The following is a 144,179-nucleotide window of genomic DNA, read 5'->3' on the forward strand; positions in this document are numbered from 1 at the left end:
AGCAAAACATTATGTATCCATGTGATGGATTATTTGCCGATGAAAAAGAATAAAGTGCTGGTAAAGCTACAACGTGAATAATTTTGAAAAATGAAAGAAGCCAGTTACAGAACAATACATATGTTTCCATTTGGATGGACTGTCCCCAAAAGGCAAATATATAGAGACATAAAGGAAATTAGTTATTGCTTAAGATTGGAGATTGGAGTGGAAAGAGACTATAAGTTAGAATCAGTTTTCTCTTTACAGTATTGAAAATGTTCTAAAATTAGATTGTGTTAATGTTTGTATAACTCTATAAATATGCTAACATTCAGTGAATTATACACTAAAGATAGGTAAATTTTATGTTATGCAAATTACATCTCAATAAAACTATTTTAGAAAATGAGTTTGCAGCTTGTACAATTCCGACTTTTTTCAACTTGAATCAGGGTGGGTGTTTGGGACAGTTGGATAAAAACTAAATTTACTGACATTTATTAGGTTGTTTTGTAAATCATAAATAATAAAATTACTGCTCCAATAGTATCAAACATTCCTACTATGGTTATAGAATTTAACTAATCATATATTACAACTTATAATTGTGAGGCTCAAAATGCTTTATGATTTAGAAAAGGATGGTAAAATAAATCATATAAACAACACCAGAAATGTCACAGAGCCTTACCACCTGCTACAGCATTTTATCCAAGGCTTCTACAGGAATCTAAATAATAGTCAGGTGTAAGCATGACTCTTACTAGCCAGACATTTCAATTATAAAGGTATTTTATAATATATATTTAGGATGCAGTATTGCTTATGTCTATGGATGGCAGTTAAAAGGGGGAAATATACACTTTTACCAACTCTATTCAAAGAAATTTTTGGTACTCCATTCTCATTTTAAATCACATTGTGGAAAACATTAAGTTCAAACAATTTATTAAAGTAACTATTTTAAAAACTTCCTTTTATTATATAAATATAATAGAAACAAAATCTTTGAAAAGTAGTTTCTCATTCCTGAGTAAAAATTCTAGCCTGCAAGACAGGAAAACTGCCTAGCCAGTAAAGCTATGTCTCCACATTGCAATCTATGTGGTATTATAATATGGCCGAATGATAGGAGATCAGCTTGTCAACCTCTATCGTTATGAAATTATGTCCAAAAGTGAACTTGATCAGGGATGAAGCCATTTCTACTCTACTGAACTTTTCCAAAAAATGTCTTGGGAGTCAATGACGTTGAGATCTGTTCATATAGAAGGACCACTTTTTGGCTGATGGGTGGAAGATTCATTCATTTTTTTCCTATTGTGGCAAAATACACATACATAAATTTACCATTTTAAAGCATTTTGAAATGTGTAGTTCACTGGTGATAAGTACATTCACATTGTTGTGCAAGTGTCACCACCATCCGTGTCCAGAACTTTGTCATCTCTCTGAACTGAAACCCTGTATCCATTGAACAGTAACTCACCACTGCCCCCTCCCTCCAGCCTTTGGCAACTACCATTCTATTTTCTGTGTGAACTTGACTGCTCTAGGTACTTCATTTAAATAAACTCATACAGTATTTGTGCTTTTGTGGTTGGCTTATTTCACTTCATATAATGTCTTCAAGGTTTATTTATGTTTGTAGCTTGTATCAGAATTTTCTTCCCTTTTAAATCTGAATATTCTACTGTATGTACACATCACATCTTCTTGGGTTTGCCTAATGTTTTCGCAATTGTGAATATTGCTTCTATGGACGTGAGGACAGAAAGATTTACGCCAGGCATGCAGCTCCCCTTTCCCAGGTTAGTCATGTTATTTTCTAAAGGCGTGCCACAATAAACCTGATAAAATTCACAGTAATGGATGCTCTGAACAAAGTTTCTTCAACATAGCAAGTCTTTCATTGACCGCTCTTCAGAAAGAAAAAAGAGAACATGCTGTTGTTGAGAACAACGGGTCTGTTCCACTTAGTATCTCTGTCTGGGAGCAATGGCTGCCAGAACGGAAACTCAGAATCAGAGCCAAGGCATTAATTTGTGGAGCTCATGCATTGGGCTGGACATCCTTCTTCTCCCCCATACTATTTCCATGAATCCCCCCAGGAAGATGTATCGGGTGAGAGCAAGAATCTCACATTTAATAAAACATACAAAGACCAAGGAATTCATACGTTACATAAATGTGAGTTTTTTCAGTTAAGGGCACTCCAAATTAGACTGCATACTGTACCAGGATAATGCTGGAAAAAAATGTAGCTTTATATAATAGTATTATATTAAAAAGTATAGTTATATGGTATTGCACTTTTGTTTTAACAGTAAGCTATTATATATATTCATGTTAGTGATTCTGTGCCACACATTCATCTAAGGGCTCTTTCCAGACTCCTCCTACCACCTCTCCCCACAGACAAACTCCTTTGTTTCTTAAACTACAGGGTGGGCATAATCACTATCCTTCCCACTGCACAGAGGCCACACAGCCAGTAAAGTGGTAGCGGATCTCGGATTAGAACCCAGGTGTCCTGACCCCAGGGTTTATACTAATCACTGTGTCTTCCTGCACCCTGAATCTGGGGTTTTGCCCATACAAGTTCATGATCATTCGGAAATGATCCTGGTAAGAGTGGAGTTATTTTTTTCCCAAGGAAATCATCATTTGAAATTTTCTCCTAAGAGGTTTGTTTTTCCATTAGAGTTACAGTGTACTTATTAGGTCTTTTCCTCTTCCCTCAACATTCTCTATTAGTTTTCTCTTGACAATATTTACTGCATTTTACAAGTACCATAAGTATTAATAATTAGGATACCATGCATCTATTGTTTTTTCTCCTTTTCAAAAATAAAGTAAAAAATGCCAATTTTTTGGCTCTGGCTGGTGTAGCTCAGTGGATTGAGCGCGGGCCTGTGAACCACACAATCGCGGTTCGATTCCCAGTCAGGGCACATGCCTGGGTTGCAGGCCGGTTCCCTGCAGGCCAGCTCCCAGCAGGGGACGCACAAAAGGCAACCATACATTGATGTTTCTCTCCCTCTCTCCTTCCCTTCCCCTCTAAAGATAAATAAATAAATAAAATCTTTAAAAAATACCAATTTTTGGTGCACCTTCCTTCATATATATTAAAACAGCATTTGTATACCTTTTGATTTCTCACTCAGTCCTGTAACTAATTTTTATTCAGAATGTTCTTGCAGACCCAAAACCAGTTTACATGAAATTTCCATGGAGATTTAAAAAACAATTTGTTTTCCATCTTAACTCACTTACACGGAAGAAAACTGGTTTTCTGTCTATTGTAAACTCATAAACTGCTATTCATCAGTCAAACACGGAAGGGAAAAGTGAGACCTGTTATGATTTAAATCATATACTCAGGGTTTGTTGGAAGTTAGGTAAGTGATATTGTGCCTCAAGAAAGTATAAAAGTTGACTGCATTTTTATAGATATTGCTGAACAATAAATTGACAAAAATCATGTCATAATTTAATTCTGATTGTAGCCATTTCCTTATTCCTGGTGATTTCACAAATAGATGAGGAAACTTCTATTTTTCTGTCCCAGTTTTATTAGGGCTTTATAAGCTGGAACAAAAAGGCATGCACTAAAAATCTCTGTGATTTCATCCTGCTCACATTGAAGTGTCCTTCCACAATCAGATTTCAGGATGAAAATCATCTGCCTACCCCTACCACAGTTATATTTCACTTTTGTTCTAGAAGATTGGGTGCCTTCTCTGCATGTTAAGGGGGGCTCCGTAGAAGTTTCGTGTACCCCAAGATGGGTTAATGCTTCTTCTTTCGGAAACAGGTTTTAAACTTTTAAATGGCAACTTCTCTTTCAAAGAAAAAATTCCAAGTGCTTTTAAAAATAACTTATTTATATATTTGGGTACCTCCTGTCTTTAGCACCATGTGGAGTCCAAGACTCAGTTCCCCGAATCCACAGATGGAATCGTGTTCTCAGCCCCGGCGCCCTCCGGGAGCCCAGGACAACCTGGGTTGACCGGCGTCTTCTTCCCCCTCAGATGCAGGCTCTGCAGGCCAAGTCCCAAGTAGTGAATGAAGGGACACTAGAACTGAGACTGCCGAACAAAAGCTAGGAGAGTGAGGTTTTACTTAATATAAAAATGCACAGTTTTCTGAAACGTGGGGGCTCCCTCTACAGAGGCCACCCCACATCTGAGGCCAACTTCAGACTGGAGACTACCCCCAAGGCAGCCTTGGGAGCCTGGTGACTGTGCACTGGAGACTCCGGAGACACCACTGGACAACTGAGAGAGCTCCTGGGATTCTTACTCAGCAGATACGGGATGACTGACCCCACATATTGGAAAATATCCAAATGTCCTCCCTTCCTTTTTGAAAACTTGTCATAGAAGTAGAGGAAAAGAATAACTTCTGTGGCAACAGTAATCTCTACTGGCCGCTCCCATCTTCATCTCGAGTCTGAGGCTGGGAGCAGTTTCTGAGAAGCATGTGCACTTTTGGGGAGCCAGCAAGCAACCCCGATGACCAGATTAAAAACCCTCTGCAGGTTTGACAGGGCCCTGCCCTTTTCAACAGAACCTTCCATGATTTCTTGTATTGGAGGACCACCTGAAGGGTTTCTGGGATTATCATGTTTTCCTAAAGCATTTGTTGGAGAGCCAGACGAGGTGCCAAGCCGCGTCCTGGGGAGCTTGCCTCCTATATGAGCGACTTCTTCGGACATTCCATGTCCCACAATCAGGGCACACTAGGGTGCACCTCAGTTTCCGAGGACAAACTGGGCGTGGCTTCATGGCAGACGGGCGGTGGGTGGGGGTCTGGGAGGGAGGAGTCACTAAGCTAGTGCAGCTGGCCCTGGAAAAGGTTGGCAGCGTCCCAGAGAGAGGAGGAGGAGAGACCCTCGAGGCCGAGCAGGACCGGACTGAGAAAGTCTTGTGACAGGAGGGATGCTGCGACCCCCTTCTCGCTGCACCCACGGCTGGGTCTCTGCTATGCGATCGTCCCTACTCAAGGCAGCAGCGATGCCCGGCGGAGTTTGGATGCTGGTGCTGGCTCTGATGCTCCTGGCCCCGGGGAATGGTCAGCAAGGTAGGGCGCTGGGAGATGGGAGCGCAGGTGCGCCACTTTGGACTTTTGGGAGAAAGGCAGCTTTCCGGGCGATATTCGGGGCGCCCCTGTGCATATGTATGGCTGCATCTGATATTTGTCCCTCACTGACTTCCGCTGTGACCGATTGTTTTTGAATGATCACTTTTAGTTTTCCTTAGTGCACTGGCGACTGTTGCCTCCTCTTCCCCTGCCTTGAGACCCTCGGTCCTGGTTTTGTGTGTGTGTGTGTTTTGTTTTCTTTTTATGATTTCCTGCAGATATTCCCCTCCTTAAAGTCCCTTTAAGGTGAGAAACCTTGTTTTGGATATTTGTTATTTTAGCTGCAATTGGATGAGACTTATCCGAAAAGAGTTTAGTTCCAAACTGCACGATTTCTACTCCACTCCTACCCCAGAGCTGGAAATAATGCATGAGCATTTTATTCCTACAATAAATCAGTAACTTAAGTTTTATGATGATATTTTTGTGTAGCTGTTAGAATCCGTTTTTGCTACTCGCCGCAATAGAGATTTCTACGGAGAGAATAGCACCCCTCCCACTTCTTTATCCACGACAAAGAAAAGTTCAAAATTCAGTGAAGTCAAAACAAAATATCCACTCAAGGCCGAAGACTGAAGGACGCACATTTCCTTGGCTGGAGCTGAAACACCCAAGACCTCTCTCAGAGCAGCAGGGAACAGATCCTCCTGGTGGAGCGGAGGGGAGTGGCCACCTCTGATTAGGGCAGAGCTGAGCTGGAGGAGGACAGAGCAGAGCTGGGGCAGAGATGCCCAGGCTGTGAGGCTGAAGAAGGGCCTGGCTCCTGGGACACCTGGCCCTGTTTCACAGCAGCCAGGCTGTAGCACTGTCTGGCTGTTCTAAAACACTGCAGTTTTCACAGTCATGCTGTATTACCCTCCAGCTGTTTGCACTAAAAGAACTTATCTTCTTCACTGCATCCCAAACTGGGGATTCCTGTTTGTGTTTAAATTGGCACCAACAACTTTTTTTTAAAAGATTTTATTTATCTTTAGAGGGGAAGGGAAGGAGAGGGAGAGAAATATCAATGTATGGTTGCCTCTGGTGTCCCCTGCCGGGAACTGGCCTGCAACCCAGGCATGTGCCCTGACTGGGAATTGAACCACAATCTGGTTCGCAGGCCTGCGCTCAATCCACTGAGCTACACCAGCCAGGGCTGGCACCAACAACTTTTGGTTGACATTCCACGGGGCCCAAGGTGGGGCTCTGAAGACAGGACTACACCTCCTGACACCTTTCTGACACCAGCTCTGTGGAACCTGAACAACCCCTGGGCTGGGGTTGTCTTCCTGGAGGCACCCAAGGGAGTCCCGAGCTGTGACTATGACTCGTCGAATTCAACTGAGTGAATTTTTACCACACCCTGATTAGGTATTGCTGTTAGTATCCCTAAAGTTCAGAAGAGTTAAGTGTCACTTTCAGGGTCAGGCAGCTTTTGATTAGGAAAGCCTGGGGAGAAGCCCCAATTGTCTAATGCTGGTACCTATACTCCCTCTAGACGAGCCTGCTTTTCAGCATCGTACAAGCTCTCACTATTTGCAGGTGCAAAGACAGAAGGGAACTACTGGAATGACAGTTGTTTAGAAGCCTTTAATCTTGGGCAGAGGTGCAATGAAAGGGTAATTGTCTAGAACGTGAGGCTCTCAAGGACAGAATCAACAGCTCCCTCCCCTTATGGGAATACTGACTGTGTGATTCAGGACTGTGGCCAGTAGGGTACAGTTATGACAGGCAGTGGTGGACTCCTAGCTCATGTGGCTAGGGTGCTTCTGGTGGCCTGAACATGTGTGCCAGGGATCCCACTGAGCACTGAGAAACTGTATCCCACCAACACCCATCCCCCCCGTTTGCCGTGGGTCACGCCAGCAGCTGAAGAACAGGCCACGATGGAAACCTTTGAGGATGTGGGAGATGGTGGTAAATTCATTATATGGCCAGCACCAAAACACACCCAAACAAATGCACGGTAATAACTAAGGCAGAGTTACCCCTTCAAACACACAGTTGTGCCAGACAAACAACATTTTGAAAAGAGTGAGTATTGTAGACAAATGGGCCATTCCGAACCCACTTCAATCTCTCTGGGCACAAATTATTGCCAACACACAGTATATACTACTTTAGACATAGTTACTTCACACACACTGGCAAGTTCAACATACTGGCAATTTGATACAAAGTGATAGCTCCAAACACACCCAACTCTCTGGACATCTTGACTTTCTTGTCCAAATAACCCAAGCATGTCCTAGGAATCACATGTCCGCTTCAGCTTCGGGAGAGAGGATCCAGACCGGAATTTCTTTGAGGCTATATCAGACCAATTTATACATTTCTTTTATTTTTTAAGGGACATAGAAGGTATTTATTTGTTTTAAGAAATGAAAGAATTGACGCACTTCAGGAAAGTTAAGTTTCCCCATTTTGAATCGGGCAGATGGTGACATTGGAGAGCCGTTCTAGTAAATATCCACAAGTTCCATACATGGCTACAATGTTCCCTCCTTGACTCCAAGAGTTGCAGAATGGGGGAGGGACGAGGGAATGGACCTCTGGATTATGCTCCCCCCATCCAGAACCAGCTCTGAATCATCTCCTCCCTGATTTTTGTGATGATCTAGATCCCTTTGGGGTGATGCAGAGGCTCTTGTCTTCCTGGGGTGAGAAACCCTGTCCTGGGCCCCCTGGGCCGTCCCAGTCCTTCTCCTTTTGCTCGTCCTGAGCGCTTCCATGGGATCTGAGGATTGACTGGTCCTCCTGCTTCCTAGCGGAATGGGAAGGCCTTTGGGTGGGAGTTTTCTTCTTTTCCTTTGTCTTTCTAAGGGCTCCGGCTTGGCGTTGGGAGACCATCTGGTCCCCATTCTGTTCACTCATATTGTTTTTACTCAGCCAGGCTGAGATGAAGCATCCAACTCCTGGGCCTTCCAAGGTCTCTGTAACAGGGCTGCTGGCCATCTCCCCTCCTGCATCCACACTCACACCGCCCTTGGGTGTGACTGCTGCTGGCCCCGGTTCTGGCCCCTGGTCAGGCCCTGCTAATGCTGAGGCTGGAAAAGCCGCTGTGTCCCTAAGCACACAGCATTCGTTTGAAGCATATAGCTGGACTTCCTCCCCACCAGCATAAGTGAAAGAGGTGGCCCCAGACACCTCCTCAAATATGGTAAAGATTCTGACGCTGACCTGGTCGTTGTCACCCTCTCCATGGAGCTCCACAACCTGTGCCGAGAGGAGGAACAGGGAAGCAGAGAAAAAAAAATAAGTGAGACTAGAAAGGGCTATTACAGGTCTTCAAGAGCATATCATTAAAAGAACCTTTGAAGTTATCGAGTGCAGGTTCTCAGTGCATGCAGAAATGCCCCGATGGCCCCCTCACAAGGGTCACTGCCGCTTTGCTTACATAGTTCCAGGGCCAGCGAGAGCACTGGTGCCTTTCACTGGGGAGCATCCTCACATTTTTATTTTGTACACTTGTCTCAGCACTTCCACAAAACCAATTCATAAAGGGAGTCTTCTCGTGAAAAGCTATGTCCCCTTTACATTCTGATAGCTACTAACAAATTGTGTGCCTGTGTGCAAAGCATGCTACAGTGCCGCACATTTACACCAAAAATCAGTTCATGGCTCAAATATAGAGAGGGCTTTCTCATAGTTAAAAATGTCCTACAGCAGATCAGACCGCCTGAGTCCACAGTAGTGTGTGAGTGGGCCAGACAGAGTGGATGGTCAGGATGCTGTTAACGGGATTATACCATTGGGTACAGGGTTGGAGGAACAGACATCTAAGGGACCTCTGGTATTCAGAAGCACTTGAGACCTCCCCCGTGTGGCAAGGCCCTCACATAATGGCTCATCTGGCCTGGGCCCTTCCACATGCAGTGTTTCCCCAGTCAGCCTAAGGGAGCAGGAGAGCCTTGTGTTGCTCTCCTGAAGCAATGGGAGTTTCTAAGAGTTTCCCACAAAAAGCAACCCGCTCTGAGAGTTTCTGCAAAAACTTACTGCTGGGCTCTGCTTGTCTTCTGTCTCTGGCTCAGGTACATCCACCATTTCACAAGCTGGCACGGCATGGGTACTGCTGTAAGCCTCTACTGGTGGTCTCAGGAAAAACACCAGGTCTTCCCAGTGTGCAAACAGGTCTACTCTTGCATTTAAAGGGGGGCATAATTGTAGGTAAAAAGAACGGCCAGTAGCAAACTTCACACAGAGCTGTTTTTTCTCATGACTGTGAACGGATAACATTACAAGCTTCAAAGGAAGCAGCCTGGTCAGCTCCAAGCTATTCTCTGACTTGAGTCCCTTTCCCGGGCTGTGTCTGTTACGTTTGGCACCGACTGCACTCCTGACAGTCGGTTCTGCCAGGAGCATGATGTCGGGTATTACGATGTCGTGGCTGGTATATGCGATGCCCACAGTGACCATCTGCACACGGTTGTGCACATCGATCAGTTCCCCTTTTTTGCTTATCTGGATGAAGTCGCTCTCAAATATGGGAATGCACTTGAACATGGTGAACTCGCCCTTGCGCAGCTGCCGCTGCAGTTTTCCCATGCAGCCCCAGAACATGGGCAGCAAGTGTCTGTTCTGGGTGCTTCCCTGCCACCCATGTCTCTCTTTCATTAAGACTGCTGCATGTTCTCTCTGGAACCTCCACCTTGGTCTGAACTGCAGCCCCGTGCCGGCCACCCCTATAAGCTTTTGCTGTCCATTGTGACCTGCGGTCAGCTGTCACACACAGCACTGTGTCCTCATCCCCACAGCTGCTCCTACAGAAAAGGACAGCATCCTCCTGCCAACAGCCGCCCCACCAGCGTGGCGAGAACACCCCATTTTTACATGTTCGGCTATGTGAAACACAAGTGCGCTTCATGGAAGCCATGCGTTTTCATGCAGCTACCACAAGCAATGATATGTAAATGACTGGCATTCATGGGAAAACCACCTTCTATTAATCTATAATGGTGATGCTAATAGTTGAAAAACACTTAAGGCTTTATAAGAATAGAATACATTTTTGAGCATTTGGTTAATGCTTTCCTGTATAATTATCATAGAATTTCTGTTTAATATTAACTTCAGTCACCAAGTTGGAGTTTGAGAACACGCATAGAAGTTGAGGAGGGAAAGCTTGTCTAAGACTCTCCTCGTCTTTCTCAAGCCTGCGTCTAGCCGTAGATGTCGGTAACTGCTTTCTCACTAGTTCAGTTATGAGGCTTCTTTATTTTTTTCTGGAAATATTGAATTTGCTATTTGTTATCTACAAGGGGATTAATATGTTATATAAGATAAATATTGCTTTTATTTTTCAATAATTGTTTTTACCTCAGGAAAAAAATTACATTAGCTTTTCTTGATTGTTCTATGTTAAACGGACAAGAACTTGCTATAAAAGGTGACTTGTTGTTATATTGTTTCCTTATATTTTTTCAGAAATAAATCTGATCTGTGTACAAATATTTACAGTTTGAAAAAAATATGCACTACATTTCTAACTGCTTGGGTGTAATTTTGTCTTTTTACCTTTTTTTATCTCAATCTGTTTTACTAAGGCAAATCTGCTCTGCAAACAAAGGGAGGTAAACACCCACCCATGTAAAATTTTAAAAAGGATATTAAAACCCAATTTATTAAGTTATCTCATAAAATAATATACCTTAATAAGGTATCTTTAGTCTGTACCATTTCTGGTTTGCTTACAGATGGACTAGATGCACTTGAAGAACTGTTCGAAGTATATGTAATAACATTAAATATATATTTATTACAGTTAGATAAAATATTTCAGGAAAAAATGAGGAATATTTATAAAGGAATTTACTTCAATGTTTACTATGAATCACATAACCCTCTCTTGCCTCTGTATAACAAATAGTCTTGTGATCCTTCTCAGGTTCTAGACTTGTATCTTAGTAAAACTAATAATGTCTAATCACTAATGTACTTTCTGCTGTATAGACTTGCCTATTGAGTATTTTATTTATTTATATTTTTCTATAACATTTAAAAATTTTTTTTAAAGATTTTATTTATTTATCCTAGAGGGGAAGGGAAGGAGAGAGAGAGAGAAATATCAATGTATGGTTGCCTCTCCTGTGTCCCCTGCTGGGAAACGGGAACTGGCCTGCAACCCAGGCATGTGCCCTGACTGGGAATTGAACCACGATCATCTATCTGGTTCGCAGCCCCCTGCTCAATCCGCTGAGCTACACCAGTCAGGGCCTATTGAGTATTTTATATAAATAAAATCATATAGTAGACTGTCTTCTGTGACTGACTTCTTTCACTTAGCATAATGTTTTCCTTAGCATAAGGTTCATATTGTAGCATGCACCGCCACTTCATCTTTTTCTTTGTGATGACATAAGTTCTACCCTGGCTGGTGTAGCTCAGTGGATTGAGCGCAGGCCTGAGAGCCACACGATCATGGTTCGATTCCCAGTCAGGGCACATGCCTGGGTTGCAGGCCAGTTCCCAGCGGGGGACTCACGAGAGGCAACCATACATTGATATTTCTCTCCTCTCTCCCTCCCTTCCCCTCTAAAGATAATTAAATAAAAAAAGAAATAGACTTCCGCCAAGATGGAGGCATAGGTAGAAACACTGTGCCTTCTCCCACAACCAAGTTTGAATACAACAAAGGTTTGGAGAAACAAAGACACAACCAAAGGACAGAAAATTGAATTATACAGAAGTCCGACTACATCTAACCTTTCTACAGGGACGGTAAGAGGGGCGGAGCCAGCAGCGAGCAGGGTCGGGCAGGACAGGGCCCCCGACCCAGGCGCGCAGGCAGACGGGAACCAGTTGGGGTGCGGGGCAGACGGCGGGCGCATATTCGCGCACAGTGAGACAGACCACGCAGGCCCCAGGGGGCGAGGGCTGACGGCGGTGGCACACTCTCGTGCAGTGGGACGAAACGCCTGGGCCCGGTGACGGCAGCAACTGCGGCACCGGTGAGGGCCGTGGTGGCAGGCGGCGGACAGGACGCCATAGTCCCTCTTTGACCCCGCCCCCACATACAGCGTCACAACCCAGCGACTGAGTTGCCCTGTTCTAGTGAACACTTTAGGGCTCTGATCCTGCTATGGAACAGGCACGAACAACCCGAAAGATGGCGCAAGAAGAACTCAAAGTCCCAGAGCCAATAACTCTAAGCGACCGAGAAATTGCCAGCCTCTCAGAAGCACAATTCAAGACACTATTTATCAGGATGCTCACAGAACTGGTAGATTATAGTCACAAATTAGAGGAATATAGTCACAAATTAGAGGAACATATGAAGGCTAAACTAATTGAAATGAAGGGAGATGCACAGGAAACCAATAGTGATGGAAAGGAAACTGGGACTCAAATCAATGGAATGGACCAGAAGGAAGAACAAAACATCCCACCAGAAAGGAATGAAGAAATGAGAATTCAAAAAAATGAGGAGAGGCTTAGGAACCTCCAGGACATCTTTAAACGTTCCAACATCCGGATTATAGGGGTACCAGAAGGGGGAAAGAAACAGCCACGAGTGGAAAACGTATTTGAACAAATAATAAAGGAGAACTTCCCCAGTCTGGCAAAGGAAATAGACTTCCAGGAAATCCAGGAAGCTCAGAGAGTGCCAAAGAAGTTGGACCCAAGAAGGAACACACCAAGGCACATCATAATTACATTAGCCAAGACCAAAATGAAGGAGAGAATCCTAGAAGCAGCAAGGGATAAGGGGACAGTCACCTACAAAGGAGTACCCATCAGACTGTCAGCGGATTTCTCAAAAGAGACCTTACAGGCAAGAAGGGGCTGGAAAGAAGTATTCCAAGTCATGAAATCCAAAGACCTACAGCCAAGATTGCTTTATCCAGCAAAACTTTCATTTAGAATGGAAGGACAGATAAAGTGCTTCTCAGATAAGGTCAAGTTCAAGGAGTTCATCATCAACAAGCCCTTATTATATGAAATGCTAAAGGGACTTATATAAGAAAAAGAAGAAGAAAAATATTAACAGTGAAAGGACAGCAAGCACACAGTTATTAACAACCACACCTAAAACAAAAGCAAACCAAGAGGACAGCTAGATCAGGAGTGGAACCATAGAAATGAAGAACACATGGAGGGTTAGAAACAGGTGGGTGGGAGGGGGAGAAGGGGGGAGAAGGCACAGAAAATAGCATAGATGGTAGGCAGAAAATAGATAGGGGGGAGGGCGAGAATAGTGGGGGAAATATAGAATCCAAAGAACTTGAGACACGTGGTTATAAACTAAGGGGGGGAGAATGGTGGGGGAGGGAGGGTGCAGGTGGAGAGGATTGAAGGGGGGGAATAGAACAACTGTAATGGTATAATCAATAAAAAAAATAAAAATAAAAAAAAGAAATAAAAATTTAAAAAAAGAAATAAGTTCCCATATACACCACATTTTGTATATACACTCATCAGTTGATAAATATGGGGGTTCTTCCCACCTTTTGGCTTTTCTAAACAATGCTGGTATAAATAGCTAGGTACAGTTTTAGTGTGGAGCTGTCCCCATTTCTCTTAGGCATATACTTAGGAGTAAAATTACTGGATTGTAGGGTAGCTCTATGTTTAAACGTTTGAGAAACAGTCAAAATATATTCTAAAGTAACTGCACTATTTTGTACTTCACCAGTTTATGCCAGTTTCAATTTATGCAAATCCTTGCCAACACTTTATATTATTTGAGATTTTCATTGCAGTCATCATTGTGGGTGTGAAGTGACATCTCATTGTGATTTGATTGCATTTCCCTGGTGGCCAATGATGTAACTCATTTTTTATGTATTTATTGGATATTTGCATATTTTCTTTGCAGAAGTACCTACTCAGATCCTTCAACAATTTTTTAAAAGATTTTATTTAGAGAGAGGGGAAAGGAAAGGAAAGGAAAAGAGAAGAAGAGAGACATCAGTGTGTGGTTGCCCCTCACATGTCCCCAACTGGGGACCTGCCCCACAACCCAGACATGTGCCCTGACTGGGAATCAAACTGTCTACCCTTCAGTTTGCAGGCCCATGCTCAATCCACTGAGCTACACCAGCCAGGGCATCCTTCAACAATTTTTAAATTGTTGGGCCAATCAGGTTATTGGCCTTTTTGTTATTGAGTCATACGATTTATTTGTATATTTTAGATACAATTCTCTTACCAGATGTGATTTGCAATTACTTTTTCCCATTCTGTGGATTTCTTTTTCACTATTTTTTATAATGTCCTTTGAAGTAGAAGTTTTTACTTTCAATAAAGTCCAATTCTTCTGTCTTTTCTTGTTTGTGCTTTATTGTCATATTGTGAAATCCAAGGCCAAATCTAAAATCATGAAGATTTACCCCAACATTTTTTGTGTTTTTTACTTTTAGCTCTTTAATCCATTTTGAGTTAAATTTTGTCAGTGTTATAATATGAGGGTCCTCTTTTACTCTTTTGCATGCTGATAGCCAGTTTTCCCAACATCATTTGTTGAAAAGCCTGTCCATTTCTCATTGAGTGGTCTTGGTGCCTATATCAAAGATCTATCAAAAACCACAGCTATACAGGTTTATTTCTGGACTCTCAATTTTATTCATGACTCTATGTCTATCCTTGAGCCAGCACCACACTGTTTTAATTACAGCTGCTTTGCAGTAAATGTTGAAAAGGGAGAACTTGAGTACTCCTGTCTTGTTCTTTTTCAAGACTGGTTTAGCTATTCTGGGTCCCTTGAAATTTCACATGAATTTTAGAATTAGTCTGTCGTTTTCCACAAAGGAATCTGCTGGTATTCTGATAAAGACTGTGATGAGTTTGCACGTCAATCTGGGGAGTGCTGACATTTTAACAACAGGAAGTCTTCTAATCCATGAACATGGATGTATTCCCATGTATTTACTTAGATAATAAATTTCTTCTAACAAGGTACAGTAGAAGTAACAAATCCTAAAGGTCAAAAAGTATCAGTTTGTAAAGTATATAAATGTCTAACTGCTAAGTGGTATACCTGAAACTAATATACAATATGTCAATTGCAACCAGAAAATTTTTTAAAATATATTGCTTGTCCAAAATAAGTGAAAATAAAATTCTCGAAGCTCAAATATGTTAAAAAAAAAAGCATTCTAGAGAGTTTTTTGACTGGTTTATTGTATATATGAGAAGTTCAAGTTAAGTCATCTTTGACCATTAAGAGACACCAACATTACAGATGGTCTTTATGTGCAATTACAGGTTGATTTGATTTGTTTTGTTTTGTTTGGGGAATCAATTTTAGTTGAGAACTGAACTATTTTCATGAAGAATGCACTTGCATAAAGACACCTATCTCCCCCTCCTAGCTCAGGAGTGCTCTCCCGGGGGACACCAGTTACTTCAGAGCCCTCACAGAAGCGTCAGTTTTGACTCACTGCACCTCCCGCCGTCAGCCCCTGAAGACCTGATATGTGACCATTCCCTTGTGGCTGGATGGTACCGATTCCTCATCTTTGGCAGACCTGCTGAGATGCCAACCAAATGCGTCGAGGTATTTCAGCTCTCGCCAAGAACTACATGTGCTTTTTCTTATGTATCTTTTAAGTAGGAGGATTGAATCTTATTATAACCAATTTATTTCCCAAGCTGAATTATTATTTTAATTTTGCATCAGGATTGAATTCATCTGGAGTATTCCTGTTTCTTGTTAGATTAGGTAATAAAGATAGTAACAGTTTCTGCTATGCTGATGCAGCCCCCCAAGTGTTTTACCTACAGTATCTCATATAATTTTTACAGCATCTCTAGAATGCAGACTGTCATTTCTATTTCCATTATACAGTGAGGGACATATGTCCTCTGACAGAACACCCCTAGAGTCACCAAGCCAGCAGGTCAACCAGTCAAGTTTGGATCACAGGTCGTCATTCTCTAGGGCTCATGTACATAACCATGAGTACCCTGCAAACCTGCTTCCATTCTTGTCGGTCTTAAATAGAAGGCTAATTTTCCTTATTGTTACCCACATTTTGTGAATTATGCAAAGCAGGAATTATCTTCCCTTTTAAGCACGCAATTAATGTGAAAAAAACCTCAGGGAAGATATCCAAATTTTAAGTTGTGACATTATAGCTGCCTTGTTTTCTCCTTTTGATTTATTTGCTTGTCACTTTTGTGATGTTTTGCTTGCAATAGAGAAAAAAATCAGAATTTGAAATGAAAATGTAAGGAAACTCAGTAAATCCTCTGTTTGAGTTGTGTTGGTTTTGTATTTTAGCTCTTTGCATAAATTAACTATAACTGATCTGGAACCTCACACAAATGTGGAGGTGAAGGGGCTCCTTTCCCCCTGGCTCTTTTCCTGGAGGCCAGCTGTGCCCCAGGGGAGAGCATCCCCTGTTCCCATCCTCCACGCCCTGTTGAACCAAGTCTGCGCACCATCTGGTTACAGAATTCATAGAATTTTCTTTTTGTCTGCAGGATAATACAGGTCTGTGTAAATACATTTTTATTTATAATGTTTAAGTAATTTATGTGCATTATAGAATATTTAGAAAAATAAAGGACAAGTGATAGAACAACATTCATTTTTAATCCACCCACGCACTCATTCTACCATTAACATTTTTCAATTGTTCCCTCTTATTTATATTGTTTTGTAAGGTTCATGTTGTATGTTCAGTTACATATACATGTTTTTTCCATTGTAGCTACACATTCAAATTTTCCTGTTATTAAAAATTCTTTATGTCAGTTTGAATATAATATTCTGTCATATATACATCATATAAACCATTAGCATATGTATACTTTCAGGCTTTTGCTATAAGTAATTCTGCTGTTAGCAAATGTGCATATACATCATTTTTCTATTTTAGTCTTTTTGAGGTTTTAAATATTTAGTTAAATTATTTTTCAAAAATATAAGGCTAATTTTTAATTCCAGTAGCAATAGATAAAAATACCTTTTCTAGTGCTAAATATTCTCATGTATTCATTAAAAATCTGTATTTATTCTTTAAATTATGTTTGTGTACTTTGTCCTTTTGTGATCTTAGAATTTTAAAATGGACATCGCATAGTTAAAATAAAAATCTAATGTAACCATAAATAATATAATCCACGCTAAATATGTTATTGACTGGTAATTTTATTTTTAACTCTTATTTTTTAAATTTTTATTTAATTTAACCATCAATCTTTTCCTCTATGGGTTTCCTTTGTTTTTAAGCATGAAAATAACAATAATACTCAAAATCATAATCTGGCTAATGATTATTGAGCTCTTGCTATGTAGAAGTTGTGTTACAAGCATCACTGTATTTATACTTCACAGCACCGTGAGGTGGGTACTACAATTCGTCTAATCAAAAGCGAAGGATGATGGGAGGTGGGATGGGATGGGAGTAATAGACAGAAAACTGTACTTGAAAAATAATTAAATAAAAAAATTGGAAAAAAAATAAAAGTAAAAGTAAAAAAAAAAAAAAAAGCGAAGGATGTTAAGTGCCCGAGGTCATGCATTTTGTAAGTGCCTCAGTTCTTCCCAAGTCATACATAGTCTTTTTTTTTTCCCCTGGGTTAATTTCCTATTTAATTTTATTTTTCATCTGAATCTGATTTTGCTAATTGGCCTCAAATGAGGCTTTGATTTCATTTTTTTTGAAATTGCCTTCCAGTTGTTTCTACCAGATTTTGAAAAATCCTTTCCTTCCCTCCTGGTTTTTTATGCCTCCTGAACTGTACATTAACTTCTTACATATACTATTTCCATCTAAGATCAGTTCATCTTTGTGCTACATGTAAAGATGACTTCAGACTGACTTACTCTGTCTTAGAATGAATCAGCTATTTTACTACATTATCTGATACTGAATTTCTCTTGTTCATAATACAAATGTGACAAATGGAATAAAGGTATTTAAATCAAATAAGATGATAATAATTATGAAGAATCTACCTTTAAGTGCACTATTCCATAGTTACCTTTTTTTTTACAGTATAGGTACAAGTTATTAGAGTTTTTATAAGTATGATTGAGAATTGAATACTTTAAGGATTGTTTAGATGAAAATGCAAAATTGCTTTATCTACCATGTGTGAACACAAATTGGATTTTTACCTTTTGTTTTCTCTGATGCAAAAGATGAACCATTGTGGAACACAGGCTCCCATCTGGCTATCTCTGCGAGAGTCAGAAACACTGCCTCCTCCTGGGGAGATCAAGCAACTGACAGCTTGTGCCACATGGCAGTTTTTGCTCAGCACTACAGAAGATTGTTGTCTTTTTCAAATCCCAGTGTCTGTAAGAAATTGTGGACAGTTTTTTGTGTACTTCCTACAGCCCACTCAGGGATGTATGGGGTATTGTGCAGAAGGTAAGGAAACATGGACAATACAAATCAACTGCTAATCATGGAACTGTGTATGTTTATGTGTTTGTGCCATTCTCTGGATAGGTTGTATGGACTGAATGCAAAGCTCATGAGATTTGGTCCCTACTATTGCTCAAGTGATGCTAAATTTCTGCTTTAAATTGGCCAGATTTGTTTAGAATTCTTTGTCAAGATCTTAGTATCCTCAAAAAATAATTGTGTTGTTTTTTATTGTATTTATTTATTTTTAGAGAGAGGGGAAGGGAAGGAGAAAGAATGGGAGAGAAACATCTATGTGTGATTGCCTCTCATGTGTCCCCTACTGGGGACCTGGCCTGCAACCAAGGCATGTGCCCTGACTAGGAATCGAACTGGTGACCCTTTGCTTCACAGGCCCATGCCCAATCCACTGAGCTACACCAGCCAGGGCTAAAAAATAATTGTTGATGTGAAAGTACCAAAGGTTAACCTCACCAGTAATAATATGTTTATAAATAATGATGTCCTTTATCCTCTGATAACATATGATAACAAGAACACTTCTCCATTATGGTATTCTTCCTCAAAAGCCATAACCCCAGTATAATTATGAGCAAATTCATATGTAGAAGATAAAATACTGGAAGATAATATTATATACCAGTGTTATTAAACTAAACAACACTTGCTAATAATAACAATTATATGAGTAACACCTATGAATATGTTCATCCTGAGGTTGTTAGACTTTCCAAACTAGAAAACCCCAAATAACACAAGTACAGCAAAAATGTCGCAAAGTATATACATACAATTATAAATCATGATCATTGGTATCGATGAAGAGATTAAGATTTGCTGTAGGAGAGAATACTGCAGGTGAGGAGAGGATGTCATTTAGGATGGTGTGTCACCAAGGAAAGCCTCTTCTGAGAACAGGGCACCGACACTGAGAGTTTGAGGGTAAACAGTCCTTGGGCAGATATCTGAGGGGAAGAACATCCCAGGGAGCAACAGTGCATGAGAGACCTTAAGGTGGTGAGAATGTGCTGTTCTTATGAGAGGGAAAGCAGGACGGGGGTGAGGGAGGGCATAACAAGACACAGATTTGAAAGGGCAATGGGAGGGGAGGGGTGGCTGACATTTAGGGAGTTCGGCACTTTATTTTCTGTGTGTTGAGAAATCTTTGGGCATTTACCCTGAGAGAGTGAGCCAGTGAATCTTCACATGTCTTACACAGCTGCTGGCCACCTAAGCCTGGCTGCAAGCGGTATGTTCAATACGGGAATCTGCCATCTGCTCCGTTAGGGGTATGTCACTGAGAAGGGGAAAATCCAGAGAGATGGGTCAGCTTCACTGGCTGGCCACTGTGAGAGATTCTGGAAAACGTCTCTTGGATTTCTCTCAGTACTCTTGCCATAAAAATTTAAAAAACAAACAGTTCATTTTGGTAAAATTCCAAATAACATTACCAAATATTTGTGTAAAGTTCGGTAGGTGTTTCAATAGAAAAAATATCTATATTAATTTAAGAAACATTGACAACTATTAAAAAGGAAAACAAACTTTCCCACCAGAAAATATGTAAAATACAAATAACAAGTTCAATATACATATTACTGTTGTATACACTAAATTAAAACATTGTTTTTAAAATTTGCATTTTTATGACATGCTTTTAAAACTCAAAAAATATTTCCTGTTTTGTATGATTACTACCACCCACTAAATTTCTCAGGTTTGAATATTCAACATTATTTCTCTCTTTTACTACATTCAAGTCCTCCTTCTGGTTTTAGGGAGAGGGGATTTCTGGGAACTGATTTTTGTTTCTGCTCTTAATGTCTGGCGTTAATGAGATATACACAGGAACTATCCTTTCTGACGTGCAAATAAAGGCTTACCTTAAAATAGCATTTAGAACTTGAGTTAGACTGCATGGATGGCAAATGGAAGTGACCACCTCTCACCGTGAATGTGGAGCAGGTGGTCGCTGCTGAGGGTGATATGGCCATTTTAAAATGTCAGCACAGGTCTCCATGGGTCTCTGGCTTTCCTTTCAGGGTGACAGGGTCAGGGTCCATGTTAGCCTTTTTATCTGCATTTAGATAGGAAATTGTACAAATTTTGCATAGTTCTTCCAGAAAAATAAAGATGAGTGACTATTTCTAAACTCTATCAGGCTAGCATTATTCTGAAACTAAAAGCAGATACAGACAGTACAAGAAAAGAGAGGTATGGAACAATATCCCTCAAGAATGTAAATGCAATGACTTCATCATCTAGTTGGAAAATTCAATGGAATCCACCAAATAGCTATTGGAGCTATTAAGTGAAGTCAGCAATGCTGAAAGAAAAAGGTTGACAGGCAAAATCAGTTATATTTCTTTATACTAGCAATGAAAAAGTAGAAATTTTGTCTTAAAGACCAATAATAGTACCAAATATATAAAATAGTCAGTAATAAATATGGAAAAAATGTACATGAACTATAAAGTTAAAATTGTAAAATTTTGCTAACAGAAATTATCAAAGGCCTAAAATAATGGAATGATAAACCATGTCCATAAAATCAAAAGACTCAGTGTTAAGATGTCAGTTCTCCTTAAAATATATAGCTCCAAAGAAGTCCTAATCAATATTCCAGCAACCTTCTTTTGTGTGTGGAAATTGACAAGTTCATTCTAAAATTTATTTGGACACAGAAAGTACCTACAATCCCTAAACTACTTTGACAAGGAATAAAATTGTACGATTTACACTACCTGACTTTCAGACTCATTCTAAAGTTATAGCAATCTACAGTGTTATATTAGTATCAAGATAGACAAATAGATCAATGGAAAAGAAAAGAAAGTCCCAAAATAAACCAGCATTGACACTGGCTTTGTAAGTTTCATCATGATAGTTGTTGACATACTTTTGCAATCCTGTGCATGACTATGGGGAAAGCAATTTCCAAGGAACTGGAAACTAACTGTTGTATAACTTTCTGGAGATTGTAATGTTTCATTATTTAATGCAGATGAAAATTTAGAAAACAAGATACAGAAGCTACAATAATATCAAAATATAAACCCAAATTATCTCTATTTGATTTCATCCTAAAAGAGAAAAATTTTTTTGTAAAAAAAGGAATGTTTTGCCCTGAATGGTGTGGCTCAATGGACTGAGCGCCAGCCTGTGAACCAAAGGATCGCTGGTTTGATTCCCAGTCAGGGCACATGCCTGGGGTGCGGGCCAGCTTCCCCTGTGTGGAGCATTGGGACATGCAAGGGGCAACCACACATTGATGTTTCTCTCCTCTTTCCCCCTCCCTTCCCCTCTTTCTAAAAATAAATAAGTAAAACCTTTAAAAAAAGGAATTTTTTAGTCTTTATTAAAACATACCTCTCTGAAGAATTGTCATCTCATACATATCATATATAAATATATTTATATATTTATGTTCAATTGGATAAATATAAAAAAAATCAACCTTTTGCAGCTGTTTCTGATGCAAAATTACACCCATGCGGCCCTGATGAAATTGAAATAGGAGGTGACTGTGTTCGTAAGTATCAGATTATATTTTTAATAATGTATTTATAAACTAATAATTTCAACAGGTTTTTATGTTCCATGACTTACTTTAGATGTTGAATTATGGTAACATCCAACTTAGTGGATATAAAAAATAAAAAGCACCTTATCATGCCTGTAAGAAATAGTACTGGAATCAGAAAAGGTTCAGAGTTGGATGTGTTCACACCCTGTAGATGTGTGTGTTTATTGGTAGAGTCTTTTCATGACAAAATTTAGCAAATTATCTCAACAATTTTCAAAGTCCACATGTATTTGTTCGTAGCAATTTGACTTCCAAAAATCTAGTTTAGAGAAATATTTAAAGAAGTGTGCAGGTACAGTATTTATAATAGCATTTCCCTAATAATATGGAACAATTGTAACTACCCAATAAGTACTGGTTGACTCAATATTTTTTATGTATCCATAATGATAATATATTCTGCAAATGAAATTAAAATGTAGGACTACATTTTTGACATTAGTAGATACTCATGATATACTGAAACTGAGCAAAGGGATTATTCACCACAATCTCATTTTTGTCTTCTAGGTATGATTGCAACTGTACCAAATAAGTCTTGAAAAACACACCAAAAGTGTTAATGTAGTCATACTTTTTCGTTCCTTTTCAGTCCGTAATTTTCATTTTCTTAGTTAAAATTTTTGTCATTTCAAATATAAGAGATCCCCTGCAATAATATTCCTTAAGATGAGTCACTCTAAATAGGTTGTCTAATTAAACTTGTGACATGTTCCTGAAGAATTGGGAGAAATCAAAATTATTTATGGAAACACTAGCCTTTTTCTGGCAACTGTTGGCCATGTATTATTCTCAGTGAATATGGTATTGTTGACATATAATCAATATATTTAACAAAAAAAATTATGGTGAAATAAGCCATAATGATATGGCTTATTAGGTTAGGTAAAACAAATTAGGTTAGACTGTGTAACATTTAGATATCATGCCTAAAAATTAATGTAATTTGTCTTCAAATAATTTATATTAATTCTTGAGATAAATACTCTAAGTAGCTTTTCCATGTTCTATTCCAGTTGTAAGTGAATTTTCCAGTCCCCTTTTCTAGCATTCTTTTAACAATCTAAGATTTTATGGGAAAGTCTCAGTGTAATTAGACCCTGCAATTTAAGTTCTTAAGAGAATAAGACAATACTCCTAATAATAGTAACTTTAATCACAAAGTATAATTGTTTGGCTATTCTGCATAACAGGTTTGGATTATCTTTATCATACACATACATTGTAGCGAAATTACTTTCCTTCCTTGAATAAACAATAAATTTAAGCTACTCCTTATGCAATTCATAATGTTTATGCAATTAACTGATAAAAATGCTATACACAATCATACACAATTTGCACAAGTAACACTTGCATAAAAAAGTAAAAAGTTTTAGTTTCATGACAAAAAAGACTATATTAACATATTTAACATATGCTAATAGCAGAGTTGACAATGCTGTAAAAATTGTACTTTTCAAGCAAAAATAATTTACATGTCATTTTTGAAAACTTTAAGTTTCTTTTAACAAATTTTCTTTGGTATACTGTTCCAAGCAATGATCAGCTCACCCAGATAGCTGATGCTACTTAAAATATTGATTCAAAAAATTTAATTTTCATGAATTACTTAATTTTAGTCACTTTTCATTTCTTATTCCTAATAATTATTTCTGTAGTTTTTCTCCATTTAAAAATAAATTCAAGTTAATTTTTTAGTTTATTTAATAAGATAGTTTTACTCAGATACATTTTTTAAAAGTCAATTCATACTCATTAGTAGTCTATTATTTCCTTCAAGTATGAATATGATGATTTGGCGTAATGTTTAAAATATTTGAGAAAATATTTGTTATTTGGTTAATTTGAAATATGAGGGTTTGTAATCTGGTATCTAACAAAATAACACTAAAATATCTAAAAATACAGAAGGTACCCCCCATCCATTTAGGTTAAAGCGTCTCATAATTTTCAAAATCTACATTACTGAACTGAAAAATTAATATTTTATCATAAAAAATCTATACATTTAGGACATTTTAAAATTTATTACTCAAATAATTTTGTCTTTTCTAAAACAACACAATATTTAAAAACTTATTTAGAAACATTTTAGATTTGCAAGATTGGATCTTGCAAATGCCCAAAGATAAAAATTGTAAAATCTCTCAAGTTCCTGGAGGAATCTTTGTACATTTTAACTTCAGAAAAAATGAAAAGAATAAGACTATTTTTTAACAGGTGTCTATTTCACTGAGACAGTATAATCACTCCCATCAGGAACAGCTTTTTCAATCCAGAATAATAAAGAATTGTGTTGTAAGAGTAAATTATAACAGTAAACTAGTAAGTCATTTAATTTTACATTATAGTGACTATTTTTCAACAACAATTATAATGTAGAAAACCTAAATTACTTTTGTTTGTTTTATCTTTTAGAAAAGGTAATAGCTTAACAAAGGTAAATTACTTTTTTGTTCAAGAGCTAGACTTTTCAAGGGTAGGCATATTCAACATACCTTAATATAAGCTTGATTGGCTGATGAATTTGTCTGTTATCAATATTTATATGCTTATGGGTGAAAATAAGAATGTGCTACTTTGCTGATTGTTAGAGAAAATTATTTTTCCTATGAATGTGTTTTATTTTCTCTTATTATAAATCTATGAGTTAGTCTATGTGTGCTTTTCCCATAAGCCAGCCTCCTTTTTTTGAGATGCCCAACTACAAATTATGCATTTTTCTCCCACCAGGCCAGCTGCCTGCCTCATTGCCACCACCACCTCCAGGAAGGCCTGAGGTTGTGGCAGAGCTGATTGAGTCCAGGGTTTTCTGCAGGTGTGCTTTTGATGTGTCCCCTGCAAACAACTCAGTGGGGTTCCTCATAGCTTGGTCTAGGCTTTCTTCTCAGGAAACGAAAGAGGAGCTGAAGCAGGAGACCACAGTTCAAGCATTCTCTCTGTTAGAGCTGGACGGCGTCAATCTCAGACTGGGAGACAGGGTATGTTAAAAAACAATTGGGTTTTCTTTTCTTTTTATGAATCTATTAACTTGCAAAATGGATTTCTAAGTCATATCCTAAAACTAGTTTTTGTCCCCATAATATAAAACACTAACTTTTTTTTCTTTTTACCTTGGTAATTGTGCCAACTCCAGTGATAACTGGATGAGTCAGTGATCTTAGTGACTTGGGAGTATTTGCTTCCAGCAATTCACTGATTATTACTGATGAAAGCTTGTAACTTTATTACTCTTTGTGGTCATAAATGGTATACTTTTATTCTATAAATAATATTTCCTTTTTTTACAATGATATCACTTATTATCCACTTTTAAATACATCTTAAATACAAAGTCTACAACAATTTTCACTGAGATTTGAATAATGACTACTTTATAAAGATGGAATTTTTCTCAATTTTAAGCCAGTTTTTAAATTTTTTAGTTTATCTCCTAAATGCCACTTACCAAAAATTAAAGTTAAGTACTTAGATGTAATAATTTACACATACTTTCTCTGTAATGTTACTGCTAAATAATTATGTGTTAATGATATTTACAGATATTCTGTACAGCTTCCATCTTTTTCTTGGAGAACCCACATGTGAAAAGTTTAGCCATTGAAAGCCAAGAATTCTTTGCAGGCATTAAGGTACGTAGCAGTGGAGATGGATCAGAAAGATGACTCCTCTGAAACTGAAATTTTTTTAATCTCTCTTTTTTGTTTTTTTCATAGTTGTTAATTTTTGATAGTGTCTCACTTAGGACCGTAAAAATACTGTAAAAATAAAGATTTACAATCAATGAAAATGCCAGGACCTCAGAGAACTCAAAACCAGTACAAAGCTTGTTCCTGAGTAAAGACCATTCGTACACAACAGGGACCAGGGGAAAGAGTGAGAAGAGTGAACTATGTTGTCAGGAGAGCAGTCAGTGGGAGGGGAAGTAGAGCTTAGACCTTAGAAACAGAACCACTGGGTCTACTTCGGTGAGAACTCAACAGATCATGAGGATTAGCAGTCAGCCACCAGGGACTTTCTGGTCAGACTAACAGTGACAGTATTCTGTACTAAGAACCATCTGTTTTGAAAGCTAGCCAAGAGCCAAGACTGCATAAAAACTTCTGCCTCAAAAAGTAATTCATCTACGAACTAGGACAGGGCCCAGTCCTAGATTTCAGCACTCAGTAACTCTAGCTGAGGAAAGCAGAAGCTGAGAAATAAGCTGAAGATCATCGAGACATTTCAGGTGACAGTAATATTTTGATTTTGGTGTTACAAGTAATTGGATGTCTAACTAATATTAGGGATGGTATTAATCCCTAAGCATGAATAGACTCCCCCATAGTGTGCCAGTAAACATCGGCACACAAAGGGAAGAATACAGAAATCCTTCTGTCCCCTTTATTCTGCAGTGCCCACCACAGAACCGGAATCACTAGGACAGGCTCCAACCAGACTGGCCACCACGTGTTGGAGAACCAAACACCCAGACTCAGAGCAGTGCAGCAACTCCACGCATTCTTCTGTGTGTTGCTGCTGTTTTTAAGAGTTTGGTTTTAATTGATCTTGTGTAGTTAAAAGTAAATTCCAGTGTTTTAAGTCACGACTACCAGCTCATTTAACAAAACATGATCTAGTGAGAAAAAACATCCTTTCAAGGTTACATCATAAATTCTATTTTTACATGACTGCTTTTGTGTATTTTCTTGTACCAGTTACAACCTGAATTGAGCACTATATCAGAAGATGGAAAAGAATACCTGCTGAGAATAGAGAGCACAGTTCCTATAGTATGTCCTGAATTCAGGGAGCTTGATCAGGAATGCAAAATCTCATTAAAACTGAAAACCATTGATCAAGGTAATATACTAATCCATTCAATTTTATCATTAGAGTTCAAATGATAACTAATGCTTTTTTAAACTCACTGAAGTGTTCTCATATAAGTCATTGTCTCATATAAGTCATTATAGGTTTACATCAAATTACAGCTTGATTATATTAATGACACTGAACCACATTTATGATTGCCAGAGCAATCTGTATTGAGTTCACATTTGCCCCTCCTGGGCTCAAAGTATAAATTTAAAAGAAAATAGCCCTGGCTGGGGTAGCTCAGTGGATTGAGCGCGGGCCTGCAAACCAAAGGATCATGGTTCGATTCCCAGTCACATGCCTAGGTTGCAGGCCAGTTCCCAACAGGGGACACACGAAAGGCAACCATACATTGATGTTTCTCTCCCTCTCTCCTTCCCTTCTCCTCTAAAGATAAATAAATAAAATCTTTAAAAAAATAAAATAAAATAATGAATAATATCCTCCTCCTGCTCCTTCTCCTTTTTCTCCTTCTCTTCATCCTCCTGTTTATTTTTCTCTCAACTTTGTTTTCAGGGATTGACGAACAAAGTGCTCTTTAAGATTTTCCAAATCATATCAAATGAGTGAGGGCCGATAAGTTTTGCTAAAAGTTCAAGCCTCTGCACCATGGATGTCATAATGCATTCTCTGTACTCTTCTCCCTAACATAAGCTTATGTTTAAAACCTTTAATTTTTTTTCTATTTAACTCATTAATTCTATAGACTGTACTTTACATGGCCACATGCATGCCACCGTCACAGCTATACACACCTGAGATCCTTCCACAGAAGAAGATAATAAGGGGACAAACCATGTGTGCCAGTTATAGGACTGACTGGGTTCATATTTGGGAGACCAAAATATGTTAAGAGATACATAATTTAAAATGTAACCTTTAAGAGAGATTATAATTCTGTTAGCACACATTTTCAGCATAAGAGATAGTATTTTATTTAGTAAACACACCAAATAAAATGTATCTAGGTCTTCATGACTATGTCATTCCTAATCAAATCAGGGAAACGAAAGGATAAAAATGCTTTGGGAGAGAGATAGTCTCATGGGAATGGTACACCCAGGAAAAGAGATGGTATGGAGGTCACAAGAGGAATCAAGAGGCTATTCCAACATACTGGACAGCAAACAGGTTGAGCAGACAATACCCAGTTACTCAGATTTCTGGAGCACCATGAGCAACTCTGTATTTTGAAATACAGCCCACAAATGTGAAATTAAACCCTCTGTCTCAGGCAGTTTTACACAGTTCTACTTCAATCTGCCTCTGAAAAGCATTATGCAAATTTTACTACAGTTTATGAGGCAGAAAAAGAAGAATGGTTACTGATATTTTCAAAATCATATTAGGCAAAGTTTCTTTCTGTTACAAATATACTTTAAACTATATTTGCATGCTCTCAATTCTTTCAACAAATCAAGCGTTGCTTATAGTGACATAAAACAGCCTGAATGTATTCTGTTATTTTAGAAGTTTACATGTTTTTATTCTTTGCCAATTAAATATAATTTTCTTTGTTTTTCCTGGAGAAAATTTTCTGGATTTTATTCTAGATATTAATCACCTCATAGAAACTTCTTTTGTGTATTTTCAGTACATCTCTACTTTCATTATAAAAAACTTGGTGTCTCCTAATCTAATTCTGCAAAGACTATATTGTTTTTTCACAGACTTAAAAGCAATATTTGGCCCTCATACCATAAACCAAGGAAAATTATGGCAGGGACCATATTGAAGCTGGATATATTCCATATTTACTTCAAGGAACAGTTTAAGAGTTTGGATGTTTCTGTTATTTGTATGTGCTTGATAAACATATATGTATTCCTAGGAAAATGCATGAAGAAAAGCTTTTTTTTCCCCCTGGAATTTTGAACTTAGTGCAGTCTACCTATGTCAGAGAAATATAATTTCAAACCTGAAAATGATGTGTGGAAAAAGAGTTTTTAATAACTTTCTTCCTCCTGATTCTCAGAAGGGTTTTTTAAATTATTAACTGTGTGTGTGAGCAAACTTTCTTTGTAGACAGTTGTTAGAGGATTCTATCCTTTTCTTTTCATTAGGCAAATTCCAAGAGTTCCTTTTCTTAGGTTACCATTTTCTTTCCAAATTCTTTTTTCTTACTCTTGGCTCCATAGGCAAGGAAGCACCTTGGGGTTCTGACTAGACTGGGATGTTTGAGAGGTAAAAAGAGGTCGAGAGTTTATTACTAGTGTGGAAGTACCTTAATTTGTTTTGATTTTTTTTATTTTTTAAAATGGTGAACACTATACCAATAATCATAGCTGCCGTTCAGTAGATGGGACATGAGTGCAAGCCCTAAGACATGTTAAGACAGCCTAGACCCAAGGCCCAATTCTCAGGAAGGAAAAAAATAAATTTATGCTACTTAGTGTTAAAATTATAACTTTTTTACAGAAGCAAAGACAGATTTTATATATTGCTTTTTGAATTTTATCCAATGCATATGGATTTAAAACTTTACTGGAAATCGTAATATTCATGTACAAATATATGTATATATTAAAAGCGACTATTTGTAAAGATCAGGTAGAGCTCAACAGCTCTGCTTTTATTTAAACAAAAATCACAACTGCATTATTTTAAGTAAGAAAACAAGAAAAATGTCTCAATTTAATGTTTCATATTAATCAACTGATCACATGCTTTGGTATATTTCACTAGGAAAATTTTCCATGTATTTTTTTAAAACACAGGTAAAGAACTAGGCTTCAATTTGGCACTATCTTCCTGTCACGTGGACCTTCGTCAGACATCACCCTGTGCTAACGGGACCTGCGGCCATGCCCTTGCGCACTACGCTGCCGTCACAGATTTTCTTCAAGACGGAGACAGAGTCACAGACGTTATAGTGGAACCTATAGTTAACGAGGATTTTCTGTGGAACAGCTACACTCCAGACAGCATTCAGGTTGATAAATCAAAAAAAATTCCTTTATAACTTAAGCTTTAAAAATATGTTTATTTTATCACTGTATCTTGAAAACTTTACATTTCAATTTTTTAAGTATTATTTCAATTTTTGAATGATTTTATTTTCAATAACTATGATAAAAATAATTAATTAAAAACTTATTGAAATCACTAAGCAATTTATTGGATATTACTAAAAAACAATTAATGATAATATTTACTGAAAATATTTTTACTTTTAAGATCAGAGTAAAGGATGTCCCAACTGCGTACTGCTATTCATTCACTGACCCACATATAATTACATTTGATGGCAGGTAATTTCCTCAAAGGTTTTTTCTTTTAATAGGTTGTGTTTCTTTTAAATTTTGTTGTTGTCTTTTAAAAAAATTATTGTATGTTATTATCTTTTAGTCCTATCCACTGAAAGATTAAAAGGAAGGGATTTATGAACATTACTGTATTGTTTCAGAATACTAATTTAAGCGGAATATTTTTTATTTAAAATCTAGTTTTTAGTGAATATATAGATTAGCAGTGAGGCTAAATTTGTAAAAATGAAAATTCTTACAAGATACTGATCTATTTATTTTTAATAATGATTAAATTACTTTCTCTAGATACATGTAATATATTGCATTTCTATGTGATACTGAAATAATCTTTAACATTTAAGGCAAGATGGTTAAACTAACATAATTATATGAAGATCTAATCACTTCTAATTCATGGCAAGGATACTCAAAGGAAAACCTATTGTAGATTATGAATACCTGGATGTTTGCCTCTGGAACTCAAAGTAAAATGTACAAATGATCAAAAAGTAAAATGTACTAATATCTGCATAGAAGGATTTAAATTTAGTTAGACTATTCTGGGGAATTTATGATTTTAAAATGTACCTAAAGAAAATAATATGAACACTTCATTCTTGAGTCAAATTTTTCTTCATGATGCAAGGTAATTTATTCTTTAAAAAAATTATAATGTGATCATTGTCAGTAAAATTGCTCAATATTAGCACACAGATGCAGATGCCCTCCAATAATAAATGATACTCCCAAAGTTTGAACAAGTGTGAAAAGTTATAGGAACAGATTCCACATGCAAGAACCCTTCATAGTTATCATTTAAAACTTAGATGTTTTAGAAGAAAAACCTCAGGAAAGCATAATGTTGACTAATTTAATATTATAATCCATCTAGATTAATTGTGCAACCACTAAGTGACAAACCATGTTCTAAGTGCTGGGAGGTATGGCAGTGATAAGACAAACATACTCTACCCTCATGGAGCTTTCCTTTGTAAAGATGAAGTAGATGCACACAGTTAATTAATAAATATATAGTCTATCTGAGAAAGAGAGGTATTACGAAGGAAATGAGAGCAAGGTGGAAGGAGAAAGCTGGAAGCAGAAGCTGACAGAAGTTGAAAGGGTAGTAAAATAATGGAGAGACTCAGGTGGCTATCACTACGTGCTTCCCTCAGTGCTCTACAAAGATATGTTCATGATATATATAAACCTATTAGAAATACAGATTTTTAATTCTTGCAGCAAAGCATATTGAATGCATATAAATAAATTTAACACACATTTTTCTTGTAACATACTACTGTGATATTTTATACCAATTCTTAACGAAATTGACTTTTGTTAATGATAGGGTATATGACAATTTCAAGACTGGGACGTTTGTGCTTTATAAGAGTATGTCACGTGATTTTGAAGTCCATGTACGTCAGTGGGACTGTGGAAGCCTTCATTATCCTGGGTCATGTAACTGCGGATTTGTTGCCAAAGAAGAAGGTGATGTAGTTACTTTCGATATGTGCGGAGGTCAGCTACGTGAATCACAGCCATATTTATTTGTAAAGAGCCGAGATGAAACCAGCAATGTCAAAATAAGTGAATCTTACCTTGGAAGAAAAGTCACAGTATGTATGATTGTTATTATTCTTTTTAAAAAGATGTTATTTATTGATTTATTTTTAGAGATGGGAGAAGGGAAGGAGAAAGAAAGGAAGAGAAACAATGTGTGGTTGCCTCTCACACACCCCGGACCAGGAACCTAGCCCACAACCCAGGCATGTGCCCTGATCAAGAATTGAACCAGCAACCCTTTGATTTCTGCTCAATCCATTGAGCCTCATCAGCCAGGGCCGTATGATTATTATTAAAATATAATTTTCTTTGTCTCTATAGATTTTGGGTTTATCCTGAACTTCTTTTCATTTCTATTATATTAAAAATGATCATTTTCAATATTACAATTTTTCCCAAGAAAATAACATTTAGATTAACACTGATCTTAAAAGGAATAAAATACTTTTCCATTGACCACACACAAACAGACACAATGGTTAAAATTTTGTCAAGTCTAAGCTTTCCTATTTAAGACTTGAATATAATTGTGTGGATTAGTCATAAAAATTATTTGTGACACTGCCTGATAAACAGTATATTAAATATTAAATATATAATTAAAATAAATATTCAGAAATAGCTAGTCAATTTTCAAAATATATGCAGATGGTTCTGCCTGAGGAATAGGCTGGTAGGTATATGGAAGAGATTAGAAAAACAAGAATATTGAAGATTATACAGTCTTTAATATTTTTAAATGATATTTCATATCTGTGAGCTATTTGTATTTTAAGATCATTTTCCTTTCGCCTTCCAGTAAAGTAAATTCCAGGTAAATAAAATTTAAATTGAACTGAAAGCAGTAGAAAATGAAGGTGAATGTTTTTGTAACATTGAGGTGAACAAGAATTTTTAGCATAACTGTATATATGTGATTTCCATCATCAAAAACCAAACTGTAAATCAAAAACTGGGAAAAATCTTTGCTATATATAAAAAACACAGTTAATACAGAAAACACTTATGCATCACTAATGTATAATCAGCCATTCAATTGTAAGGAGCAAGTAATATAAACAGGCAATTCATAAAAGAAATAAAATTGATAAATATATACAAAAGTTTAAATAACCAACAATATAAAAACTTCAACTTCACTAAAGTTGAAGTAATCAAAGAAACGCACACCACACATTTACCATACAATATTGGCAAGAATAAGTAGTACAGCCTTTCCAGAAAAAAAATTGTATACATATATATGAGGCATGTCTGGAAAAATTCTAACCATTGTTAATATAACAAGAATGGTTTTCATGACATCAATGTAATCTGGCAGCCAAGGAGAATGGACTGGAATGCACATGCATGAACAATGATGACTTCACTGCACTAGTCAGTGGGGGCAGCAGATGCCACTGAATGAACATGTGTACTATGTGGCTGTCACATTCAAAATGACTGAGTGAGCAGAGCAATGGATCTGCATCAAATTTTGCATTAAGCTGTACATTCCTCCACGGAAACTATTCAGATGATTCAGAAGGCCGCTGCTATGGGAAGCTGGTGACTGGCAGTTCATCACAGACAACATGCCTGCTCATACATCACATCTGGTGCAGAGTTTTTGGTAAAACATTAAATCACCCAGGTGACTCAGCCCCTACAAAGCTCAGATTTGGTGCCCTGTGACTTCTGGCTTTTCCTAAAACTAAAATCACCTTTAAAAGGGAAGAGATTCAGGAAAACACAACAGGACAATTAGAAGAACAGTGTTAGGTCCCAAGGTGCCTACTTTGAAAAGGACTGAGGTGTCACTGTCCTATGTATAATGTTTCTCATATCTTGTATCTTCTTCAATAAATGTCTCTGTTTTTCATATTATATTGCTGGATACTTTCTGGACAGACCTTGTCTCATATGTTTGTGTATGTATATGTGTGTGTATACATATGTATACACACACATATACATAAATTGAACCTATGCATGTCATTTTTAAGGAAGTTTTACTTCTGAAAACTTATAATAAAATAATCAAGGATGTGCAGAACTCAGTGATGTGCATAGCGTTTCCTTTTTTAAGAAGGAAAAGTTAACAAGGGATGAATAAAAGTGTTTAACCAAAACCCTAAATACAGTAGTGTCATATAATAGAACATTTTGTAGCCACAAAAATTTTGGAGAAGCTATGTACTTATTGACAGGAAAAGAAATTAATGACGTACAGGAGAAGTGTTCAAAGAATTTGTCCCAAGATCCTAACATTAGCTACCTCAGGTTGAATAGTAATTTGAGATTTGATTGCTTTTAAAACAATTTTCTGTCATGAACACCATTTTTCTTAAAAGAAGAAAATACAATTTTTAAATCTAAAGAAATTAAAAGTAGAAGTAGAGTTGGAAGAACAGACACACATGTTTTTTGGAGAGGTTCTCAATCCATGCATCCAAGTCCCTGATCTGGGAGTGTGACACTCCCCCAAGGAGGATCACAGTTAGATGACACAGCCCATTAGGATGACTCAACAACTCCCCTGCTTGCATTCCCAACTCCCCGAGCAATGTCCTGGTTATCATTTGGCTTGTGATTCTCTTGTATATTGGCAGCAAGAGAATGCTGATTAGGCATATGTAGCCTTCTGGAATTACATTTATATGTGTAAATCAATTACTCAGCAGTCTAGGTCAATATCAAATAATTACTATCAGAGACATTACATGGTAAATATTATTCTCAACATTTGTAGCTGTTGTAATTGTACAAAGTGCCTCACTTTAGTTTGCATATTTAAAGAAAAAAGTGCAAACAAAATGTCTACATAGAAGGATCAATGTGGAGATGAAATTTCAAGTCAGCAAAATGCAAAAAGCCATGATTTTGACATACAGCATTAGAAGGAAAAGTGTATAGTATAAGGAAAATCAGCATTTCATTTTTTGTTTATATTAATGGAATAAATTTGTTTCATATTCTTCAATAATAGTTTTTTCTTGGTCTATGAATATTATTTTAAACGACTTATTTCTGCATTTCAGATCTGGTTTTCTTCTGGAGCATTTATCCGTGCTGATCTTAGTGAATGGGGCATGAGTTTAACAGTCAGAGCCCCTAGTTCAGATTACAGAAGCACCTTGGGACTTTGTGGCACCTTTGATGAAAACCCTGAAAATGACTTCCATGACAAAAGTGGAGTCAAAATTGATCAAACTTTTAATAATTGTGTTGCTTTTATTAATGAATGGAGGTAAGAAAGTAAATTATTTTCACTGGTTATTGTATTAATATTTGACTTAAAATGAGTAGTGACTCAGCACTCTGCTTTTTTGGCAACACCTCACTGGGGAAAAATGTTTTTGTCCAAATTACTGTTCTTTTCTGTTTTCTATCTTCAAGGATTTTGCCAGGAAAAAGCATGTTTGACACAATGCCAACATCTCTTCCATCGTCTGGAAAACGACCCAGGCGTTGTAGCTGCTCCGTGGACAGCACTTCATTGTTTCCATCTTCTAATCATCTGGTCATTGGTTCTCAGTCTGACTTTGGTTCAGACTGTAGAGACTTCACACACATTGAATTTTCTTCCTTGATACCAGAACTAGACGTCACCTCCAAATACATTAAGTCAGAAGCTATTGTCCAAGGAATAAAGCAAACATCTCAAGAAGAAAATAATTGGAGTTTCTCTCAAGAAAAGAAGCACAAGAACCTAACCCAACTGGACTTCAATCTACAACTATATCCTGAGAATGAGAAACAAAACGCAACAAAACCTTCGGGCAATGGGACACACACGCAAGACCAGGCTACCCGCAGCCAAAAAACAGGGTGGCACCAGCCAAACAGATGGGAACGGCACAAGTTACATGAGTTGCTTCCTCTGTTGGCTTTCCAAAGTCTCAGCCATAGGGATCTAGAAGAGTTTACTTATTTTTTCCCTGAGGACCATACTGAGGATGTCCAGCAAGAGTCTGTCCCCACATGGCCCACACCCTCTGGCCTGACGGAATACAGCACCTTGGCCCTGTGTCAGCAGACTCTAGCCAACTCCACCTTAGGAAGGCACTGTCTCGCCTTTCTTGGCAAGAAACTAGACAGCGTTATAGATATGTGTGTTAAGGATGTTCTCCTAAAAGATGACCTTAGCTGGGCAGAAGCAGGGGTTGCCCTTTTAGAAAATGAATGTGAAAGGAGGATTTTGGAAGAGGGGAAATATAGCACAAAAGAATATGCCAAATCCATTGAAGACATCCTCTGGGCACTGAAGTGCCCCAATTTGTGCAGTGGCAATGGGCAGTGTATGCAGTGGGGATGTCTATGTTCCCCAGGTTTTAGTTCCTACGACTGCAGTGGCTCACATGGTAAGTGACACTCTCCAACCGCAATGTTGGGAATATTACTTGATTATGAAAATATCTTTGTTCTTTTAGCAGAGTTGTTCAGATAATGTAGGGGGAAAACAAATTATATTAAATAATATATTATTAATAATTTTCCAAAATGGTCACGACTTATTCAGAGTAAAAGCAGAAGCACTTATGCGATAGCCTATAAGGCACAATGTAATCTCTCACAGTGTCTGTAGAAACTCTTTCCTATTCTTATTGCCCTCACTCATTCCACTCCCCCACTTTGGTCTCTGTGCTCTTCCTTGAAAATGTGGGCTTCCCTTGACCTCAGGGGCTTGGCACACAGCTGGGCCCTCTACTGGCAGAGAATAAGTTTTTCTAGAACTCAAATTTAGTATTTTTTAAACACTGCATCTATAATGTTTTGCTAATTATACTAATTTGCTCAATTTTTTTCTCTAACCCATCTACATGGAACTATTTTCTCTCAAAACATTAGAGAAAGAAATTTTTGGAATCAATTTGATTTATCATCCAGTAAATCAATAACTCCTGATTTTCCTCCTACCCCTACCACTCTGTCCTTTCCCAACTACAGAATTGTCTATCTCACTAAATGCAAACTTTATTTCTCTAATTGCTCACATTAAAAATTGGAGATTAATTAAAAAGTCAAAATCGCTCATTTTGACTTTTTTTCTCTCATACCTGATGTGTAATCCATTTGCAAGTCCATTCATTAGCAAATCCATCTCTAGCTTCAAAAAATTGTATCTTTTTTCCTGCTATAAATTTAGTCCAAACCACCCTTATCTCTCGCCTGGATGATCGTTATATATTTTCTCAATATTGATGCTATTCAGCAGCTAAAGTGGTTCCTTTGAAATGTGTATCAGATCATATTCCTCTGCTTAAATCCCACTAATGGCTCTCCATCTCCTTCCAAGAAAAAGCCATAGTCTCTACTATGGCCTAGGAGAATAATCTGAGGCTCCTCTCTCATTGAAATCATTTACAATTCTTCGTGTAGCTCACTGCTCTCCAGTGGATGTTTGCTTATTCTCAGAGGCCAAGTCTGCCGCTGCCTCAGGACCTATGTACTTACAGATACCTCTAACTGAACCATTCCTCCACCACATGTCTCTTTGTTCAAACATCAAATTACAAGAGGACCCTTTCATCGTCATTCAGAATGAAGTACATTTTCTAACATAACCTTCTAGCCTTTGTCTCTTTTAATATAGTTAACATACTTTTTCTCCATAGATATGAATGTAATATACTTTAATTTTAATAGATTTATGTAATGTAGTACTTTATTTTTTCACTTATTTCTTATCTTCTCATATTATAAGTTATATGAAGGCAGGAACTTTATTTTGTTCATTGCTACATCCTCAATACCTAGAATAATACCAGAAAAATAGAAGTTGCTCAGCAATCATTTGTTGAATATATGAAAGAATAAACTAACATTAAAATTATGAATACAGTTAGGATTCTGAGTACACATAACATAATTTTGTATCCTATTGCTAGTAAAGTTATATTAGCTTAGACTTTGCCAGTCCTTAGACAAAANTATCTTCTCATATTATAAGTTACATGAAGGCAGAAACTTTATTTTGTTCATTGCTACATCCTCAATACCTAGAATAATACCAGAAAAATAGAAGTTGCTCAGCAATCATTTGTTGAATATATGAAAGAATAAACTAACATTAAAATTATGAATACAGTTAGGATTCTGAGTACACATAACATAATTTTGTATCCTATTGCTAGTAAAGTTATATTAGCTTAGACTTTGCCAGTCCTTAGACAAAAGGCTCAGTTACTTTCACCTAACTGCATTTATCTATTTTGACAACTGGATCCTGCTTGTATAGATAATATGCGATCTTACCAAGAACAGAGGTATAACCATATGAAGGTCAATTAATTCTGACTACGGGAAGAAATTTTTTATTCTATGGCTGAGAGGTACACCTAAGAGTATGGTTGTATGTAGTACAGCAATAATACACAAAAACATCAACCATAGTAGAATGGCAGCAGACATGAATTTTGGGAATTCTTCCTAAGCTTAAAATAAGGATTTAAAAATTTTAATATACTACATTGCTAACTACACTATTTTATTACAAAAGTATTTTTCCTATAACCCATCTCTGTGGCACAAACCAAAATGGCAAAATCAAAACATAGGCCATTGTAACAGTAATTTCTCAATACTTGCCCTTTATTGACATTAACATTAATTAAACTTGTATATTTTAGGGAATGATAGAGTCTGGAATAATATTTTTATTGGTTTGATAGTAGATAACATTTTTTAAAATATCAGATCACTCTTAACTTTTAATAGTTTAATTATTGCCCTGAGTAATATTTGGAAGCCTTTAAAATATTATTTTACATTTTTTTAAAATTTGGACTTTAAAAGTAATTCATTTTAATCTAAAATTATGTCTTATTTTGTTATTATATTTTCCAAAGACAAGGCCCCTGAGATTATAGAACTTGAGAACACTGGCTTCTGCAATGTCCGAAAATACAAAATATTATTATTAAAAATATTACAAAATATTATTAAATATTGTTAATATTAAAATATTATTTTACATTTTTTTTAAATTTGGACTTTAAAACTGATTCGTTTTAATCTAAAAATATGTCTTATTTTGTTATTATATTTTCCAAAGACAAGGCCCCTGAGATTATAGAACTTGAGAACGCTGGCTTCTGCAATGTCCGAAAGTACAACTGCACGGCGGTGAGAGTTTTCGGTCAGGGCTTCAAAGAATCACCTTCATTTAAATGTGAAGTTGCTAAACTGCAGGTATGTTAATCACAGAGTTGAAAAACAAGTTTATGAGTTGTTCAGATTAATTTTATTTTGGATTCATTTGGTGTGTCAATAATCAACACAATCCCCAAGTATGTCATAGCCACATATGAGCAGGAAAGTGATTACGTTGCCTAGTCTTTACATTTTTATATGTTAACTCTATTTAACTACTCTATATAATTTTTATTGAAGTATTGGCTCACTTTTCACTTATATTAAGAAATTGGGGCCTGGCTGGTGTAGCTCAGTGGATTGAGCGCGGGCCTGCAAACCACACGATCTAGGTTCGATTCCCAGTCAGGGCACATGCCTGGGTTGCAGGCCAGTTCCCAGCAGGGGACTCACGAGAGGCAACCATACATTGATATTCTCTCTTTTTCTCCTTCTCTTCCTCTCTAAAGATAAATAAATTTTTTAAAAAATTGAAAGAACATCAGGGTTGATATGTAAGCTTCTCTATTTCTTACAGTGTAAAAACATGAAGAATGGTTTTAATTTAAGACTTCCTGCATTAATGATAGGTTATACAAAAGAAACAACTCCATTTGCAAACCACTCAACCTTTATATTTCCCTTACTGTGAATTTCACACTGGAAAATATAAATTGTGAGGCTACACAAGATGGACATGATCACTCAGTTTGAATATTGGTATATCGAATTGCATATTATTTTTAATGATTTGTATAGTTTTATTTTTCTTTTTTAAAATATATTTTATTGATTATGCCATTACAGTTGTCCCTTTCCCCCTTCACTCCCCTCCACTTTGCACAGCCCTCCCCCACCATTCCCCCCCTTTCGTTCATGTCCATATGTCACAAGTTCTTTAGATTCTGTATTTCCCATAGTATTCCTGCCCTCCCCCCTGTCTATTTTCTACCTACTGTCTATGCTACTTATTCTCTGTACCTTCTCCCCCCTTCTCCTCCTCCCACTCCCCTCTTGCTAACCCTCCATATGATCTCCATTTCTATGGTTCCACTCACGATCTAGCGGGAATTTTATTTTAAGGAAAGCTCTTTGAATTTCTAAAATATGATTTGCTGAAAACTTAAAACAGCAAATCATATTTTAATATTATTTTTACTTTTTCTCCAAAATGATGAAGTCAAATGTGATCATGAGACTGAAAATTTACAGGAGGAAATAAGTTTGGTACGTGTTTTTCAAGTATTTATACTTAAAAAGTATGGTTATCTCAAGATTTTATAAGTATAATTTTTCTAAATGAGTCATGAAATATTTTAATGCCAATGAAATAACAAGACACAATAGTAATATAATGTATCTATAAATGTATTCACGTCAGTGAATATCACTCAGGTGAGCAGACAGTTTATTTTTCTTGGTAAAATAAATCAAATGGCACCACTCTACTATTCAGTGATTTGCCAAGAGAGAATTTTATAGGTTTATATTCTTTTGGAAAGTATACTTTGCACTTCCTCTTAGACATATTTGCTCTGATATTTTTTCTCAGACAATAGCTCTCCTCCAAACATCTGATAAAGAGAGTAGAGTCTGGAATTTTCTAGCACACTATACAGAGCTACAGAAAGAAACATATGTTCACTAGTCAAAACCAAACAGATCAGCTATTTTCTTTTGCATCCTGTTCATAGTTTTTATGTATTTCATTTGTAATGCAGTTAGGATTATTTTTAAACATTTGTATTCCACTGTTTTACTTTTTTTATTGTTCTTCAAGTACGATTGTCTCCATTCCCCCCCATCCCAGCCATCCACACTTCCCACCCTTGATCCTACCTACCTTTGGTTTTGTCCATACATCCTTTATATATGTTCCTGGAAACCCTTCCCTTTTTCCCCCGAATTATCCACTCCCACCTCCCCTCTGGTTACTGTCAGTTTGTTCTTTATTTCCATGTCTCTGGTTATATTTTGCTTGCTTGTTTGTTTTGTTGGTTAGGTTCCATTTCTGGGTGAAATCACATGGTATTTGTCTTTCACCCCCTGGCTTATTTCCCTTAGTATAATGCTCTCCAGTTCCATCTTGAATTTCCTCCACACTCTAGTTGATTTTAGTAATTTGCTTACTTGGAAGGTATGAAAAATATTATCATGGTTCTAAGAGTTGGTGTCATACAAAAGGTGGACACAGAGGATGTCCCTGTCTTCTCATCCCTACCTGCCTCTTTCCATTGCCCTGTCATTCCATCCCATTCCCATCCATCCCTGGAAGGTATCCATTCTTAATATCTCCTGGTACAGTCTTATTGTTTTCTTTTGTATCAATACTAAGGCAAAAAAGCATCTGTAAGATACATCCCTTCTCTTTTACATGAAGGGTAGCATATTATAGATGCTTTTTTCTACCTCTGCAGTAGTAATTTTAAATAACTTTGCGGCTAAAGATTAAATGGCACAATCATTTCCTTTACTCCCTCCTAGAAAAACAGCCAGGCCTCTACAGAATCTCTTTTTAAATTAGTTAAGGGGTTAAATTCAAGTTGTTATCCTGGAAATGAATGCTACATCATGATCTGGCTCTTGACTATTTTTGAAGGCTTGGACCTCCTTGCACGTGCACTAACATCCCATGTTGATCATCGCATCCCTGTCCTTTGAGTGCTAGTCCCTGCAGCCAGGCCAAGTCACACTCTCCATTTCTGCTCTCAGTGTCCATGGAATCTCTGTTCTTTACTTTCAGGAGGAAAAGTATCGTTTCCTTTTCTAAGTCTTCTTTGATCGTGCTGGTTAGATGTAGTATCTTCTTTCTCTGTCATTATACCTTCATTTTAAAATTTTGGTTATAGCAATAATAAAAATAGTTTGTCATTTCCTGTATTATCTCTTTTCATAAGGCCATCCCCAGCATATATAATTATTCACAAAATATTAATAAATAGAAACGAAAGAAAACCCTATTTATTCTCATTTTGGATAAGCTCCTCCAAACAGGGGGATGGAAATAATCCCTGTACTCCCAGTCATTGGCCAGAGTCTTACTTCAACACACAAAAGCTAAAGAGTGTGTTGATTCAAGTGTTGATACCCATCCTATCTAAGTGTTGATAGCAAGACTACCCTCAAGACATTGCTGTCAATCTCCCTCTGCTAGAGGGAAACTACTGATATATATCTGATAGGCCAGACTCTATATCCCCCTTAACTGTGGAAATTTGTACTGAGACCCACTCTCAATGATCAAATCTTTAGCGAGATAGTTTCTACTAGCCACAGTTTAACATGGTCTTGCATTTCCTACCTTTCCCTACTGACCTGCAACATTGGAGCATCAGCAAATTCTGTGAACATTTCTGAGTGATTGAAATGCATTCTATAGCCATAAATTTTTTAAAAGTCTAAATCTAAAGTTTGGGATTTAAATAAATCCTTTTAGTTTTCTATGTAGTTATCAGTACCCAGAAAATTGTATGGGCTTTTCTTCTTTAGACACCAATGCATTTCCAACACTAAAAAATAATATTTAATGTGTAGGTTAAGCATGATGTACCATTGAATTATTAAATAGGGTGAATTAGCTAGAACTTATTTAATTTCAAGTTACATAAATTCATTTGAGCTAATCTGAGCAAAATGATGTTTATCATGACAACAATGTTTCTGTCAGAACCAAGGATGCACTGAATAGCTGAATCGTCAGGGAAAAACTTGAACTTGGGACTTGACCACTGTGAAGATTCAGAATGAGTGCATTTGTATGTGTGTGAGGTATCTGTCTTCTCAATTCTGCTTGTCTCTGTATCTGAGCTTTGTTTTTCCCTTTTACTAGATACTGGCTTTCTCCACGTAGTGGAAAACATGGCCACCAACAGCTCCATAGGTTGGTATCTTGCTACTCAGGCCATCAGAGGTGGACTGGCCCAACACCCTCCAGTACAATTTAAAAATATCCCAAGTAATCTAAGCATTGGTTCAGCTTAAGTTCACCTCTGGAGCAGTCAAGTGTAGTTAGGGTGGTGACTCATATAAGAGAATGAGAGGTCCTGTAGGAACCAGTCAGCGGAGGATCAAATGGACAGTTTCAAGTGAAGTAGAAAGTGAGGGACTTTCAGGAGAAATGATGAAGTTTGTGGTCAGAAAATTAGTCCATTTTGTGTCCATTACATAGTCAAGTGGGCTTCCTTTTGCTAAAATAGTTATTACACAGTAATCCATTATATATGGCCAATATGAGTAACTACTTTGATTTGGACTGAAGGAATGTGTGAGGGATTAGAGGCAGTTTACATCAAAAGAAGATGTATACATTTTTTATTTTTCTGAAACTATCACTGTCACTTTTGTTATTCATTATACATTCCATTATACCAGGCATGTATTTTTAAATTTGTCTTTTGATTAGCAAAGTATCTCCAAAGAAGTTCATTAGTTTCTCATTATGCCTGCAGTATAATAGCAGTAAATGGGTCCCTGGAGAAGCCGTCCCTGCGCATACTGTTTTCCGAAATAGCAGAACTGTGGACTGTCAGCTGCCGGCTGAGGGTCAGCAACCTGGTACCGTGGATGCCAGGGGTGAGAAACCAATTGCAAAGTGGCAGTTAAAGGTAAAAAGAAAATATATTCTCATAGTTATAATTAAAGTAAATATATATTGATTTTATGATTTATGAAGCTATATTTAGATAAGTTACCTTATTACAGAACTATCTTACAGGTATCTAATGATGGTTACAGGTTCAGTAACCCCAAAATAATGATAATATATGATGGGGCTTGTCAAGTTTGTGGTCTCTATGGAAAGGACTCATGTACTACAAAGGTATGTACCTTTTCACTTAATTTCATACTTTTCATCGTAGGTGTTTTCATTTCCCAAAATGTAGCTTTTGAACTTTCATATCAGAAATACTAATATAGAAACTCCTCTTCAGGTTTATACAAGATTAATTAAAATTGTTACTCTGCCCATAACCCTTGTTTTAAATGGCAAGAGGGACGTTTCTACCTTTAACATTTTAAAGTGGCAGGTTATTTATTCCTAAAAAATCAAAAGAGGAGGTTCAGATTAAATTTTCCCTCCTTCATAACTTGTTTTTAAAGTAATAATGATTATCTAGTAACATAGTGCTTCATGGTTACCTAATGATCTTTGTGGCAAGTGACATGCATTTGTGTAGGGTTTATAAAAAATATATAAGACTGGCACTTTTACAGGGAATTTTTTATGACAACTAAGCTCAATGAACCATGAGAATGCCCACCACTTGAGGGGGTAAAGAGCCGCACAGCCTGCCCCCACTCCCCACACCACTCCTTCTTACCCGGTCTACCGGGCTTATCAACAGGTCTCTCCCATGTCCACTGCTGATGTAACATGCCATGCATCTAATACTTGGATCTGACATCATTTGGCTCCCAAAACTGAGGAGCAGATCAAATACTATTTTTGTATATGGAAATTAAAAGTATTAGTATTTTAACATTTAATTTTTTTCCTTGAGATTATCAAGCTGATCATATCAATAAGAAGTTTCTGTTTTTGAGAAGTTGTTTGATTTATGTTTCCCTCAAATATTTTATTCCTACATATCCTAAAAGAAGTACTTTTGAAATGTTTTTTGGATGTTTTATCCTCTTGGGCTTTCTTGTTTTTATTTTTGTGCAATGTTCTGAGGGATGTCCAAGGAGATTTTCTAAAGAAAGCTAAATTTATATACACTAAACAAAATGTGGTCTTCTTCCAAGGTTAAAAATTATTGCTATATTTAATATTATTTCTGTGCATGCCAGCATCTCTTTTCACTATTTTGTGTAATATCCACTGTGATGTGTGGATAATTATGCTAGAGGCCTTGTCTAGTTTTGCTGTGTTCTCAGAACACAGTGGGCTCCTAGAAGAAAAGAGGATAACTATAAACAAATGTGATTCTATAAGATGTTCTGAGGAAAAAATTGTTTTTAATAAATAAAGCACTTCCAGCATGCAAAAGACAACGAGGAAAACAGATCTTCTTCCATGTTATTTATAAACTACGTTGTAATTCTGCACAGAGATACAACTATATGCATTCCCTTATTCCCTCTGTATTAATGCATTCCATAAGCATTAATACAATGGAAATTAACTGTTTTCTAGCATGCATTTATGACTAGGGGATATGAAAAAATATTTCATCAAAAGATTTAAAATGTATCAATGGGTGTAGCTCAGTGGATTGAGCACGGGCCTGCGAACCAGAGGATCGCGGTTCGATTTCCAGTCAGGGCACATGCCTGGGTTGCAGGCTAGTTCCCTGCAGGCCAACTCCCAGCAGGGGACGCACAAAAGGCAACCATACATTGATGTTTCTCTCCCTCTCTCCTTCCCCTCTAAAGATAAATAAATAAATAAAATCTTTTAAAAAATAAATAAAAATAAAATGCTCTAAAAAATAAAAAAATAAAAATAAATGTATCAATGGAATCATCAATGTGTATGCTGCTATTCTTCTTTGTACAGTTTACTCTCCTTAATACTAACTGTTGCTGTATTTTGATCAGTGTTGTCCTTTTTAAAATTAAAATTTTTTTTCCATTAGGAAAATGTTTGCATTATTGATGGACTCTGCTACACTGATGGGGATAAAAATCCTACCAGATCTTGTTTGATTTGTAGAACTAAAATTTCAAAATTTACTTGGTCATTTTTAGAAAGTAAGTTATTTTTTATTAATCTAAATATTTCCTGTACAAGATATTTTAAGTGATTTTTAAACCACAAGTTATATAAATGTGCTTAAGATGTACATTGTATTTAACTTCTTTCCCAACTGCACAAATTACTTTGCTAGAAGAATATATAAGATTAATTGCTTTTATTTTGTGTGATCTCAGTGATTATGTTACAATAGGATATGGGCTTTTATTTTAATATTTGATAAGGAAAGCAAATGTGAAATATTAATGGAAGAAATGGGACGAGTTAATACAGCTGCACACAATTTGTACAAGTCAAATAACTACTAGCAAAATGCTCTCAAGCACTAAGAACACAAAAATGTTCATCAGTAAAACTCAGTGGGTTTAGTGGAAAGAGATCATTATTTTGACACCAAAGGTTTCCACATATCCTACAATAAGGGTTAACTCTTTTTAGTTTTGTGACATGGCATTTAACATTAACCATTTAAGTTCCAACTGCCATGCACTCATCACCTGTTAAATAAGATTATCTGGACTTGATAATCTATAAATTGGCTTCCTGGTCTCACTATTCTGTGACTCTCTGAACATAATACTGGGCAAATAATTTCTGGATTCTTTGTTCCACCCCAAAATACCCTAAATTATAGTCATGAACCATATAATTTCTTCACTTCCCTAAACTCAGCTGTGTGATTCTACACTGGCATTCTTCACATTCTTCTTCCTTAGTCAAAAGACCAGCCATCCTAAGACACAAAATATAATTACTCCCTGGCCCCATGTAATTTTATGTACAGGGGTCCTAAAACCTTATATTTCTACATGCTTCATAATATTAGTATATATGTTATTGCATGTGCAAATTTCATTACTGTATCAGACCATATGTCACATGATTCATCGTTCAGATGCAAGGTTCATGGGGTATTATGGGAAGACAATGAAAAGTTGGTGAAGAATTTAGTGCAAGAAATAAGGTGAAACAATATAACTTCTGAGTTGCTGTCTTTATTTTTAATGGCTTTGGTATGACTAGTTCATAATAGACTCACAGTGTTCAAAGATATGACAGGTCCGTAAATATTATCTGTTTCAAACCCTTTGTATTGAGGGTGAGGAAATTAAAACCAGTAAATTGTATAAGGACATATATTCAAGGGCAGAATGGGGGCCAGAACTACAACGTCTTGGCATCAGGGCTTCATTAATGCAACCAAAGTGTCTGTGCCCAATGTAATGAAATGCAATTATTCTATCTACTAAGTCTGTCTGGGTGATGAAAATGTATGTTATGCTACATTCAAAATGTTTTCAAACTGTTATAGCAAAGCTTAAAGTTGGTACCTGTCAGTTACTTTTACATCTAAGTATGGAACTGAATTTATTCAGAATGTTTAAAAAAGTGAAGATAGGTAATAGACATTTCAAGAGTTCAAACTTTACCAAAATGTTTGTCTCAGTGGGTTCTTTGTATCACACTTTTCCTCTTGCTTGTCTACACAGGTACAAAAATGAGTATTTTCTCTGTTACAGACAACCAACCCCCAGTGATTCAAATACAGCAAGACAAATTACAGACATTTTATGGGGAAAACTTTGAGTACCAGCTCATGGCCTTCGATCCAGAAGGCTCTGACATCCATTTTACCATGGACTCTGGACCTGAAGGAGCAAATGTTTCCTCTGCAGGACTCCTTAAGTGGAAAGCAGAGTCACAAACTCCCCGGCCATTTACTCTACACCTTAGTGATGACTGCAATGCTGAAACTAAAGTCACAATTGAGGTATTATATATAACTGTATAAATGAGACTCAATTAACAAAATTTAAAAATTTACTATTAATTAAAGATATAATTTATATTCTTAATTCATTAAGAGTAACTAAACTCTTAAACATTTTATGGGAAATTAAACTGCCAAAATTTTGACTATTTTTGTAAGAATTTAAAACCTTACACAGACTCTCAAGTCTAGAGCACAGATCTAAGTTACTGACTCCTAGAATATTTTCAACACTTAACTGTGACAAGGATAGAGAACTCATTCATGTCCATCTTCGAGAAAGATCTGTGATTAACCTAAGATTGATACCTGTCAGCAAAAAGTCACTGACATCAATCTAATGCCAACAGGAGTTCCAATCTGCAGTGTGGTAAAAGGACAAACTATTCAAGTAAACAGTTTGCAAACCAGGAAGACAGCCTTGAGAAGAAACTGCAAGTGCTCCGTCAAAACAAAGGGAAGGCTTTTAGAAAGAAAGTTCTCACTCTGGTCCCTGATTGGTTCATTTCAATGCCAATAAGGAATCTAAATACGCTGGGTCTGACTGGTCCAAATAGCACTGTTTTGCTTGGTCAGAATGGTGTATTCTGATTGTTCACTATGAAGCTGTTCTGAATGGTCAGTAAAGATGCAAATGAGGATATGGCTGTGCAGTTTTGATTGAACAGGGCAGGTCTCAGCCCACTGATTGAAAGACATTCCAGGAACTCCCTTCTAAGGGTTAGTACAAATGCCAGGAACACAGTGCAAGAGGCTAGAAACTCAGTCTATAAATTTTTCCCTGGAATGCAGTGTGCACAGAGACCTCCACCCACAATGGCACCTATACTCTGGCCATGAATTTGAGTCCAATTAACCACAAGGAGCCCTTCTTGGAAGGTTATTCCATCTCAGGGTTATCATACCTTCTTCCTTCCGGTGAAGAAATTTTAGATGTTGAATTATAAATCAAAAGTGTAAAGATAAGATTTTAAATAATTAATGTGAGTCATATTTCTCATTTGATGATTGTTTTCACCATATTAGTCATAAGCTCCCAATATTGTTTTGTGTGTGTGTGCTCTGTATGCACTCCAAACGTGGGACACACTTTCACACAGAAGCACTGTTGTGAAGGGCAGTTTGTACTATGCCATGGTGACCATGGTAATCAAATAATTGTTTACTCTCCAGGTTGAGGACTAACTACTTTTCGCCTTAAAGTTCTTTTTCTTGCTTACATTACTGAAATCAATCATGTAACATTTTAAAAAGTATTTTTAGTATTTATATTTTGGCTATGCCCTTGAGAATGATCATAATTGCCTTATTAAACTATTTTAAATACTATTGTATATTAAATATACATATATTTGCAAAAATGCATGATCTGGTCCTACTTGTATACAAATAGGCCTTCCTATCATAATTTCTGGGACATAGACTGAAGATCACTTCATTGCAAATAAAGCATTTTTTTTGTTTGTTTCTTTTTCAGTTGACTGTGAAGTCTTGTGATTGCTTGAATGGTGGAAAATGTGTGTCTGATATTAACTTTCCTCTAGGAAGTGGAGCATACCAGTGTGTCTGCTTGCCTGGTTTCCAGGGCAGTCTTTGTGAACTGGATGTCACTCAGTGCCAATCAAACCCCTGTGGACTTGGCAGATGCGTTAGTGGTTTTCACGGTTATTCCTGTGATTGTCCACCTGAGCTCAAAGGTAAGTATGGGTTCCTCATAAACCAATTAGTATATGAACAAATAAAAAAGGAAAGCTCCTTGGAACCTTCATCTACAGGTTACTCAATCAAATGTATGATCCTAAAGATTTTTATACACATTTTAAAATTGTAGTAAAAGTCATCACAAATGCATTTGTTATCCATATCTCTTTATTGTAAATTGATTATACATGCATTCTTACATTTTTGCCCATTTTTATAATTTTGATAGAAGTACTCTATTTTTACACTGTGTTTTGCAGCTTTCTAAACAATATCTGGTAGGTAGAAATACATTAAAATGTATCACTATTGAAATACAATATGGAAGAAGAAATAAATCTGCCATGCAAAATATAAAAAGTAGACTTCCGCCAAGATGGAGGCATAGGTGGAAACACTGTGCCTTCTCCCACAACCAAGTTTGAATACAACAAAGTTTTGGAGAAACAAAGACACAACCAAAGGACAGAAAATTGAATTATACGGAAGTCTGACTACATCTAACCGTTCAACGGGGACGGTAAGAGGGGCGGAGCCAACAGCGAGCAGGGTCGGGCAGGACAGGGCCCCCGACCCAGGCGCGCAGGCAGCCGGAATCAGTTGGGGTGCGGGGCAGACCGCGGGCGCATATTCGCGCACAGTGAGACAGACCACGCAGGCCCCAGGGGGCGAGGGCTGACGGCGGTGGCACACTCTCGTGCAGTGGGACGAAACGCGTGGGCCCGGTGACGGAAGCAACTGCAGCACCAGTGAGGGCCGTGGCAGCAGGCTGCAGACAGGACGCCATAGCCCCTCTTTGACCCCGCCCCCACATACAGCGTCACAACCCAGCGACTTAGTTGCCCTATTCTAGTGAACACTTTAGGGCTCTGATCCTGCTATGGAACAGACACGAACAACCCGAAAGATGGCGCAAGAAGAACTCAAAGTCCCAGAGCCAATAACTCTAAGGGACCAACAGATTTCCAGCCTCTCAGAAGCACAATTTAAAACACTATTTATCAGGATGCTCACAGAATTGGTAGAGTACAGTCACAAATTAGAGGAACATATGAAGGCTAAACTAATTGAAATGAAGGGAGATGTCCAGGAAACCAATAGCGATGGAAAGGAAAATGGGACTCAAATCAATGGAATGGACCAGAAGGAAGAACGAAACATCCAACCAGAAAGGAATGAAGAAATGAGAATTCAACAAAATGAGGAGAGGCTTAGGAACCTCCAGGACATCTTTAAACGTTCCAACATCCGAATTATAGGGGTACCAGAAGGGGGAAAGAAACAGCCACGAGTGGAAAACATATTTGAACAAATAATAAAGGAGAACTTCCCCAGTCTGGCAAAGGAAATAGACTTCCAGGAAATCCAGGAAGCTCAGAGAGTGCCAAAGAAGTCGGACCCAAGAAGGAACACACCAAGGCACATCATCATTACATTAGCCAAGACCAAAATGAAGGAGAGAATCCTAGAAGCAGCAAGGGATAAGGGGACAGTCACCTACAAAGGAGTACCCATCAGACTGTCAGCGGATTTCTCAAAAGAGACCTTACAGGCAAGAAGGGGCTGGAAAGAAGTATTCCAAGTCATGAAATCCAAAGACCTACAGCCAAGATTGCTTTATCCAGCAAAGCTTTCATTTAGAATGGAAGGACAGATAAAGTACTTCTCAGACAAGGTCAAGTTCAAGGAGTTCGTCATCAACAAGCCCTTATTATATGAAATGCTAAAGGGACTTATATAAGAAAAAGAAGATGAAAAATATGAGCAGTGAAAGGACAGCAAACACACAGTTATTAACAACCACACCTAAAACAAAAGCAAACCAAGAGGACAGCTAGATCAGGAGTGGAACCATAGAAATGAAGAACACATGGAGGGTTAGAAACAGGGGGGTGGGAGGGGGAGAAGGGGGGAGAAGGCACAGAAAATAGCATAGATGGTAGGTAGAAAATAGATAGGGGGGAGGGCGAGAATAGTGGGGGAAATATAGAATCCAAAGAACTTGAGACACGTGGTTATAAACTAAGGGGGGGAGAGTGGTGGGGGAGGGAGGGTGCGGGTGGAGGGGAATGAAGGGGGGGAGTAGAACAACTGTAATGGTATAATCAATAAAATATATTTTAAAAAAAACAAAATATAAAAAGTATCATTTAAGAGGTTTTATTCATATAATTATTTAGAAATATCATGGTATAGAGTTAAAATCTAGCAAAATGTTGACACATTTGTTAACTCATTAGTTGTCCTAAAATATCTGATTCCAGAAATCCCAAATAAGTATATGACTGATAACCTTTAACTTTCCAAGGCTTTCTAAACATTCATACCAATGTTTTCTTTAATTTAAATAGATGTACTACTAAATAAGTGAATACAAAGTTGTTAAGCTGATATTTTTTGAAAAATATTTAGGTGCTTTTTAAATCCTCTTTAGCTTTTTAAAATAACAATTGTATCATTTTGGATTATTATGCTACAAACTTACAAAACTACATTTGAAAAAATTCAAATGGTTATTGCTTCATGAATTTTTACAATAACAGAAGTTATCATCCATTAATTACTGTGAATTTATTCACTTAAAGAAGTTGCTAACATTTTAAAGAGAAACACTTCACCTCAAAAATTTTTATTGAGGAAAGACTATCCTAGCATATAGTAATATTTTCATGGATTTCACAGCCAGTGCAATAACTGGACTAAATAAGCTGTCCTTAAGCTAAGCTGACAATCATTCTAATAATTGTTTTTTTTAATCACCAAGTTTTTAAACAAAGTTCAAATTGCTACTATAACATGGTAAATTTTTGCCTTAAAATATTGACTTCTAAAGTCTCCTTATTTATAGAAAGATCTTATGTAATTGAAGGGCCTGGCTTAAGGGTAAATAGAATCTAATTAATAACTTTATGTCTCATATAGTAAATTTTTAAAAACAGTACACTTCTCTTAATATGTGACAACTTTCTGGGGGTTAGGAGGACACCCATAAAGAGTAAAATAATTCAAATAATGAGCACTTAATTGGTCATATATTGGTTTTCAAATTAAATAATTTGAACTCTCGATTTATATTTCATTTAGGCAAAAACTGCCAGGAGGATGTTAATGAGTGTGACTCTAGACCGTGCTTTCTGGGGGTAGAATGCTTCAACACCTTTGCTTCCTATCGCTGTGGTTCATGTCCTGAAGGATTTCATGGTGATGGAAAAATATGTCATGGTAAAGTCTCTATTCTCTGCCACACAATGTTTTTTGCTGAATTTAATTAATTCAAATCACTTGGTTTCATTCTCCCTTTTAGTCCTGCATTTACTTAGTATATGTGCATTAACTGCCATGCTTTAAGTTAGACGCAGGAAATGCAAAATTACAAGGGTGGGGCAAAAAGAGGTTTACAGTTGTGAACATGCAAAAGACAATGTAATCTTTTTTTTTTAATTTTATGTATTTATTTTTAGAGGGGAAGGGAAGGAGAGAGGGAGAGAAATATCAGTGTATGGTTGCCTCTGCCGGGGACACACAATGTATTGTGTGTCCCCTGCCAGGAACTGGCCTGCAACCCAGGCATGTGCCCTGACTGGGAATCGAACTGCGATCCTCTAGTTCGCAGGCCCGCGCTCAATCCACTGAGCTACACCAGCCAGGGCTGAAAAGACAATGTATTCTTGTTATTATGTATTATTGTATTATTTTCTATACAAACAACCGTAAACCTATGTTTGCCCCTCACATATATTTCCTCTGTCCTACTAAGTCTAATAGCAGGGAATATGAAATGTAATCACATAATTCAACATGGTGCTGTCTTTTCAAAAATTTTAAACATTTTTAAAGATTTTATTTATTTTTAGAGAGAGGGGAAGGGAGGGAGGAAGAGAGAGAGAGAGAAATATCCATCAATTGATCGATGGGTTGCCTCTTGCATGTCCCCAACCGGGCACCTGGCCCTCAATCCAGGCACTGGCCCTGACTGGGAATGGCCCTTCAGTTTGTGGGATGCCAAACCCACTAAGCGGCGGCACCAGACATGGCAGTGTTCTGTGTCTTTTGACAGAGTTCCTAGAGAGATTAGTAGAAATAATACCCAGGGAATCATGTCTACCAGGAAGGATAATGAAAAGTTTTCAAAAGACAGTGTTACCACAGCTAAGTCTGTGGTATCTCATCCAGAAAGATAGGCATTCTGAGCACAGGAAACAGCAGGAGCAAAGGTAGAGAGGCTTCACACTCACGAATGTCACAACACACCTTGTGTAATGAGCAATTTGTTAAACCCGAAGTATAGGGGGAAGGGGGACTCATACAGGATTGGAAGCTAGAGAGGTAGCCGGTATCCAGACCCCTAAGACACCATGAGAAACAGGATTAAGATTCACATCTGAGAGAGTATTTAGGAGCAGTACAGGGGATGAGCCACTTGTGGGTAAAGAGCTGTTTAAGTCCAAAGTTAGCACAATACTATAAACACATATAGACATGAAGGTTTCCTGATCTAGCAAATGAGACACTAAAGAAGCAAATTGATAATACTTGGTCCGTGACTGAAATGAAGAGTGGGTTTTAAATTTTATCAAGTGCTTTTTCAGTATCATTTATTAACTTGATATAATTTGTTAACATTTCCTTTAGACTTACTTAGAAAGCTTTTATGTATGAAATTACATTTTGACATTTTATATTATTTTCTTTATTAATAGCCTCATGTAATTAGGTAATATAATTATGTTAATAGAGATACAAGTCTATTTAATCCTGATACAGTATTATATAAAAACAGTAGTACATCTGATTTGCTAGTATTTCATTTATATTTTATGTGTATTTATAAATATTTATTATAGGATTATGCCACTCTGAGCAAATGTTTATAAAATTTTTCATCTCTTTCTGTACATTGCAATGGTTTTGTAAAGTATTCTTTCCTTGATTATTTGGTAAAAGTTTTTCCACTCAGATCATCTGTTCAGAGATTATTTGGGGAGGTGATTTTAGATTATTTTCCTTTTCTTTCATGGCAATTATTATATCAGCTACTCTATCACTTCTTCAGTCAATTTAATCCTTTATATTTTATAAAATCATGTGTCTCATCAAGATTTCAAATTCTTAATATAAAAGCATATGAAGTACTCTTGTTTAACTTAAAATTATCCATGTATATGTAGCTTTCTCTCTTTTCTCATCTCCAAAGCTGTTTAATTGTATCTTCCCACTGAGAGGTTATCTGTTTGTTTATAATCAATTAGACTTGCTTTTCTGTTAACTGTCTCTTCATAACTCTTGTTTGACTTTTTGTTGATTTGTAGGAGTACTTTATATTACATGTTCTTAAAATTATCTTCTTCATCTCAGTAGCTTACGTTTATCTGTTGTCTTATACAGAAACACAGATATTTTATGGAGTCAAATAGAGGCATCTTTTATTACAGCTTTGTTTATAGTGTCCATTTTCAAGTATCTTCTAACTTCTAAGTTATGCAAATAATCTCTTAAATTTTCTTATATTTATTATTTTATATTTTACATTTAATTCTTAGTATATCTGAAGTTTATGCTGTGAGTTAGAGGCCCAACATTTTTTTCTTCCAGATAAGTAAGCAGTTATGTATAATCATTTATTATAATAAGCCATACTTAAAATAAGAGAAAATCAAATATGTCAAACTTTCATACTGAATTTAAGTACTATATTTTATATATTAAATTTATATATACTTTAAGATATATTTCTGAAATTTCTATTATGTTTTTATCACCTAATTGTCTTTTTCTATGCCAATAATGCATTATTTTTATTAGTGTGCATTAATAACACATTTTAATATTGCTAAGATAAATACCCCCTCACAATTCTTCTATCTTGTAATTTTTCAGTATTTCTAATACATACTTTAACATGAACCCTAGGATATTAAATTTCAAAAGAAAAATATTTTACTAATGTGCATTTGCTAATATAATACACATACTCCTTCATTTCTTCTGCTATATTATTTTGTAATCTGGATTTAATTCGATTTCTTCTCTACCTTCTCCTCCAATCCTAACACCAAAAACTCTCCCAGGAAGATGATTCACATAGAGCAGTTTGGAGCAGGAAGGAGCAGTCCTTCAGGTACAAAGGATGGGGCAGAGGATGGACACATCTTGCCTCAGATCTTTACCCAGGTTCCCTGAGCTTTGTGTTGTGATTAATTACTGCACAGGTGTTATTTTGTTTTGGCCTGTATTTGGTACACTCCTGTTTCTCTGTTAGTCTGAACTTCTGTGTTTTCTGTGTTTTATGAAGTCCTCAAAATTACTAAAAATCATCCATTGCCCTTGTTTTTATTGTTGTTTTAGTATGTTTTCTTTTCCTGCTTTTGATTTGGTTTCCCTGCTTTCATATTGTAAGGGATATGAGAAGCTGGGCATGAAAAAAATACAACAAACTGAAAATTGATGATAGACAGTATAAAAGGGAAACATATTTAATCTCCACTTAAAATTGTCCATACTGTAATAAAATTAGTTAGTTTTTTCCATACCAAAGACATTTTTTTAAAAGTTACTGGATAAGGAAAATACAGTACTGCTGAATGCAGAAAAAAATCATCATCCCCCCAAAAAAGAGGACACACAAAAATGTTTAATTCCTACTTGAGCAATCAATAAAGATAGGGATATAAAAATCTCATTTTGTCGAATTGGTAAAAGGATTAGTCACAGTTCTTTTCCTTTCACACAAACTAGCATTTATACAATTTATTAACTAATTTTCATAGAAGCATTTGGTTTCTGTCCTCCCCTTTTTTTAAAATTTAAATTTCAGTTTCAGGAAGATCTTTTTTTTTAAGATTTTATTTATTTATCTTTAAAGGGGAAGGGAAAGAGAGAAGGAGAGAAGTATCAATGCATGGTTGCCTCTTGTGAGTCCCCTGCTGGGAACTGGCCTGCAACCCAGGCAGCTGCCCTGACTGGCAATTGAACCGCGATCCATAGTGTGGTTCACAGGCCCACGCTCAATCCACTGAGCTACACCAGCCAGGGCTGTCCTCCCCTTTCTAGTAGCCTTAACAACACTGAGTTTCTCAGGTAGGGAGTAAGTGCTTATTTTTTAGAAAAAGGGGAAGGGAGAGAGCGAGTGAAATGTTGATGTGAAAGAGAAACATCAATCCCTCTCATAAGCACCCCAACCAAGTACCAAACCCCCAACCCAGGCATGTGCCCTGACTGGAATGCACTGGCAACCTTCAGCTTTGCAGAAGGACACCCAGCCAACTGAGACACACCGGTCAGGGCTTTTTGAAGCCTAATGTGTATTAAGTGGTAATAAATGTTTGCTGACTATTTCTAACTTTTTCCCTGTCATTTTATTTTTTTGTTTAGATTTATTCAATTATTCTTCGAGTACAGTTTTCTGTTTTATATTCCCAGTCCTGCCCCTGCCCCAGTGCTCCCCACCTCCCTCCCTTTCCACCCCCCACTTTAGTTATTGTCCATGTGTCCTTTATACTTGTTCCTGTGAATACTTCCTCTTTTCCACTGTGATTCTCTCCACTCTCCCCTCTGGTCCCTGTCAGCCTGTTCTGTATTTCAGTGTCTTTGGTCATATTTTGCTTGCTTGTTTGTTTTGTTGTTTAGGTTCCTGATAAAGGTGAGATCATATGGTATTTATCCTTCAACACCTGGCTTATTTCACTCAGCATAATGCTTTCCAGTTCCATCCATGATGTTGCAAAGGGTAGGAGCTCCTTCTTTCTGCTGCATAGAATTCCAGTGTGTAAATGTACCATATTTTTGGGATCCATCCATTTACTGACGGTCATTTAGGTTGCTTCCAACTCTTGGCTATTGAAAATTGTGGTGCAATGAACATCGGGGTGCATAGGTTCTTTTGGATTGGTGTTTCAGGGTTCTTAGGATATACCCCTAACAGTGGAATTGCTGGGTCAAAAGGCATGTTCATTTTTAGTTTTCTTAGGAAATTCCATACTGTTTTCCATAGTGGTTGTACCAGTCTGCAATCCCACCAACAATGAACTAGGGTCCCCTTTCCCCACAACCTCTCCAACATTTGTTGTTTGTTTCTTTGTTTATGATGGCCATTCTGACTGGTGTAAAGTGGTATCTCATTGTGGTTTTAATTTACATCTCTCTGATAGCTAACGATATTGAGCATCTTCTCACGTGTCTCTGGATCCTCTGTATGTCCACCTTGGAGAAGTGTCTGTTCAAGTCCTTTGCCCATTTTTTAATCGGGTTGCTTGTCTTCTTAGAGTGGAGTCGTGTAGTTCTTTGTATATTTTGGAGATTAAACCTTTGTCTGAGTATCACTGGCAAAATGTTTTCCCAAACAGTTGCTTCTCTTATCTTAATACTGTTTTCCTTAGTCATGCAGAAGCTTTTAATTTTGATGAGATCCCATTTGTTTATTCTTTCCTTTATGTCCCTTGCTCTAGGGGACATATCAGTAAAAGTATTGCTGTGTGAAATATCTGAGATTTTCCTGCCAATGTTCTCCTCTAGGATTTTAACAGTGTCACAGCTTATATTTAAGTATTTTATCCACCTTGAATTTATTTTGGTATATGGTGTAAGTTGGTGCTCAAGTTTCATTTTTTGCACATAGCTGTCCAGGTCTCCAAACACCATTTGCTGAAGAGGCTATCTTTACTCCATTTTATGTTACTGCCTCCTTTGTTGAACATTAATTGTCTGTAGAGATTTGGGTTTATTTCTGGGCTCTCTGTTCTGTTCCATTGGTCTACGTACCTGTTTTTATGCCAGTACCAGGCTCTTTTGATTACAGTGGCCTTGTAATACAGTTTGATATTAGGTATTGTGGTCCCTCCTACTTTGTTCGTCTTTCTCAAAGTTGCAGCTGCTATTTGGGGTCTTTTATGGTTCCATATAAATTTTTGAAGTGTTTGTTCTATGTCTGTGAAATATGCCATTGGTACTTTAATAGGTATTGCATTGAATCTGTAAATTGCTTTGGGTAGTATGGACATTTTGATGATGTTAATTCTTCCAATCCATGAACACGGTATATGTTCCATTTGTTTGTGTCTTCCTTGATTTCTTTCTTCATGTTGTGTAGTTTTCTGCATACAGGTCTTAACTGTTAATAAAATAATTAGTTGTTGTCCTTTAACTGTTACACTGTTTAACATTTGTGTTATCTGTGTATTCAAATAGATTATAAGTTTCTTGAAGGCAGGAATCACGGGATGACTCCTCATCACAGCACATCTCCTAGTATAGGAGATGTAATAAATATTACACTGCTATACATATAATAAATATTAAATGAAGGACTGAATTACTTAACACTCAAAACTGTAGGGAGAGCAGACATTAATAAATATCATTGACTAACATTTCTCTCTCTCTCTCTTTTTGTTATTTAGATACAAATTTTCAGTCACCATCAACAGAGCATTTACTAACTGGTGCAAGTTCTACCCACAGTCCGACTACTATCAAAACCAACACCACTTCGTATTTCTCATTAAAATCAGTTACAACTCGGATGAATCATTCAAAGCCTATTTCTCATGAGATACCAGTTTTTAAACATGTGGATCACACACTGAGTACAAATTTCAGTTTGGGAGAGTTAGAAGTTCCCGTGTACAACCATAGTGCTATAGGCATTAACACAAACCATTCCCGTGACGAAGTAAATGTTACCCAGGGCACCATCCAAACAGAGGCGGGAGGACATAATTCTCAAATTAACACGTCTGCCCAAGGTTACACACAACACAAGAATGGGTTTGCCATCACTATTTTGCCAGAAAAGCCTGAGCCAACCAAAATACCAACTTGTGCTAAATCTCCTTGCTTTCCTGGGGTTTCCTGTGTGCCAACCACGGATGGTCACTTCCAATGTGGACGCTGTCCCTTTGGATTTTACGGAGATGGAATCAACTGCAGAGGTAGTATGAAAACCTTTCAGAGGATTCAAAGAAAACTCTCTAGTTCCTGTTGAAGTATTTTAAAAGATATGCTTTCCATTACTTATTAATTTCTATTTACTCCATTTAGTTCACTAATTTCTATTCATTTGATATATTTATAATTCGCCTGTATTTTTTCACATTTCAAAAGTTAACGTGGATGTTTCTGAGTAATTTTTAAATTATATATTCAGTGGAATTATAACTAAGTAATATAATTTTTGAGTATCTACTGTGTTCCAGGTTTAATGGAAACATTTTTTATCAAGTTTGTCACATAATCCACAAGGCTCCCACAAATTGGGTGTTAATTTTTCTCATTACACAGATAAGAAAGCAGAACCTGAGAGGGCTAACTATCTTTCCTGAAACTAAGCAGCTAAAGAGATGAAATAAGGATGTGAATCACATTGTGGTCTGGGTTCTTTTTTTTTTTTTAAGATTTTATTTATTTATCTTTAGAGGGGAAGGGAAGGAGAGAGGGAGAGAAACATCAATGTATGGTTGCCTTTCGTGCGTCCCCTGCTGGGAGTTGGCCTGCAGGGAACAGGCCTGCAACCCAGGCATGTGCCCTGACTGGGAATCGAACCGTGATCGTCTGATTCGCAGGCCCGTGCTCAATCCACTGAGCTACACCAGGCAGGGTGGTCTGGGTTCTTTTCAGCTCACAGTGGGCATTAGCCCTTTGAATTACTAATTCTGGCATACTTGTTTATTTGCATAAACTAGGTTTCTCTAGAACTCCTCCAACTTTTGAGATTAAAACAAACTGGGCATCACATTAATTTTGAAAAAAGTGTTTACTTTTTTTAATACAATTATCAGCATTGTTTTCTCTGATGCAAATCAAATGTTTGACTTTGACAACACGGAAGCTATTTTTTGTTACTGTTATTTTGTTTTGATCTACTTGAGACTTAAACAATATGGTGTTGGAGTATTCCTTTGTTCTCAGTATTCCCTAGAGGAACTCTTGTTGTTTTGTTTGTTTTTTCTGTAGGAATAATAATAATAATAATCTTAAAGACTTACATGTTTACAATGTAAAACCTTATTATTAAGAAATGAAACAAAACAACCTCATGCATTTAGAATTTATCAGGTAGCTACAGAAGCTTAAGGAATATAAACCTATAAGCTTATGGTGTGTTCCTGGCACCTTCAAAATTCTGATTATCTTCGCCATTCATCAACATTCACCTTATTAGTATCTGACACTCCACTGCCCTCTGGAAAAGACTGTAATCCTGCTTATGGTTAGCAGCCCTCTCTAACATCAGGTTTTACTCTGGGAGGAATTACCCATATGGTTCTTCTTTCTTACCCTATTAATCATTTTTCTCCATCATGCTAGTAGTAAAACAAATATAGGGAGACAATAATTTCATGGATAAATGCAGTGGTTATTACATTTGAGTTACTAGTGTTTAGTAACTCAAATTTTTCAAATTTCAGAGAATTTTACTTTTATTATGACTAAGTTTATGGGCAACATGTATAGACTGTGCCAACAACTCAGCCTTTTGTCCTTGATTTTTGCAGCTATTTGTAGACACCCGTGTGGAAAAGGGAGGGAGTGTGTGGCCCCAAACATATGCAAATGTAAACCTGGTTACACTGGCTCTAACTGCCAAACTGGTAGGTGTGACACTCATTAGTTTGCATAATCAATTTAATTGGTAATTGATATTTCTAACCATGAGCTTTATTTTATACAGCTGTATGTCATCCTGATTGCAAAAACCATGGAAAATGTATTAAACCTAACATTTGTGAATGTTCTCCAGGATATGGTGGAGCAACCTGTGAGGAAGGTAATAATTCAAACTGAAAATCAAATAATAGTGCTGAAATAAAATATTTTCTTTAAAGATAGTCAGTTTTACTGTATGTATACCAATATATATTCATGAATGTTAGTGAGTCAAAATTTTTAATGTTTAAAATAATTTATTTGAACATCAAAAAAACTTAAATTTCTAAAACAGAGATCCAAAGAGCAACAGCTTACTTATCATTGGCAAAATTATCTCCGGAAATAATTTTTTGAGGTTTAGTTATAGGTTGCCATATCCCTACAAATATTCTTACCTTCAAGCAAAGGACACCTGATTATTGCATGTCTACAGACATATAATTTTATTGTTTTGGTTGAAATCTTAAGTGGAGAGTTTATAAAATGTTATTCCTAAAATGGATAATATTAAAAAACAAATTTTTTATAATAAAAATAGTATTTTTAAAGAACACATGTTGGTAGACAGTAATATAATTGTTAATAAAGTAGAGCCACATTAAATGCTTTCATAACAAGGTACACATTAACAAATTAAAGTAAGTCTAGAATAAACTACAGAAATAGTATCAGTAGCATATGAAAATAATTATGGAAATATAAATGTGTTCTATTTGTAGGCAGAAACACACTAAGTTCAAGTTTCACTTTATAGGAACAAGCTAAGATTATTTATTTCCATTTAGTTAACTGTAAATTTTATAAACCAAGACATGCTAATGATTTGTGGGTGTTTTCAGAGTGTGAACTCATAGTGAATCCCACAGAACCAAAGTTCATAGTAAAAGATAATTAAGCTTATTATAATTTGCTCTGACAAGAAGCTTTTAGTGTATCCATGCTTCATAAATGTAAACTGACTTTTTCAAAATGGAAAACTGACTTAATAACATAATCTGTGTCTGCAGAAATCTGTAGCCCGCCTTTTCAACATGGTGGCACCTGCTTGGCTGGCAATCTCTGTACCTGTCCTTACGGTTTTGTGGGACCCAGGTGTGAAAGAAGTAAGCAAAGTGGTCTCATAATGAAATGGCTCCTTTGAATAGTTGATGGCTTTGATGCTAACTGATACAAACTGAAACACCAAGTAAAACCCATACATTCATGATTTGTTACCACAGTTAACATTCTGCATACTGCTGGGAGTGCTAGGTGCCAATACTAAGATAAAGAAGTTTCTTCTTGTCTTAAAAGTATATTTCTTTTTGATCTTATCCATAACCATTTCTCCACTTTTTTTAGATGAGAATTCAATCTGTTGAATTGCATATAAGTTTGTCATTTAATTCATGTCTGTGAAAACTTTCATCAGTAACTAATAATTTTTCCAAATAACCATTTCTTATTTACCCTTCAATGGTTTTCTACTTTTCCCTTCTCTATTAGCAAAAGTGAAAATAAAAATAAATGAATATGAGAATTGGAGACCATTTAAAGCCAAAGGATAAATTATTTTTATCTTTCTCTCTAATCTTATTAATTAGAACATTATGAGCTAGCTAGGTAACAGCCAATAATACAACCAATTCCAAACCTAATTAACCTTTTTAAAATTTTTATCCTATGATCTCAGTGGTTTGTAACAGGCACTGTGAAAATGGAGGTGAATGCCTTACACCAGATGTTTGCCAGTGTAAGCCTGGCTGGTATGGACCCACCTGCGGCACAGGTAAAGTCAAAAATATTTTCAATAAACAGGCCAGTGAAAACAAATTTTAAATGCAACAATGTGCTAAAGACTCGCACCCCAAACATAAAACCCATCTGACAAGATTGGTTTGAAGTTTTTATTTCAGACATATTTTTAAAAATCTATCTTTCACCTTCCTTCTCTTTTCTTGTATTACACTATAAACAGCTTTAACGTTATCCAACCTACCCAATATTATATTTTTTTGCTTTCATATTTTCTTCATCCACTTGCCTTACGGTAGAGAGAGACATATCTGTACTGCATCTTCTAGATCTCTTTTCAGGGTTTTTTTTTTTCCCACAGACTTTCTGTTTCATTAAACACTGAAGCGATTCTGGATAAGTGGGCACCGTCACATGAGTTCATTTATTTATCACACTGTTGGGCTCACTGCTTTGGCAGCGATGTTTGCAATTCACTGTGTTTAATCTGATACATTGTGATCTAATAGCTTTTCTCACATAGATTTAAGTCAGCATCTGTTGCTTGCCAACTATGTGTGAAGCATGATGCAAAGGGAAACATAGATCAATTTGATTTTGCCCTAATTGTAAGGAGCATATCATTAGTGAAAGAGACACGGGATACAATTTTAGAAAAGACTATGATACAAGTTGAGTTATAATAAGTTATGTAATTAATATAGAGTTCCTTGGAAGCAGAGAAGAGGGAAATTAATTTTGGGAAGTACAGTTTGGACGAAAAATGTATTTGAGGTAGACCTCAGAGAGTAGATAAAATTTGGGTTCAAAGATGAACAAAAGTTTCACTCATACGTGGGGTATGAAACAAAAAAACAATAAATGAACAGACAAATCAAACTCATAGACACAGACAACAATATGGTGGTTACCAGAGGCGAAGGGAGTGGGGGGAGAATGATAATGGTAAAGGGGCCAAATACGTGGTGATGGAAGGAGACTGGATTCTGGGTGGTGAGCACACAAAGTAGTATATACATGTTGTATTATGAAATGTACTTGAAATTTGTATAAAGTTATTAACCAGTGTTACTCCAATAAATTAATTTTAGAAAAGAATAATGGAATCAAGGTACCTTTCAAAAGGGAGCAAAGATAAACAAGCAAAAAGAAAGACTGTTTTTGAGTGTGTCAGGCCTTGAGTGTAGAGTTCCTTTTGGAATTGGGAAGGAGGGTTGAAGAGGTACACATGGCCACACGTACTTGAGCAGATCACAGACCATCCTGCTTGAGCTTTTGAACTGACTTATAACTCAGAGTCATTCTTTCAGCTTACCCAGGGCATTGTGAGCTCTAACCAAAGCCTTCACATTCTTAGCTTGGTACTTATCTGTAAGCTTAATGAACAGACTTGCAAAGCTATTACCCAGTTATTTATTCCTCTTATGTTTGGAAAAATCTAATTAATTATAGACTAAGGATTTTACTTACAGTAAAAATATTTCCTTATGCACTATTTTGTACCCTCGTGTAGCTTTTATTCTTTAAATAATAAAACTGTTACCGTCTCTCTCCCTCCTGCTGTTCATTAGCTTCGTGTGACCCCGTTTGCCTCAATGCTGGCTCCTGTTATAAGCCAAACACTTGCCTCTGTCCAAATGGATTCTATGGCGCCCAGTGTCAGAATGGTAATTATTTTTCTTTTATAAATAAAAATGCAAAGGCAAAGTTAGACAAACATAAACAAAGCTCTGAGGGAATACCGAGAAACAAGTTCCAAAAGAGAAGATGCTTCTCTTTAGCTTTTTTCTTTATTTCATATTATGTTTTAGTCTGGCCACCAAAGGCTCGCTTCATAAAAACATATCAGAGTTATTAAGAAAAATGGTTATATATATTCAACATATATTTGGCTCACAACTGTTTCAGTTGTCTGTGCAGTTTTGCAGGACCAAAGTTTAAAACAAATAACTAAAGTTTTTTACAGCTTATTATAATGAAATGGTGTCATTTTCTTTGTCTTTAAAGCAAAAACATTTGGCTTATGCTTAGTCTGATGTCCACTATTACCTCATGATGTCTTTTGACTTTCTTTTCATAAACATTTATGCAGAGTCAGCTTTGCACAGCTGTGTAAGGTGATAGGAGAACATGAAAAATGCCTATTATTTTAACACTTTCCCTCATAATGTTGATGCTGTAGGATTTCTCAGAATAATGAGCATGTCCTGAAGCTGTCAGAGGAGGTATGAACTAAGGGCAATAAATGAAATTTGAGATATATTTTCTGATCTTCATACTCCTGAGATTATGAAAAATGTAGGGTAGATTTTTTTAGTAAAAGCATGTCAGGACACGTCATAATTTAATTCCTAAAATCTATACTTTTCTTTTCTTTTTTTTTAAAGATTTTATTTATTTATCTTTAGAGGGGAAGGGAAGGACAGAGGGAGAGAAACATCAATGTATGGTTGCCTTTCGCGCGTCCCCTGCGCATCCCCTGCTGGGAGTTGGCCTGCAGGGAACTGGCCTGCAACCCAGGCATGTGCCCTGACTGAGAATCGAACCGCGATCGTCTGAGTCGCAGGCTCTCGCTCAATCCACTGAGCTACACCAGCCAGGGCCTAAAATCTATACTTTTCTTGCCATGTTCCATTTTGATTTGATCCCATTGTTTTATTTGGAGTCTGGCTAAGAGTCTTGGGTTTCAACTGAGACAGGAAAAAAAAAAACATCACTCTAATACTAGAAATGTGCACATAGGAAATGAGTTCTTTGAGTTCAGATTTCCTGTAAGGAACCAGACAGCAAAATGGAGGAAGTAAAGAAAAAGTTAAGGCAAATCTTGAAAACCAGGAGACTTAAGTTGCAACCCATGTTTATGAGTTATAGGTATAGTGTTGAACAGAGAATGTAAGATGGGAAATGAAAAGTTACATCTCTTTATACTATCAACACTTAAATGCTTAAAGTAAATGTAAGATATAAAAACATTTCTCTAAAATTTACATGCCAACTGTATAACTGGGAAAGGAGGGGAATCTCTAAATTATCAAGTAGAACTAAAAATGATCTCCTGAACACACCTCATGTTAGCAGCTTTCAGAATTAGCTAGTCTCTACAATTTCCCAGCTGATGTGGATTTTGGAAATTTACCTAAAGTTTACAGGGCTTAACAATCTTAGCTTTCAAGTTTGAACCACACAGTTGCTGTCAGGTACGAGTGAGGCATACAGTCAACACACTGCCTCTATTTTTTAAAAGATTTTATTTATTTATTTTGAGAGAGAGGGGAAGGGAAGAAGAAAGAGAGGGAGAGAAACATCAGTGTGTGGTTGCCTCTTACACACCTGCCACTGGGGACCTGCCCCGCAACCCAGGTATGTGCCCTGACTGGGAATAGAACTGGCAACCTTTTGCTTCACAGGCCCTCACTCAATCCACTGAGATACACCAGCCGGGGCTGTCAGCTACTATTAAGTAATAGTATTATTATTGTTAAGACATGTTATAGAGATTCAGGAGAAATAAAAATATGATCTTTATTCTTATTAAATCACATGCCCTTTTGAGACTGATATGAGGCCAATTGGTAGGAAGAAAAGATGTTATACACACCAACAGCCATTGAATACAATCAGGCAGATTGTAATGGTTAAGAGTAAGCTATAAAAAGTATATACTGTGGGTTCTATAGATTTTCAAAGAGAAAGATAGAAAAAGAGCTAAAAACATCATGAAAGAGTTAAATTACACTATTAATAACCAAGGCTTAAAATGTGTAGCTGGAGACAAGATTCAGTACAACTTCCAATTTCCTTCACCCCTTGAATGCCATTAGCCTGATCCACGCGGAAGCTGAGGCCAGACTATTTGGCTCACTTTGTAGTTCAGATGAAAGATTTATCTCGAGCCTAGAAGAAATTTTGTAAATAGATATATGAAGGTGAATTTTTTTCTAACTCTCCTTTTCCTGAAATGGGATTAGGGGGTAGATATGACCAAGCCTAACTGTAGTGCCATCCATTTCTCTATATTTACTCTTATCACATGTACTTTTTTGAATAACTGAAATGTTATCTCTATAAATCAAGTTTTGTGGAATGGATGAGTATTGATTATAGTAAATTTACTCATCATAAATAGGTCTTCTGTTTATTTACTCTTTTAAGTTCTAAATTTCTAACAATGATATTTCCTGTGGTGTTTTTGTAATAAAAATAATATATTTTTAAGAAACAGAAACAATCTTCAATTGCATAAAGATTAAGAAGCAGAAAATATAAGAGCATTCCTCTAAAATAAAAAGTAGCAATAAAAACACCAGAGAAAGTAGATTCCAGCATTAACCAGAAAAAAAACTCAGTAAAATGATGAAAATTATCCATTTGCTAAGTGATTAAGAAAAAACAAGCAAACTCATAGACACATACAACAGTACAATGATCACCAGAGGGAAAGAGGGGTGGGGGAGAGGTAGAAGAAGGTCAAGAGGCAATAAATGGTGATGGAAGGACACTTGACTTTGGGTGGTGAGCACACAATACAATATGCAGATGATGTGTTATAGAACTGTGCACATGAAACCTATGTAATTTTATTGACTAATGTCATTCCAACAAATTCAATAAAAGTCAAAAGAAAATAATACGTCCTTGTTGTTGTGGTTCCGTGGATTGAGCACTAGCCCATGAACTAAAGGGTTGCCAATTTGATTCCCAGTCAGGGCACATGCCTGGGTTGCAGGCCAGGTTCTCAGGAGGGGGCACATGAGAGGTAACTACACACTGATGTTTCTCTCCCTTTCTCCTTCCCTTCCCCATCTCTAAAAATAAATTAAAAAATATTTAAAGAAGGAAAATAATACATGTGCTAAAATAATTCAATTACATTGTTTTTTCACATAAAGCACCACACTATTTTTATTTATAAATCTATTTGAAATCAGTTGAATTTTTCTTTCAGTGTTTGGAAGAAAGTACCTATTTAAGATGGATCTAATTTAAATGGGGAGTCAGTCTGCAACATCCCTGTTATCCAAACCAGTTCATTGGACATCCATTTTAAAAAGACAATCTAAAATCCATTAATTTATCACTCAGGGAAAGTTAAATCTTAAATTGCCTATGTATTTATTATTTTAAAAACAATTACATACAATTGTCATATCTGGAAGAAACATGAAGCAATAATAATCCTTTCATAAATGATGAGAAATATTAGCTCCTGAACTTCATGGAACAGAATCATACACAGTATACAGAAGATGTGATAGCACATTCAAGATTAATCAATAAATATTCCTCACAAAGTCAAGAATTTATTGTTAAAAAACTTTGACCAAACACTCACATGTCACACTTCATAGAAATGTCACACTTCATAGAAATGTCACATATAAAGGTTTGCAATCACTACCTCAGTATGTATTTTAAACTTAATTTAAAGGATTTTCTCAATGTTATGTGACAGATTTTTCAGATTTTTCTAATTACCACAGAGAGAGAGAGACATTCTTACTTTGACTTGTTTTCTTGGTTTTGACCAGATCATTTCACAATTTATTCCACAGTATGGTGAAACATAAGATAAAGTTCATAATTTATGTAGTATAATACCAAAGACTCCATTTGTTATGAACACTTCACTAGTACATTGCAAATTGTGCCAACCCACTAGCAGCTTAAAGCTCTCAGCATTTCATTTTATGATTTAGAAAGGATGATTTTAATAACTTTTAGGTGTGATCTTTTTATTTAATAGCACATCTCTCTGCCTTATGGCCCCATAGATAATAAGTACCTGATATAATATGTTATATACAATACCGAATGTGTAATATTCACAGACCGCTGCTGTGTATTCTTTTAGCTATTTGTTACCCTCCCTGTAAGAACGGTGGCCACTGCACGAGAAATAATGTGTGCACCTGTCGTGAAGGATACACTGGTAGGAGATGCCAAAAAAGTAAGACACCTCTACATGTATTTGCCAACTACAGGTAAAGCAAACGCATTACATAGCAAAACTATTGCTACTTAAAGGCTAATATCTCATCTTTGTCACCTTAAGGTATCTGTGATCCCATGTGCATGAATGGAGGAAAATGTGTGGGACCAAACGTCTGTTCTTGTCCTTCTGGCTGGAGGGGTAAACAATGCAACACACGTAAGAAGAATGCTCAAAATGCTAAGGCTTACGCTATCCTCTCAACATAAATTAGAATTCAAGACAAATTCATTTTCCTTGTTATAGTTTGTTTTTATTTTTGCTTATTTGTTTCTGTTTTAGGTGATATCTTTTTGAAACAGAAATCTGAGTAAAATGCAAAGTTCTTTCAACTCACTCCTTTGAGTTAGCAGAGGAAGAGTGTATAATGTATTTTCCGGTTGGGCTACTACATGGCCAGGATAAATAGCAAGTGTTTTAAGTCCTGGTCTCCTAGTCTTAAGTAGTAGTTAAGCGAAGGCTTTAAAAACCACTACCTAAATCTGTGGTCCCGTCTTGCACCAACCAATGCAGAAGCTCCCAAGGTGGAGTGCCGCTTCTTTCAAATCCACTTAGTTTTTTAAATGGTGGCAGCTCTCCTCATTCAAACATTTTATTTGTTCCTTTTTATAAAGTATTAGTTAAAATTAGCAGCTACAATAATTTACTGGTCAAAGAGAAAAATGAGAAGCAACATAAGTGTCTAAAAATTGGTGTAAAGTTAAATCATTATGCGCTTTATCATTAGAACATTATACGACCATTAAAATCATGTTTTTCAGGAATAAGTAATGACATCAGAAATATTCTGAATAAAATGTTAAGGGAAAAGATCCTTTAATCATTAACTTTTAACTGTTTTTTTTTTCCTCTAACGAACTTGGTTGTGGTTCATGATAGGATTTGACTAGTAAATTATCTTTTTAACTTGTTTGTATTTCTGTTTGCAGCTATCTGCTTTCAGAAATGTAAAAATGGTGGTGAGTGTATTGCTCCGAGTATATGCCACTGTCCTCCTACCTGGGAAGGAACGCAGTGTCAAATACGTAAGCCTACAGCTTTGGTTTTCTACTATAGGTTCTGAACCTCAATCTGTTATAATCATTAGCCAGGGAGCAGGGAAGAGCTAAGCAGCTGTCTTGAGTTTTCCATAGCCCCTAATATTTGTTTAAGTTACAACCAATGTTTACCCGTACAATATACCTTAGAAGTTTTCATCACTTATTTAACAATGCTTCCCATGCAATTTCAAATCTTTTGAAGTACCCAGAGGCCCTTCTACACATATCAAAATTTTATTCCTACATATATCAAAATTTTAACCCATAACACCTCAATTTCTAATTCAAACTAAGTAAGAATTGGACTCCTTTAGCTTGGACATTTTATAACTTCTAGAAACATTATTTATAGACCTAAAAGTCAATCATCAACATAAAAGTATTTTTGCAACACCCAGGCAAAATAAAGACGTGTCTGTTTTGATTAAACCAACAAACTTAAAGCTAGCTTTTATTTACTAAGAATTAATCTTAGATCACACAAACTTGTAAAGCATTTACATTAGCTTCTATATTTCTAAGAATTTTAGAATACCCAATTATTACAAGCCATTGCCTTTAAATTAATTTTTAACACTACTATTTGAAGGTAGAAAATTATCTCGACTACATACACACGCATGAACAGAAACTTTTTAGCCATGAGAAAAACTCCCTAGTTTATAAAAGAACAATTGGATCCAAATTTCGTCTGGAAACATTTACAATTTATATGTGTCCTTGACAAGTCAAATTCCAAATGACCTCCCTTTTAAAATTAGGACAGACGCTTTTAATACCTCAAAGAATTGGTTTGACAGCTAAACAACACCATGGGTTAATCTATTTATTTAAATTCTCTTTTTGAAGCTTCAAGAGACCTAACTTTAGAGCCAGCTTTTTCAAACTGTGTGCATAAAAATTCATTTAGAAGTGTCAAAGGTCCTCATTTCAGCCCTCTTAGAATTACTGGGAGGTTGACTGTGGTGAACGTTGTCGGCCTCAGAGGCGTGCTTTTCCAGGTTAATTTTCAGAGTTACAGCTTTGAGCAAACTTTTAGGGAAAACCAGCCCTACACCCCTCCAGGGTGCCCTGCCCTTCTCCCTCAGCTGCCCACCAGCTTCTCCGGGATTGGCAGCATTACCACACTGGACATGCTGTGGCGTCCATCTCTGCCAATCGGAGATTCAGAGGCCGGTAAAGTGAAACAACTACCGTCACCCCTTTGGCTACTCAGGCTGGGGAAGCAAGTCTTTTTTTGGAACTAAGGAGAGTTCAGTCATGTAAACAGCACAGCTTTTATTCATACTGTTAGAAAGCAATCCAATCAAAAGGATGAAATTAATTAAAAGCAGCAACATTTTTTTCTTTTTAACATCAGTATGTGGTTGCCTCTTGTGTGCCAACGCCCACTTCCCCCCGCCACTCCCCCCCCCACCACCCCGCCGCAATGGGGACCTGGCCTACAATCCAGGCATTGGCCCCCACTGGGCATTGAACCACGGACCCTTTGGTTCAAAGGGCAGTGCTCAATACACTGAGCCACACCAAGCAGTGCTGGTTTTGTTTTGTTTTGTTTTCATTTCCGTGGGTTATCTCAACCTTTATCCACCGCAAAAATTTTTAACCACAGCTTAAGTAAAGCCATGGCCGGCTACTTAAGAGCAAGGAGACCCAGAATTCTGAGAGAAACTCACCAAGTTCACTTGATATTTAGCAGGAAGTTGCTGTGATCCTGGCGGAGCTTCTTTGAAATACTGACGCACTACGTGACGTAAGCGCTGACGCAAGGGACATCCAGAGCTGTAGGGAATTTTCATGCGTTTATCTGAGCCACACTGATGATATATGCTAGGGAATGAGATTTTTAAAAGTTCCCTTCCTCAGAAGGCTTTATTTCCAGCTATCCAGAAACTGTCTAAATATTGATGGTGTTATTTGAACAAGATGTCCTACTGCCATTTTCTGGAAAATCGTTTAGTAACTATTCAGATCCATGATGTGATGTGAACAGTGCTTAGTTGTGGAGCTTTGTGCATTATGCAACCTGCCTGACCACATAACAGTCCTGATGAAGACATAACCTTTAAATGCTGCATTTATACCAAAGGAAATATTTTGAATTATACTACCAGTTTCCAACATGAGCTATTGAAGCAGATACCTCTCCCATGAAAAATAAGTGTATTGCATATAATGTTGTATTATGCTTATTTTCACTGAATATTACTTAAACGCATTTCCACATCCTTAAAAACATAACTTTAAATGATATTTTAAGTTCCACAGTACTAATATAATCCACTTGACCTTTTCTCTTATGTGGAACATTTTAGTTGTTTAGAAGTTATCAGTATTATAAGAACTTTGTTTCTATAGGTAGGCACATGGATGACAGGTAGGCAGGTAAGTAGGTAGATAGATAAATGATACTGAGATAGATTGAAATAGAGGTAATTTTAAATTCCACTAGGAGAGGTTTTAAGGAAAAACTTTCAGTACAGACAGTGTGGAAATCTTTTAAAAGTCTCCAATAGAGTTGTTTCATTTTAAATGCCTGATGGTGTATAAAATTTTCAGTGTTGTCCATGCACTGGCCTGTAGTAAAGTCTTTTTCAAATTTTTGCTAAATCGTTGAAAAGCAAATTATGAATGCCATCTTCTGTTACTGATTTGAATCTCCTCCATAAAGATTAAAAATATATATTTTAAATGCTTTAACATGTAGCCAATTAAGATTGGTCACTTTAGTAATGTTTTTATATGATTGTAAAACTGTTGTATTGAGTCTTGGGCGTATCGTTTTTGGTGTGTATGCTTATGGTTTGCACTCTTATTACAGGAAGATGGGCGAACGGTTGGTCATTCATACATTCTTATGACTGCTTTTGTAGCCGAGTGGTTGAATAACTTAGGACTGGAATAGAATGTATCACAAACACTTGTGTCAAATGGTGGTATTTGAAAAAATGTGTGTATTGCAGCAATTTGCAGTCAAAAGTGTCTTTACGGAGGCAGGTGTGTACTTCCGGATGAGTGTTCTTGCCGCACTGGATATTCAGGAGTCAGATGTGAAAGGAAAATACAGGTATTTAAACTTTTAAACAGAATGCAAATATTAAATATTGATATATGCTACCTACTCAGATATTCTACTTAGTAACTGACACCTGTTAATGTTTTATTTTCTTCTGTTTCCAAAATAAAAAAATATATATAAGGATTTACTATTTGCTGTTAAATCTAAAAAAATATTTATTTTGTATCATTATAGAGTTGTCTTATTATTAAAAATACTGATGTAATTGGGGATTCTTAAGGAATTTCAATGTGTAGATATAACCATCAAATGTTGTGGAGTATTTTACAACATTGGAACTAAAAGAGAGCAAATATTCCATCATACAGATTTAAGACACCATTAATTTATATTTTGGCCAAATATTAGATAAAAAGACCACCCTCAGGGCAGGGGATTATGGGTCTGGGTGAAAAAAAGTGAAGGGACTAAGAAGAAACCCTCATAGACACAGACAACAGCCTGGGGATTGTTAGACAGAAAGTGGGGTTGGGGGAGGTAGGAGAGGGTAAAAATGGTGATGGAAGGAGGCTTGATTTTGCATGGTAAACACACAATACAATGGACATATGGTGTATGCTAGAATTGTACACCTGAAATGTATATAATTTTATTAACCAATGTCACCCCTATATATTCAATGAAAATGTTTAAAGAAGGCCACCCTCATCCTTCTCAAAAAATGCTACCACGTTTAAATCATTGAATCGCTTCTTCATTGATTTGGAAGGTGGCCCTGAACATTTTCAGTGCATCATGTGCTTGTCAATCCCCATTCATTTCTTTAACAGTAGTTATTTCTCTTCATTTGCTCTCTGTTACATTTCCTTCTCAGGGAAAGCCATATCGAAGTTCTTTACGTTATTAGACTTAGGATTTATTTGAATTTCAGAAATCAAGAAAGCAAAGGGAGAATAGAAGCTTTCTTAGAGTGTCTGCAATTGCCCCATACTTACTGGTAAAATATCTATTTTAAAAGTTTCTGTAATCATATCTGTACTCATAAAATTGAACTGAATCTGTTTGGGCCCCAATCTTAAAATTCTAACTATTAACAGCTGAGATTATTTTTCAATCCCAGGTTCTATACATACCAGGGTGGCTATCATGATCCCAAGGAAAATTGTAGCAGAACTCTCCAAAATTGCTTAAAAATTCAAATGTATCAGTTTTAATCTAAAAAGTAATCATACGCTGTTTAGCACTTCAAAAAGCTACAGGGTTATGAAGGATGCTGATGTAGTGGGAGTTGAAGAATGATGAGGAATGTTCTTAGAATCATGATACTGAACCAGTCTGGCCCAGAAGCAAAGTAGATGTGCAAATGTTTTTCCCCAGCACCGGTGTTCAGCCTGCAAGTGTGTGGCCCCCATTTTGAAAAACACAACATCATAATGGTTTGAAAACCAGAAAACTAAAATTATTGAGGACTTCTTTGATCAGCTATGGTTGAGAAAAATAAATATAAAGCCTTGATTTCTCCTTTTGAAGGCAGCCTTCAAATAACACATATGGGTTAGTTTATTTTATGAGAGATTTTTATGGCACAGAAAACCATGTGACTTCAAAATTTTTCAAGTCCACTTTGATGTACTAAACTAGGTTACTTCTCTTTATTTTAATTTTATGTATTTCTTTACCAATTTAACCTTTTTTCATTAGGTAAATAAGGAATGGGGATCTTCATCCCCATTAATGGTGTTTTGAGACGGCAGCTGAAACCATTTTAAGAAGAGACCAGAAAGTCATGGGAAGGAAAAGGAAGATGAAAAACAAGTCTAGCTCAAGGATGGTGTCCTGCTTTGTTATGTATAACCTGCCATCCCAAATTCTTTACTGCAGTTTTTACTCTAGCTTTACTCTGTTGCTCATTGTTGTCATCAATTTGATTTGTTTTTAACATTTCTTTGGCTCCTAAAAGTAGGAAAAAAAGTTAATTTTTCTTTAGCAGGAAAGAAAAAAAAAGCAACCCAGCTCTGTTCTGTGGTATTCACAGAAACCCTTCCATCTCTTCCCGGCTCCTCTCTTGTCCACCTCCTCAAAGAAGAGTTTAGAGCATCTAATCTCCCCCTGTCCCTCCTCCAGCACCCTGAGGTCCTGGGTGAAAAAAAAAGAAACATAGGATACTGATTGGATTATTAGAATCTTTCAATGAAAATGACAGAATCACTGGCTAGAAAAAATGACACAGAGAAAAGGGAAGTGGGCAAGAAGAAAGAGATCCTGAAGACAGTGGGCTGACAACCAGCTTTGAGGCTCATAACCAGCTGCCTGTTGCCCAGTGTGCACTTAGCACTGCCCAGTGCACTTAGCATTGTCCCTGCCACTTTTCTCTCTGTGAAGAGATATTGGACCCCTCTGAGCCTCAGTTGCCTCATCTGCAATATGGGACTAATAGTAATAAAACCAAATCATGGCATCATTATAAGGGGTAACTATGTTAATACAGTATATATGAAGTACCTACCTAGAACAGTGCCTGGGATGTAAAAAACACTATGTAAGTTTGTCATTAGTTATTTCATACATGGAGGGATAGTGAGAAGTGGAGAAAGAAAAGAATGAGGAGACTTGAGAGACATGTTGTAATGCATTGCACATATCAACATTTTTCCCCTGGAGTTTTTATTTCTTTATCAAGAAATAGAATTATTCAGTCTTATCAAGCATGGAGGTTTCATGAATGTAACTCTTTGCCAAATGAAGTCATGCAGTATTCAAATCCCACTGAGTCACTACTGCTTCAATCTGTGAACACAATGTGGATTACATCTGAATTTTACGAAAGCAGTGCTTGGTCTGTAGCAGCAAACATAGAACCTGCAGAGCTTTCTGGATCATGTCTGAGGAAGGAGACAGCATGTGAGTAATGGTTGAACAGCTTTCGAATATTCATTGAACTCAGATTCCCCTCTTCCTCCTACAGGTAAAAGGGCACTGAGTAATATCAAGTGTATGAATTACAAGCTTATACCTTAAGAACAGAAATTTTTATTCAGAAAAATAGAAGATATTTTTGAAGATAGCTACTCAAAGTCTATTTGAACATCACTTAAAATACTATTTTAAGGACTGAAGAAACTAATAAAATATAGATGGTCTTAGTTGCCATTTTTAGAGAAAAGCAAAGAAGAAATCCCAGTAATCTAAAATTGACTTTGCATTGTGATTTGATGTTCCCATATTGAGAGGATGTAGCTGATAGTCCAGACATTCACAATATTTAATAAACTGTTTATTGTCCCTGTCCTTACCATGACAGTGTCTTCATCATCAGGGATCAGTCAGCAAAACAGAAGCCATTCCACATATTCAGATACAAAGTGTTTAATGCAGAATTATGAATTTGCAGGACTTTTGGAAAATCTGGGAGTGAGGATGGAGGGCATAGGTGCAGGGGTGTGTTAAAGGCCAGGAAAGCAGCTGCCGAAGGTCAAAGAGGTTGATACGGAAGATGTTGGTGCTGCTCAGAAGCTTTCCTGGAGCTGCTGCAACACCTGAGAATCTTCAAATATTGCCACTGGCCAGCTTGGGCAATGAGGGTCATGATCCACAACTTGATGAAAAACCACTGTGAGTCTTCCACTTACCCAAGTATATAGCAGCACACACCTCTGAAAAAAAAATGGCTTTCTATTCATTTCCATTGTCTAACTCTCCTGAAAGCTTTTCTCGATGGCAAACTCTTAACCTAGAACATCACAGAGAAGGGGATTCTGGAAAGTTGAGTTCCCAGACTTGGAAGGAAGTAACAGCGGTGTCAAGGGCACAACAGTGAGCTGACAAAAGAGATACTAAATGTTCTGCACCCTATTGCTTTGGACCACATTCCTGAGAAGACCCATCACTTTTCACTGACAAAAACGCCACATTTGGTTTTGTCTGTTTTTTTTTTTTCTTCTAGTCTTTCTACTACTCAACTGTACCAGTCTGGACAAGGGAGAAGAAATAATGAAATTTTTGTTTTTAAAAGACTTGTGGGGTTGAGGTAAAATAGGTGAAGGGATTAAGCAAGACAAAAACAAAAAGCCTCGGAGACAACAGTATGGTGATTAGTAGAGAAAAGGGGGAGTGGGGGGGGGGGGTAAGAGAGTAAAGCGGGATAAATGGTAACAGGAGGAGACGAGACTCGGGGTGGTGAACACACAATACAGTGCACAGATGGTGCGTTATAGAATTGTATACCTGAAACCCAGGTAATTTAACTCACAAATGTCACTGCAATAAACCCAATTAAAAGAAAAAGACTCCGTAATTGTGTTTGTGTTAAAATAATATGAATATATCTGCTGCTTCTTTTAATTCGTTTAGAATCTTGATCTATTTTGGTGTAGAAATGAGAAAAAAATCACAAAATCAAATGCTAAAATATCAAAAGAGAAGTGTATGCTTAATAAAAGCACAATTAAATTATATAAATTGTTGGGAAAGTGGGTACTTACAACAGGGAAGATATGCATAATTGAAAGATTGGTCTCAGAGATACAAATAATTATAGATTAGAGCTATAAATATTTTTCATTACTATCTCACATTTGACTTCAAATTTTTCATTTGTTGTTCAAAGAACCTTTTATTTTAATTTGAACATATTTTAAATCATGTTAGTTTACAAAACTTTGTTTCTGCACAAAGAGTAAACATTTCTAAAAGTTATGCTGAAATTATAAGGTAAAGTAAAACATTATTAGAATAAAATTATTGATAACTCTAATAAGAATCTTTTAATTAATGGCATTAAATGTCAGAATTAATAAGATCTTAATTAACCACTTGATATTTGGAAAAGGTAGTTTTAAAGAATTATTTAAGAGAATATAGTATTTCACGATGTTTTATTTTTGTTACCAAAAATATAGAAATATAAATGCAAAATAAACATTTAACAATCAGTGTTTACTTAAAATTTTAAGCTTTTGTAAAAGTATGAATACTAGAAAGGAAAAGTACTATAGATAAAATTTTTTAAGTTAATAATTAGAACTGAAATTTCTACTATGGAGATAGATATAATTTTTTGAAATTTATTATTTTTAGAGAGAGAAGGTAGGAGAAAGAGAGGGAGAGAAACATTAATGTGAGAGAAACAACAATCAGTTGCCTCGCATACATGCCCCCACCAGGAACTGAACCCACAGCCTAGGTATGTGCCCTGACCGGGTATCAAACCAGTGATCTTTTGCTTTTTGAGACATTGTCCAGCCAACTCGACTACACTGTCAGGGCTAGATATAATTTTTATATCTATCTCTTTGCCACCTTTACTTGGTATGCACTATAGCAATTTTATCAGTAGCCTTATTTAATTGATTTTCAACATGTACCTTTTATGGTTAAAAGTTATCATTGCTTAGGGATTCATTCCACAATGTCTAAACCAGTACATAAGTCTTTCATAAATATTTTCTAGATCCACACCACAAACCCCAAGCTACAATTAAAATATTAATCAGTAGACTATCCATTTATAATAGATTTAATGGACCTGTGTATGCTAATAATGAAGAACTGCTATGGTTTATAGATTTCATATAAAAGTACTCCTTATGAAATTTAATGACTCATGTAAGTGAAAGTAACGTTTTAGAAATATACATTTAGAAAAGCAAGGAATTTAATAAATTTATGGAGAAAAATTTAATTTTTCCGTATTTCTGGTGATAGTGTTCATCTGTTACCTTAAACAGTTTTTTCACAAAGCTGTGAAAAAAAGCATTCTCCAAAGCATTTGGAAAATGCTTTGAAGATAATGAGTGTTCAAGAATTTAAGCAAAGGTATTTGAAAATATCTAACATTCAATGTTAACCTTATAAATAATTCTCCAAATAAAATTCAGATCATAGACATTGTTTAGTATGCTTGGCTACTTTGTGTTTATTTCTATTAACATTTAGATGAAATATTTGTGTTATCAAATCTTCTTATTCTTTCTTTGACCCTCTATTTAAATGCAGCATTTTCCTAAACTTTCAAATATGCCTAACAGCTTTTATTCTAAAATATTAAAGTATCAGAATCTTTTTCATAAAATTATAAAAGTATTTTATTTATCTTCACCCAAGAATATTTCTTTCACTGCTTTGAGAGACAGGAAGGGAGAGAGGGAGAGAGGGAGAGAAATGTCAATGTGGGAGCGAAGCATGGACTGGCTGCCCCACGTAAGTTCCCAGACAGGGGGTCCACACCCGGATGTGGACTGTCTGTGTCCGGAGCTGGGATCACACATGTCTAGACTGGGGATCATCCTACAACTCAGGGATGTGCTCCAAGGAATTGAACCTGAAACTTTCGGTGATGGTATGACACTTCAACCAAGTGAGCTACGCTGGCCAGGGCTACATGCATTTTATATTTTACATTTACAAATGATAAAACTTGTCCAAATTGCAACATGCATGATAAAAATTTAAATTTTAGGTTAGAACTATTTGGGGATATTTGGAACCCAGAATGGAAACATATACATATTATACACATTATACCCATTTTGTAAACACCATTATAACAATGTAATTGTGTTTAAAGTGTTTATCGGCTAATGTTTAAACTATATATATATTTATTAATCAAATTAATATTTTGCTTTCTTTTATGCCACTTAACAACTTATTTCTTATGATATACATACCATTTACTTCTAAAATGAGATGAAATGCCCTATTAAACATGTTAATAGGTGAAAAAACACATTGAAAATGGAAAACCTAAAAGGAGAAACACTGTATTGCATATCTACAATTTTACAAACTATAAATAAGAAGAAAAAAATAAATAATAGGTAAAGTTTTAAGATTCTTTTTCTGTAAAAAAAGAGGAAGAGCCATTCGTTCACAGAAAGCTACACAGGTGATCTAAGTGGAACGTGTTAATTGATTCTTATGTGTAGACGTTGAAAGCTCTGCAGCTGCTGTTTTCACCATCACTGTTTGCAAATGATACTGAAAGTATCTACTCACTTCCTGTATTGCATAAAGATCTCAAAAGCGTTTTCTTCATCGGATGAGTGAATGAAATGGTGTGTTTGTACAGAGCAGTGAAACACAGCTGTTCCTAGATACATTCCATGTTTTAAATAAAATTCAGCTTTTAATTCCTGAAAACGGGCTATAAAAAACTGTTCTTGTTGATGAGTTCTTTCAGATTTTTTTTTGCCCATTTTCAATTTGCCTCACTAAGACATCCTCCTATAATTTTTTAGAGGTTTGAAAAAAATTGGACAAGATCCTTGACCCTGTAATCCCCCAGTCATTATGTTCTCAGTGGCCTGAGTGATCTGGCGGGCACCGTGGACAATATGCTGCAATGCTACCTGCCCTTGGCATTGAAGAGGGCGTAATTGCTCTTCATTTTCATTCCCTATCCTAAAACAAAATCATATATGGGGGGAAACTGCCTTTCTCCTCTCAGGTGGAAATTATCAAGTTGGGGTTTAACTTTGATTCAGCTCCATGAGATCACTGGTTTACTAAAAGGATATAGAGAAAGCTCACAGAACTCGAGGGCAAGGTGTGAAGCTGGGCTTAATGGGAACCAGAAAACAGTCAAGGAAGGGGATGTACTCGTTTTCTGGAGCTGCATAGATTCTTTTCTTTGCTTCTCCGGAAATCTCTAGTTCTCTTTGTCCATTGCCATACTTTATAGATGTTCCTCAGGTTTTGTTGTGGCCACCAGATCTATATGGTCACCTTTCCGTTCTGATAGCAGCCATCCATTGTCTATTAAACATGCCGTTTAGCTCAATTAGAACAATCTCAGAAGGTCATGACCAGTCAGTGGTTTGGTTAAACATGAGCCAGTGCCTGTCCCCGGTCAATCAGGGCCAGCAGAGTCATACGGGGGGTGAAGCTGCCTATGCGTTGGGCTGTGGAGAAGTTCATGTTCTGAGTTGAGCATACAACAGGTCTGAACACAGGGAGTTCTCAGGATGCCATAGTTCCAGAGCTTGACTTTTGTGATGCTGAAATTAACTGAGATAAATAATTAGGCCATAGTGGGCCCCAATTCTTGCGAAATTGTGGTCATTTTAGACAGACCAGGGTTATCAAGGGAGGTTTTTAGTTTGGCAGGTTCTTAAAATTTAAGGCAGATGAAGTAAAACTTGTGTGAATAAGCATATCTGTCAAAGGACAGGACTAGGTATGGTGCCATAGCCAGTTAACATCCACTTTATTTTCATAAAATCCCTTGGTAGCATATGATGAGAACCAGAATGTTTTTCTTCATTGGAAATAGATCAGTTACGTGACTGTTGAATTATAAAGCTAATCGGAGAGAAAAAAACTAAAATGTATTGAACACAATACTAGGGATTTTAACTAATATTATTCAAATCTCACAAAACTGTTGAAAAACAAAGAGATTCATCTCCACTTTGCAAATGAAGATACCAGAGGCCAGAACAGTCTAATTATTTAATATCCTAATGCTTACATACTGCAGTGGTTTTACTTGAATGCACATCTGTCTGATACAGGGGACTATTATTTACTTCAATGCCATAATATCACATATTTTTTTAAAGAAAGCCAAGAATTTTCAATGGCTTTCAATGGCTTTCAATGGCTCACGACCACTTGATAATGGATCTTATTTGGTATCTCTTGCTCCTATCTATTCAATCCTTGTTATGAGTTGATAGAAAAAACTATGCATGGACTTGCACATAGTTTCACCTACCTCTGTATTTATTTCCTCATTTGTAAGAAAGGGATAAGTAACACTCATTTCATAGAATTACTGGGTAGTTTTGCACTTAAAGTGGGATTATTGTAAATTATTTTTCATGAATGTCATCTTACAATTGACCAATATATGAGTTTTATTGGTCATTCTTGCTAAAATTCAATCAGTGCAGCTGCCCTAGGAAATGATGACAGATTCCCTTGTTTGGGTTTTAAGTTTTCAATGATTATTGTATATTGGTGTTTCTTGTTCCCTAATTTAAAAAAATTATTTTTCAAAAGGATTGATTGAACAAGATGAAATAAGTGAACATAAGTTTTAAGTAGACCCTGGCATGCAGTGAGTAAGAACCAGATTAAAAAGTCTAAAAGCAGCTGGCACCGAATGGCAAATTCTCTAGCTGCGTGCGTGCCAAGCTCTGTTGTAAGTGGTTTCCAAGGATTAAGTTGATCATGTCTCCTGACGCTTCCTGGGCCTTCAGCACTGAGCACTCAGCCTGCCAGGAAGACCTCTGTGGGTGCCAGGCACTGCTGTCTTCCAGGCCCCTCCCTTCAGTTAAAACATTCAAAATGACATCTACAAAGCTGGCTTGGTATACTCTCGTAGTGTATTAAAATATTTTCTTTGATGTAAAAGTCCTTTTTTCTGAATTTAAAAGAAATTAAAGTACTTTCATGAACCTTTGAAAGTACTGTGACCCCGTGATCTTGTGCCTGCCCTCAGTGCCTGATGGGAAAGGTGGCCCTGCCTGCCAGGGTTGGGTAGCCGGACAAATACCAGGTCATGTCCTGGTGCTCCTAAAATAGCAGCTGTGAACTCTCCGAGAGAATAAAAGAAAAGGAAAACAAACTAGATAGCATTTCATTTTTTATTTTTATGGTAAGGACAGGCTTCTCCATCCCATGGAATCCATATTAACCTCAGTTGTAAAGCTTTTGTGACATTGTTTCTATGGCCAAATAAAATGAGCAGATTTTTGCCTGCAGATGGTGCTAGATCCTCAGCTCTCAGGCAACAGGCCAGAAATGCAAAATTACCACTGTGGTAAGAGAATATATTAAATGTTTAATGCAAACATGACATTTAAAAAAAACAAAATAATTTATTGAGACAACATGAGTGTTTTCTGTGAGTCTGGAAGTCTTTGTTACACCCAGTGACTAATCAATAATTATAGGGACTTGGCAGAGTGCGGTTAACAACCCCATTGAGTGAGTAAAGGATACTACTTGTATTTGAAGATCTGGTGACTTATTCAATCTATAGGAGATTAAAATTGTTGTCAGTGGTGTCACCATGAGCAGAAACATTTTGATTTTCATGTGTACATTGAACTCAGAAAATTCTAGCAATTAAAACGGCCAATACTTCCAGAAATTTCGAAATTATAACTTTTTTCTTGTCATTGACAAATAATCATAAGTGAATAGGTAGTGCACCCTGAGAGAAAAAAGTATTTGTCAAGCATTATGCTTTCCTGAATATGGTCCTTCTTGGCACCATATTTTTTTCTGAAATGATAGAATCTGTGTAACTATATACATTGTGTACAGAACAACACCTGGAGAGCCTGCGACTGAAGATACTATAAACTTTAAAATGTAGTAACATTCCCGGACACAAATATTACAGTGAGAGTAACCCCAATTTAGTTTTTATTTATTTATCTTACATATTAATGTGTGTGGATATGCTTTTTTAAAAAATATTTTACAGTTGTTCCAATTATTCCTCCTTTACCCCCCTCTACACAGCATGCCCCCCACTTCCATAGTCAATCCCCACCCTGTTGTCTGTGTCCATGGGTCCCTCATAAATGCCCCTTGACTAATCCCTTCGCCTTCTTTCAGGCAGTCACCCCACCCAAATCCCCTCTTATGGCTGTCAGAGTATTCCTTGATTCTGTGCCTCTCGTTCTATTCTGCTCATTAGTTTATTTTATTCATTAGATTCCTCTTGTGAGATTATATGGTATTTGTCTTTCACCAACTGGCTTATTTCAATTTAGATAGCTAGATAAATAGATATAGATGATATAGATGTAGATAAAGATATAAATATAGATATAGATATAGAGCACACTTATACAGAGTGCATTCTGTTATCCAGTCTCAGTCTTCTCACCAAGGAATTGGTGGTCATCCTTGCTAGTGTAGCCAAGAGATACTCGTATGGTCTAGTTGGTATTCTAGGATCTCAGGATCTTCATCTGCAATCCCTTCTTTGAGTCAATGCTGCTTGAGCTGAGATGCCCCTCTCAGGCTAAGGGCTCTGCTGGGAAATCCTTAGTGTTTACCTTCTCCATGGCCCCCAGCGGTGTTTTCAGGCACCAAGCCCTGTCGTTTTTTTCTGAGGAAGGCTTTCATGATGCCTCCTCTATTAGTTAAGGCAGATGGTAGCTGCTGGGTGGCTCATCCTCCTACTCTCACTGATCTTTGTCGCATCATGTTCTCTACTGGTGTTTTCTCGTTGATGACTGACAATTTTCAAGCACTGTGGAAATGGACAACACTTTTTAATCCCTTCTTGTAATAATAGCTAGTTCTTCTTTTGGAGTTGACCTGGAACCTACGTCTGCATGCCAAAGGATCCGGGTAATAAGCATACCCTGCCCCAGCATTACAAGTGAAATAAACAAAGCGTTGGAGATAATATGTGTAGTCTGACTACCTCATCTCCTACATGATGGCCCAGACAGAGAGTATAATGGTTCAATCTAGAAAAACTATGAGGCAGGAGCAGAGCTTGGTGGAAAAGGAGGGCACATTCAGAGAAAATGCATCAGGTCGCACATGAGTTGGACAAATGTTTTGAAAAAAAAAGTTTCTGTTTTCTTTTTCTCCCCCCAAAAGAAGAAATAGCTGTAGAAATTACAATTTGCATTACCAGAACATAAAACCTGAATCACTCATGTTAGGGGTTGGCATACAGCTGTGTTCCTGGTTCTGCAGAGGGATTTTTCTAGAGCCATGTTGTTGAATCAAGAAAGGCAACGAGCTAGAGCGGACAGAAGGAAGCTTATCGTTAATGATAAAGTCCTGATACACAGTATATTTGAAAAATCTTCCAGTCTTAGATTCACATCAAAAAGGAGGAGGCTGCCAAAATATAAATTGATGTGGTTTTTTTTTTTTGTCTCCTAAAATGAGAAAACAAAGACGCCAGACAGAGTACTACCTGTCACCTCTGCTTAGATGACCTAACCTTCCAATCACGATGAAACTATTAAGAGAAGATTCCTGTTCTAACTGTTTAAACAACATGATAGCCTTCCCAGTGGGTAAATATTGTGTTTCTGCTAAAACAAACTCCTTTACAGACTCCTGTAAGCAGACAGATTACAGTCTCTTCCAGGACATACACATTACTAAGCACTGATGAGACAGCTTGCCAGAAAGAAAGGATCGCCAGGTTCCCCAGTCCTCAGTGGATAGGGAATACTAAAATGACAAGCATGGTTGACACCCAAATGAATAATCAGTTTGTAACTTCTGATGGAATACTCATGTTGAAAATATTACATATGAGATTTAACTAATTAGGCCCTAAGCTCTTTGTAAAAGCCGCATTGCAATTAATTAAGATGATTGCTGCTCATTATTTTTTAAAAAAGCAAATGCTTTATTACACGTACAAAACTGTCAGAAAAACGTGAACACTCTTACATTACCATATTACGATTTTATGCTCAAATAAATGAAATATTTGAAACTAACTTTATTTTTAAGCTGTTCATTTGAGCTAAAATTGGCATACTATTATGAATACTTTAGCTAATAAGTAATAATAATTGCATTAATAGATGAAAATTAAAATCAAGATTTGTAATCTTTTATTAAGGCCCAAATTTAAAGCTTTATCGCTTTAAAGCGATAGGAGCGGCGCTGTGAGATGGGACCTGTCAGTGGAAATTTTGGGAGACAGCAATTTGAGAGGATAGTAAAATTTTAAATAATATCCTCTGACATGTTATTCTTCTAATAATTTATTTTAATCATTAGAATAATAATTTCACTGCCCAAAGAGTTTATTGTGGCATCATTTTAACACTAAAAACTAAAAATGAATATATACATAAAATACTTAAATGACATCAACAGAAAAGTAGTTAATTACATATCCAGCTATGGAGTTTCTATACAATAAATAAAATAGCAATTCATGTAGAATTTCCAGGCCGTAATTACAGTATTCTCTCATTTTAAAATGTGTATGTGTTTGCATATGTAACAAAACATTTCTAAAAAGGCAGATATCAAGTTTTTAAAATTAGTTATTTCGGGGGGGTGGGATTAGGAGTTGAGAGGTTATTTCAATATATTTTACTTATTACTTCATATACATTTGTACTGCTTAAAATTTTATAGCAATCTTAAATTATTTCTCTAATTTGTGTTTTTGCAAAATCTCCAATTTGCCTTCAACAATGCAGCTTTTTAAACTACCAATTAAAAACTCACTCAAGACAATGAGTTGAAAATCAAAGAACCACTGAATACTTTTTCTTAACTGAAAGGGGTAATAAAAATTAATTTAAAATTAATGCTATTTGTATACAATTTTAGCTGTGAAACTTATACAGTTTTCAGAGTAAAAGATTTTGCTTACTTATTACATTGCAAATGTATCTAAGTTGGAAACCACTGTACTTGAGTGAATGAGGATGGTTTACAGTCCCATGAGTGTTATCATCAGTTTAAAATTAATTGCTCAGAATTTTTATATGAGGCCAAACTGGACAGGTAATCAATCATAGGCTAATGTTATTAGCTTGATTCATGTTATCAAACTATATTTCTGATAATACCAGGCAAGGGGATAGACAGGAGAGAAATATTCTGAATATCAAAATGATGAAACCAAATTCTTTTGTTTGCACTAATTCTAATATTTAGGGGTTACATTTACAGCAAAGAGTTGAGTTTATTGACTAATGAAACACAAGTCTCACATTTGCTTTAATTTTTGAAAGCAAAAATACCACAAAATAATTTTTCTTCTTACAAGCTTGTGGAGTGCCTTTGATATGAAAATTTTAGAAACTTTAAAGAATGAAATAAGCCAGGCAGTAAAAGACAAATACCATAGGATCTCTACAGGAACCTAAACAACAAAACAAACAAGCAAGCGAAATATAACCAAAGACACTGAAATACAGAACAGGCTGACAGTGACCAGAGGGGAGAAGGGAGGGAATTTCAGGGGAAAAGGGGAAGGGTTTAGAGGAACAATTATAAAGAACACATGGACAAAAACTAAGGGGGGTGGAAATGGGAGAGAGGTGGGGAGCAGTGGTGGGGGGGGTGAGCTGGGATGGGAGTAAAAGACAGAAAACTGTACTTGAACAATAATTAAATTTTAAACATAAAAATAAATAAAAGAAAAAATAAAGAATGGAATTAATAACACTTTAAAATGAACAAACATTTTACTTTAAGATAGAATTAAAACATATCATTCATTTTATATATCCAATCCCAGGCATGCAGGGATGACATGACCTTCCCCAAAATTCATAAATCAGATAAAATGCAATGGTTAAATTTTAGTAGAAATTATAGTTATTGAGGGTCAGTCTTGAATATGTAAAGATTTGTTTTGTTTCAGAAAATGACCACTATCTTTTATTTTTTTTAAATATGATATTTTATGGAAACGAAAGAAAATAGTACCATATCTTTAAAGTTAAAAAGCGTACCATTACCACCTACAATTCAATTATCTAACTCAGAAATATGCCAATGTTGACAGGGTTGTGCCTACTTCTAGGCTCCTCTTCTAATGCTGCTTCTCCTCACCTCAAACCCCTGTCCTGTATGTTGTGTTTATTGCCTATGCCAGGCAACCTCTGACATGGTTCCCCGTGACCACCTCTTCCTGTTATTCATACCCTATGGAACCGCCTTGCTTGGAAAGTGGGCTGGATTTAGCAATTCACTTCTAACAAGCAGAATATGATAGAGGTCATGACTGTCACTTCTGATTCTAGGTGATAAAATTACTGTAACTTCTCTCTCTCTGTTTTCACTCTCCTTTCACTCTCTTTTGCTTGCTCTGAGGAAAGCCAGATGCCACCCTGTCAGATTACCCAGAAAAGGTCTATATACAGTAAAGAACCGAGGGAGGCATCCAGCCAACTACCAGGAAGAACTGAGTCCCTCAGTCCAGGAGGAACTGAATCTTGACAACAACCGCAGGAGTGATTTGGGAGTGGGCCATCCACAAATCATAGCCCCTGGCATCATCCTGACAAAAACCTCAGAGACCCTGACCCAGAGGCAGTCAGTTACAACACACCTGAAAATCTGACCCACAGGAAATGTGGTATAATAAATGGGTGTTATTTTGAGCCACCATATTTTAGAGTAATTTCTTAGTCAGCAGTAGATAACCAATATCTTTGCCTTTTATAAAGTTTTGATGACTACAGAGCATATTAATTTCTGCTAAATTAAACTTTCAAATGGTTTAATACTTTGTCTTGCAAATTTTTCATTTGCTTAATCTAATAATTAGGAAAAGTATTAAACTTTTAAAATCATTTTTGTATTTGCCTATTTCTCCCTATAGTTTATCAAATTTTCCTTCATTTGTACAAGGTCATTAAATTAGATGCCCACAAGTTCCTAGTGTACTAAGCCCTCTATCAGGCAGCAAAATATGGGGTTAAGTGCATGGACTCTGGGCACAGACTGCCTTCTGGATTTGAATCCTAACCTTATTCCTCACTAGCTTTCTAATCTTGAGCCAATTATTTGACATCCATCCCTTCATTTTTCTCAAGTAAAAAATGAAAATAGAAATAATGCCTACCTGGTAGGATTGAAATGAGATGTAAATAAGTCAATATTTACGAGTCTTCCACAGTAGTTGATACACAGCTAATGTTAAATCAATAATTATTTTGACTTCTTTATCAAAACATTATCCCTAATAATTTTTTTTGCTTAAAGTTTACTTAAAAGTTCTTTTGATAGCTACCCCATCTTTTAAAAAAATACTTTTCTAAAAAATTGGTTTTTCATGATTGGTCTTTTCTTAGTATACTTCCATTTTTTTTCTATCTTCTTAGGTTTTATGTATACCTCTTAAATTTAATGTATAGCTCAATTTCTTTTTTAAAAAATACAATTAATACAATTAATGTGACCAATGACACATTATTTTATTTTTTAATGTTTTGATTAAATTCTCCCTCACCATCACTATAAGCTAAAAATAAATTTTTGTTCACTATATCTGTTTCTGTGCCTTAAAAGGCAATACACACACAAACCAAAAATACTATCAAGGGAATATGATTATACAAGTCACAACATTTTTTCTTAAATTCAGAAATCTATTATTTAGAGGGTTTTTTAAAAAAAATTTGTGTATTTATTTTTAGACAGAGGATAAAGGAAGGAGAAAAAGGAGAGAAACATCAATGTGTAGTTGCCTCACAGGCGCCCCCGACTGGCGACCTGGCCTAAAACCCAGGCAATGTGCCCTGACTGGGAATTGAACTGGTGAGCCTTAAGTTTGTAGGCCTGTGCTCGTTCCACTGAGTCACATCAGCCAGGTATGTTCTATTCTTTTTTTTTTTTTTTTAGTTTAGCATTTTACAATTCAAGTACAAGATGGCCAAGTATCAATTTTTTATTTTATTTATACTATTTGATAAATATTATGTTTCTCATATCTATGGATTCATGTTCTACCAACTCATAAGGTTGTCAATAAGGATTAAATTGGCTTAAAAAGGTCAAGTGCTGTAAACAGTACCTGGCACACAGTAAATGCTCTGTATGTGCTTTATAATATTACTGAATAATGATTACTTTTAATGATATCTTCTTTAATATTTCCCTCCATCCCCATTTTTGTATTTTTTGTTCTAGGGTGTTCATTAGAAATATAAAACGCTTGCCCATTCCAATCTTCATGTCCATTAATCTTTCCTATATTTTAGATCCTTGTCTCTATGGGCTACTAGATAACTTCTTCAGACTTAACTCTAAATCCCCAATAAATGTTTAAATTTTGTCTAATCTGCTAATTTACCCATTTGTGCTAGTGGTTAGCTGTTCTCTGCCTGATTCTATGCTCTGTTTATTCGTCCTGACACAGTGCTGGCCCAGGCTCCCTACCCTAGTTTTTGATGGGGCCAGGGCAATGGTATCAGATCAGGAGGGGGGAGATGTCGGAGCACCAAGTCCCCTCTTTCTACTTGTATTATCATAACACTTCCATTTTTTTGTACTTTATTTACTTATTTTTTAATTACTTCATTGTTGTTCAATTACAGTTGTCTGTATTTTGCCCCCACCACTCCCCCCGACCCCAGCCACACCCACCTCCCTCCCTTGCTTCCACCCTCCCCCTTGGTTTTGTCCATGTGTCCTTTATAGTAGTTCCTGAAAACCCTTCTCCCCATTGTCCCCTCCCCCTCCCCTCAGGCTATTGTTAGATTGTTCTTAATTTCTTTGTCTCTGGTACAACACCAGCATTTTGAAGAGTTCACATTTTACTTCTTTGTGAAGCTGGGCTTTATTCTCTGGTTTATGAAAGGCACAAAAACACAGAAGTATTTTTCCTCGAATAAGACTGAATCAAATTCTTTGGAACCATGAACAATTTCCAAATAAACCAGAAAACACAAATTATTTTACTTCACCTGAATATTGACATGCCCATCATCACCGAGTGTTTTATGTAAAATTGCTTCAAGAATGCTAAAGATAAATAAGCAAATCTTTTTTCACGCTAAATAAAAGGGCCAGAGCAATTCTCTTTAATGAAGCTCATCTGTAACAGAATGGGTATTGTTGAGTGGAAATAGAAATCTTACTATAACGAAGAAAAAATGTTTCGATATTTGGCATAATGTGATCCATCAAAAGTTTTCAGGAAAGGAAAAATAAAGACTACTGCCACGTGAATTTATAAGGTAAAAATGTTTTTTTCTTGCTGATATAAAAGGTGAGTGTTAATCATAAACCTACTTTGCTACTTTTCTATATAATTGTATTATTTATAGGCAATTGCTACAATATTAATGACATACATAAGAGTAAAAAATGTAAGCTAACATTTAAACATAAACAAGAACAAAATAAAAAATATTTGAAGAAATTAATTACATACCATAAAGGAAAACTGTCGCATTGGCAAAAACCTCCTTTACCCCTGTCTGTACTTTATAAACATCCCCTGACCTCCTATATTTAGTCCTTATGAGGATGGGCATGGTCACAGTCCAGGTTCATTTCCGGTTCCCTGGAAGGTTCAGTGGAACTGTAGAGCCATACACCATTTCCTGAGTTCCTTTTGTCACTGGCCACATGCCTACATTGAGTTAGTAGCAGAAAAGCTTAACTGACCCCTCTGGCCTACTCAAAGGTTATGTCACCAATCTTAAACTGTCATTGTTTCGCCAAGGTCCTTGAGACTAGGAATAACAAGGTCCATTCCTCCACTCCAAAGCTCTTCTAACCAGCCCCTCTTTCTTGGGCTTTCCTTCTGACCTGACAGTGCTTTTAACCATCCTACAGTAACAGAAATGAAATAGTAATAAGCATGAATATGACAACCTTTTACCTTGATATGCTTGTTTCTAGTAATTTCCAGTATTTCAGCACAGAGAAAACATAGTTCAACTATGAAAATATAAAACATTTAAACTAGGAAAAAATCTAATGAGATCTGGTCTACAATTCATGAGGCTAAAAAATACCAATAGTTATGTTTTGAAATTGGCAAATTAAGCTAGTCTCAGAAGTTTTAGATTTTTTAAAAATCTGAGTGTATGAGGGCAATGTTGGTTAACAAAGTCCCACGAGTTTCAGGTGCACAACTCAATAAAACATCATCTGCAAAGTGCATGGTGCACTCACTACCCAAAGCCGAGTCTCCTCCAGTCCGCATTGATCCCCCTCCCCCTTTGCCCACCTCCCCATTCCCTCTGGCCGTCACCACACTGTTGTCCCTGTCTATGCATCATATGTATATATGACATATATGTTGAGGGCAAAGGGGAACTAGCCAGAACATAGCTGTAAGGAAGCAAAAGGTGTTTTACTAACTAACGCAAAGAGGCTCCGGGACACGCCCGAAGAGCAGGGTGTGTTCCAGGATGTGGTGTAAGAGCAAAGGTTAGTCAGGCAGATAGCCATCTGGACAGTCACTAGGGAGGGAAATTTTGCCCCTGTGCACGAGCTCAACTGACCAATCAGGTAAAGGAGCACGAGCCAGTGCACGAGTTAACTCACCAATAATCAGTAACCCTATTGTGCCCCTGAGCCAACCGCTAACCGCCACATCTGCTTCTGTATCCAGCTTGCTTGCGCGCCTCCTTAAAACCCTAAGCCTGTAAGTGTCTGGCGCAACTCTCATTTGCAGCCCTTGCGGGCACCGTGTCTCCAGACACTTTGGAGAGTTCGCCCCTGTGCAGGTTAAACTTGGCCAATAAAGTAACATCTTTGGAACCCCGAAAGTCTCTGACATTTGTTCTCGCGGTTGGTGAATGCAACAATATATATTTTTTGCTTAATCCCTACACCTTTTTTCAGAAGTTTTAGATTTATTTAAGAGAAATCCCCAATTCAAAGGATACTGACTAAATCGACAGTGCATTTCTTTCTAAAAATGTTTAAGTTAAGGTTTACTGCAGATCAACAAAGGCATACATTGTGTGTTTTCAAAGTGCTGAGAACATGGCAAGTATGGATATTTGTGAAATCAATCCCAATGTATTCTAATTTTAAATAAATTGACCAGAGTATAACATCGGCAAGAAAATGTGAAAAAGAACTCCCTGTGTTGCTTAATAGTTAGGGAAAACCATGAACACATGTATCTTTCTTGAAAAATACATAACTGGGTTTGGCAAATTAGATACTTTTAATAGCAATTAAGGATGCATGTAATGGAAATTTTTTCAGCATACTTTCCTTTCCCCCTCTGCCTTATAGTTTTAAAGGCTCCTTGCCTCTTCTGATTTATCGTCCTGCTGTGTCTTCCAGCCCGAGTCAGTTAAGGGGACAGCTAAAATTAAGGGGCTACGGGATAGTCTGGCAATCTTTGCCCCTTGGGTAGAGAAGGCTGCTGCAAAACAAATGCAAAATGAAGCATCAGTAAGAATAAATTGTAGGCTTTGAGCATGGCCCTTTATTCTCTAAATGGGTTTTCTTTTTTGAGCATCCTCTCTTTCCATTTGAATCGGCTTGTATTGGAAGCTGATTGTGGCATTCTGTTTTCATCTGAGTCTACCCAGATGTCCCTTCCATTTACAGGAAACGTTCTGTTTTGCATACAAAAATCCATATTTTTACATCCCATCTGATGACCTAGGTTTCAAAGTCCTAGAAAAGTTTTCAGAAATATATGATTTGGGGGAACTAGTATTTCACTTTTTAAGTGAATAAAGTTTATTCAAACTTTATTCAAAAGTTTTGAATAAAACTTTTGTTGACTTTTTTGTGTTATTAAGCTTTGAATGTTTTCTTGCATTTCACCAATCCGTTAAGGTTTACATTTCAAAGCAACGTCTTTATGTTAAAAAAAAATGTAACCTGAATATTCAGCCCTGAATGTGTTAATTGCTTTATTTTCGCTTTTGTTTCAACTGATGTTTATCATGAATAGAAGTTTTAATATTTAATTTCTTTGATATTTAATTGTACATATAGAAAACCATATACAAATATGAATTCATAGCACAGTGAACTGAGAAAATGATGAATACCTATTTATAGTTATGCATGAAGGGAAAGAGGAAAAAATACCAAATCTGTCAACATTATGATTAAAAGCAATTTTAATGCAAATTTTCATCAAATAATTTTTAAATTAATGAAGTTATTGTACTACTTATTAAAGCACTTGAAAGAGAATAAAACCAAAAGGAACAATTTACCTAACACACGTGATATATTTCTGACTTATTTTCAGTTGTTGAACAAACTCAAAATGAGTCAGGAGGCTTTGGCTAGAAATAAGTGATAAAGATTTAGTTAAGGGTTTTGGAGTTTGAAACTGGGAACACAGATAGGCAAAACTGAGAAGTGTTCCAAAGAAAAAAGAAGAGTTAAAGTTCTTATAGTAAAAAGTACACACTTGATAATTATCAGTCTTACTTCCTTAGCCCTAGGATTGGTCCAGGATGGTTTCAGTCAGATGTCTGGGTGATGGATGCCAGATAGTCCAGAAGATTCAAAATTATTTACAGTTTGTCTTGACATGGGTGTTTAATAGTAAGACTCAGGAACATTTCTAGGCTCAGAAAAAGAATGAGAGTTTTGACCCATCAAATTTGGGGGGTGAAATTAATAATAACATTTATTGTTAAAATATTTACTACTATTCTATAATTTTTTTCTGCAATATGATCTTCCTCTACAACCCACAAGTGATCTTTAACATAAAATGATGTAAGAAAAAAAGTTCATCAGTTTTGGGGGGTGCATAACAACTGTTGTTAAATCTAACACTAGAACTAGTCGGTATCCAGATACCTAAATATTACACACTAAATTAGGCTGACAACCAAAGTTTATTATTAACAAAAACTTAAGGGACACAATGCATATAACATCTATTTATCTTTATTTTAAAAAATCCAAGTAAATTTAATTCATTATATTACAGAAGATATTTAATTTTAATATTCTATGAGAATTAGCAAGAAATATCCCGTGACTTGGGGAACACATATAAATTTTAGGTTCGGATCTGTAGTTGTAAATCTGCATGACCTTTATGTTAGCTGTGCATTGGGATATGCACAACATTCTGCACCCTCTGCAAATTCCTGGGTGAAGCCTGGAGCTGTTGCTGGTGTTTTGTGTTTTGTAGTCATTCCTTTATGCGGGTATAGCAGTAACCCAAACATTACACTACTTTATCTCTCCCTCCTCAACTAAACCAACAATACGAGATCTGCAAGGAGCAGAAATTTTGCTGAATAATTACATTACACACAATAAATAGAAAATTTCAATTGGACGCGTTTATTCCTGAACATTTTTAGAACCACCTGTACCACTAAAAGTATGACAGTCCTCCATCTATTATTCATTGCCACCTCTCTTTTTGTTGTCTTCTCTGGTGCTTTCCTTTCCTTTTTTTTTCTTTGCTTGCAAGAATATGAAGAAAATGCGCCTTCATTTTTTTTAGTCATAAACGTGTCATGAAATTTTAGGAGAGGCTGCAGTTCAACTGGTGGCACGTGCCCCTCTCTCGGCCAGCACCCCAGCTAGATCCGCTGGTGAAATAGCAGAGGATATTGAGGCACAATTGTTAGAGAGGATGAATGAGTCGTGGTAGTACACAATCAGGGTTGCAAGTCTACTGATGTGGGCAACAATGCTTGATTTTATATGATATGTTTTTCAGAAGGATGTGTTATGTGCACTTTTGTTTCCAACCAACACCACAGCTGCAGAGCTATGCAATTCTTTGAATGATTACATATCATTACATGACTGGGTTGTGGGTTCCATCCTCAGTCAGGGCATGTATGGAAGGTAGCCAGTCGTTGTTTTTCTCTCACATAGATGTTTCTCTCCCTCTCATTCTCTCTCCTTGAGAGACTTCCTCTACAAAGTCAAGAATTTAAATTTAGAAGGACAGAAATTTAATTCTGTGGTCAGCTGGAGAATGGTCTCAAAAACAGTGATGAACTCACACCACAAACTACCCACTGAAAATCTGAGGGGGCAGTGGTATCTATCTGCAAATTCTCACTAGTCACTGTTTGGGTGTTATGAGGCAGGCAGTCATTACTGGGCATTCCAGTCTACATGGGCAAATAGGAAAATCCAGGAAAATTCCTCTGACAATGAAATGTATGAATGTGTGTTTTGGGGGAGGAGGTGAATTTTCTTCTATCCTTCTAAGTTCTTCTGGCTGGTCTAATAATCAAATTGACATGAGACAGATTAGCAGGCAAAAAATAAAGGTTGACAACTTGTACACCTCCTGTACACATGAGAGAGACCCGGGAACACTGAGTGATTTGCCAGAATGGCCAAAGCCTACACCTTCAACACCATCCTCAGCTAAAGACAAAAAGATGTGGGTGGGACTGGGAGTCAGTGAAGGCATTTCAGGAAAGCACAGTAAACAAGAGGAAGGTGGTTATGCAGATGTCAGTCCTTGCCGTATTCGGTGATAAGAGTTTCTAGAAATTGAGTCATCCTTCTCTTCCTGGTACAGCAAGTGAGACCGCTTACAAATAGAGATGTTCCTTGTAAAACATGAATGTCTTTTACAAAAGATGACTTCTACTTGGTTTTCACAACACCTCTCAGGACTGCTATATCTTTTTCTTTCCTTTCTTTCCTGAGCCTCCTTTCTCCAGGTATGCCATTTCTTAAAAATAACAAGCCAAAAATAATCCTATGACAGAGAGACGCATTTTGGGGTGACAAATTCTGCTACCCTATATGCACATGCTGATGCTAAGAAGTAGGGCTTTCACATCATGGTAGTTCGAGGAGCGAGACTGAGGGGCAGCCAGTAAAGCAGGTGAGTAGAAGGCTGAGATTCTTCAAAGACTGATACAGGGTTGAGCTGTGACTGATACTGAGGACTCATTTTATGGTATAAGAGGCACAGCAGAGAACATATAACAATAAACCCCACTGGTCCTACTATATACCTTTCACCCCAGAGCTGCTCGGCTGATACAGGTTTGGAATGGCCTCTCAAATGCCCGGCTGAGGACGATATCTGGAGTGGCTGGGGGTTGAGATGCTGTTTTTCAAGATGCAGCATGTCAATGTAAGAAATGTCCAAACCAAGTTTATCTGAGCCCAGACTGAAGACAGCTGCCAGGAAGCAAGACCTGAAATGCTCCCGAGAATAAGAGTTTTGAACTTCTGTTATGCATTTGGAATTAAGAAGGGAACAAAGGAAGATTACATGAGGTGGAGGAAAGTAAGGCGGAATTGCCTTACAGGATAGTTGAGTGTGTGCTCTAGTGAGGATGGTTATTTCACAGATGTGTTAACCTAGGTCAGCAATTTTCAACCTTTTTCATCTCATGGCACACATAAACTAAGTACTAAAATTCTGCAGCACACCAAAAATATATATTTTTTGCAGATTGGACAGAGAAGATATACTTTTGAATCATTTATAAAAAAATATAATAATAGTAATTACCCTTTTTGCTCCAAAGTGACTTTTGAAAAAAATAGGTGCCTATACTTGTATATAGGGAAATGCCATATGATCTCCCCTGTAAGAGGAAGCTAATGAACAAAATAAACTAAGGAGCAAAATACAACCAGAGGCATGGAAACATGGAACAGACTGACAGTGACCAGAGGGGAGGGGGAGGGGGATAATGGTGGAAAGAAGGGGAGGGGACTAGACAAAGAACATGTATGAATGACCCATGGACATGGACAACAGTGTGGGAATTGACTATGGAAGTGGGGGATGGGATGGGCAGAGGAGGGAAATACTGGGACAACTATAATAAAATAACAATTAAAAACTTTGAAAATAACTGCCTACACATATATATATAAGGCTTTCTGGTACCAGGAATTAGCCTATCAGACAGAATCTTATGTGATATGCCCAACAGATGCAAGTGTATTACGTGACCTATCTATTTAAGGTACCAGACGGGGCACTCACACCAGGTGGCTATTATTGTGCTGGCTATTGCTGTTTTTTATTTGACAGTCTAAGGGAAAAGAGGTCAGTGCCCCTGGCTAAATAGTCGGGTATTACACATTTTCAAAATTCTTGCAGCACCCCAGTTGAAAAGTGTTGCCCTATGCACAAAACAATGGGCAAGGCTTACTTAAGGTAAAAATAAACCTTTCTTCTGTCTGATCTAATAATCAAATTTACGTAAGAGATTAGCAAGAAAAAAACAAATGAAAGTTTAATAATGTGTATATACCTGTTGTGTACAATACATAAGAGAGACCCAGGAACACTCAGCAATTCACCAAAATGGTTACGGCCACCACCTTAAACACCATCCACAGTGAAAACAGAAGTGGGTGTTGGGGAGTGGGGGAGTCGCTTACCAGGAAAAGCACAAGACACAAGAGTAAGATGGCTATGCAGATTTAAGTCCTAGCCCTCTCCAGTGATAAAAGTTTCTAGATATTAGGCCACCCACCTCTTTGCTACTGAGCCTCCAGCTGAGGTTGCCACCTGGGCATATTGGATTCCTGCTACCAAAAGACAAATGGGTAAAAAAAAGAGTTACTATACTGGGAGGGATCATGGGATCTGATTTTTATAAAGAGATAAGGTCGCTGCTAGTAACAGAGGCAGGAAATAATGTGTCTGCAATTTAAATGGTTCTATTAGCTGTCTCTTGCTGCTTCGTTAACCCCCGTGATAACCTTGAATAGACAATAAACTATATATAATCAGTTGTCACATTGATAAGGGAAAAACTCAGTGTTGTAATGCTAGATTGATATAAAGGATTTTTAAGAAACAGAAAAAAAGCAGTTTCTAAATGTAGTCAAAATTTAAAGAAACTTAACTGTTATCCTTGTTATTTTTCAGCATCCTTTGTCACCATGGGATATGATTTTTTAAAAGATTTTATTTATTTATTTTTAGAGGGGAAGGGAAGAAGAGAGGGAGAGGGAAGTATCAATGTATGGTTGCTTCTTGTGAGCTCCCTTCTGGGAAGTGGCCTGCAACCCAGGCATGTGCCCTGACTGAGAATTGAACTGCGATCGTGTGGTTCGCAGGCCAGCGCTCAATCCACTGAGCTAAACCAGCTAGGGCAGGATATGATTTTTTAAATTAGGAAATCCATAGTGGGTAATGTACAATTAAAAAGATAAAAGTTGCATACATAAATCCACTTTTCTTTAACACCAAAATGCATTTGAAAAGCTGCTGTGTAATAAAACCTCAATGAAAATTGTTCTCTTTGTCAGAGAACATCTATCTCTTATTTCAAAGATTATTAAAATCAATTGAGAAACTCCCTTTTGCTATATCTTTCCATTCCAGTTCGCAGCACTCATGTTGACCCCACAGGGCTAGAACGATCGTGCCAATCTGGTTATCATTTTAAAGTCTGTTGGCATATGATGCAGTCATTTAGAAGACTGATTTTTTTCTAAATTTCATTTTTCTGATTAAACCTTTCCATAGATCTATCTCTAAAGTTGTGGGACACATTCAGAGATGCTTGACAAAGTAAATTAAGCCCAAGTTGAAACTTCATTTAAACCACTACTGTATATTTTAACACATTTAACTAATTCGCTCCTGTGAGGGAGTGATCTTCTCTGAGATATTCGTTTATGTTTTGTTTCCATTGCTAAGCTGTCTACCCTCTGCACACAAATACCTATTCCACCCCCAACCTCATTCGTGCCCAGATGCTGAATCAAGGGGGCGTCAGTGATTCCCTGGCCCCCAGGCTTTGGCCAATGGAACAAAACCAGGAGTTTAGAGACAGTGAGGAGACTCATCCTCTTGTATTGTCCATGTGACATCACCTCTGGTTGTCTCTGGTCTGCTGACAGACCACCTTCTCTAGCAGTTTCTTCTCCTGGAAGAACACTCTCCTGATTCAGAAATTTCCTCTTAATGATCTGCCAGAAATGGTACCCAGGAAATCCGTGAGTGCCCCGTTACATAGTCTGGTCAAGCCTGCCCAAGACAAGTGTCGACATAAGGACATCCAAACTTGGGGAAAAATTGTATAAGAGTTAGAGAGAGCCAAACAGAGGATACAGCTGGAGGCAAGATCTCACAGACTGTGAAAAATGCTTCTGAAGATGACAGTTTTCCATTTCTTTTAGGCACTTGGAATTAAGATAAGATTGTAAGGACTATTCCAAGAAGGTGGGAAGAAGTAAGACTGGGTTACAGGCCAGCGAACAAGATCACGTGCTCTGATGAGGGCATCTTTGAGGGATTGGAAAGGGAGGCATTTCAAAGGTGTCAACCTAGATGCACAGAAACAATGGACAAGGCTGGTTTAAGGCAAAAATAAAACTTTTACTAAAAATGGTATGTGCCTGGGGTGTTACTACCCATCATGACCTGTTCAGTGGGGTTAGGAATTCATGATGGGGTCACTTTGTGAAGTTACTCTTGGTTAGATTTATCACAGCACCCCTTTCTCATTTACAAAAGACACACAGTGAGGGTAAGTGGAAGAGGGCAAAGGAGTGCATAATGCACTGTGCAGATGATGTTTTACTGAGTTGTGTACTTGAAACCTGCATGGTTTTACTAACTAACATCACCCCAATAAATTCCATTTAAAAACATACAATAAATAAGACAGCAAATTGCTAAATAAAACATTTTCTACTTTGTAAAAGCAAATACAGCTTTAAAACTTTTTTTTTTAATGAAGGTAAAGGAACAGTGAGATGGATGGCACAATTTCAAAATTAATTTTGTCTTTTTTGGCCAAAAACATGAGGCAAGATAGCCTCAGCAGTGAAGGGGAATGTGTCTCGAGGCTTCAAGATTTCTGTTTACCCAACCTGGTCCATACCTGGAATCCTCTGTCCAGGTGGTAATCCCAGACTCTACCATGATAGAAACTTTAGGCTGGAAGGCCAGGTTCTAACAGAACTTCTCAGAATTTTCTTGGTTCTAGAACTGTATGGGGGGGGGGCAGGATTTTGTCCCTACCTCCTGGTCTCCTTATACCACCTCCCACACCTCCTCCCTGTTCCTTCCTACTCCAACATCACTTTGCCTTGAGGGTCTCCAGTGCCCATAAGACACCCTCATAGCCAATATCCATGGGTCTAGGGGTGTTGATGCCCACTGCAAGCAGGCCTGTGGGAAGAACGACTCTAGAAAAGAATCCCACAGGCTAAAAACTGGTCTTGGGGCTTATGGAACAGACAATCCAGAGCCCCAGCTACCCATGGCATGGTCTAAAATGTGGAACACAGTCTATAGTTGTTCACATGTCTATAAGAACACACGCTCTTAGCCTTGTGGAGAGTGACATGGTGAAGGGCAGCTCCAGCACCTGCTGAGGTGGTGGCTCCTGCTGTCCAAGTCTAAGAGTTATGTTGATCCTGATGCTACTGGAATGACAAAATTTGTGATGTTCAACATATAAAATATGATTAACTGTGTTCAAAATAATGCCATAAATAAAAAAACAGAATGCTGGCAGGCAGTCGGTGAATGGAAAATATGATCAGGGGCCTCTGACTCTGATGCTTATTGGCAATCCCTCTGGCTCTCAGAATATAAAGCATGAGGGTTTTGTACCAATGTCCTCACCTCACACTTCCCTGTGTCCCCACTGCCCTCTCTCAGGAAGAGGAACCTGCCCAAAGCTGGGTATGGAGTTGTCCTACCCAGAATTTCTCTCCTCATGAAGAAGAAGTGACCTTATTATTTCCCCCTTTCTTCTCACCCTGAGAAACTCTCCTTGTCTTGAGGAAGGTAACGTCAGGTAGGTGGAAGGGAAAAAGCAAAGGACAGGAGAAGCCATTTCCTCAGCAGAATTCTCTCGGGAGATTTTTCATTTTAAAGGACAATACTCACTGGCAGAAATGTGTCTTCCATTGGTAGGACTCAGGTATTACAACCAAGTTTGTCGAAGAGATCGTTTGGGCCAATAGATCTGTCTTTAGCCACCTCAGGTGAAATGAGGGATAGTATTGCAATTGCAGTTTTGCAGTTTGGAAAAATAAAATGAAGGTATAAATGGTTGTAAATTTTTTATGAAGGAAGAGAATCTTTATTTTATTATTTTATATAGACTTACTGCTGATACATCAAGAAAACATATGGTACATACTCTCTCATTCATTCTTAAAATATTTAATTTGATTCTCTCCATTTGCATCTAAGCCACAGAGAGGTTAGAGTAGACTCTGGAAGTGAAAATGTAAAGATTTTCACTTCCGCCAAGATGGAGGCATAGGTGGAAACACTGTGCCTTCTCCCACAACCAAGTTTGAATACAACAAAGGTTTGGAGAAACAAAGACACAACCAAAGGACAGAAAATTGAATTATACGGAAGTCCGACTACATCTAACCGTTCAACGGGGACGGTAAGAGGGGCGGAGCCAGCAGCGAGCAGGGTCGGGCAGGACAGGGCCCCCGACCCAGGCGCGCAGGCAGACGGGAACCAGTTGGGGTGCGGGGCAGACCGCGGGCGCATATTCGAGCACAGTGAGACAGACCACGCAGGCCCCAGGGGGCGAGGGCTGACAGCGGTGGCACACTCGCGTGCAGTGGGACGAAACGCGTGGGCCCCGTGACTGACAGCAGCAACTGTGACACCGGTGAGGGCCGTGGCGGCAGGCGGCAGACAGGACGCCATAGTCCCTCTTTGACCCCGCCCCCACATACAGCATCACAACCCAGCGACTTAGTTGCCCTGTTCTAGTGAACACTTTAGGGCTCCAATCCTGCTACAGAACAGGCACGAACAGCCCAAAAGATGGCGCAAGAAGAACTCAAAGTCCCAGAGCCAATAACTCTAAGCGACCGAGAAATTGCCAGCCTCTCAGAAGCACAATTCAAGACACTATTTATCAGGATGCTCACAGAACTGGTAGATTATAGTCACAAATTAGAGGAACATAGTCACAAATTAGAGGAACATATGAAGGCTAAACTAATTGAAATGAAGGGAGATGCACAGGAAACCAATAGTGATGGAAAGGAAACTGGGACTCAAATCAATGGAATGGACCAGAAGGAAGAACAAAACATCCCACCAGAAAGGAATGAAGAAATGAGAATTCAAAAAAATGAGGAGAGGCTTAGGAACCTCCAGGACATCTTTAAACGTTCCAACATCCGGATTATAGGGGTACCAGAAGGGGGAAAGAAACAGCCACGAGTGGAAAACGTATTTGAACAAATAATAAAGGAGAACTTCCCCAGTCTGGCAAAGGAAATAGACTTCCAGGAAATCCAGGAAGCTCAGAGAGTGCCAAAGAAGTTGGACCCAAGAAGGAACACACCAAGGCACATCATAATTACATTAGCCAAGACCAAAATGAAGGAGAGAATCCTAGAAGCAGCAAGGGATAAGGGGACAGTCACCTACAAAGGAGTACCCATCAGACTGTCAGCGGATTTCTCAAAAGAGACCTTACAGGCAAGAAGGGGCTGGAAAGAAGTATTCCAAGTCATGAAATCCAAAGACCTACAGCCAAGATTGCTTTATCCAGCAAAACTTTCATTTAGAATGGAAGGACAGATAAAGTGCTTCTCAGATAAGGTCAAGTTCAAGGAGTTCATCATCACCAAGCCCTTATTATATGAAATGCTAAAGGGACTTATATAAGAAAAAGAAGATGAAAAAGATGAACAGTGAAAGGACAGCAAACACACAGTTATTAACAACCACACCTAAAACAAAAGCAAACCAAGAAGACAGCTAGATCAGGAGTGGAACCATAGAAATGAAGAACACATGGAGGGTTAGAAACAGGGGGGTGGGAGGGGGAGAAGAGGGGAGAAGGCACAGAAAATAGCATAGATGGTAGGCAGAAAATAGATAGGGGGGAGGGCGAGAATAGTGGGGGAAATATAGAATCCAAAGAACTTGAGACACGTGGTTATAAACTAAGGGGGGGAGAATGGTGGGGGAGGGAGGGTGTGGGTGGAGGGGATTGAAGGGGGGGAATAGAACAACTGTAATGGTATAACCAATAAAATATATTTAAAAAAAAAGAAAATGTAAAGATTTTGTTTTAACCTGGGACCATCAGAAGTGCTGCCATATTGCACATATAATGTCAGTATTGGAGGGGAGGATGAGAAAAAAAATTAGCAAGTGTTTTTTCAAACTCTGTATACATTTATTTATATCTTAAGTGTCTATTCCAGATTTTTATTTTTTTATGTTACACTCCAGGAATGACATTATATGGGTATGACTAATGACTCCCCTCTCTTTCACTGACATGAAAGTATAATTATTTCATGGGAAATTGGTACTACATTTTATACTTTATTCCTTCTATAACTTCAGTCTCATACAGTCCTTACCTTAGAATACATTATAAGAAATTATCCAGAGAAATTTAATACAGAAATAACAATGGTATAAGGGTGTCCCTACTTATTCATTTATGCTTACATAGTTTTAGAGGTTCCACTAATATTGAGTCATCACATCTTAGTCCCCCTGTGGGGTAGATTTGGCTGTTATCATTATAACTTATTGTAACTCCAATCAAATTTCCCCTGGAGTGCTAAATGGCTATTGCAGAAAGTATTGGCTTTTTAATATTCTGCATCTGAGAATCACTTTTCACATTTATAAAATCAGCTCATTTTTACTAAGATTGTCTCTTGCGAGTTACTAGCCGTAATCAGCTTCTGCATGGCAGAATCAGGGCTCACTCAGCTTTTAGAAAGCTTCAGGTTGAAAGACCCTTTTGTTTCCTTCGAGAGATATGGAGAAGAGGCAAAATACCTGAGGGATAGAAACTAGTCCGTGGGTGGTTTGCTTTCCAATACTACCAAACAACGCTCCAGTTCTGAACGGCACTGACTCGGTATCCTACAAATTTAACTCATTTCTGACACTGTCTACCTGGAGATAATGTCAGATCCCACAGGTTGAGACCTTAGTCCCACAAGACTGTCCCCACTTCAGACATCAATTGCAAGTCCATGTTTTCACCTGTGCTTCTGAGCCATTGGCTAAAAACTATGATCCCCATGACCTCTTCCTTGGATTCAATAATGGCCGAAAGAGCTCATTTACTTGGATTCATCAGCTTATTACAGATGATATTACAAAGGATACAGGTGAATGGCCTGTTAAATCGGTACATTGGGTGAGGTCCAGAGGGTCCTGAGCACAGGAGCACCTTTGCTTGCAGAACTGAGGTTTTTACCACCCTCCCAGCACGTGGATACACTCATCCACCTGGAAGCTGTCCAAACCACATGTTCCTGGGTTTTTAGGGAGGCTTCATTACATAGGCATGACTGATTAGATCATCAGCCACTGGTGGCTGAACTCAATCTCTAGCCCCTCCCCTCTCTCTAATGGTTTTAGGAATGGAATTGAAATCCTTGGTCACTACTGGTGACCCTACAGTGTCCCAGGGGTAATTCCCATCTCTTCCTTTTGCTGAATGGCAGCCCTATTACAGCTATCCTATATGTCCCTTGTGTGGGGAGAAAACTTTTGTTCATTTTACCATATAGGTCACAAAAAAATGGGAAGCTAATGAAGGAAAAGACTCCTTATCCCCTGAAGATTCCCGACTTACAACTGTATGCTGGAGCTAAATGAAGCTCAGGAGCTGTCTGCAATTTGGTTTTATTCTCCTTTCTTCTTTGAGTAACTCCATAATATTTGTGATCCTTTATATACTTTTTGTCTCACAGGGATTTCTTGTGATTCTAAGTGATTTTTGGCCTCCAGTGGTTTTTTTTCACCACCCTAACCATGTATTTAAAACCACTAGAAAAATATTTTTCTAGTGTTTTTAGGGTTTCTGTACAAGGAAGGTTTCTCTGGACACCTAACTTACCCAGTGCTGGAAAGAGAAGGCCTGGTTTTTGAAAACCATTTTCAACAATTTCTGATTTATTATTGTGGTTTTTGCTCTGTCATCACAGATTTTTTTTCTCATTCTATTTTCTTTGGGGTATTTTGTTACTTTTTGTGAGTTGGAGATACACTTATTTTCAGTCTACTTTATTTTCTAATACATGCCCTTTAGGATATACTTTTTCCTGTCATTTTGTATGTATCCAAAAGATTTCAAAATGCAGTACTCTCAGTTCAGTTCTAAGTATCTTCCACTTTATTTTCTGTGTCTTGTGTTTTATAGTTTTTAACTTTCCAGCTTTAGGCATTTTTATTTTTAAATTTATTGATTCCTAGTTGTACTGCATTCCAAGTAAGAGAAAGTTACCTATGTATGGTCTGCCCATATGGCAATGTGGCAATGTTCTGACAAAATCGTATGTGTTCAAAAAGAACATACTTTCTGATTTAGAGTACTTTATCTTCATTATTTACCTAAATCTTTAATATTCTTAACTTTCAGTTTCAAAGGAAGAAATGTTAACTTGCATATCCCTTTAACACTGTCTACTTACCAGTTTCTCTGTGTCCAATGTCACTTTTGGCTTTCTGTGTTTTGGAGTTGTTTGGTTTGGTACAACTCCCACTGCTTTGTCAGGAGGTGGTCACACGTGAATTTCCCCTGGGCTTTTCTGCTCCCCTTTCTGCTCTTTCTTGGACTGTCTTCTACAATGGTGTCATCACGTGGACTATACTCTGCCTTTAATATAATCCTCTTTTTCTTTAACTTTCTGTTTCTATCTCACAGAGCCTTCTTCAGTTACTAGTCAATTGTAAGTTCCTGTTCTTGAGTAGAGCTATTCCTTTCCTTAAAAAAATAATTTGGATTAGGAAGAACATACTATAGTATTTATGTCTAAATTGCCAACTTAACATTTGAAATCCATAGTTTTATTTCATTTTTAAATATATTTTATTGATTATGCTATTACAGTTGTCCCATTTCCCCCCTTCATTCCCCTTCACCTTGCACACCCTCTCCCATCCACATTCCCTGTCTTTAGCTCATGTCCATGTGTCTTAAGTTCTTCAGCTTCTACATTTCTCATACTATTCTTGCCCTCCCCCTATTTTCTACCTACCATCTATGCTACTCATTCTCTGTGCTTCCCCCCCTCCTCTTCCCACTTCCCTATTGCTAACCCTCCATGTGATCTCCATTTCTGTGGTTCTGTTCCTGTTCTAGTTGTTTGCTTAAGGTATGGTTGTTAGTAATTGTGAGTTTGCTGTCATTTTAGTACACATGTTTTTATCTTCTTTTTCTTAGATAAGTCCCTTTAACATTTCATAAAATAAGGGCTTGGTGATGATGAACTCCTTTAACTTGATCTTATCTGAGAAGCACTTTATCTGCCCTTCCATTCTAAATGAAAGCTTTGCTGGATAGAGCAATCTTGGAATAGTCCTTGCCTTTCATGACTTGAAATACTCCTTTCCAGCCCCTTCTTGCCTGTAAGGTCTCTTTTGAGAAATCCGCTGACAGTCTGATGGGAACTCCTTTGTAGGTTACTGTCTCTTTATCTCTTCTGCTTCTAGGGTTCTCTTCTTCATTTTAATCTTGGCTAATGTAATGATGATGTGCCTTGGTGTGTTCCTTCTTGGGTTCAACTTCTTTGAGACTCTCTGAACTTCCTGGATTTCCTGGAAGTCTATTTCCTTTGCCAGATTGGGGAAGTTCTCCTTTATTATTTGTTCAAATAACTTTTCCACTTGTTACTCTTCCTCTTCCCCTTCTGGTACCCCTATAATTCGGATGTTGGGACATTTAAAGATGTCCTGGAGGTTCCTAAGCCTCTCCTCATTTTTCTGAATTCTTGTTTTTTCTTTTCTGTTTGGTTGTTTCTTCCTTCTGCTCTGCTCCATTGATTTGTGTCCTAGTTTTCTTCCCATCACTATTGGTTCCCTGTGTATTTTCCTTCATTTCACTTAGCACAGCCTTCATTTTTTTCATCTAATTTGGTACCAAATTCCACCAATTCTGTGAGCATCCTGATCACCAGTGCTTTGAACTATGTATCCGATAGGTTGGCCATCTCTTCGTTGCTTAGCTGTATTTGCTGTGGAGCTTTGATCTGTTCTTTCACTGGGGCCATTTTTTTTGTCTTGTCATGCCTGTTACACATGAGTAGCAGAGCTTTAGGTGCTCACCAGGGTAGGGCCACCCAGTGGCTCGGTTGTGACGCTATATGTGGGGGCGGGGTCAGAGAGGGAACAATGGCACTTGCTCTGCTCTCTGTCGGATTTCAGTCACTTCCCCCACATCTCCCACATAAACTGGACCTCTCTGGTGCTGACTCCCCTGTAGGTGGGCTTGTGTATGTTCTAGGACCCTGTGGGTCTCTCCAGTGAACTCTCCTGTGAGGCTGGGAGTCTGTCCCTGCGCCTCAACCCCCACAGATGTTTTCAGTCAGTGTCTTGAGGCTTTATTTCTCATTGCTGGACTCTGTTTTGCTCCCCAACTTCTCTGCACGAATGTGGAACCACCCGATCAGCAGCCTTGTACACAGCGCCTCACTTCACAATCACTGCCTCGCTGGGTCTGCCCATTGACACCCTGCGCCTGGGTTCTGCCTGCTGCTGTGTTGTGCAGCTGAGGTGCCTTTTACACCCAATGCCACTGCTTTTTGTGCCACGACCCCTCTCCGGCTCCGTGACTCCGCCCCACTTATGGGTCTAGATGAATATGTCTATTTTATCTCCTTGGTTGTCCAACTTCCATACAGTTTAATTTTCTGTCAGTTCTTGTTGTTATTTTGTTTCTAAACTGTTGTTATCCTTATTTTGGTTGTGCAAGGAGGCACAGTGTGTCTATCTACACCTCCATCTTGGCCGGAAGTCCTGAAATCCATACTTTTATATATACACATATAGATATTCCAGAGAGAGAAAAATTTCTGAAAGCAGAACTGTTTAACACAGACAACTGTACATTTTAATTGAGAGAGGACAAATTGCTCTCTAATAAGGCTACATAACATTCAGCCTTCTGCCAAGAGTGCACAATAAAGATCATTTCCATACTCTTGCCACCAGTGGTTAATATAAATCTTTTTACACTTTTCCAGTCTGAAAGGAACAATACATTTTATTTGTATTTCTTTATTTGTGAGTTCAAGTGTAAATTTCAACCTAACCACTTTGATTAGAGTTGATTCTTGAAATAAGTGAATTTGAATTATAAAGGATGGGCTTGCATTAGCCTCATCTTTCCTTTTCAAATTTATCAAGAGACAAAATAAATTTATCAGTGGGCTGAAAATCAATCCCAAATAATGTCACCACATTACCTATGACATGAAATAGGCAACAATGCCCAACGAAGAGTCAAACAAGCATGGTGACTAGGCTGCTGTGATGTCCCAACTTCTCAGCCACAAAATAACATCCTTGAAAAATAATACAGGTGGATACATCTAAAATTCCAATTAATTCTGAATACAGCCAAGTGGTCTGGCTAAATATCTGCAGCTCAATTGGGATCCTATTAGAGTGAACTCTCCAAAACTTTACATAGGGAGATTGTAAAGCAATTCACAGTGACTACTTGCTGCTAGGATTGGTCTATAGCTCAAGATAAACTAAATAAAAATGCTTACCACTGAGAGCAAGTGTTCTCGAATACTGTATTTCTATAATTGGAAAGACGATATGACTAAAGCTACTAGCGTTTAAAATCATGTTTCCAAAAAAATGTTGTGACTCATTTCATGTACCATTTTGACCCAGAATGGGGATATAATACAATTGCCCTTAGAATTAAGAATATATATGAAGTCATGTGCTGCTTAATAACAGAGATACATTCTGAGAAATGTGCCATTAGGTGATTTCATTACTGCACGAACATCGCAGAGTACACTTACCACAAATCTAGAGGTACGCAGTCTACTACACACCGAGGTTTTGCGGTGTACCACCCTCACGTGTGGTCCCTCACTGACCGAGACATTGTCATGTGCACTATACAGGGTCTGGCAGAAGGGACGTCTGCTTGAGTGTGGTTGGTAGGTTGCTAAACAATATGGGTATAATAATTTATAGTTTTAATTTGAACATTTCACCTAAAATGTCATATGGCATACTTCAGTGTGATATTGTTATGTGACTGAATTACATGCTTATGATTTTTTAATAAAAGGTTTTATAATAAAAAAGTGGCATAATTTATGCTAGACCCAGTAATATGTTTCTTTGCCTTCAATAAATAATAAAATGATAGAAGCAAATCTAAGTTAAAATCCAGAGTTGACTTAAGTGAAGACATTAATACTACAGTTTATTCTTTTTTTAGAGATTATTTATTTTTAGAGAGGGGAAGCAAGAGAAGGGAACATCAATGTATGGTTGCATCTCCCACACCCCCTACTGGGGACCTGGCCCACAACCCAGGCATCTGTCCTAGACTGGGAATCGAACCGGCAACCCTTTGTTTCGCAGGCTGGTGCTCAATCCACTAAGCCACACCAGCCAGGGTACTACAGTCTATACTAATGCAAGTTGGGAAATATGTAACATATTTCCTTATGTCATAGTGTTATTAACAAAGAGAAATTATTTTGTTCATCATCTCCTTAAAGGACAGGGTTTCCGAACTTCCCCCCTCCGTGGCATTCATAGAAAATATTTGTTCAGCCAATTAGGACAAATCAACAAGGGTGCTTACTGCTTCAGATGACCCTGTAGCCTTCTCTTTGCCCCCCCAAAAAGCTATGTTGTGCACCAGCTTTTCCCCACCACTGCACTGAGATGGACACTGACAGATACACGGTAAAGTGCCCAAGAGGTAATGGTGGGAGTGCACTTGAATCACAGCCACTAACCTGTCTTTTCTGAGGTTGGGACTGTATTATTTTCCTCTTTGTATCCCCCATAGGGCCAAATACAGTGCCCTGTATTTACCGATATATCTTGTAATATTGTGTTTTAGATCACGGCAAAAAAGAAAATATCACAATAAAGTTGCACAAATTTGGTTTCCCACTGTATATAAAAGCCATGTTTACACTATACTGTAGTCTATTAAGTGTGCATTATGTCTTAAAATACAATGTACATCACATACGTCCATTTTTAAATATTACTAAAAATTTCTGAACAATGTTTTTATATTGATTACAAATAAAAGATCTCGAATATATTAAAGCATTTAAAAAATTCTATGTAAATCTAAATGTTTTCTTTCATCGAGAAATATACATAATTGAGTGCTGAAGCAGTAAATAGACAAGAATCTCTATTCTCATGTTTATTATATTCTCGTATAGTCATATGGGCAGTAAATAAATAGGTATCTATAATATTTTACATGGCAATAGGTGCTATGGAAAAAAGTAAAAGGCATGAAAAGAAAAATGGAAATTCCATGGTGTTCATAGGGATGTTGAAAGCATTCTTGTTTATGTCCTTGTTTTTTTGTTTTTTAAACAGGCACAGGCTTATAAAAGTCAGCTAGTATTACAGGAAGAAAAGATACTGGTTGGAGAAGATAATGTTTTAAAAGTAAATATAATTTACCAATAATATAATTTTAGAAAATTCTATATTGCTTAACTTAAAAAACACAAAAGTTGTGTGTTAAGGACACAATTGAAAGTAATATATAATTAAGTAAGGGTTTAATTTTAAAAATTATAATTTATATGTGAACAAATAACTTTTGGGATAAAAGGCTTTTTACTCAAATTACAGAATTTCAGGTACAAATTTGTGATTTGAGAAAATACCAGGAAAAAGTCTGACTTTAACCTTATTCTTAAATCTACATAGATACCACTGATGTATCTATTTGTATTTCTTCACAGTAGAAATAATTGTTCAAAATTACCAAGAAGGCAGAAAATTTAGTTTTGCTTGGGAAGTGTATCTTTTCAAATTTAAGAATTAAATATCTGACGCATTATTAGGGATTAGTATTCTTTGTAGTTCCAGTTTCTTTTGGGTAATTTTTCTTAAAAAATGTTATCATCAGTACATTCTATTCATGAATCTAGAATTAATGAAAATAACTGTTGAAATCTCCATCATAAACTCATTTTACAATGACACACATTGATCAAAATCTCAAAACTTTAAAATGATTACTTTCAATACTCACCATTTGAAACATGTAAAAAATCACAAGTAATCAGAAAAACAGAGCATCCAGAGACACATGAAGAGATGCTCAATATCACTTGCTATTAGAGAGATGCAAATTAAAACCACAATGAGATACTACTTTACACCGGTGAGAATGGCTATCATAAACAAAGCAATAAACAACAAAATGTTGGAGAGGGTGTGGGGAAAAGGGGACTCTGGTCAACTGTTGGGATTGCAGATTGGTAGAACCACTATGGAAAACAGTATGGGATTTTCTCAGAAAACTAAAATTGGATCTGCCCTTTGACCCAGCAATTCCACTGCTAGGATTGTATCCTAAGAACCCTAAAACACCAATCCCAAAGAACATATGCACCTCAATGTTCATAGCAGCAAAATTTATAATAGCCAAGAGTTGGAAGCAAACTAGGTGCCTATCAGTAAATGAATGGATCAAAAAAGTATGGTACATATACACAATGGAATTCTATGCAGCAGAAAGAAAGGAACTCCTACCTTTTGCAACAGCATGGATGGAACTGGAAAGCATTATGCTGAGTGAAATAAGCCAGGTGTTGAAGGACAAATACCATATGATCTCACCTTTAACAGGAAGCTAAACAACAAAACAAACAAGCAAGCAAAATACAACCCAAGACACTGAAACAGAGAACAGGCTGACAGTGACCAGAAGGGAGGGAATTTCAAGGGAAATGGGGGAGGGATTTAGAGGAACATATCTAAAGGATACATGGACAATTGAGAAGGGTGGAAATGGGAGGGACGGGGGGAGCACGGGGGTGGGATGGGATGGGAGTAATAGACAGAATACTGTACTTAAAAAATAAAATGAAAAAAAATTCCAAATCACGTTTTTTCTTGTCATTTTCAAAGGGTACTTATAACATAAATGTAAATATAAATTGAAGCTTGTTTCCACCTGCATAGGATCTATGCTTCAGTTATAAACCAAAGGGGTTTTGCTGAATCACTCTAAGGTGTCACTGAAGCGGTGTCTTACACCACATTCCAGGCTGATGGCTTCGAGGGCCTTAGGAAGATGCACAGTCAGAACTACAGGTCTTCTGCTTCCAATTAAATCCAACCAGCTACGTTTTGTCATATATTGGGGTTCTATGAAAGTTTAAAAATTAGGTTTCATAACTTAAAAAAAATCTGAAAACCACTGATCAGAGGAACCAAAATCTAACAGAAAAAAAAACCCTCATGAATTTGCTATTGATCCTTCTTCCTCCCTTGATTAATTAGCTAGGGAAAGTACACCAGGTAATCTTATTTTTCCCGTTATTCTACCAGGATGTTTTTTTTTTTTTTTTGTCACAACTTCAGATCACACTACTTGATACGAGATGTTTAAAACCGTAATTAAAACACTAACTCAAGATGAAAAAGAGTGTTCCCGTCTAAAACAAAAACTTTTGAGTTGAAAAACCAAAGGAAGCCCTGGCCAGTGTTTCTCAGTGTATTGAGCACCTGCCTGTGTGCAATCTGAAAGGTTGTGGGTTCTAATCCCAGTCAGGGCACATACCTGGGTTGCTGGCCAGGTCCCCAGTTGTGGGCACGGGAGAGGCAACCTATGGATGTCTCTCACACATCGATGTTTCTCTCCCTCTCTGTCTCCCTCCCTTCCCCTCTCTCTAAAAGTAAATAAATGTTTTAAAAAAAGAAAATCTTTGTGACTGAACAATTCTTTTAAAAGTACACATTCTGGGGCAAAGGTCACCAAGTGTTTTGCTAAGTTTGGAGGGAGAGGGGATAGGAAACTTGAGCTGGGCATTCAAAGAGATAAGATCAGAGGATTAATAATATGGCCAAATAATTTTCTAGGGAAAAAAAATTTCAAGTGTGAGACAGATTCCAGAGATATTACAGAGGTTGAGCAGATAGAATTCAGCAATGGATCAGAAGCAAAGTGAGTGAAATAGAAATCAAAGATGATGCTAACATGGAGTCTGGGTAAAGACTGTAAGGATTGAAGAGCCTTAAGCAAAAGAATTTTCAATATCTACACTAATTTGTTTGTAATAAAGAGAATTTTTAAAAGCATAACCAAGACACTATACTGTTACAAATTTTATTTTTTCATGCTAAAATTTTTACAAATTTTATTGTGTCATACAGAATTACTAGAATAACAGTTACAAGTGAATTAAAAATAGCAGTTTGGGGCACTTCTATTCATTTTACTATCATAAGCATATTTTGTTACATGATTAGCAACAATAGTTACAATTACAGAACTGCTGGACATAGAAACTCAGTGTGTTATGATGAGGTTAATACATAACATAAACAAAGATAAGTGCCCAAACACAGTCTCATATTTTATATTATTCTTTATTCCACAGTTAGAATCATGGATTAGAATCTACTCCATAATGCCATAATCAAATATCTGACCAAACAAGTCAGCAAGGATTTCATTTTCTAAAATCTTATTTAATTTAGTTCTACATGGAAATATAAGACAAAATACACAAGGCATGTCTTGCTGATATTATATGCCTAAAACAAACCATTACATAATGAAATTATGCATGTTTTGCAAGTTGGCATATGTTCCATGTCACACAATAGTTAAAAGATGACGAGTACTTAAACAGTACTTAGAATCACCCAATACAGCTGATACAGTATCTCCCAGACTTCTAGTTTCTAAAATTCTGGGGAAAGTGAAATACTTTGAATTTGAACAGTCTACATGGTAGTAATATTAACTCTTGGCCATTGGCCCAATACTAATCCTTTTTGTTTTTTAGTATATAAAATATGCTGAAAACATTTCTCTTAAATCCATTTCATTTAATATAATTAAACAGAAGGCAACAACTTCCTTCTAGAAGACCTACATTTAGCTATGAAAAACTGACAGATGTACGTTAAATTAATTTGTGAAATATTTTAGGTTCAATACAGATCATAATATGTATCTTTTAATTTAGAGCCTGTGCTAAACACATGTAAAAAGAACTACAAACATAACCAATCTTATTAGTAGTTTTGAAAAAATGAAAATAACCACTTTCCCCAATAATAACTTTACAAATATATATATCACTTGCTTTCACCCAAATTAAGAATAAATTTCAAAAATCCATTGTGGAATTTATATTCTAAGCACAAAAATACATAAATATTAGTACTTCTAATCAGAAATTTCAGCTGAGAAGTGAAAATTTTACTTTGAAATAAGTCAATCTGGAACATAGAAGTGAAATATTTGATTATAGCACATTCAAATATATTTTGCTTTCATGTAAAAATAAACTTTTTAAAGAAATAATGGTTAGCAGTCTTTTTACTCTACCTTCACAAACACATTTTTCCTTAAAATAGTTTAAGATAAACATCTAATTTAAAATGGTTTTACAAAATACGTCAAATTAATTATTCTTAGATATATTTAAGCCAAATATTTGCTGCTACCAGACATTGAGTTAAATGTCATGACTTTATGGTAAGCAAATTTTGGCTTACAACCTAATAATATGAAATTCAATTTATACTGCTTATCAAAGATTGGTATGTATTTGTACATTTAAAATGTTTCATCTTTTAAAAGAAAAACCCCTAACATATGAATATTTTAAAAATCAATGATAAACATTTTTATTATACCAAAGAGCTACAAAATAGTAGAATATCCTAACAGTATTTTTGAAAATAGTTGATCCTTGAACAACATGGCTTTGAACTGCAGGGGCCAATTTATACACGAACTGCCCAGTGCAATTTAAACCAACATCGTTCATCAACTCCGTGGTTGGAAACCCTCATATGCAGATGACCCACTGTATTTACATGCTAACTATCGACTGGGTGGGAGGTTGGCACCCCTAACTTCCCCTTGTTCAAGGATCAACCATTCTCTCAAACACCTCAAAGTCTTGTGTATACTAAGTGCAACAACCAATGTATTTTTATAAATAAGACATTTTCAGAGATTGGAAAGAAAAGATGCTACCTGTAAGAGCAGTAATGCTTGAGTCAAACAGTGTTGTTGTGAATCCGAATCTGCCACTTACAATCGTACCCATATTTCTTAATTTCCCTAAAACTCAGTTTTCTCAGGTATGAAATGGGAAGCAACCACAGGATCTACCTTAGAGTGCTCTTCTAAGGAGTAACATAAAGCATATATAAGATTTATATAGCATGTGACACAGGAAGGAACCATTAATATTAGCTACACCAAGCAGTGACTGACTCTGGGGTCAAGTATCTAAAAAATTATTTTCTTAAATAAGATGTAATCATCATATAAGGGATTATTAAAGAACTTTAAAAAAAGCAAAATAGCATGGGAGAGCTGGAAACGTGCCCTCCAATGAAATATCCAGAATTTTATTGCAATAACGGTAAGACTAAAAACCATAAAGTCTTCACTAGACTAACATTTGAAGTCTCCTGGGTTACTTTTATTATGTTTTGGCAGTCACTTCCTATATATTTCAACAATGCAATGTGTCATTTCCAAACTACAATTCAGAGGATCTAAAGTGAGTATTATTTTCTTGTCATGAATTTTTAGAGAATCACCTCATTGGTCTAAAAAAACAAAGAAGGCATAGAAAAACCGTACACAAATAAAATCAGTCATTTACATGTTATGTACAATAAAGTGACCATTTTAGCAATTTCACTCAATTTATCTGGTATCTAATTTTCATACTGTTCATATTTCAAATCTCAAAAATCTGTATTATTTGTAAACAGTTTCTGATGATGTATCAGTCATATTTTTATTGGAATGACCAAGTACTAAATTTTACAGAAATATTAAGCTATAGATTATGTTCCAAAATATTTTACTTGTGTCCACTTCCCATATGAAATATTTCAGGTACCAACTTAAAGTTACCCACCGATATGATTTTGATTGTCACTATTAAGCACGTGAACAGTTTTTCTAGTTTGTGATCATACTAACCTGAATCAACAGGCTTTCCGATGGATATTTTGAATAACAGAGCAGAAATATGGGAGAGAGAAAAACTAGGTCCAGCCTGTCAAACTACTTAGTAACTTCAGCAAGTCCCTCAACTTCTCCACGCCCCTCCCTCCTTCTCTAAAAGATGAGAATCCCACCACCCTATCTCCCCTGCCTCACAGGGCTATAAGAAATCACATGAGAAAAACACATAAAAGGGCTCTGAAAAGGACACAGTGCTGTACCCATGTAACATCAACACACAGAGGCTTGTTGCAGTATGATGCTTGGTTAGAATGATCAGTCTATTAAAAGTGTAATTTGAAAGGAAGTTATTCTCGGAAGTATGGGAAAAAATTTGTAACATCTTTACCTTGTCCTTCCGATAAAGTCTGAGAGCAGTTTTAAAAGATGCATTGATAGCTGTCCTATTACCATGTAAGAAACTAAATAGGACAACAACCTAAGAAAAGATGAACTTCATTCATTCTTTTAGATTTTTTAAAGTGACTGTAAGTTGAATTCACCTGAATGTGTTTCGATAGTTTCATCACTTCACAGCCTGCTGTTTTAGGCTAATTCTGGTACTTAGTTAACGCTCTCTGAAACTACTGGTTTTTTACTAATTTTAAATTCTAGTTTTTTTTCTGACTTAAAACACAGAAAATAGGTTTAAGTTTTTAATTTCGAGAATGAAGGAAAAAACCACTCAAACCAAGTCACAGAAAGAAAAGGCTCCCTCACTTTCCTGCTTCTTCAGTAGATACTATGAATTTATTCTGAAAGAGTATTAGAATCACAAATCAACAGAAAAATTCATTTAATTTATCCTATATAATTTTCTAAGATTAAAAGATAATAAAGCAAGAAAATAAATCAGGACTGATTTTTGTAAAAGACATATCTGAAGGATCACTCTGAAGAAATAAATGTTATTTTCAAGGAAACAGGACATGAGAACAAATTGAGAACAAAACCAAAAATGATAAAAACATTTTTTGGTTTTACACTTACTCACTGAACTACTATTATCTCTAGGTCACTAGCTGAATGAGAAACTAGATGAGGGATCAGCCAAGTATGTAGAAACAGATTTGGAAGCTCTGATATAGATGATTGTTGAAGACATGGCAGTAGAAATTCTGAGGCAAAAGAGGGTCTACATAACACTGGTTAAAAGAGGTCAAAAGATAGTGAAGGGAAATGAAACAAGAATGACAAAACACAAAGAGTCAATACACTAGAGAAGCGTGCAGTTTCAAGAATGGCAGTGGTCCAAAATAAGGAAAAATTAAAAGAAAGAGTGGGTTTGACTATGAAGTCCATAATAAATGTAAAGGGGTGACATTTAGTTAACAACAAGAATGAGTGAATTAGGAATGAATTAAGGGAAGACAGAGTAGTTTAAAAAAAAAGGCAAAGCATTCTACCTATGTATTTAAATGTTCATTCAGGAAAACTTGGGAGAAAATGATATGAAAACAAAAGGGAGACCAGAGTGTGTCTAAAGGCAGGAGGAGGGCTTCATAATAAATAATTACTAAATCACTGTCAATTATTGGTAATTATTAAATAATTGATCATTATTTATTAATAATTAATCTAATAATTAAATACAGTATATATGTTTTAAAGTTGAGCGTCAGACTGATAAATAGATATGTTTTGGACCTAAGTTAGGCACTTATCAGGGGAAGGTTAGGGGGAACCTAATTTCTGTTACTGGGGAACAGAAAGAAACTAATCTGAAATCACCCCCTTTTTTTGGTATCACACTCAGCCCCTACACTCAGCGGTATGCCTTTAAAAGGTACTTAGACCTTAGTAAGTGAAAGGCAAAAAGCCCAACTGGTAAATGGTACTGAAAGTATAAAACAACACAGTGAGTAAGTCAATAATTTACACTTGAAAAAATATATAAATAAAATTCAAGCCTAAAGTAAAAACTTCAAAAATGTAACTGCTAGGTACATGATATCTATATGATGTGCAAAGTAATTGAGTTTTTGAAATCATTATTTCAAAAGGTTTTATTTTCATATAGCCACTATCATTTAATAATATGATTTCTTAGATAATTTCAACCAAAGAAATAATTTCTACCCTTAAAGCATTCGTAACATTGATAAGTTGGGTACCAAATAGTTGTGAAGTATCTTCACAATTTCTAGTATGAAAAGCAACATTAAAAAGAAGTGGAGCACCAAAATAATTCATTCCAAATCTACCTTACGCCTGATCTAATATGTAAATGGAAACATTCACATTCCATAGGTTTCTGAATTCCATTTCCTGTTTTATATTCATGAGCTACTTACTTTATTTTGAATCTGTGTCACTTTGATATTTATTAAAGCTGTATAAAAGCCATGCAGTTTATCTACAATATTGTACATTAACTGTGTTTGAAGACTACACAAAAATTTCACAGAACTATAAAATAGAACGACATGTGAAACATTATTTAGAGACTTTAGGACAAAAAAATGCAACTGAGTAGAATTTCAACAAATGGAAAATTGAAAATGTTTAGCTAAAAGGTAAAATATCATATAGTTGAAATACTGCCTTGCAGCAATAGGAATTTATAAGAGGGAAAAAAAGGTTATTCCTTAAAAGTCTTTCATAAAGAACAGGCTACCAGTAATAGTCTATAAAAGCTTTCAGAAATAAACTTCCTCAAATTACGTGCATCACGAAACATGTTTTCAGTAGTGACTGGAGCTGTGAATTTTAAATATTTAAGTGTCCTGTAGGGAAAGTCTCCGTTTCCCCCTTAGAGGAGTGGGGGTGGGGGTGCAGAGAGAGGAAAACCAATCGGTCAAGTTAGATTCGAGGTCCTGTTACAAATGTCACGAACACAGAGTGAAGAGCTGCGGGAACTCGCAAGTCCACAGACTTTTAGCTCTATTTTAGGTCTGTTCAATTTAAGATAAATCAGGGAGTAAGTACCTCAGTGTTTAAAAAATATCAATAGGGATTTCTCCTCCAGCTGCATCTCTTTCGATTCTTACTGCTGTGGCTGGAGCACGTTCAGATATTCAGACTGCCCCAGCTGGTAGGTTGTGTTCCTTCCGCAGTCCACGTACTGGTACCTCTCCTTGGATATCTGTTCAGGATGTCCGAAGTAGGTTGTTGTCACAGTGACTCTAAAAATTAAAAAAAAAAAAAAAATGGAGAGAAATACCGAATAGTTACATATAAAAAGTTTTCTAAAATGAGAATATTCTTATCCATCAAAATTCTCTCCAGACACAGACTATTTGATTAATGATAGCTTTGCATTCTGGTCATGGGTCTCTCAGGTAATTTCCCCAACCAACGGCAGAAATGCAGGTTGAGCCAGCCCTATCCAAGTAATTATATACAACAAATGTAATTTTTGTTTTAAAAAGTAAGGCAATGGGGGGGGGGGTTACAGTTGTGAGTACATGAAACAGTTTATTCTTGTATCAGTATTTACTATTTAATTACTTTCCCTGTGAACTGTAAGCCTACTTTTGCGCACCCCCATGTAAGCTCATTACTCAATTAAAAACTATATAGTTCTCTCATCACAAGAAAAAGGGTTAATCAAATGTCAGCTCATGGCCCAAATATTAAACCTACAACTTACTGTTTTTAACAGCTTAGGATAACACCCAATTTACAAACCAGTAACATCACTTCTCCTCACTAATGCTAATGATCATTTACCACAGGCAGCAAGGAACTGCACGTTGAGTTCACTCCTCGCTGTCCCAAACACGTGCCTTCCTCCTGAGTTCTTACAAGGTCCCAGTTCACGATTCAGCAGCCACATGATCCTGAACTACTTCTTGAACTCCCGTCTCCTCATTTGTAAAGTACGGTAACATTTATTGGACGTCACAGCACACTTGTAATACTTAAAAACCAACTGAGATGGCATTTTTAAAATGTTGTATATGCTAGAAGCCAGCGATTTTCAACCTTTTTCATCTCATGACACACATAAAGTAATTACTAACATTCTGCAGCACACCAAAAAATGTATTTTTGGCCAATCCAACAAAAATAGGTATAATTTTGATTGATTTAAAAAAGTAATTATAGTAATTACCTACTCTTTATGTTCCAAAATGACTTTAAAAAATCAGGTGCTGCCCTTGTTAGTGTGGCTGAGTGGACTGAATGCCAGTATGCAGACCGAAAGTTGCCAGTTCGATTCCCAGTCAGGGTACATGCCTAGGTTGCAGGCCAGATCCCAAGTTGGCAGCAGGCAAGAGGCAACAGATGTTTCTCTCCCTCTCTTTCTCCCTCCCCCTTTCTAAATAAAATTAAATAAATAAATAAATAAATAAATAGACAGACAGACAAATAAAAGAGGTCAGTGCCCCTGACTAAGTAGGCAGGTAATACATGTTTTAAAAATTTAAAAATTCTTGTGGCACACTGGTTGAAAATCACTGCTCCAAGCCAACATTATAAATCTCAGATTTAGACAAAAATTCATACTCACTGCATCATGAGTACTATGTTATGCACTTTGATGTAACTCAGTGTACAGAAATCACTGTTAAAGAGGAAAGAATGTGAGTAAATGAGATTTATAACATCATAATTTTGAAAGTTTATTTACAATTCTTCCTACGCTAAAGTTGATACTATAAAGATGTAAATAAGCATTTTGGTTGAGCATTTTTTGTATCTCAAATAAAGAGTAATATTTTCATTAATTCTTACTCTAAAGACAAACATGCTTTTCTGTTATTGCAGTTGTAAAGTTGTGTTAACATGCCACAATTTACTTCTACTTGTTGTTCACCTTTTGAAATTTTACTAACTAGTTTGTTACTCAAATTCTATATCAGGCCAATATCAAAAGATGATGAAAATTTATCACTGTTTTACTTAATAGGGGTTAATAATCATTTAGAACCAATTTAAAAGCTTTAGAACTTCAATAGAGTATTATACACTATTAATCTTCCTACAATAAAACATCAATAAATAATACAATATAAGAGAATAAGTAATAGAATATAAGAGAATACAGTTCTTTTAATCCAGTAAACAAAAAGTGACAAGGTTTATATGATCTAAATTCTAAAAACTAAAAATAGTTTTTTGTTTACAAATGTTGTACATAAATGTTAAGGTATGTTGAAAAGAGAGAAGAACAGAGATGAACAAAACCCAAAAGGAATACTAAAACATGTGGTCTTGTGATTGCTAAGATTATAGAATATTAAATATATATATTTAATTCTTTATAGACTTCATAATTTATAATTATAAATGACAGACTTTATAATTTAATGACAGAAAATTATTAAAACTCAGAACTTACTACATATAACTCATTTCCTCTGCTATGATAGTAGGTACTGTGTAATCAATCTGAAAGGCAAAAAATGAAAATAAACAAATACAGAATAGGGATCAATCAAGTATAATCAACTATTACAGATACATTTCACAACTTCAAAGAGTTCAGAAATCTCCCCTTATGAGTCTGATGCTAAGACTTTCTCATGTACACATTCATGAGATACATTTCAAAGGCAAGCTTTTGAGAATACCCTCACCTACTTCAAGTGAGTATGATAAACAAAGTTGAGGCTCATTTGACTTCTCCAAAGTATTTCATGACTGAAGCTTACCTGTTTCATATCCAGGGGACCAATATTTGTTATGTTGTTTAAGCGTGCCTTTCCAATAACTGTTTTTGAAAACTGAACTTGTGCAGTGATGTTTTCAACTTCCACAGAGTAATAGTTATTGTTCGTTATATTCAATGTGTTCTGCAAAAGAAAGCAGGCCAAAAATGTACAAGTTTTCTGAAAATTTGCAAAACAAATATGCATCCAACTAAAAAATGGCTTCAGTTAGGGCAATGCTTCATTACTAGAATAAAAGTTTTAACAAAAATGTTAGAGAACATTAAATTAACCAACTATTTGCTATTTATACATGAATACTATGTACAGAATATATTACAATAAACACACAATGAAAAAAAATAAGGCCCAGAAATGGTACAGGAATACAGAAAAATGTACTCGTGACCTTAGCAAAAATGAAATAAAAATTTTTTTTAAGTTTCATCTTTTACTCAATGTTAATATAGTAAGCGGTTACTTATTCTAATAAATACAAAGATGGCCATATAAAATGTTAAACTGTAACTTAAGTAACTTTCTTTGTTTAAAAGAAATTGGTATTTTAACTTACACACAAATAGACATTTCCACCAGGTCACTGTGGAGAAGAAATGGAATGGAATCAAGTCTGTCTGACTGGAAAGAAATGTAGGGGCATCACTTAGGCTACACTCAGGTAACAGGTGGACCCAACTTCTGTGATTCCAATTCACAACGGTCTCAAATTTGGGATCAAATGTTGAAAAGTAAAAGGACTGTAAATATATTTTTTGCTAACAATTAATTAATTCATTTACCCTCCTAAAGGCATCTTCAAATGCTAAATGATTCTGTATCCACGACTGTCAATATTTATTATTCACCACGTCAGCAGAACTGGAAATAACAGAGAAGGGCAATATCCAATAGCAGACATACAGTAAGCCAACCAACCTATGTCACATTCCATATTCTCTCAACAGGGACAAAGGTGCTGCTTATCATCATAAAGGAATGAAGTATTTTTAATGTAAACTTTTACTTACTGTAATATTTAAATATATTGTACGCTTTTCAGTATCATAACTGACATATGCTGATTTTACACCAATGTATTTCACGTCGATAGAGCGAGGGAAAAGGAAAAACACTGCCAACCCAGAAATCAGCAGACAGACAAACACAGAAGCCATCACGTACAGTTTTCTGGGGGGGAAAAATGGAGAATTTAAATATACATATGTGCATCACAAATTACATAATAAAACATTTAGAATATTTTCGACTTGAACTTCCCCCCCATTATGCTAGCACTGTAAGATATATTTTATCAACTTTTTAAATTATATAAGTACTGAGTAGGGTTGGGTTTGAGTCTATTAAGTGTTAAATGTTCTCCTTAAAAGATGTACTTAACCTTAGTGAAGACTGGGATTTCAGACTTATAGACGGAACATTAGTACAGTGATTCCCAAACCGGACTGCATGTTAAATATCAAGATGGGGAGTTTTCGAAATATACTGATTTCAAGACTCCCTCCCGAATTCACTACAGAGGAATTTTCACATGTCAATTTTGCCACCATGATTCCGTGAAGTGATTGCTCCTCAGAACCACTTCTGAAGCTTTTAAAAATGACACATCTACTTGCCTCATCAATTTCACCCCAAGTTTATAGCCATCCTGTTGTTATAAAAAATATTTTAAAAGATGGCTACTATGTATACCCACTTCGATACTTCTGAGATTTCTCTAGTTTCTGAACCTTTTCTTTCCCACTAAGGTTCTTCCTTAGGAGGTGCCTGTCCTTTTTTTAAGCTTTTTACTGAGTTTCCCTCAGGTCTCTGGTCCAGCTCCTGCTGATATTCTCGTGGCCCTTCAGTGGACCTCTGCGGCCTTCTGTGCACCCTCTCCAAGCTCAAGCATGAGGAGTCTTCCCGGTGTAACAGGTTATTCTTTGAGGTATCTGCTGAAAGTCCTCTGGGATCCTATTCTTTTGAGGCGCGGTATTTGTTTTGGTATCAGGGGTCTTAGGACTCTCAGGAACTCTCCATCTGCTTCTCGTCACAACTTCCACACAGCTGCTCTGCATGTTAGGTCCTTGCTATCACCATGGTTTGAAGAGCTGTTTTTATGGCTTGGGGAACACTTTAACACCTGGTTTTAAAATAAACATGTTTTCTCTGTGTTTTCTACTCCTATTCTAGGTTAGTCTGTTTTCATTAAATGAATTTGAGAAGATTCAGATACTATGCTGCTTTCATGACCTTACTCCAACCGGGATTCTCTTTTTTATGACACACAGCATATGAGAGCATAACTTAATAATCTGATGGCATTTTTTCTTTTATAGTGTTAACTAGAGTAATTATTATACATACTTTGAAAAGAAAGAAATACAAGAGAACATAAAACCTTGTCACTTTCTGAGAATCACTTACGTTCTTCTTGGCCTTAATCTCTGATCACTATATGGAATCAATGCCACCAACTGGTTTTCTTGCCCTAAAAGTGAAAGAAGTTTAAAAATTTATTAACACGATTAATTAGAAATACAGTAGCTCTGCAATGAAGTCTGGTTTGGAATGACCAAAATACCATGTAACTGCTCTCAAAATCTTCCAATATTATCCAGTAGAAGTTGCATTCCAGGGCCGGTAGCTGTGTTTTTATACCTAGAGATCTAGCTGATTGGAATAGTATACAGAATGAGAAAGAGTAATTCTTTGCTGAAATGAAAAACTTTTCACCGAACCTTTCTTCAAGTCAACAGTGCCCCTTTAAGACTGACTTGGTTATCTGGAGGAGAGCAGAAGAAACATATCACTCTCTCTGTATCCTAACACCCCTGTAACTACAGAGATTTCTTCGCCACCCCCTTGAAAACCACAACTGACACACACTCAGTCTCAGGCTCCAAGAGCCCCTGTATGAGGCTTACGGGACTCTCGGAGGCCAAACCCCTCTCTACATTCAGTCACTTCAAAATCCATCATTTATTTCTTGGGTTGAGCTAAATCCACAAACTGTAATAGATAAAACAATCTTTAAATGCCAACTTTCCAATCTATCTGTATTAACTATTAAAGCACCATGGTCAAATTCTTTTTTAAAACTTTTCATAACACTTCCATCATTCCTCCTAGACCCCTCTGCAATGCTCCCCTCATTTACACTATCCGCAACACACCCAAATAAAAAATATATATTATGTATATATGTCTCTCTGTGTGTATATAAATATTGCATCTTGCTTGGTAATATTCATTTGGCTAAACTACAATTCGTTAAAACCAACCCTTTAACTACTATGCATATATCCACACAGTTACATGTGGACAGACAAAAACACATAACTATGCTCACTGGTCTCATTTTAGATCACTAATTTCAAGTGGCCCTTAATATGCCAATAATCATACTGTATTTCCTTAGTTCATACTCACAACCTGACATTCCAAGACCACGATTTCATAACTTCAACCCTCTTCTGAAACCTACAATTCCTTCTTTCCCAGATGTGGCAAATAGAACTTCCACACACTCCTACCTCCATACCCAGCCACCCACCTTTCTACTTCTGTGCCCACACACTCTACCTTCTCTTCTGTCACGAAGAGTAGCCCTATCCACTTGTACACTAGATCTAATAATTCTCCCGTCTCCTGATTACCAGTGTTTTCTCTGTGGATCATTCTCATTAGCATATAAATACATTCACTTCATCGTAAAAAATCCCTCTTGACTTCAAAGACCCTTCTAGCTATACCACTTCTGTTTTCTACACAGTATCCCTAACCCCCCTAAAAAACTATCTTCCCACTATGTAACTTTGTTTCTCTTACACTCTCTTGATCCCAGACTTTACATGATATCCATACTTATGCACGGTACCAAACCGGCTCTGCAAAGGTCTCCAGTAGTCCTACATCACCAAATCCTAGGGTCTGTTTTCAGTCCTCATATTAATTCATCTCTCAGTAGCACCTAAAATAGTTGATCACTCCTTCCTCCTTCTTGGTATATGTTCTACAGTCATCTTCCAGGGTACCACAGACACAGATTTCCTCTTCCTACTCTAGCTGCTCTTTTCAGGGCCTTTGCTATTTCCTTCCCAGGTAACTGACCTCAAATGTAATGCCCCAGGATTCCCCAGCCCAAGGCATTATCAGAGACTCTTCTAGACTTTATAGTGCCACTCTGTCCTTCCACCAGGGCCTCTCCAGTTCACATGATCAACTTTGACCAAGCAGGAAATGAGAAGAGCACAAAGGTACTTCTACCATTTCTACTGTTACCACTGCTCCTAAAGTAGCCTACAAACAGCATATGGGGATTATTCCCCCATTTGACTCATTATTATATACCATCCCTCTTCATGTAGCTCCTCTATGCTTGGAATCATTCTTTAAAGGGAGAACAATGCACATACCCCTAGGAATCCTTCCTGTTCCTTGACAAGTGGGGCAAGTGACACTGTCTCTTCCTGTAAACTCCACATACGGAAACTGAGAGACATCTCCACTTCTTCCATCTTCATTATGGACTTCGCTATTAACCAGTCCATTCCTCATGTTTTCTGTGGATGCAACTCCACCATAAGCATCTTCTTTAGTTGGATGCAAAGGCAAATGAGAAAAAGACTTTCCCATGTCTAAAGAAAAAGAATAATCTTAGAGTAAAATTTAGGAAAAAAATGTATACTCAAGAACATTATGGGATATTTATACCAATCTACTATATTCTGCCATGTATAATATGTACATTTTTACCCAAATTTTTGAGGGAAAAACAAGAATGTGTATTATACGTGAGTAGTACTAATTCCATGTCTATGTAAATGTTTTTAATTTTTATTTATGCTTATGCGTTAAAAGTGTAACTCTAGCAAGCAATAATGACATCTGTATGCAAAATAATACCCTTTATAATACAGAAAACAAGTACCTAAATATAAACAAATAAAAAATAAATTAAAGAATTAAAACGAAAGATTTTTTCCCCTGAAAGTCTGAGCAAAAACCATGGGTGTGCATTATACACAGGAGCACATTATACATGGCAAAATATGGGTAATTCATTAAAAGAAACTACAAGGAATATTCATTCAAACATTCAAACTACTTTGGGGACTAGGCCCTGGCTGGTGTGGCTCTATGGATTGAGTGTCAGCCAGTGAACCAAAGGGGCGTGGGTTTGATTCCAAGTCAGGGCACATGTCTGGGTTGTGGGCCAGGTCCCAATCGGGGATGCATGAGAAGCAATCGCATGTTGATGTTTTCCTCTTTCTCCCTCCTTATCCCTCTCTCTAATAAATAAATTTTAAAAACTTAAAAAAATTACTCTGGGGATCAGAATTATATTCAATTAAAGTAATATCTGAAACAAGGGATACATTTCCTGGAGTCCAAAAGTGTTTTTCAAACAAATTATTGTGAAATGCTATCACACCAGATTTGTGGTGAGAATGGGCTTTCCAACAACTCATATAGGCTTATGATTTGATAAGCCTATATTTCCTTTAGGCTCTCTAAAAAATAACATGCAGGTTTCACATTTCTTAGAATAAAACAAAACCACATTCTACCTTTAAAATACTTGGCACTGAAGGTGAAAGTTGGTTTGGGTAGATAACAGCTGGATATTATATGTATTGCCAAGTAAATTCAAAGTAGTATTTTTTTCATTATTTTTAAATAATGCTCCTTTGTGATAAGTAAAATTTACAATCTCTCTTGACCTTGAATGTCTTGCTTTAAACATTTACACACTTGCAACAAAAAAATACTCAAAAACCATATCCTACAGTTTTTTCTCTCATTCAGCAGTTGGCAGAGTTAAAAAAATGAAATTAACATTCCAAAATACTGAATATAACCTACACATACAAAACAGAAATATATAGAACAGTAACTTCAAACTTTTATGAAGACAGTACCAAAAATAACAGGGAATATTAAATCCAAACTTAAAACCTGTCTCTAAATCTGTATGTAATTAGTATTACTACCTAGATAAAAATAGCCTCTGCAGGTAGATAATGCAATAACATTGCAGGAAGGTCATACAATTTTAAGAATGAAAAGAACTGAAGTGATACTGAAACCAGAAAAAAAAGGCATTCGTGCTGCCTGTCACACACCAAACCCAATAAGCTGAGACAGGGATTAAATCTTTATGGGCACTTAGTTCAGATGGCTGGCGATCTGAGAAGAGGGGGCCCCTTACATTTCCCTTCCAAACTAGCCTTTTTATAACAGAAAACAAAGTGCAGTGAGGAGTGAAGGGTTTAGAAATTCAGGGAAAATTAAATTAAAAAAAATAAAAAAAAACCCTGCAGTATTCTTGCCCTGGGCAGTTAGCTAGCTGTTCCGGGGTGGGTGGTGGTCTATCTCTCCCTGGAACACAATGGTCCAGATGACTCCACTTGTTCCCCAGGCAGTAAGTAATCTTTAGCTGTGCCCTAGAAGGTGGGCTCTCTCTCCTGGGAGTGGTGGGCCTTACCTGCAGTTCCTGAAACAACAGCTTTAACATATGCATTACCTACTAGGCTTATTAATTAAGTACCTTAAACTAAAATTTTCCAACTCTTGACTCCCCTATCAATATGATCTCACCTGCTGATATTGAGGGAAAATTAATAAAGTGATAAAGCAAAATTTAAAAATTTCTTTTCTAAATTTGATTATATGCCTTTTATTAGTTCCTAAAACTAGATTATAGACATTTATAGAAAGAGAGAAATTATAATTCTTTAAATTTTTTTCACTGATTTGACAAAGGAAAACTGACACTCAAAATAATTCCATGTACAAAAGTTTGCTTTTTAAAAGTGGACTGGCATCCATGTGTAAGCAGCGGGGTGCAAAAAAACTATTCAACCAGTAGACAAACTTGAAATTAGAGAATGATGAGTAAAGATGCTTATTTTCACTATTTAAAAACTATGTACACATTATCCGTGTTGAGTTCAAAAATATAAATAATTTATGACTTCTACAAACGCATTATTTTGTCTTGATTTGTTTCAATGACGCTGAAGCTCAGCCAAACCAGTACTTGCCAGGCACAAGTTGTTCCACAATGAAAACATCACTGTCCCCACACTGGAATGCCTTAGGGAGAAAAAACACGCAAGGCAAAACCAGTGGCTGTCAAACACTTGCCTTGATTCTGCCTATGACAGGTGTTTGTTTCAAGGCTAAGGACAAGCGCCAGACCTTACTAGGCGCTGGATATTCCTGTCCTTCCTACCAGATTTTCCTCAGAGCCCTGATGAATTTAATCACTTTTATTCCTGGAGGCTGGTTGGCGTTCAGAGAGGTTCTAGCCCCCCCTTCTCTTCCCCGTGCTCAGTGTTTTTGTTTGATCGTTTTTAATCTTTTATCGGAGTCTTTAACTTACTAAAAACAACATGGATCTCAGACTCAGCATGAAGTGGGAAAAAATAAGCACAGCACTCCATCCAATTTAAAAGGGTCGTGGTTTTCTGTGATAAAGAAGGAAGCCAGGCACTTCCGTCAGCTACACAAACAAAACAAAACCCAGCATACAGCCTACTCTGCAAAGGTTAAAAATAAGATCCAGGCAATGGTGCAGGAAAACTCGAGAACAGCAAAAAAAAAAAAAAAAAAAAGAGAGAGAGGACACCGGGCCGCACAAGGTATGGCGGCCTGGAATCAACCTGGGGAGTCAGGCTTGAGCCGGAGCTGGAGCCGAAGCCAAAGCCGAAGCCGAAGCCCCTTGAGAGGAGGCTGGCTCTGGGTAGGAGGAGGTGGCACAACACCTCCATCAACACAGCCCCGAGCTCCTAACCCGCCGCTTGGCAGGTCCGGCTCCCCCGAAGCCTCCCCTCCAGCCCCTCGGCTTTCCCCACAGTGCCTCAACTGGCCTGGCTCCGGAAAGGGGCCTGGGGCTGCACGCCCAGGGTCGCTCACCTGTTCGCGTATTGCTGTGCAGTCCCCAGCTGCTCCAGCGCGAACAAGCCCGAGGACTGGGTCACGAGGTACGCAGTCCAGGAGCTGGCGCAGAAGGGACGACCCCGCTGCAGGGTCGCCGCGGAGTCAGGGGGAGGCACGGCGCGACGATGAAGTCAGCTGACGTTCTACCCTCCTTTAACTTGCTCCGCGCCTGCGCAAAGCATCTTTGAAGGAGGTGTGGCCCAGAATCTTGCTCCACGCATGCGTCTTTCTTCCATCGCCCTAAACCGGGAAGCTCGGGTGCTATGATGTCTTGGTCTCCCAAGACTTAAAGTGAAAATTAGCCGCCCCCGCCCTGGAAAATTTAGAAATAACTATATATCCCTCCCAGTTAGACAATTTCCTTTTGCAAAGAGGAAAAAGTGCACTTTCTGCCTCAGCTCTCAGCTGAGCAGTCCTCCAGTGCTCGCTCTGTGAGTTGTCCTGGACATTTGCAACGGTGAGAGCGGGAGGAACTGGATAATACAGACTTACGGCTTTTAATTATATTAAGTCGTATTTATTTTAAAGAAGGAAACTGTAAGCCTGAAGGAATTCTGGGTTTTGTGGTTTTGTTTTTTGGTTTGTGTGGGGTTAGGTTTTTATTCCCGTTTTTGCACGTGGTGTTTTCCCTCCCGCTTCCGCTTAACTCTGGTTAGTTAACAGGAGTTTGAGATCCTGGCCCAAATCCCAACTCTTCAACTCGTAGCTGTCACTTGGGCTACTCTCCCCAACATCTCGAAGTCCAGGTCGTCTCATTTAGAAACTGAGAATAATAATACTGAATTATTTTGAGGATTAAATGAAATATGGGAACAACTGTCCAGGACAGAGTAGACTCATGGCTTACAGAAAGCTTAACAGTTAATGAATTGTTGTATATATGGCATAACATATGTAATAATAGTCTAAGAAGGTATTGACTGTTTTATCTCTCTATTCTGACAGGATCAGTGTATTTGACCAATGGAATGTGAAGATACGTGAAAGTAAGAAATGCAAGTCAAAACCATGTACATATAATGTTTAAAATTATATAGACGTGTAAGTGTGAGATAATGAGCCTTCTCACACAGTTTTGGAAAAGATGTAAACTCAAATTTTCTGCCTGGCAGTTAAGAAATATGTATCAAGAGTATTACAAATTTTAATTTTCACTTCATTTACCCTACAGTCCCATCCTGTGTAATTCATCTTAAACCTAAGGAGAACTCTGAAAATATTTTTCTGTTCATTTACCCTAAATGTCTAACAATGGGACATTTAGTCCATGTCTTCCTAAGGTGAAGACTGGGTGGGCATCCTCCATTAACACTGTTTAAAATTTCAAAATACATAGCTTATCTTCAGCAAGTCAGAGTCACCAGAACCTCAGTCTCCCAAGAGTTTGCAAGGGGTGGGGGAAGAGACATACAACAGAGTTAATGTACATTTTCAAAGGGTTCACAGATTTGCTTGAAGCCTGTCCGTGAAGACAATATTAAAAGCCTTGGCTGTAAGAGCTAGGAAATATGACAGGAAAATGGATTTATAAAACCCAGTTAGATAAACATGGCTATATCTAGACCTCAATCATTACAATGATGCTGTTAGATTTGTTAGCCATTGTTTCTCCTTGCTTTGAAAATTGCCTTTGGAAAACAATAATTATGAATCAGAGATACAGAGGCATGATTTAGTTGTGGTTTATCAGTACTAGAAGACCCTATGTGATTTCCTTCCAGAAAACTGAACAAGCTCATTCTTTTTTTTTTTGTTTACAGTTTTTCTATTAAAAAAGTATTATTATAATATTTGAATTACAGTTTAATATTTGAAGGAGTGAGTTTGAGTTTTTATTTATGAGATGGGACATACTTTGGAAGCCCTTAATTCTAGCTACAGAGGTTCTTTAAAATTGCTTCATTGTCCGCTAAAGTGAAGAGAAGTGGGAAGAGATCTACTCAGTGTTTCATGGATTGTCATTTTAAAAATGCTACTACCCTAATCACATAAGTAATCTTATAAATGTAAGATAAGGAATTTAGCATCAATTACTAAAAATCAAGTTAATTAAAATGTTAAGGTTCAAGTCTTAAAGGAGCACCTATATACATGTAATGTCCCCAATCTCAAAATAGTGTTTTAAAAGTATGGTTAGAGCCTGTAATTAAATAAATTCATTCTTTCTCATTACATATTAAATCTGAAATAGGAGTTTTAAATATATGAGAAACTGAATATGTCTGAGTAGAGATCCCATGTGCATTGTTACCCAGTGTGTCTCTCTAGTTCTCTAGTCTTTCAGAGTCACCCTTTCTATTATTGGTTGAAGTGGGGTTCTTGCTGTATCATAAGGAAACGAATTTCTTGAGCCTCACGTGGGAGACTGGGACTTTGGGATATGGTTGATTGATGATGTACAATTAAGGGGGTGTTCCCTTCCTGACTTCCCAATATCCCATCTCCATTCATCTTGCCATGGAAAAAAAGTCCAGTCTTGTCTTTAGTAGGGCCAGTGTGAAGGTCATTGCCCAGAGCTATGCTCCATATTAAAGTCCAGTCCAGTATCCATCTAGCTTAGCATGTGTTTCCAGCTGTAACCCCTTGTTGTGCTTTAGTATTTAGACTGGATGCCATAGAGAGAACAGGTGCATGCATTGTGTGAGTGTGGGGCACAAGCAAAAGAGGATGAGAGAACTTTGTTCCCTGAGGGTTATAACCAAAACCTTGGGTTTGGGATGTACCAGGTGCTTTCTCTCTTTTTTTTAAGATTTTATTTATTTGTCTTTAGAGATGAAGGGAAGGAGAGAAGGAGAGAAATATCAATGTATGGTTGCCTCTCATGCATCCCCTGCTGGGAACTGGCCTGCAACCCAGGCATGTGGCCTGACTGGGAATCGAACCGAGATCGTGTGGTTCGCAGGCCTGTGCTCAATCCACTGAGCTACACCAGCCAGGCCTGCTTTCTCAAAATGAACAATTAACTTATGTTTTTGTGGGCTTTGGATAGGGTCCCTCTCCCAGTTAGGCTGACAGGCCTCTGTGGCCTAGCCTCACTCCCTGTGCCCTCCACCTATCTGGTACCAGAGAAGGAAAGGAAGAGCTGTTAATCACCATGGCGGAGCAATGCTGTGATGCCCTGGAATGTGAAAAGCTGTAGCTTCCTGGTGAGGCATACAGGCTCCTGCTTCTCAGTTTATTAAGCTCAATGTCTAGGGTCTTGGTCCTCTTCTGAAAATCTAGCTAAACACCGATGGTAACATCTCCATTCTGGGGATGCAAAAAGTAATTTTCCTTTCACCTTCTAAGTTCTTCTAGCTAGACTAATAATCACATTAACATGAGACAGATTAACAGGATAAAATGTCCAACACATATTACAGATGTACATTCAGAGGAGTCCACAGAACGAGACTCAAGTTGTATTAGGCAGTTGAAGTTTATACAGCATTTTGGACAAAGCAGAAGGTAAACGGGGTCTGGGATTTCCAAGGAAAAGTAGGCAATTCACAGATAGATAATAATACGGAGCAAACGAATTCTTCTTGGCTCATCCAGAAACTAGGGGATGCAGAGGGAAGTCCAACAATAAGCTTTGCTAGATTTCTCCCTGCCAGGCCATGTTTAGTTTATATTATGACACTAGGGCGATTCTCCCTTCGTTTAAGCAGGTTTTTCTATTTGAATTTCTTTAGGCAGGTAAGAGGGATGGTCAAAGTTTTTTTTCTGCATTTTTTGTTTCTTAAGCAATATAAATCAAATATTGCAAAATGCATATTTTGGGGTGACAAAATTTTGTTCCCCCATCGTGCATAGGGAATCAAATAAGCCGAAACCGCTTCTCCTAGGGAGTAGACCCCCCATTTTTCTATAGATTTCTGGGAAGAAGGGCTTATAACTTTTTGTTAATTGACTATTATTATTTTATGTCCTCTTCTGGCTCAATTCTCAGTCACTTTGTGCTATTTTATCACCGCACAAAGGATAAAGCACTTTGGGGTGCTTCTTCACTTTCTCAATATCTCTTTGCCACAGGGTTAAACATGGTTCTTTTCCATCATACCACAAGTCACTATGAACTGAAAGTTGTCTGTGTGTCAGGTTATTATAAAACATTTGTAGAATTAAAAAAGTGATTTAAGCACACATGGAAAAGGAAATAAAACTGAATATCAGACATTGACTTTTACTAAAGTTTAAAGTTCAGTTTCTTCCAAGGGTCATTGTAGAAATCCCCCTTTATCCTGAGCCAGACTGCCATCAGCTCTTAGGGATCCACTTTGATTCTCCAATGAACTTTTTTCTAGGTGCTATTTTAAATATAAGTCCTGGGGCCCAGACTACCTTTCTTCAAGCTGCTACAGATGAAAATAGAAAATTTCTCCCACACAGATGTTCGGCTCTACCTTGGTTCTAAATGAACCTCTCTCTTATAAGGCTAGACTAGAGACTTATTTCCGATTTATAATCGAAATGCCACCAAACGTTTGTTCCCCAGTAGCAGTTTCCTATGTGAGAACAAACAATACAGTGACATCCACTGTTAAAATTTTGAAATCTTCTATGTACCTCTATTCAAAATATAATGATGAAACATAAAAAAACTAACTATAAATATGGAAGTTGTTCCTCTAAAATGCTAATTGTGAGGTCAAGCACTGGATGAAATTGTGTATGCTGTATCCCAGCGTTGTCAATCAAAACAGTTCATGAGCAACAAAGGCAAGACATATATGTAGTTTAAATTTTCCAGTATTGAGAGTAAAAAATGGGTAAAATTAATTTTAATAACTCGATGTGCCTAAGACTTTATTTCAATATATAATTGAGATATAATTTAATAAGATTTTACATTCTGTTTTTCATACGAAGTTATAAATTTGCACAATTCAATTCAGAGTGGCTACATTTCAAGTGCTCAGTTGCCACATATGTGTAGGATGACTTCTTTTAGACAACACAGTTCCATATACTACCAGTAGAACTACCAACATGAACTACCAATAGAATTCCTACGAGTTGATTACATATAGCCAAAATATTTGTTTAAAGGAGAGAATACCATTCACATCTCATCTTTTTGTCTATTGAGATTTTTGTAACTCCAAACTTGAATTTTCATGATGCCTCTTTTCTCTTCCTAAACAGTGCATTGTAAAGTTTTACCACGTTATGACTCCTGAATTATGACAGTTGGGTACAGCCTGGCCTATTAGCATGATTATTTCTTAAATTTTCCAATATTGGACCCTCCCTTTATGAAGTTTCTTGAACTACAGAAGTGCAGAAATTTTCATGAGCCATATGAATGCATATCATGACCAGGGTAGTTGTGGGCTGAAGACAAAGGAGTCATGTAGAAGCCGGCATTTCCGCAAGAATATATGTATTTGTGTTCTGACTCCAACTTTTCAAAGTTCTTAATTATCACTGTGAAGATGTTCAATTCTACTAATCTCCCAGATTAATGTTAAATTTCAAATACTAGCACCTAATAATGATGGTGTTAATACAACAAATATTAGTATGAGAAATGGACATTGTGTAAACAGGACCATGTCCATTCAAGTCAGTGTCCTACTTTGAACAGAACCAGTGTGTATTTCCTGAAAGGGTATGTTTTTTCTCTAATAAAGAAATCACAAAATTAAAATCTTATCTTTAATAATGCTTAAAACCTCATGAGGTAAGTAAACAAAAAACAATGAAATATGGTAAAGTATATGATAGAAATACTCATAGAAGAATATTTTCTAACTAGGGCTAAAAGACTGATGAAAATTCCCTGGAAAAGGTGAGATGTTTACATATTTGTAAGAGATTTCCATTTCTTTAAAAAGTTTTGTTGTGTTTAATCATAATAGTGTGGCTAAGAAAATAGTAACGACATACTGTTAATTGTAGATGTTGGAAGTATACACTTTGAGAAGTTTGAACATATGAATATTCTTGCAAAACCAAAGCCATGATAAAAATAATAAACATAATTATACCCACAAATATCTCCTTGTGCCCCTTGGTAATCCTACTCTTGCTGATCCTCTGTGGATATACTTTCTGTCATTATAGATTAGTTTGGCATCGCTTCTCGGCCTCTTGGCTAAAATCAAGTGTATAGATTAGCTTAACTCTTCTAGAATTTTACATTACTAGATCAAACATATACTTTTTTTTGTCTGGATTTTTTCATTCACTCTACTCATTTTGAGATTCATCCAACTTGTTACAAATATTAACAGTCCATTCCTTTTTATTGCCAAAAAAATTCATTTAACACAGATACCACAATGTGAATATTCACCTGTTGGTGGATATTTAAAACTGGATAAAATTTCAAATTTCTAGCTATTACAAGCAAAGCTGCTGTTGACATTCATGTACAAGTATTTCCAAGACATGTTGTTGTGATAGGTGCATGTTCATAGTTTTAAGAAACAGCCAAACTACTTTCCAATGTGCTGATCATTTTACATCCTCTCTAGCAGTGTTTAAGGGTCCACACCTTTGCCAACACATAATTATATACATTTTTAAATTTTAGCCATTTTTGTAGATGAATATGGTTTCTTATAGTTTTATTTTGCATGTCTAACATCCTTGTAAGGGCTTGTCACCCTAATAGCATCTTTAATGAAGTGTCTGTTCAAAATTTTGCCCATTTTTATTATTATTTTGTTTTTATTTTACTGAGTTACAAGAATTTTATTTTATTTTATTTTTTAAGATTTAATTTAGTTTTTAGAGAGGGAGGGGAGAGAGAGAAAGAGAAACATCAACGTGTGGTTGCCTTTTGCGTGGCCATAACCAGGGAACTGGCCTGCAACCCAGGCATGTTCCCTAGACTAGGGATCGATGGAACTGGTGACCCTTTGATTTGAGGCTGACATTCAACCACTGAGCTACACCAGCCAGGACTGAGTTATGAGAATCTTAAATATGTTCGAGATGCAAACATGGATTCTAGATACAGGTGTGGATTCTGGATCAGACATGATGTGCAAGAATTTTCTCCCAGTCTGAGGCTGTTCTTTCATTCTCTTAACTGTGCCTTTCAAAGAGCAGAAGTTCTTAATTTAGATGGAATCAAATTCATCAACATTACTTAAAGCTTGTTGGGGAAGAGAGTTAAGTAAATCAACAATTACAATATAATGTGATAAGTACTATGATAAGGGTTTGCACAGAAGTATGGAGAAATGGCACTTGATTCAACTTAGTGGTTAGTAGAGACTTTCTAGACTAGGAGATAACTTGAGAAGGTGCTAGCTGAGTAAAGCTGGAAATAGAGTTGCAGACAAGAAAACAACATATGTGCAAGTTTTGTGCTGTAAAGAGTACAGTGTATTTAACTATGAACATCTCTATGACCGAAGCATAGTCTATAAGTGAGGACAAAATAGAAAAAAAAATTAGGCTGAAAACTGAGAAAGTGAATTAGTTGTGAAGGATGCTGTCCATTAAGTTAAGGAATTATGACAATGCTAATCATTAGGCTAATGTAAGCATTTTTTAAAAAAATCATTCTGGAATTGTTGCTGAAAATGAATGGGGAATGGATGGGAGGGATTTTGGAGGCCAGGAGACCTGGTGAGAGGTATGAGAGTAATCTAGTACTCAAGTAATGGTTTCTTTGGGACAGACAAGGTGAGCAGGTGGGAATAAATGGGAAAGAGAAGTGGCAGCATTTTAAAAATTATTTATTTATATATATTTTATTATTTTTAAAAGATTTTATTTATTTTTTAGGAAGAGGAGGTGGGAGAGAGAAAGGGAGAGAAACATCGATGTGTGAGAGAAACATTGATTGGTTGCCTCTTGCCCCCAACCAGGGTCCCAGTCAGGGACCTGGCCCACAATCCAGATATGCGCCCTACCCGAGAATCAAATCAGTGATCTTTCCATTTGCAGGCCAGCACTCAATCCACCGAGTTGCACCAGCGAGGGCAGAATTAGCAGGATATGGTTATTATCAAATATTTTTTGAGAGACTGGAAGTAGTTAAATAATGAAGTTTAGACAAATGAGTTTTTAAGCATGCATAGCATCAGGCTACTAAGGAGTAGTGCTGTCCAATTTGACATTTTATCATTTTCTCGTATATATTTTATTCTCTAACAAACTAATGGAATGGTATCAGTGAAATGGCTTGTAGACCAAGACAATCATTAGATAGTAATAACCACTGATAGTCACGGACTAGGTGAAGCCTAGTAAATTAAATATGTCCCAGAATGTTTTGCAAATTATAGATGTTTAGGATTTAGATAATGTCTCCTAGTATTTGTATCTTAATTCATATCTCTTGTATTTGTATTTTTAAGATTATATATTAAAGTAATCAGCACAGCAATCTCAGGTGTGCCAATAAGTGACTTGGGAGACAGTGGGACTATTAAACTATTTAAGCTGGAGTTGTGGTAGTTGGAGGGGAGGGGTAATGACAGTTTTTTTTTTCTTCAGAGGCCATAACTATAGCTGAGGTTAGAGAGTTATAGATAAGTTTTATTTGTTCAGCTGGGCAATAAGACAAGCCTAAAAGGTCAGCCCAGATGGGAAGTAGTACTTTCATTCATTTGGTTTTTTTAGAGAGAGGGGAAGGGAAGGAGAAAGACAAAGAGATAACAATGTGTGGTTGTCTCTCATGTGCCCCCAACTGGGGACCTGGCCTGCAATCCAGGCATGTGCCCTGACTGGGGACTGAACTGGCAACCCTTTGGTTTGCAGCCTGTGCTCAATCCACTGAGCTACACCAGCCAGGGCATAAGTAATATTTTCATATACCAGGGTTAACAAGTTGGTTAATGTAAAACAAAAGATTTCAGGAAGAGGCCATTCTTAAAACACTGTGAAAAACCCTGAACAAACAGCCAACATAATACAAGTTAAAGATCTAGGCAAAATGATTGAGCAATACATCTGTGGTAGGTAGTAATCCAAGAATGGAGCTTAATAATAAAACGGGGACCTTTAAGATAAATTCTACCCGTATATTCACTACCAGAGGTCAAAACTGTTCTCAAAATACTGGGAGGCCCAACTATGCATAGGTGAAGAAAAAGGAAGGCGTGACTGGAGTGAGAGACTTGGGGAATAAGAAGAAAACTAGATAGAAAAGTCACAAGGGGATAAAGTAGCTTTTTACTATTTTCATGCAAAAGAGAACATTAAGTAAAGTTAAGCAGATAGGGGAGAAAAGGAGTATTGTTCGTCTCTTAGTAAGTGATTATCACTACTACTGACTAGAAGAGAATTAGGTCCAGAAACCCTGGAGGAGGGTTCCAATCAGGATTTATAAAGTTACAGAACTTGTTCTATTTAACAACAAGCATTTTTAAAAAATTAGTTAAAATACTTATCACAGACCTGAGAGCACAAATAAACTTTAATAAGCTTAAATCAAAAAAGTAATGAGAGCTACCTACAAGAGAAGAAAATTACAGTTTCTTTCATTTTCTACAGACCAGGTTGTGGTATATCAACTTTTACCATATGAATGCACTACAAATGGGTAATGGGAGACCAGCCGAATGGTTAAGGGTGTGTGGGGGCTGGAATGATAGATTACAAGCTCATGGAGCTCTAGTATAGAATGAATCTGCACCCACGCTCTAATTCTGTCCCAAAGGCTATAAGTGCTCAAAGGTAGTATGTGAGAGGCAGGATTCCTGGGGGCAATTTCTTTGAGAATTCCAAGTATTCATCAAGTGTCCTGTAGCAGCTCTCTGAAGGCTGTGGGGCAGGGGAACCGGATGGAGAGATTTCCACTGAGGCACGGAAAAACAAGCAAAACTGAAAAAACAATATCAATCAACAGTGTAAATCAAATGATGTATATAATTCATTTGGAATACTAGTCAGCAATAAATAGTAACAAATTACTGATAAAAGAAGCAACATGGATAAACTTCAATATTTTGTATAAAATAATCTAGATGCAAAATATTGTATATAATTATGTGACTCCATTTACATGAATTCTAAGAAAAGGCAAAATTATTGTAATAGTGTGGTTATAGAAATCAGAAAGTGGTTGCCTTGGGTGAAGGTAGAAATGGACAGGAAAAGGGGCATAAAGGAACTCTCTGGGTTATATAAATGTTGATTATCTTATTTTTGCCAATAGGTAAAAGGATTCATATAACCACCCATACTCAGTGAACTGATGGCTTAGGATTTTCATTTTATTATATGTAGATTGTACTTCAATAAGAAACTAAAAAAATCATACATAAAGAAAAGTATTAGATGAACTATTCTTTCTTGTCACATTACTTCATCTTTCATCCTGGGGGTTCCTGTCTGTCTTTTCTTAATTACTGACATTTAATACTTCATACTTTTCTCTGGAACAGTAGGTCATAAACTCAGTTCATTAGTTTGAGGCCTTAATTGATAATATCCTATACTTCCTATTAATATTCAGTGTTGGGCTCTAAATTCCTATTACATAAAAGGTTTGCCTTTATCGGGCCTGTATTGCCCATTCTCTGCTTAATTTTATTATCTCTGTTGCCCAAACTGTTCTCCTGAACTTTGAACCTATTGCCACTTCTGACCTTTAGTACCTCTGTGAACTTTAAAGCCTCTTCTTGTGTCTTTGTATCTTTATTATTCATTGTGCTCCAGGGGGATCTGGTCAGAACGCTGGGCAGAGGGCAGGGACCCTTGCGGTAGGTCAGGAAGTGCCAGGCGCAGCAGAATAGAATCAGCAGCTGGCACACGGTAGACTGCCATACTCTTGGGTAAGGGTAAACAAACTAGTGCAGCTCCTGGCACACAGGAGGAAGCTTGGACAGAGTATGCATGGGCTGAAAGGTTACAACACACATGCACCTAGAGGTTATCACGGCAGCTAGAGGAGGGGCAGAGACGCTAGCCTGGACTGGCTGGGAATTTGGATGCTTCTGCCGTGCTTGGGATTTTGGGCCTGGAAGTTGAAATAGAGCATGGGAGACCCACCCCTTCTGCTGCCCCTTGTTTGTCCAGTCTGGAACCAGCTTAGGTGAGGGGTTATTTCTGCTCTGGGCTGCACCCTGCTGGTGGTGGCCAATGGAACACCGAGGCTCCACATTGCACAGGTCCTGTACTGCACCCCGTCTTTTGTTCTGATATCAGTGCACAGATTCAGGGGCTAGAGTGCTTGCTGATGCTGGGGCGTGAGCAGCCTCAGGCCCTGAGGGCTCCATGAATGGAGCCCCCCACCCCCTGTGCAACTGGTAGAGTGGTCTGGTAGCAGTCTGTGGCTCCAAGAGATTTGGAAAGAAGCCACAGTGAGGCAGTGTCAACACCAGCCCCGCAATTGTGCACTCCAGGGACAGAGAGCCTGAAGCCAGAGACATGTTTGCGAAACAGCTTTGGGCCTCAGATGGAAAATAAGAATGGAGCAGGGTGTTAGACACTGACTCTGGTTCTGGGGGTGGCTGCATTCTTTCTGTGTTTTGTGAAAGAGGTTGTCCTTGAGCCAGGTGGTACTTAGCTTCCCCACATTGGGCAACCTTTTAATAAAGACCTTTTTCTTTCCCCAACAATCTTTGTGTTATGCCTGTGTTTGGGGGCAGGCAGCCAAATCCCACCATTTTTGGTAAAAATTATACCATCTCTTCAGTGCAGCTCAGTGAAATAGGGGAACATATTGGGTTTGAAATAAATGTTAACATTGCATTCTTTTGATACAAATGTGAAAGAAATTACTTTCATGAAAAGTCATTAAAATAATGAGTGTAAATAATAAATAGGATTTGACACATTTACTCTCTTTGAATAGGTACATTTTCTCTTGTATACCTGGCCTGATCTGATCATAAATAATTTGGATGAAACTTGTAAATTTAATACAAAATCATCATATATTTCTTAAATTCTCTTTCATATTTACTCTTACAAGTTTCCTGATTTAAGTTTGAGATCTTATTGGACAGAGACTAAGAAGAGGAAGAAAACAGGCATATGTGATATCTGGAATTCTGAAATGGACTATAGATATCGAATCCTATAAACCAAGAGTTGATAGTGGCTTTATTTTTATTTTCTTCTTTAAAATTTTTTTTGTTTTAGTTTACTAATTTTAGAGAGAGAGAGAGAAATATTGATATGTAATTCCAAGTATTTTATGCACTTATTGGTTGCTTCTTGTATATCGATTGAACCCACAACCATGGCATACGAAGACCATGCTCTAACCAACTGAGCTAGCTGGCCAGGACAACAGTGGCTTTAAAGAGCTGATATAAGATAATGGTAGCACCATGCCATTTGCACGTTGTTCTGGAGAAGGAGCAAGGAAATACTGTCAGATACTAGGGAAAATATGAGAACTGTGTCCTGCATAGATGGCTGATTCATTCTACACAAGTGTGCCCTTTTGTTCATCTGGTCACATTTGCCATAGCTTTTAGCCTCTCAGTGCTTGACCTGGTCATATGGGCTTGAGTGTTTGCTAGGATCGTTATTTATCAGGATACTGATGCCTTTAAAGGGAATTGACGTGGAAACACTCTGCCAAGATTCTACAGTCCTTGCTCTTCTGCATTTCCTGTCTTGTTCTTCCTGCTACTGTGGTTTCATTGCAACTTGACTTTCAGTTTGAGATGTGCTCATCACCTTCCAACCTCAGTTTAATATGTTTGTACAACTTAGTCATTATTTCCCTGCTAATTGTAGATATGTATGTATCATCAGTGCCTTACTTTTCTTATCCTTATTATTGAGAGTTAATGTTCTACATGGATAGTCTTGCCACCCTGACTTCCTTATAGATTTACTTGAACTTTTTTCTTAATATAATCATTCCTATGATATCTGCCAATCTCTTTTCATTGAAATATTTTGGAAAGCTTATAAAATACTTGGAAGCAGTGCTTTGAGTCACCAATACAAAAGAAAACAACACAGGGAACATTTGAACAGGTTTTGGCACCAGCCAAGTAGACAAACTGAAAGATAATCTGATGCTTGAATGTAGCACCTGGTGACAAATGGAAAATTACAGAACTTCACTTTTAGCCTTGATATTCCTATAAAGTTTTAGTTTCACAAGAGATCAGGAATGCATAAATAACAACTAGAACACCCAGACAAAAATAAGCCTTGTTAAAAACAATAATCTGTGAGAAGATTTTACATATTTTGTTTTTCTACCCTGGGAGTAGAATGGGGGAGAGTAATTACATAATGGTCATTGTTGCAGGTGTGCCTGGGAGAATCATTTTATTAGGACTCTAAGAAGACTTTATGTTTATGTTTAGAATCACTGAACTCACAATAGAATGAGAGCTACATAAATTGTACCATGCAATCAACTGGGAACATAATTATGTGTGACAGGTACTGGGTTTACTAATAGCCTTTTCACTAAAAAATTGCCATAAAATTTACCCTGTGTATGTAAGGGCATCACTTTTTAAAAATCAAATTTTGGTTCATTTCTTGTGATTTCCAAATATGGGAAGTGTGTTGTGTCTCAATGCTTATGTCCCCTGTTGGTTTTATAAATGTTTCTAATTCTTACTCTAAGAATTCTAATTCTTACTCTAATTCTTACTCTAAGTCTTCACAGTTTGTTTCAAGTATTGTCTTCACTAGTTGTATTTTTAAAAGGTATATATCTTTTTATATTTTATAAAATGTGTACTGTCAGTTTTCATAGCTCTAGATACAGCTTATTTTTCTTTTTAAAGAAAGTATGTTACAGCTGTCTTTTTTTCTTTTATGATGTTTGGGTTCTCTGGATAGCTGCCTAAGTGGTTTACTCATGGAGTGGTATCAAATTCTACTGATTCTGAAGGAAAGAATACAGGTCAAAAAGAGGGGAAATATACTCACCACACCTTTTATATAATGCCACAAAATAGCCCCTGGAATGTTAATGGTAAACTTTTTATACTGATGTTATGTAGATTTTCTGCAAATAATTTTGAACATTGTTATACAGATTATTGAGCATCAACATATAGTCTACAATATGAGAAAATAGATGGCTTAAATGAGTATTAAATAACAAAAGATACTGAAGGATTTCTTGTTAAATATTAAGACTCAGATGCCAACAGGTGATAAGGTTTATAATAATTGTCTGCATACTTAATCATATAATGTGCACAGTGACGATGATTTTTCCCCCTCATGGCACAATCATTCTACAGTTCCTCCAATCTGTTTTCTATATTGGAACCTCACATAGAACACTTTCAACTATTCCTCCAATTAATATTTTTAAATATAATAGTAAAATTTAATTTCATTTTGACAAATCACCTTAGGAAAATTTTTTGATAACTGTGGTGTTTCTGGTCCTATGAAATTGTTAATGAGATCTATAAGTAGCCTAGACATCTCTTAGGCGTGGTACATGGGCAGAACATGTGTTCTTCCTAAGCAAAAATATAGCCTGCAAAATAGACTTATAAGAATATTTCTCTGCCTCTTTTCCAAATTAAAATGTTTCACTTCAAATTTTCTCCACATGGTTTTTTTTTTAAAGATTTTATTTATTTATCTTTAGAGGGGAAGGAGAGAGGGAGAGAAACATCAATGTGTGGTTGCCTTTTGTGTGTCCCCTGCTGGTAGTTAGCCTGCAAGGAACAGGCCTGCAACCCAGGAATGTGCCCTGACTGGGAATCGAACCGCGATCGTCTGGTTTGCAGGCCCGTGCTCAATCCACTGAGCTACGCCAGGGCTTCTCCACATGTTTTTTAAAGTTATATGGATGTTCTTTTGTTACATTGTTTCATTCACTTTTTAAAAGGGTTTCACAGGTTGAAGTTAGAAAGTGTAATTGCAAAAGGCAAGGGACCAAAAATTCATGTTTATCAGAAAGTTTAAAAAAGTAATTTTAGTCCATCATACCACATTTCCAGAAATATCATTGGTGAATAATAAATATTTGTTGAATGAATATCAAAGAAAAAATGTTTTACTGTCATTTCAACCATATATATTTTTATCCAGTTAAA

General features: G+C 36.9%; 2 protein-coding genes across 2 annotated transcripts; one reads left to right on the plus strand and one right to left on the minus strand.

Annotated features, from left to right (window-relative positions):
- Positions 1-15,379: 15,379 nt before the first annotated feature.
- On the plus strand, positions 15,380-79,438 carry VWDE (von Willebrand factor D and EGF domains). Its single transcript, XM_037046481.1, has 28 exons — positions 15,380-15,601; positions 18,197-18,428; positions 21,892-21,957; positions 24,748-24,995; positions 25,557-25,646; positions 26,712-26,856; positions 29,589-29,803; positions 30,049-30,122; positions 31,471-31,741; positions 34,709-34,917; positions 35,067-36,031; positions 38,725-38,861; positions 43,250-43,405; positions 43,516-43,620; positions 45,380-45,494; positions 47,019-47,269; positions 48,747-48,966; positions 58,366-58,896; positions 60,460-60,555; positions 60,636-60,731; positions 61,621-61,716; positions 62,286-62,381; positions 63,919-64,014; positions 68,199-68,294; positions 68,400-68,495; positions 69,266-69,361; positions 72,340-72,443; positions 79,322-79,438. The coding sequence occupies exons 1-28, from the start codon at positions 15,380-15,382 to the stop codon at positions 79,436-79,438; spliced, it is 5,241 nt and encodes a 1,746-aa protein (XP_036902376.1).
- Positions 79,439-116,585: 37,147 nt separating this feature from the next.
- Positions 116,586-129,424, minus strand: TMEM106B (transmembrane protein 106B). The gene is made up of 8 exons (XM_037046380.1): positions 129,226-129,424; positions 125,721-125,942; positions 123,730-123,793; positions 122,334-122,493; positions 121,309-121,449; positions 120,996-121,045; positions 120,165-120,218; positions 116,586-118,833 (listed from the first exon to the last, which is right to left on the minus strand). Exons 2-8 carry the CDS (start codon positions 125,938-125,940, stop codon positions 118,695-118,697), a joined length of 828 nt encoding a protein of 275 aa, XP_036902275.1. The 5' UTR covers positions 125,941-125,942; positions 129,226-129,424; the 3' UTR covers positions 116,586-118,694.
- Between the last annotated feature and the right edge of the window lie 14,755 nt (positions 129,425-144,179).

This window comes from Sturnira hondurensis, unplaced genomic scaffold, assembly GCF_014824575.4.
Source record: "Sturnira hondurensis isolate 20B ecotype Veracruz unplaced genomic scaffold, ASM1482457v3 Scaffold0005252, whole genome shotgun sequence".
NCBI lineage: Eukaryota > Metazoa > Chordata > Mammalia > Chiroptera > Phyllostomidae > Sturnira > Sturnira hondurensis.

Coding starts and splice junctions, on each gene's coding strand:
- VWDE (XM_037046481.1), top strand. CDS start 15,380: ATGCACTTGCATAAAGACACCTATCTCCCCCTCCTAGCTCAGGAGTGC. Junction 61,717..62,285: donor GGGACCCAGGTGTGAAAGAA/GTAAGCAAAGTG, acceptor CTATGATCTCAG/TGGTTTGTAACAGGCACTGT. Junction 62,382..63,918: donor TGGACCCACCTGCGGCACAG/GTAAAGTCAAAA, acceptor GCTGTTCATTAG/CTTCGTGTGACCCCGTTTGC.
- TMEM106B (XM_037046380.1), bottom strand. CDS start 125,940: ATGGGAAAGTCTTTTTCTCATTTGCCTTTGCATCCAACTAAAGAAGAT. Junction 122,494..123,729: donor AGATTAAGGCCAAGAAGAAC/GTAAGTGATTCT, acceptor TTTCCCCCCCAG/AAAACTGTACGTGATGGCTT. Junction 121,450..122,333: donor CAATATATTTAAATATTACA/GTAAGTAAAAGT, acceptor TTTCTTTTGCAG/AACACATTGAATATAACGAA.